We start from the raw sequence: 144,179 nt of genomic DNA, 5'->3' as shown, positions 1-144,179 counted from the left end.
CCACATTCATATTTTCGCAAGATAAACAAGAAGCTTTCAGAAGACGATATATATAATTAAAATCTATATAGTAATTGACACAAAAAAAGAGAAACAACACAAGGTAGAGTGAATGAACAGTAGCACAATTTCGTACACGCAGAACATTTAATAATAATGCAATTGTACTATCCTTTAATTTTTCCATTTTTGCTATGAATATATCCATATTTTTATTATTATAACACAGTAGGCACAAACTCTGCTCAGTTACTGCAAAATGTAAACTATTTTTCGCTTTCAGGTATCTGGCCTCTCTTGCGGAAAACACCAGTATAAAAAATATCCAAGTAGACATTCACATTTTGAGTATGTCAAAAAAAAAGCAAAATAATAAAGGCTAAGTGGACGCAAAAGTATGATATCACTACCATTACATGAGCGAGCATGGCGAAAATAGAGTAATTTACAACAATAATCGATGATGAAACTGTTTCCTCCATCAAAGTTTAAGTCAAAACTTCCTTTCTGAGGAATCTTGACCTTAACATTCCTATTCCATCCCATGCAATCCGTTCCGTTGATTGTCTGTGTGAATGCCGCCATTTGACCTGCATTTTGAGTGTTTTGAGGGTTCATTTTGTCCCATGCTCTTCCGTGAAGTGTGAAGTCTGGCCATCATGTCACATCGTATCATGCCATGGTTTCTCAAGAAGAGAGTTTTGATGGTGTCATCGTCTGCTAACACAGGATCTTAAGTCAGATTCACACATGAAACAAAAGTGTCGCCACAGCTAGTGTCATACCGCAGTTGCATGTGTGAAATCCCATTTTTCAGTTGCACAACTTAAGATACCCAACTTTTGTCACCCACAAGAAGTTCTCCTTGGTTATACAGGGTGTCATACATAAAAGTGGTACACCTCACGTAGCACTTAATCAACTACAGTCGAATTGTTTGTGAAGTGGCAACACTATCCCAAAAGTTGAATACGTTGCATTTTATCAGAAAGTTGAGTGCTGCTGCGTTTCCGTGTATCAGCTGCTGTGAGAAGCTCATATTGTTGAGTTGTTACAGAAATGGGGCAGTTTGCATTATAACAGAAAATTGATATTGTGCAGTGTTACATATAGACAGGATACCTCAAGGAATGTAAAGAAATTTTTCAAGCTAAATATCCTGGTTTGAAACGACCCCAGAAACTATAGACAGAATTCGTATGGGCTTTACGAGAAGTCACTGCAGGTCGGTAAGGAGGTTGCTGCAGCAGGTTGGTGTATCTTGTACATTGTGTCGGTGTATGCTAAAAGATATTCCATTCAAAGTTTTTCGCTTGAGCATGGTGCAACAGTCGAAATTTGAGGATAAGGAGAAAAGAGTTAATTGTTGTAAATGGCTGTTAACAACAGTTACTTGAACCCCTCGCTTTACTTCACTTCAAATGTAACCTAGTTCCGTACGTCAAGTTATGTAAACTCCGAGAATTGCAGATACTGGTCGCAGGACAACCCACACTTTCTGCATTAAGCACCTCTCCACTCAGGGAAGATAGATGTTTGGTGTGCATTGTTGTATATTGATCGACAATTGTATATCGGTAGTTTTCACCAGCCTGTAGGCAAAAAAGAGGTCCTCAACACGTTAATACACGGAGAAAAAGTTATTTTGACGACGACCACCTACAGTCTTCAATCACAGCACTTGAGACACGTGTTCAGAGACAATGGCTATAGCAACAGACACATTGCAAACGCTTTCAGGTACCACCAAAGAAGGACTCCTTGTGAATTGGCAGAAGAAGCCAAGCTGGCGGCTTTCCTGTCATACAGTGGGGCACTGAGCAGCAAGTTAGGATGTGTACTGCAGAGACTATGATTGAGAGCAGTGCTCCAGCCCGCCCCAAGCTACAAGATATTATGCACCCTGTTAAAGACGACATAGCTCTTCGTTTGCCCAGTGTGTATGGTGTCCCTTGCATGTGCGACAACATCCATAAGGATCAGACAATTCGGATAGAAGCCGAATATTGTAGCGAGCACAAGAGGCATATTAAACAAAGAGAGCATGACAAATCGGCCATAGCTGAGCATTGTCTGGAAAAGGGGAACGAAGTACAGTTTGAGAACATGAGAGTTTTGGCTCATGCGTCAACTTATTGAGATTCCGTTATAAAAGAGGTGGCTGAGATAACAGTGAACAGCAATAATTTTAACAGAGCCCAGGGGTACACTCTGAGTAGGGCCTGGGGGGGCGGGCTTTGTATGCCGAAAGGAAGCAACGACGCGTGATTAACGCTTGTAGCGAGGCGGAAGAGATAGTTTCAAACGTCGCACCAGGCCCTCGCTCCAGCTGACGCCATTCGGTCTGTCGGCGGGCTGGATCTACTGTGAGCTGACCAACTCATCTTCCACACACGTGTCGTTTTGGCTCTCTCCGATTGGTACCTGCGGCCATAATCGTCGCTATATAAGCGGAAAATCGTGCAGCCCCAGCAGTCAGTAGTTTTACTCCTAACGACAATGGCGGAGGTAGAAATCGAAAGCTCGAGAATTTTATTCGAATTGATGCGGCTTGAAAACCGAGAAGATTTTATTCATACAATGGGCAGTAAAGTGAAAAAGAGACAGATGGAAAAGACTGTTGATTATTTCGAAAGTAATGACCATAATGTTAATATATTTATGCCACTATGATATAAGACCGTCAATGCCATCACTGAAAAATGTTTGAGGTTATCCAACCATGCACCTCTTTGTCCAGACCAAATCGACGGCTACGAATGCCTTTCTTCAGGGCTCCAAAAATATGGAAATCACACAGGGTGAGATTGGCGCAGTATGATGGATGTGTTAACGGCTTCCCAGCAAAACTTCTCCAGCATACTCTAAACAATCTTGGCACCTTGTGGCTGAGCCAAAGTAGGGGGGCTGGAGCAGTTCCCCAACAATGGGCCCATAGTTCTCCTAAAGTAAATAAACCATTCACTTGCCCAAACTGCTCACTTGGGCCCTTGTTTTGCTTAGGACGTAATTAAGGGGAAATACCAGCAACTGTCATTATTTTTGCAGTTAATCATCTATAACTGTCATTATAAATACTGTACTTTATAGCCAAGATGGCGGTCAAGAAGCGCACTTACGTTCACGTTTACCAGTGTGTCCAAGTGCTTTTAAGGTGAAGTAATAACTGTCATCATAAAGATGACAAGTTATGTCCCAGCAACAATTACTCCAAAGCTACAACTTATTATAAGAACATATCTTGAACTAAGTATCTGTTCTTATAATAAGCTGTACCTGTGGAGCAATTCATGCTGTTATTCAAGGGGGACTTAATCTGTGATTTCTGCGGTTTGACTTGAGCGTTTTAGCTCATAATGTATGTTTATAATTTTAATTTAATGTAAATTATGTGACGCTATTTCCTCTGAAGGAGACACTGCAGTGGTACTGAAACCTGGTCAAAGCTTACTACAACAAACTTTATGCAGCAGATCGTCTCTATATATAGTTTATTTACAGTTGCTGCTGTCACCCATGTTTAAAATTGCGAAAATAAGACATATTAAAAAAACCATTTATTTTATCTGATCTTTTTTTACAGCCTCCACAGCACATTTTTAACAGGAAGTGGGCCACCAACCACACCATCTCCACCTGACAGAAAATGCTTATTAAAACTTTCACACTTGGAAATAAACTCATCACTCCGAAACACCAGTAGTAGCTTGTGAAATCTGTGTGTAATATTATACAAGCAGGCGTCAGTTCCTTAGGAAACACATAGTAATCTATTAATCAAAATTCTACACTCGTCCATAAGCTTTTTGTAACTTTCAAGAACTACCGTGCATACATTTTTAGATCCAAGCCATCTGAATACCTAATACACGCCAGTGCTCCTCACATAGTCGAATCAATGGCCTTCTAGTTGCATCATCATCACATATCCACGTGTAACGTGCTTTAGAATATTTAGAATGGCTCAACTTAGGAGATTCCCTGAAAACACCAGTGTCCTGCAATCGTCGTCTACCGTTAACAGCGTCGTAATGGTCGACTGCAAAGTGTTGAAAGATGCTTCACTGCTAATAACTTGCAGTATATACTCGTAGCCTGCATGTAAATTAATGACTGATACCATCATCCTTTCGCTACTGTATTTAGCATCTGAAATCATGATCTTACTCATTGTGTTATGTGATGAAATGACAGTGGCGCTCTCTTTGTGCTTCTTCTTGTATGGGATGTTTGAGAAGTAAACTGACAAACTACGAAGGGATGTAGCAGGTGTCTTGAGGAACAAAATGTTTGGAAACGCTATCCAATGATGCTACAGAGCGTCGACATTGTATACGCCGGCGCCCGCTGCTAGGCCTCGCATTCGGCACCAGGCATGACTTTGTATGTCAACAGACAGTGGGCAGAACGTCTCACAATGTACCCGAGAGCAGTCTCGACGTTATATGGCACTGAACGTGGCCATGCCTGTCACATCAACACTGTAGAGACCGCTGACAGTGGTAGCGGCGGAAAGGGACGACAAATATGTGCAGTAGAAACATAGTGCTCAGTCGTAGTTCGTCGCATGCTGATGTGCCATGTCATGGAGATGTTCACTAGGGCCAAGCAGCATGACACGTATTTCATGTATGATGAGGCGTGAGGCAATGGACATAGCATTATCCAACTATGGACAACAATATTCCAGTAGGCCTCAGCCATATCACTCCATGTCTGCGGCCATCCTTCAATGACTGTGTGAAACAGGTGGTTTCAATGGACATCGACAAAACAGAAACTGCGTGCGAAGCATACACACACGACGATTTGCAGAAGATGTACTAGAGAAGTTCGATACAGACTCATCTTGCAAGCACCAGTGCTGTGGCACATGCAGGAAAAGTTCCATCTTCAGAAGACACGGGCACTGTTGGCCCACGATTTTTCTCTGCATCTGGAGTTCAGGCAGTGGTTCTTACAGCATTGTGCCAGGTAGTTGTATTACACTGTAGATGTGTTGTTCACATACGAGGGTCCTTCATTGATGAGGGTGTGTCCAACACCCCCAAATTCCATGTGTGAGTGGAAAGCGAAACCCCATGCCATCCATGAACGAGGTCAGCAGGAAAAGTTCACCACCAGTGTTTGGGCTGACATGGTCCATGACTGTTTTACTGGCCTCTATGTTCTTTCCCCTCGACTCACACGTGATAACTAGGCATGTTCATCTGGGAAGTGCTGCTGGAATTACTGGAGGAGTGCCACTTGCATTCCACTGATGTATCTGGTATCAGCACAGTGGGGCACCCACACACTTAAGTCGAGCTGCCAGAACCCAGATCAGACTGATATTTCAAGATTACTGGGTTGATCGACGTGTTCCCGTAACTTGGCTGCCTCTGTCACTTCACTTCAAACCACTGGACATTTTCCTGTGAGACCACTGGAGAATGTGGTGTATGAAACACCAGTGGAGTAAGCAGAAGATCTAGTGGTGAGGCTACATGCAATGTGTGAGGTTGTTCGCCCCATGCCTGCATCTTTGAGCGAGTGCAACAGTCTATGATAAGCAGATGTCGGGCATGCTGCGATGCTGGAGGCAGACATTTAGAGCGCCCACTGTACTTGTATTTAATTCATAAGTGATGAAGGACTGTTGTGGGGATTACCAATAAACTAATTTACACGAGTGAAGAAAACAGTCTTGACTGGAATGAAACATTTGGTTTTTAACATTTGCTTCATTCATTGATTACATTGTACAATGTATTTTCATGGTGGCACTTATTGAACTATATGAAAAGGAACGTAAATTAGTTACAAACTATGATAGGCACACACTTTTTTCAACATGTAAACGTCACTACAGATATTCGGATTTAGGTTATGATATCATCATTGGTGATGATGTGGCGCAGACGAATAACAAAATTCTGCATGACCCACTGAATTATTGGAACATCGATGCTGTCAATGATCTCCTGAATAGCTGTTTTCAGCTAAGCAATGGTTTGGGGGTTATGTTGTACGCCATGTCTTTAAAATAACCCCACAAAAAGGAGTCGCATGTGTTCAGATCTGGAGAATATGGTGGCCAATCGAGCCCCATGCCAGTGGCCTCTGGGTACCACAGAGCCAGAATACTGTCTCCAAAGTGTTCCTCCAGGACACAAAACACTCCCCTGCTTCGATAGGATCGAGAACCATCTTGCATGAACCACATCTTATGGAAATCAGGGTCTCTTTGGATAATGGGGATGAACACATCTTCCAAAACCTTCACATACCATTTCGTAGTCACTGGCCATCAAGGAATATCACACTGATTATTCCATGACTGTACATTGCACAACACACAGTAATCTTTTGAGGGTGAAGAGACTTCTCGATTGCAAAATTCTGATTCTCAGTCCCCCAAATGGGCCAATTTTTCTTATTGACAAACACATCCACATGAAAGTGGGCTTCATCACTAAACCAAACCATACAGTGCATAATAATTCCCATCATGTCCCACAGCCAACTGTGCAGTTTGAATGTCCTAACGCAAACCGTGCAGAAGTTATGACAATATTATTTCAAATAGTTCAATAATTTCCTGTACTAATGGAACAAATGGTAAGGTACATTCATTGGATCCTGTTGGCTGGTGTCTGCCACAGTCTCTACATGTATGGTTGCTCCCCGTGTCCTTGTATTCATGCTCCCTGTCATTTAAGTTCAATGAAGATGTCAAGAACTTAGAACACCTGTCATTATTTATGTAATGTGTCCGATTTCCACACACTCCAGTAGAGCAGACTGTAAGGTGGCGTGGTCTCCTGACCTTCATTTTTTACATATTATGACCTCACCATCGTATTCTGCGTATGAAGACGTTTCATTTGAGCCCAAACTCGATAGGATAGAGTCAGTTTTACACACTGCCATTTCACCGATATGCAAATCTAATAAATAAATCGCAAGTGCTCACTGGGATTAAAAAGTCAAGGCTGACGTACACAAACACGATGGCTAGAGGAGGTTTTGTTCAGCGGAGGCAACAAGCCCGCTGGAAAGTCCGTAGGAGGGTGAGTGAGCACGCAGCTGCGCCAGCCGGCCAACCACCCAGGGACCAAAATAGTTTTTGCCAGAGAAAAGGGATAATGGCCTGCGTGTTCACCTTAAAAGCAAACCCTGCTGTATTGTTTGGGACAGCCCCAGCATACGCGTTTTTTGATGGACCTATTGCGCAGTTTCAGAGTTCTCAAAGGTGGACAGTAAATGCTTAATGCAGATGCTATATATTTCCGGATTGGTCGGCTTAAACGGAGCGCCATTCTCCCATTTGTAAGAGTAAAGCTGATTGGCGGACTGTTTCTGATGCAATGAGCTGGAGGAGTGAGGGTAAGACAGCGGATAATATACCCTTTCGCTTTTTGGGTGGAGAGGGGTTATTCCGGTGATACTCTTGAAGCGGGAACACGTAGTGGGAGCGAGTGCGCTCGTGCGTGTAGGCAGAGAGCAAGGAACAAAGTCTATACTCAGTACTGCACTGAGAGAGCACCTCTGTCGCTAGCGAATCGGAGTGATACTCTATATTGAATCACTTGCGACTAAGCATTTGTTCACTGTGTTGGCCGTGACACTTAATGCGCGGTGTGAACACAGACAGAGTATTAGTTAGCACCTCATCTGCATCTACATCTACGTGATTACTCTGCTATTAACAGTAAAGTGCCTGACAGAGTGCTCAATGAACCACCTTCAAACTGTCTCTCTACTGTTCCACTCTCGAACTGCACACGGGAAAAACGAGCACTTAAATTTTTCTGTGCGAGCCCTGATTTCTCTTATTTTATCGTGATGATCAATTCTCCCTAAGTAGGTGGGTGCCAACAGAATGTTTCTGCTATTGGAGGAGAAAACTCGTGATTGAAATTTCATGAGAAGATCCCGTTGCAACGAAGAATGCCTTTGTTTTAATGATTCCCACTCCAATTCATGTATCGTGACTGTGACACTATCTCCCCTATTTCGTGATAATACAAAACGAGCTGCCCTTCGTTGTACTTTTTCGATGTCATCCGTCAGTCCCGCCTGATGCGGATCCCACACGCACAGCAATACTCCAGAATAGGGAGGACAAGTGTGGTGTATGCAGTCTCTTTAGTATACCTGTTGCACCTTCTAAGTGTTCTGCCAATAAATTGCAGTCTTTGGTTTGCTCTACCCACAATATTATCTATGTGATCGTTCCAATTTAGGTTATTTGTAATTGTAATCCCTAAGTATTTAGTTGAATTTACAGCCTTCAGATTAGTGTGACTTATCGCGAAATCGAAATTTAGCTGATTTCTTTTCGTACTCATGTGAATAACTTCACACTTTTCCTTATTCAGGGTCAATTGCCACTTTTCGCACCATAGCGATATCTTATGTAAATCATTTTGCAAGTCGTTTTGGTCATCTAATCTGCAAATAATCAGGAACAATTGAGGGCCTATAACACTTCCTTGAGGAACGCCGGATATTACTTCTATTTTACTCGATGACTTTATGTCTATTACTACGAACTGTGAGCTTTCTGACAGGAAATCACGAATCCAGTCACTGAGGCAATACTCCGTAGGCACGCAGTTTGGTTAGAAGACGCTTGCGAGTAATGGTGTCGAAAGCCTTCTGGAAATCTAAAAATATGGAATGAATTTGACATCCAGTGTCGATAGCACTTAGTACTTCATGAGTATAAAGAGCTAGTTGTGTTTCACAAGAACAATACTTTCTGAAACTGTGCTGACTATGTGTCAATAAACCGTTTTCTTCGAGGTACTTCATAATGTTCGAATACAGTATATGTTCCAAAACCCTACTGCAAATCGACGTTAGCGATATAGGCCTGTGCTTCACAGGATTACTCCTACTTCCCTTTTTGGGTATTGGTGTGACTTGAGCAATTTTCCAATCTTTAGGTAAGGATGTTTCTCTGAGCGAGTGTATATAAGCTAAATATGGCGTTATTTTATCAGCATACTCTGAGAGGAACCTGACTGATTACAATCTGGACCGGAAGCCTTGCCTTTATTAAGTGATTTAAGCTGCTTTGTTACTCCGAGGATATCTACTTCTATGTTTCTCATCTTGGCAGTTGTTCTTGATTGGAATTCAGAAATATTTACTTCGTTTTCTTTGGTGAAGGAGTTCGGGAAAAACCGTGTTTAATAACTCTGCTTTAGTGGCACTGTCATCTATGACTTCACCGTTGTTATCGCGCAGTGAGGGTATTGATTGGGTCTTGCCACTGGTGTGCTTTATGTATGGCCAAAATCTCTTTGGGTTTTCTGCCATATTTCGAGACAGAATTTCGTTGTGAAAATTATTATTGAAGTAAGCGTCATATTTCGAGCTTCTGTAAAACTTTGCCAATCTTGGGGATTTTGCGTTCTTTTAAATTGGGCATGCTTTTTTCGTTCCGTCTGCAACAACGATCTGACCAGTTTTCTGTACCTGCGAGCGAACATTGAGTAGCATCGCGGTGGACTGGTTATCTGACCGGTGTACCTCGCCAATAGTTAGACTAAGGGCAGATAGGAGTCCTTGACTTCATCAAGGCGTAGTGAGAGTTCGATTGGCGAAGGTCAATCCAGATAGAAAGAGATAGTTTTATTATTTTTCAGCGGCAAACGACGCAGGCAGCAGTCGTCGCAGCTCATGGTATTGTGCGCTACAGCGTAGGCGAGCTCCATCTTTCCTCCATAAGAAATAACATACATCATTCACGTCATTCCATTACATTTCACACGCGACAGCTTCGACCGTACTTAGAAAAATTCGATCGGATAATTATTCAAGTTGAGTAGGCGCAGCTCTCAGCCATTCTGCTGAGTAAATAACATTCTTAAAGATAAGGGATAAAAGAGCTTTCCCACACTTTCTGTATAAATTTCATTAACAGAATTCATATCCATAAGAGGTAACCTCCTGTTTCGAAAAGAACCTGGAAATTTGTGTATCAGTTTATAAATAAAAGATTCACTTGATTTTCTCAGATTTCGCAATAAATAATATTTTCCGTTCGTTTAATGTTTTTCTCAAACTAACTAGCAATACTTCATTACCCAAGTATCCCACTAGTTACGCAAGAAAATAGAATATTTCTGTGTCTTTTCCTTACAGCGGACGACTTCAGAAGATATTTATTGCTGAAAGTTTTTCAGGCATTTTTGGTACGTCAGGAGCGTCTGTCTGACTTCTGTAGTATTGTGTGGTGGAAATTGCTTCTTGCAGGAGCCAGAGGGTACTTGTGAGATCAATCCGTTGCGCAACTCGTCAACATTAACACCCACATACTGACAAGACAGGGAAGGTTGCCGTGGAGGCCGACATTCGCCTCAGTAATTTCGACGCTGTCGTTCTCTGTCTGTTACACCCTGAACACTATGCCGCAAAACATTGGAAATTGGATAGAGGATTCCGAGAGACAATACACCGCAGATAGAAGCCCATGTCCAACGCTGTCAGCCACCATGGCAATAGAGCATTTCACTCATAGTAGACATGGGCTGTCTGTCCACCAAATAGCTGCTACAATAGTGAGTGCGGCAATCAGTCATCAATAAATATCAAAAACGAAAGGTCTCAAATTGCATGCCGTCTGTTCTCATACAAAGCGATAGGTGCCAGCGACTGTAACTTAGATGCTCTGCATGTCACTGGATCACGCTTCCAGAGACAGGTTGCCACCCTCATTTTGTTCCTCAAGGCAGTTCTGCATCCCTCTAGGAGCTTGTGTGCGTAGCTTTGGTCACCCTGTATATATATCTGAAACCAAAGGTGATATACATATAGTTTTTCTCCGTGTTTTGAATCCTGCATACGCTGCTACGAGTGCTATACAGAGAGTTTTTTTAAAAAAAGAATGACCTAATTTCAAAACTCCACTTTTATTGATAACAATATATTACAAATATGAAATAAATTGTAAAATAAGCACAAAATTTTTAAAGTTTTAACTTTGCTATTACGAATGCTGTAAGTGTCCACCACCAGCAGCACAAACAACCTCTAGACGAGAGCTAAGTTCGTCATAAACTTTACACAACGTATCTGCTTTTGCAGAAGTTATGGCAGCTGTTATTCTGTTCTTCACTTCTCGTATGTCACGACTCACAGGGGAGATGAACACACTTTTCTACGCATATCCGTCCACCCCCCACCGCCTAAAAAAATGAAATGATCGTGTGGCATTGACGACCGGGAGGCCCCATCCGGGGAAGTTCAGCCGCCGAGTTGCAAGTCTTATTTCAGGTGACGCGACACTGGGCGATTTTCGTGTCGGTGCTGACGAGATAATGATGAGGACAACACAACACTCAGTCCACGAGAGGAGTAAATCTCCAGTTCGGCCTGGAATCGAATCCGGGACTGCTGCGTGGTAGGCAAACACGTTACCACGCAGCTAAGCTGGCGGACATATCTCCACAAAAAAAGATCGCGTGGGATCACGCCTGGCGATCTTGGGCAGCTAAGAATGCAGGGCTGCGTCTCAAGGTCCTATGCGCCTTATCCAGCGTTGAGGCAGAGCGTCATTGAGAAACTTATGTACGTAGGTTAAACTTAAATAGTGGCAACACTGCTGTGTCGCTGATAGCACACGTTGTTGACATATCTACCTTACCTCCGAGCGAATGGACTCGCCCGTCCCACGTTACCGGCGTGCGCACAGTCGAGGAAAACACAGTCACTTATGAGCGAGCAGTTTAACGTAACGGTGTCACTATGTTTTCGAAACAGGAACAACGGAGTTGGATCAAGACTGAATATGCCAGAGGTCGTGCAGCACGACAGCACGGGGAATCGGCATTGCCGTACAGAACAGTGGCGCGACATGCGCGGGCGTCTACAGCGCAAACTGTGCCTGTTCTGTTGGGTCGATGGGACTGGGAAGTACTGCACAATCCACCATACTCCCCGGACTTACGTCCTTGTGACTTTGATTTGATTCCGAAGATGAAGGAACCACTTCGTGGCATTCGCATTTGCTTCAGAACTGTTCAACAGATTCGACAGTCAGCAGACTGCTCCATTCGCACCATCAACAGAACAGGCTCTGCCTTCCACACCGCTGGCAACGGGTTCTACACAACGCCGTTGACTACTTTGAACGACAATAGCAGGTGCAAACATGTAAATCTTTAGTATCGGTTGTGAATAAATAGTTGCCAGTATTTAAGTTCCAACCCTCGAATATTGTTGTGCCAGTTGGAGGGAGTTCCAATCTGTTGGAAAATGCCATCACAGCCATTTCTGCATTCCAGCCACTGTGTTTTCTCAAAAAAAAAAAAAAAAAAAAGGAGGGTGACCATACTCTTTACCATTAGAAATGGAGCAAAAAACGTTCACTTTAGGAGAGTCTCTTTCGCACTCAATAATGTCCTAAGGGTTCTGGAGTCTCCATATGTGCACATTATATCGATTTACTTCACCATAAAATGTAATGTTCCTTCATCGCTGTAAATTAACCGTGGCAAAAATTTCTTATCTTCCATGTCCTCTAGCAAAGCATTGCTAATATCATCTCGTTTCCTTTTATCACCAACCCGACAATTTCCACTAATTGTAGTCTCTATGGTTTATAGGCCAAACGATACCTCAACTTTCACCAGACAATCGTATGAGGTACTGTCAGTTCTGTATTTGCGTGGTAAGTAGAATGTAATGGAGTCCACTCATATGTTTGCTGAATTCTTTCCAATGTGTCAACAGAAGTGCAGAGTCGACTTAGACTCTGTCTTTGCGCAAGCATCCAGTCTCTTCAAATTGCTGATACCAATGACGAATGTTTTTGGGCGCAATGCCAAAATGCTGATGAAAACTACGCTGGACCGGAATTGCTGACTCACTCTTTGCAAATTGCAGCAAACAAAACACATTCTTACTTATGACTAACTGCAAATTGAGAAGACGCATTGACTGGCATCTGATGGCGATTTTCTGAAGCACTGGGCCACGTCCACTCAAACAACACACATTTCCTTGAAAGCACATCCCATGTTTCGTAGTTATTTCCATCCAAAACTAGGTCATTCTCTTTTAAATAGTCTGTACATTAACGACAGTTTAAAATAGCTCTGTATCAGTCGAATAAAAACACTTGCAAGATGATCATAATAAACTGCACATCTTATCTCACCTCCTCCTCAAGGCAAGTGGAAAGTAAATATTAGTAGTGGTAGTTATTGGAAGTATGTGACCATACATGTGTATCTAACACATTTCTTCATTTTCCTGCAGGACAGGGAAAGCAATCACAACAGCCATCGGATTTTAGAATTATGTTATATAGTACAACATGAAGTTTGAACATCAGTGATAGCAAATGTTTTAGTGTAGGGATGACGTCGGACTGTGGGTTCTACCTAGTGCTGGCTTTCGAAAATCCTCGACACAGTGACACCAAAGTCGAAATATCTACGTATAAATGACTGGATTTGCTATCAGGAACTTCAGTGGAGACTACCCCTATGTTTAATGGCATTGGCCAAGCTTCCTTAGTGATACTAGGTGACTATACAACTGGCTCAGGAGAGTTCCCATGCATGATTACAATTTATAACGAAAAGTAGTACATATGTTTGTAGAAGAAGACATTTAAAAGCTTAATGTATGTCAGTTACACAATTCAGCATACTACAGACAGGCAGCGAAGCTTACAGTCATACATGTACAGATTCTAATGTGGACAGATTCTAATGTGGACCAATCTGAGTTGGAGCACCACAATCCTAATCTGTTCGAAGAAATCATCGCACAACAGTATGATGCATGCCGTGTATCGGTACATAGGCATATGTATGAACCAACCATGCCTGATGTGGGAACCCTACTACAAGCCTATTTAAGCATGTATATTTATCCTTGCATATGTAAGAATTTATAAAGGAATAAAAGTGTAAGAGTGGTATGTGTTTTCTTTCTCTATAAAATCCACGGTATGCTAGTGTGAACCTGTAGTCATCTCTGTGGCTGAGTGGATGAAACATCCTTGTCACAAGGACTTTGCAGTAACTCACTGGTCCTGCAATGACACTGATACCAAAAAGATGAAAAATGGATCACTGCTTCATGATAACATATGTGCTTTGATTATTGAGCCTTCTGACTGTGTGAAGACTAATATTGTTCAACCAATGTTAACACATCCTATGGGGGTCTGCTTGGAGCATGTACATATATTTTCAAAAACATTATTTCATCCAAGTATCAACTGTTGCAGGAGATTCTACATGGCACTGATAGTGTACCGCATTAAGCTTTCAGCGAAAGCAGCGATGTTCCATCACCTGGAAAAGTAAAGCAAACAGTGTATTCATATTTGACGAAGTTGCAGATGAAAATCAGGATGACATCTGGAAATATACGTGCTCTGGCCATCACATGAAAGTTGATACAGACAAAAAAAATTGAAAAAACATTAGAGGATATAAAAAATACCTTGTTTAAATGTTGAGAAAAGAAATGCATAGGAAGAAAGCATTACAACTATTCTAATGTTAATCAATATATAAAGTGCAGAGATTGAAAAGACTGAATGAGTTTTTTATAAATGAAAAAAAAATTTCGATGCATTAACATGTACAGAAGTTGTGCACTATCTTGAAGTTAGTTTAGTACGCAGTAGCACCTCAACAAAATGCAGTCTTCAAGGCACGTAAGGCTATTCGTCGTAATTTACGACTGTTATGATTAGGACAGTTGGAGTAAGGTCATTTTCTCTCAGTGACGTTTAGCCAGTAACTGGAAGTCTTTAACTGTCTCACACAAGAATGAAGGCGGAAGAGGAGGAGAAAGAGAGGGATATACTACTACCGATTACATTAGCCATCACAGAGCTAGTAAAATACATAGATCGTTAGGAGTTACCATGTATTAACTGTGTTTGTTGGAAAAGCATCCTATATGCTTAACAGGGCATTTAATACATGTTGCAGAGTAGGAGTTTGAATGAACGCCTGGATTAGTGGGTCTGACACTCTTAAAAATTTCGAATCCTAGAACGTATTTCCTGAAAGAAATACGAGCATATGCTGAAATATTACATATAACTAATTCACACAGGCTAAACAACACTGAAGACTGAAATGAAATATTTGAATATTATTTAACTTACATTAGAAACTGTACATAGCGAAGGTAAAGGCATCGATATCCAGCAGAAGAGAATGAGCAGTAGATGTCTGCACTAAAAATGCTGTGGTGGCCCTAAAAAAATCATAGAATGGTTACTGCTGTCAATTGCATGGCCCAGTATAGGGAATACTGCTCACACGAATGAAATCATACCAGTCATTTAAGGGCTTCGAGAGAGAAGTATTACTGAGTAATTGTGGAGTCGGTCACCCTAGAGCTCCATGAAACAGTGCGGAATACATTCACATACAGGCGTGTTATTACACTGAAGTGCCAAAGAAACTGGTGTAGCCATGCGTATTCAAATACAGAGATATGTAAACAGGTGGAATATGGTGTTCCGGTCGGCAACTCCTATATAAGACAAACGTCTGGCGCAGTTGTTGATCTGTTACTGTTGCTATAATCGCAGGTTATCAAATTTAAGTCAGTTTGAAAGTGTTGTTGAAGTTTGCGCACGAGCGATGCGACACAGCATCTGTGAGGTAGCGATGAAGTGGGGATTTTCCCGAACGACAATTCCAAGAGTGTACCGTGAATATCAGGAATCTGGTAAAACATCAAATCTCTGACAACGACGACTGAAGAGAACAGTTCAACGTGACAGAAACGCAACCCTACCGCATATTGCTGCAGATTTCAATGCAGGGTCTTCAACAAGTGTCAGCATGCGAACCTTTCAACGAAACATCATTGGTATGGGCTTTCGGGACCGAAGGCCCCCACTCGTGTACCCTGGATGACAGCATGACACAAAGCTTTATGCCTCGCCTGGCCCCTTCAACATCGACATTGGACTGTTGATGACTGGAAACGTGTTGTCTGGTCGGACGACTCTCGTTTCAAATTGCATCTAGCAGCTGGGTGTGTACGGGTATGGATACAACTTCATGAGTCAATGGACCCTGCACGTCGGCAGGGGACTGTTCAAGCTGGTGGAAGCTCTGTAATAGTGTAGGGCGTGTGCAGTGTGAGTGATATGGGGCCCCAGATATTTCTAGATACGACCCTGACAGGCGACTCGTACGTAAGCATCCTGTCTGATCTTTTGCATCCATTGTGCATTCCGACGAGCTTGGGCAATTCCAGCAGGACAATGCGACACTCCAGACGTCCAGAATTGCTACAGAGTGACTCCAGAGGCACTCTTCTGCGTTTAAACACTTCAGCTGCCCACCAAACTCATCAGACATGAACATTATTGAGCATATCTGGGCTACCTTGCAACGTGCTGCTCCGAAGAGATCTCCATCCCCTCGTATTCTTACGGATTTATGGGCGGCCCTGCAGGATTCATGGTGTCGATTCCCTCTAATACTCCTTCAGACATTAGTCAGTCCATGCCACGTCGTGTTGTGGCACTTCTGCGTGCTCGCGGGGGCCCTGCACTATATTAGGCAGGTGTACCAGTTTCTTTGGATCTTCAGTGTATAAATGGTTAGTACGATTTATGGCATAAACATCTCGTAGATGTGAGGCAATATTCATGAGTAAATAAAGGTATCAAATATATTTTAATGGTTATGTACACATGTAGGAAATTCATAATGGATATATCTGCGATAATGAAAAGGTAGGTATCGATATATGAAAAAACTGTCAGTTGTTGAACAGTAGAAGTTTGTTCAAGGAAGTAGCTCCTTCCCTTTAATCACTCTCGTTTGTCCGTCCTCAACAAACAGACGCAATACGAGTAACTGGCTTGTTTTTGAAAGGTGTCTACCGTTGACGTGGTCACATATATACCCGTCACGTACGTTTTCGTGAGTCGTTTTTTTCTGTCGGATTGGTTTCGAACAATGTATGTTGCCCTTCCTGACGCACCGTCTTTAGAGACGGTGCATCGGGAAGGGCAACATCCATTGTTCGAAACCAATCCGACAGAAAAAAACGACTCACGAAAACGTCTTTAGAGTCGGTGCATCGGGAAGGGCAACATCCATTGTTCGAAACCAGTCCGACTGATTGCGGATCGCGTCTTAGTGTTTGAGCACTGTATTCCGAATAGAACCTGTATCTTCAAATCTTAAGTCCAATTCAGTTTTGCCAGCGCCATTTACGGTAGAAATTAAAGTAAGACTTTTCACTGTCAATCTGTTTATCGAACAACGATATGTTCACCAGGATCCACGGCCTGATACAGTCACGAATCAGAAAACCACAGCGGTTTCATTTTTTTTGCTAACAGAATTCACATTAATACCCAACGAGATAATTAATATATTTGGATGTTAATCCAATACGTCGTGCTATCGCCTCTGTGGTGTGTGTTTTCGACGGCACAACTGTAATTCATGCACTGCGCACTATCGAGCAATTTCAGTTAACTCTATCATTTTCATATTTGCACATTGCTACCCAATGAAGGATACATTACGCTGGCGACCGCAACAGACGATTTCAGGTATTGCTACACGTTTTGTGAATTGTAATTACTGAATGTACATGTATGACACATTATTTCTTTGTTGCATCTTATACATCGATGCCACGCCTATTGAGAGGAAAAATAATATAAAAGGCAGGGAAAAAAGGGAAGAAACTATTAAATTACTCTTGCCACAATTAGAGAGGAAAACATTCAGCTCATCAAAGAACAGTTTATCAGTTAAGGGCATTTTTGGTTTGCTTCTTAACATCGGATGTCATGAATCCTGAAATCTGTCGGAAAATCGTCATATCTCATCCTTAATTAAATCAGCCAGAAAATTGCAAGAAATTGAGTTCAGAATTTGTGACTTCAAGATGGATGCAGGCGCGCATAATGTAGTTGAGATGTCGATGTGAAGCTAATTTGTTTGAAGTTCTAGTGCGCTTCTTCTAGCAAGCTGAGTGGAGTGAGGTAATTTAATATTGCCAACTGTAGTATTTATAACACTAGTGCAGGAAAAGCGACTGAATCATATCCTAGAATATATTTTGCAGCATGACTATAATTCAGAAAATACAAATCATGGAAGCTACAAATAAATAAAGTTCACTCCGTCTTCAGTCCATGAGTGACCTACCGGGACCATCCGACCGCCGTGTCATCCTCAGAGGAGGATGCGGATAGGAGGGGCGTGAGACAGCACAACGCTCTCCCGGTCGTAAGATGGTATTCTTGACCGAAGACGCTACTATTCGGTCGAGTACCTCCTCAATTGGCATCAAGAGGCTGAGTGAACCCCGAAAAATGGCAACAGCGCATGGCGACCTGGATAGTCACCCATCCAAGTGCCGACCACGCACGACAGCCCTTAACTTCGGTGATCCCACGGGAACCGGTGTATCCACTGCAGAAAGGCCATTGCCCAAATAAAGTTCAACGCCTAATAAGTGTCGAAAACGACAATTTGGAGAAGCCGGACGCCGAAATTGTAGGCGCGGCTACCATTGAGATCGAGGCAGAAACTCATGCAGATCCTGTAGAAACAGTTCCGTAACATCCGCCTGTGGAGCCAGATTGTTTGATTTCGTTATTTCAAAAAATAGAAAATACAATAAAAAACAATTTCGCGCTTATGGCACAGAATCTTGACAATAAAACAGAAGTCCGAATAAAAACAGAATTTTGAGAAAGTAACAAAAGAACCATCTGAACAAATAAAGAGCCACATTTCACCGCGACTCAAAAGGACAGTCGGAACAAATCACCCCAAATTTCACAGCAATTAGTACTGACATATATGCATTACAATAAGCATACGCTGAATAACGCAGACATTAAAGAAATTGTTGGGTGAAGTAGACATAATGAAAATAGAGCAGACAAGTATGGAAACTTCAACACAGCATCATACAAAGCGGCTCCGAACTTTAGCTATGAAACATGAAAACAAAATCGAAGAAAGTTTTGAAAGACAGCCTCAGGAACTGGCAAATGATGTTTCCACATGGTTGAAGGCACAGGAAAAGCATATAAATGATTCCCTTAATACAGAACTACGTGTGGCAGCACAAAATGTAGCTCATGAAACAGTACGCGAATGTAGTACCCCTAGTAATCGTGTGACACATGAACTGGAACAAGTCAAAACACAAGTCAGCTACTTACTGTAAGAAACAACCGCCATAAGAAACATTTAATACGAACCAACAATAGACTATGTAGGTAATGCACCCTGAAACGAAAGAGGAAGGGTGGGAGCAGGAACAATTAGCCCATGCACAGTCAATTCATTTGATCAGGTGGGGTCAGGCCCAAATTTATCTTCAATATCACTTGAAGTGCAATTCCAGGTATTATTATTTGAAAAGTACCCACCCCACCCATTCGTATTTACAAGAAGCTTCAAAAAATGGTTCAAATGGCTCTGAGCACTATGGGACTCAACTGCTGAGATCATTAGTCCCCTAGAACTTAGAACTGCTTAAACCTAACTAACCTAAGGACATCACAAACATCCGTGCCCGAGGCAGGATTCGAACCTGCGACCGTAGCGGTCTTGCGGTTCCAGACTGCAGCGCCTTACCACAAAAGTGTAATGACCAACAGAAAATAAAGTTTGTCTTGGTATATGTACACAGTGCGGGAGCACTTTGGGCAACGGGCGCAGCCGAGAAATGCACAACATTCTGAATCTGAAAACGCTTTTCTAAATCACCACTGGACCGCATCAAATCAGGAAAGAATACGGAAACAAGTCTATGATTTGGAGCCCTGCAATCCAAAACACGGCAACATCAATAAATAGTTTGAGTGCTATTTAAATAAAACTCGGTACTGGGACGACCAATGGCAAATAAAGGTGTGCTTAAGTTATTGAAGTCCAAATTGCCAGTGCACATAAACGAGAAACTCATAAACGTACACGACGTTAACGTGGAACAATTCATGTCTGTACTGGATTTGTTAGATACATGAAGACGCGAAGGACAGCCTGGCAGCAGTGGTGGCGCACCGGCGGCATCTAGTAACAGCAACGGTAAAAACGGTCGTAGCGGGCGGTGGCGCAGCAGTGAGCAATATCACGTCTAACCTTTAAACAGCATAGAAACAAAACTAGCTGTATAGTAAGAGGAAGACGAATGATAACAGCTATGAACAAGGTTGTAATGTGTAACATTATGTGATTGCCCTATCATTTTAAATCATTCACTAATCGAACAGTCGCTCGGCAACAGCAACAGTTAGCAAATAATGTTGCGAAAATGTAAAAGGTGAATGACCTGTGACGTAACGCGCTTATTGTCGAAGCGCCGTCAGAGATGCACTGAGTTACTGACTTTGAAAACCGCGGCGCGAATAATGGACAGAAGAAGAACACTGTTACACATTCTTTTGATGTACGAGATATTCTCAATGAACAGTTACTCAGCTACTCAGTTACTCATTTTCTCTTGTCTCTTGTAACTTGTGCCGGACGCGCTTGTCTTGCCGCCGTATTATTATTATTGTTAAAAATAATATTATTTTAGTGTAAAGTAAAAGTGCAAGACTAAAAGTGCAATACTGCATAGCAGTAGATTTATTGTGGGACGTGTATGTGAAAACGTCAAAGGAATTATTTTCGTTACGAGAAGAGAAGGGCCAGTCAAAACGGCATCCATGTTAAATCCTTCATTGCAGTGTAAGTTCATCTATTAATTACCATAAATTCAGAGTTAAATGGAACTGATGTATGGACTATTTATTTATTATAGAATCTATGTCTCACTCTTTCATGAAGTTATTTAATTTTCTTTATGTTTCTGCCAAATAGATAGTTCACAGTCACGAATTCTTTCGTCGAGATCGGACGGAAGTTGCATGCAGCGAAATTTTTTCTCCGCGCCATATTCTACTGGTAAATGCATGATAAACTACGGTCCCTTAGGAATTTCATGTTGAGCTATCCAAAAATAATTATATTTTGAATAGGCATTGACTCTCCTCTGCAATGCAATTTCCGACTGATCAGACGATCCAACAAGAAACAGCCGCACACGGTCGGCGTTCGCAAATATATTTCCACCGCTGATTATAGCTAGATGTTACAGCACAAAAGTAAACATAGTAAACATATTGTTATAATTAGCGACTACGAACGCGGACATTTATAACTATATGTTTATGTATACACATTACGTAAACATATCGTTATAAATGGTAATGGGAATCCACAGGGAAATAGTAATCAAAACTGGCAAAATCAGCGAGGGAGCGCCTGGGAACAGAACAGACAAATAAGTAATGCTTCTCCCCACCCGAATCCAACAAATAACGACAGAAGCAGGCAAAACAGCAGCCCGAACTAGTCACAGTAAAGTAATCCGGATGGGCCATCACAACAAAACCAATTACCCAAACTGGTCACAGCAAAATAATCTGGACTGGGTATCACGACAAAACCATTCAGTAAGATCAGCAGCCTACACTAAACCAAGGAGAATCGACAATCCAAAGACGGCACAGCATAGCCTTCCAGTACTTTTAGAGGAATGGTGTGAGTGATTTATACAAGACGACAAAATAAAAATACTGTGGTTTAGCGATGACCAGAATATTCGAAATGAATCGTGTGTTGACACAGGCAAGGAAAAAACGAAAGATCTGGTAAACACAGCTCCGAATGCAAACATAGAAGGATTTTCCACTGTCCTAGTAACTGATGCTGGAGTTACGAAGAATGTTATGAGTAGCAACTTTTATGATAAGCTCATTGACAAAAAATGTATACTAACTTTACCCGCGCAAAACTGCAAGATTTCAGGTGCTATTGGTGCTAAATAGCAGACTGTAAAATGGTTGATAGATAACGCAGCCATATGTTTCACGTACCTAACAGTAAAGGGTCTAGCTGGGAGCTGCGTAACTGGGGCAAAATTCTTGAGAATAAGTGACCTTTCTCGTGGTGTATGGGTTTTAAACGCTGATGGCGAAGAAATCGTTGTAGAACTATTAAGGACGAAAGCACATGGCAGATACTGCCAAAGAAGAAGGCTAAAGTTAATACAGAAGAAATTACTGTATGTTAACGAAATATGGTCTCACTACATGGATGGCCGGAATCATGCAAAGATAACAGTACCGATGTGGGAACAAAAAAGAGTCGCGTTTGGAGTAAGGTATCGCAGCCCAGTGCCTCAACGCGTCACAGCAAGCAGATCTAATCAGCTTATTTAATAAATATACGCAAGTATTTTCGAAAAAAACAGGTATTCCAGTATAATACCACACAAGGTCGATTGTTCCTCAACATACCCCTTTCCATGGATGAAGTGCGAGGCTGTGAAAAGAGAATTAATGAAAATATATTAACTGGGCGATTATAGAATTGTAGATCTCGCCATACTACATTCTCTTACTAATATTAGCAGTAATATTTTTTTGTAATTAATTAGTTACATATGTAATGTTATGTACATATTACTGTGAACTAGTAGTAATAATGAACATGCACGCTTCTAATATCTGAAGTATGTTATGTAATGGTTTTCTAAAGTATGAACAGATAGAAAAATAGAAGGCCATGTACAATGCCAAGTTGTAATATGTCTGTGGTACTCTACCCAGCAACCAACAACGCAAATAAGCAGAAAACAAGGACAGTTATTTACACGAACTGACAATAATAATCTGTATATACTTTGTTATAGTGTAAGAAACATTTTATTTCAGTGGAAATGTTTTATGTCTAATTTCAGCAGAAATATGTATGTTTAGTGTATAAGTGTGTGAGGAGCACGTGTAACCACTGTAACAACTGATGAGTACAAGAACTCTTAAGCAAAAATATGTAAGTTTATTGTTTTATAAAGTGGGCTACTGATTCAAGCATATAGCAACCAATACTGGAATAATGACAAACATTTTTATCCGCTACCTGTGTGAAAGGAATAATAGCAATAAAATTAAGGCTGTAGTTAGTATCTATGAGCTAGTGACTGTAAGTTGTCAAGGAAGCTGAAGCAGTCAAAGGGCAAAGTGATCTTCACTATAGAGTAAGAGAAAAACAAAGGTTACATGTATATACATGGTAGCTTGTAAATATGTAGGATAAAAGAAATTTCAGCTAGTAGATAACTAACACTTTTATGAATGTCTTTCAAGCTACTAATAGGTAAAACTACATACAGATGGGCTACAATAGCTTTCCTCTGGAATTAAGGATTAACTCACTTAGAGCTAATAGGATTTGGCATTTTTGTGCTATCATGAGATCTCTTTCGTCCATACTGTAGTACGCTACTATCCTTGAACACTATTTTTGTGGAGGGAAAGGGTTTTTGAGACTAACCAAAAATTTCTCGCCTAAAGCAAAGTTTTTTTCGCTAAATATTTTAAAATATTTAAAAACTATTGTAAACGAAATGGAAAGAACTCTTATCTGTGGAAGATAATAAGATTAACAGGTATTTATATTCCACTGCAAAGATCAGTGAAGAATGCAAATCAATGTTCACTTACCTTTGGTGAATAGTGAGCTCTGATGTATGAAGTTAATTCAAATCAGATTCTACAAAGGACAAACTCCTCGAACAAATGTGATATACTTCTCACAATGGTAATGCTGAACAGGTCCAAACTATGAACACTATGTACTATTGTGAACAATGTGCAACTAGGCTAACACTGTATGCTCTCAACAATGGAACTGATAATACTCGGCAGTTGTCACATTCAAAATGCAAAAGTGTGTAAACATGGTGGCAACTAAAAAAAAAAAATCATGCGAGGACAACTGTAAATAGTGCTTGTGACAGTGAATTCAACATGTGTGGACACAAATCCACAACAGGCATCTACATAAAGAGTTGCACAATTTTGCTGTGAAAGTCAAAGAGAATAAACTTTTAATGAAAGTAGTAATAATAACCATTATATAATGAAATTTTCCAATGCCAAAACATGGCTCAAAAAAGAATAAAAGTATGCATGTAAAACAGATATATTACAATATTGTGAACTACCAAAGGGATGTACTAATGATATAGTCATTCTCTGCACAATATAACTCATGTTTTGTAGAAAACTGATTTGTCATGTATTTAACTACACGGAATGGCATCTCAACATGAAGCAGAACTGCCCATCGCTCTGGCACCTGAGCTGACATTTGACTGTGTTTCGAGGCAAGCCAGCTCGTGATCACTCCCTGTGAATGAGTGGCATGACATCATAGCGGCACATCGACATGTGATGCCGATACTCAGTGGTGCTTTGTTCCTGCTGACAAGGAAATATTGTTTGTATAATATTAGTTAAAACTGAACTGAATATCAAAACTGTGTTAATCAATGCTATCAAATGTAACATTATATGTGAACTATTTCGTTCTAATATGAAAGATTTCAAGAATACAGTGAACTCTTTGGTCTTGAAGCAAAGAATATAAATTCACTGTGTACTCCCGAACAAATGCTAATCACTGTTATAACAAAAAAGTGATCAAAGACTTTTGCTATTAAATATCTAATAAAGGAGGTTCACCACTCCAGCAGCAACTAAAGAAACATTTTATTGAGCTATTATTGTATGTAAATATATCTGTTACATAGATTTTTATTCAAAAAATTAGTGTAATTCTGGGAGCCTGAGCGCTCACACTGAAGTTTTGTTCTCTGTTTCTCTTCGTACCACGCCCGAATGGATGAATGCATTAACAGCAAATGTTATTGGGCCATAGCTAAATGTATATACATTTCAGACTTCCTGAGCACATCAGTTAAATATTCAAACGTATGCTCCAAAGTGACAACTTGTCAATTTATAAAATAAGTACGCAAAAAATAAATGTGATCAGTTCAACTGAACAAGCCCCATTTAATTAGTACTCTTGGCTGAACCCTGTAAATAACCATAACTTCCAAGTTTCAGGGGGGGGGGGGGCAATAAATTGTAAGAAATAAAATATCATGACATTCGTTGTTATTTATCCACACTGTCATAATAAAATGTACACCCATCCAAGTCCAAGATAAACAGGGAATAAATGATTCAGTAATGCTAAGAAGACAAGATATCGATATATGGAAAAACTATCAGTTATTAAATAGTAGAAGTTTGTTGAAGGAAGAAGTTCCATCCAATCAATCACACTTGCTTGTCCATCCTCAAGAAGCAGTTGCAGGTATGAGTAACTGGCAACTCTTGTACTTTATATTATTCTGATTACAAATTGGCATGTTTGTCAAGAGTGTCTACCGTTAATGTTCTCACCTATAGATACCTCACATATGTTTTTATATTGTGTACTTTTTGTTTTAGAGACAGTGTGTCAGGAAGGGCAACGTACACTGTTTGAAAGCAATCACATGGAACGCAGATCGCATCTTGCTGCTTGAGCATTGTATTTTGAATAGAACGTGCGTCTTTAAATAAAAGGTCCGATTCAGTTTTGCTGCTACTATTTATGGCAGACATTAAAGTACGGCTTTTCACAGTCAATCTTCATATCGAAAAATGGTATGTTCATCAGCCTGATGCACTCACCAATCAGTAAGCTATGGAGATTTATTTTTTGTGTACAGGAATTCACGTAAATACTCAAGGAGATAATTAATATGTCTGGATGTAAATGGAACACGTCGCGTTATCGCTTCTGTGATGTGTCCTTCTGATGGCAAACGTTTGATTCAGGCATGGCATACTGTTGAGTTATCTTTTTCATATTTTCTCACTGCAATCCCATGAAGGATACAGCACACTGCGTTTGAACAACTGGTGCACGCAGGGAAGAATCACTGCCCAGACAAACTTCAAGTCGATCAGGGGGGCTAGTTCTGCAATCAGTACATTCGGGCAGTAATGAATCGATATAAAGTACAGCACTCCGCGACGTTTTCCATTGACTGAAACTCGTTACCAACAAAGCACTGGATGCACTGTGTGTGTTGTTCAGAATATGCTCCATAGATATCACGATCAAATAAAGGGCTGCACGATACTGCTTAATGATTGAGAGATTAGATAAGGTACACTCAATAACTGATGTACAGACGCAAACGAAGCATCATCTTAAAAGTAGGCATTTGGACACTAGGCAGGGTGCGAGAGATGTAAGGGATAAGGAATGTAGACTGCACGACTTCCTCCCTGATATGAGCAACTGATAGTGAAACATATCGATCCCAGCCATGGTGGTATGCAAGGCGCAGATATAGTTTTGCATCACCTAGGTTCCGAGAGTTCCGGAACCTGTACAGAAAATTGGAATGGAGATCAACACAAACATCATTTCCGCCCTTTTTATTGCTCATGAAAACCACACATTGCACGTTGTACTATCATATAGCGAGACCTTCAGCGGTGGTGGTCCAGATTGCTGTACACACCAGTACCTCTAATATCCAATAGCATGTCCTCTTGCATACATGCATGGCTGTATTCGTCGTGGCATATTACCCACAAGTTCATAAAGGCACTGTTGGTCCAGATTGTCCCGCTCCTCAACGGCGATTCGGCGTAGATCCCTCAGTGTGGTTGGTGGGTCACGTCGTCCATAAACAGCCCTTTTCAATCTATCCCAGGCATGTTTGATAGGGTTAATGTCTGGAGAACAAGTTGGCCTCTCTAGTCGAGAGATGTCGTTATCCTGAAGAAAGTCATTCACAAATTGTACACGATGGGGGCAGGAAATGTCTTCCATGAAGACGAATGCCTCACCAATATGCTGCCGATATTGGTTGCGCTATCGGTCGGAGAATGGCATTCACGTATCGTACAGCCGTTACGACGCCTTCCATAACCACCAGCAGCGTACGTCGGTCCCACATAATGTCACCCCAAAACAGCAGGGAACCTAAACCCTGCTGCACTGGGTGGACAGTGTGTCTAAAGCGTTCAGCCTGACCAGGTTGCCTCCAAACACGTCTCCAACGATTGTCTGGTTGAAGGCATATGCGACACTCATCGGTGAAGAGAACATGATGAGCAGTCCATTTGGCATGTTGTTGGGCTCATCTGTACTGTGCTGCATGCTGTCATGGCTACGAAGATGGACCTCTCCATGGAAGTCAGGGGTGAAGTTGTGCATCTTACAGCCTATTGTGCATAGTCTGAGTCGTAACACGATGTCCTGTGGCTGCACGAAAAGCATTATTCAGCATGATGGCGTTGCTGTCAGTGTTCCTCCCTGCCATAATTCGTATGTAGCGGTCATCCACTGCAGTAGTAGCCCTTGGGCGGCCTGAGCGAGGAATGTCGTCGACAGTTGCAGTCTCTCTGTATCTCCTCCATGTCTGAACAACAAGGGACCGATGACCTCAGCAGTTTGGTCCCATGAGATCTTACCACAAATTTCCAAATTCCGAACAACATCACTTTGGTCCACTCCGAGACGCCTGGACACTTCCTTTGTTGAGAGCCCTTCCTGGCACAAAGTAACAATGCGGACGCGATCGAACCGCGGTATTGACTATCTAGGCATGGATGAACTACAGACAACACGAGCCATCTACCTCCTTCCTGGTGGAATGACTGGAACTGAACGGCTGTCGGACCCCCTCCGTCTAATAGACGCTGCTTGCTCATGCATGGTTGTTTGCATCTTTGGGCGGGTTTAGTGACAACTCTGAACAGTCAAAGGGACTGTGTCTGTGAAACAATATCCATAGTCAAAGTCCATCTTCAGGAGTTCTGTGAACCGGAGTAATTCAAAACCTTTTTTGATGTGTGTTTATATAAAAAGGGATGTTACCTCTTACGTGACTCCTGACGCACATATGAGTCACGTAAGATGTAACACCCCTTTTGTTTCGTGAAAGGTTACTCATATTGCAATGCGGTTTTCGACAAATGTTAGAGCGTCGAGGGGCACGTATTTTTTTCTTTGGTTAATGTATTTAGCGCTAGTATCAACGGAGATATTGAAGTAAGTAGGTTTTATTTTAATGGAAGTGTATACTTCTTATAACTGCATCCAATCACTCTTGAGAAGACGATTAAGGTCATATAGCGTTTGTTGATGTTGACGTTAAAACCTGTCGCAAAAAAATCCGAGAAATGTATTAGAAGTTGAGAGCACGGTGACTGGAATCAGCATTAGCGATGCGAACACCACTAAGCAGACCTCTAGTGTTACACTGTGTCAGAATGTCATCACATTTTCCTGTTTACTTGTCTGCACTGCAAGCCGCTCATTTCTGCTCCAACGTTCCTTGTGTACAGACATGTACAACAATGGGAAGAAGTTGGATATACTACTTCTACACTGAAAAGCCAAAGAAACTGATACACCTGCCTGATATCGTGTAGAGCCCCCACGAGCACGCAGATGTGTCACAATATGACGTGGCATGGACTCGACTAATGTCTAAAGGCATCACAGACATGCTCAATAATTTTCACGTCTGGGGAGTTTGATGGTAACCGCACGTGTTTAAACTTAGCAGAGTGTTTCCGGAGCCACTCTGTAGCAATTCTGGACACTTGGTGTGTCCCATTGTCCTTGAATTGTCCGTCGGAATGCACAATGGGCATTAATGGATGCAGGTGATCAGGCAGGAAGCTCACGTACAAGTTAACTGTCAGAGTTGACGTATCAGGGGTCCCATATCACTCCATCTGCACACGCCCCACTCTATTACGGAGCCTCCACCATTTTGAACAGTCCCCTGCCGACATGCAGGCTCCATGGATTCATGAGGTTGTCTCCATATCTGTACACGCCCAACTGCTCGATAAAATTTGAAATGAGGCTCGTCTGACCAGACAACACGTTTCCAGTCATCAATAGTCCAATATCGGTGTAAATGGGCCCACGCGAGGGGTAAAGCTTTGTGTCGTGCAGTCATCAAGGGCACACAAGTGGGCCTTCAGTCCCAAAAGCCCATATCGATGTTTCGATGAATGGTTCGCACGCCGACACTTGCTGATGGCCTAGCATTGAAAGCTACCGTAATTTGCAGAGGGTTGCACTTCTGACACGTTCAACGATTCTCATCAGTCGTCGTTGGTCCCTTTCTTTCAGGACCCTTTTCCGGCAGCAGTGATATCGGAGATTTGATGTTTTATCGGATTCCTGATATTCACGGTACACTTGTGAAATGGTCGTACAGGAAAATCCCCACTTCATCGCTACCTTGGAAATGCTGTGTCCCATTCGAACTCACTTAAATCATGATAACCTGCCATTGTAGCAGCAGTAACGGATCTAACAACTGCGCCAGATACTTGTCATATATATGCGCTGCCGACCGCAGCGCCGTATTCTGCCGTTTTACAAGTCTCTGTATATGAATACGCTTGCCTATACCAGTTTTTTTGGCGCTTCAGTGCATACGGTGAACATAAAAGAAATGCCGTAAAAACAGTACAGCGGTATAGGGAAATCTATACAGATCCCAGGTAGTTGCACCAATTATCAAGACGCTAGTGCGGACAGACTGCTTGAACTTCTAAAAAGAGCAAGAAAGAAAACTGCAACTGACAGAGAACATGTAACGCCGGAAATGCATATCCTCCTATTTACATCTATTGTACTATAAATTTTTTCCTTATTTTGTTACCTGAAGATATGACATTTCTGTGTATTTATATATTGTAATTGTTTTACTATTTGTATATATATATTTATGCATTTATGTCGATTTATAATTGGTTTGTTTTGTAAATACTATTTGCATTTTTACGCTGGGTCTTGTGTAGGGAAAACTATGCTATCGAACGATTACATCGATAGGTCGTGTGGAGAACCAAAGTGTTTAGGATCTTTGGTAGTGTTAACTCTGTCGCATGGAGTGCGGGCAGAGAGAGTCTGGCTGGAGTAGGGCGGTGGAGCAGGTGTTTTGTGTGACGCTCCCGCGAGTTGCCACGCTTTCGGGGTTTGGCAGCATGTAATTGCGCTCAACTTACTATGATAGTTTCTGATACAGTGTCGCGGACGGGAAGCATTAGCTGGCGCACATCAAGAGCCCGTTTCGCCTGGTGACCATGTCGAGAAGAAGGCGCGCCAACATCCAGCTTCTGCAACAGTGACGGCCGACAACGAGTGACCTCGCCACCTCCCCGATCGACGATTGCAAACCTTCAATCAACCAACAACGAAGACTAAAAGCACGTAAAGTTTTAGAACTGTATGGCAGACCTCAGCTTTTAAAACTGTTGCATCACAAAAATACAGCAACTCACCATGAACCTTTGTTGCTCATTGCCCCAATTGCGTTACCAAGCAGGGTCCCTTCCTTTTCTGGAATGAACCCGAGTGTTGTTGAAATTCAAATGCCAGCATTAAAGTAATATCATTCCATTTCACTGTTTTAATTTCAAAATTCAGTTAAAGTATTCATAGCTGGCTACAATATTTAGATTACACAAGCGCAAATTAAGAGTGCGAGTTTTGTTACCGTATTTTAGCTTACCTGTGACTGCAGCTCAGCTTGGTACGTACTAAATTTTACTATTGTTAATTGTTCAGAATCATTTAATTCAAGTTCAAGGTTAAATCCCTTATTTCTAAATTGCATAGATTCAAGTAGCTTTTGAAATGATTGTTGGGGTAGCCCAAGACTAACCTTATTTTATTGAATTTCGTAGTGCTTCAGAAAAAAAGTTCACTATTAATTTAAGTCACTAAATTAACTTTCAATTTTCCGGTCTTATTAATTCTTTTGCTAAATTAAGTCAGAGTGTAGCAAAATTTATTACTTCTGGCAAACATTCAGTTTCCACACAACACGTGTCAACCTTCAGTTGCCATGCTTGTAGTGCTAATTATATGTACATTAATCTTTCATTTTCAGTTATTATAGTAGTTGTCCATAGGACTGGCAACTGTAATTTTCCCCAAATCTTAAATATCTAATTAATGCCAATTAATTGTTAGTGTAATGACCGCACAATTACTTTCTTTATTAATTTTACCCTTTTCTCAAAATTAATTTCCACCAATTTCATTTGCATTTTTCCTTTCATTTAGATGTAACCCTTTCCTCCCTCTTTACCAACAAATTAACTTCGATGACGATTGCTTTTCCCAAATTTCCATTAGGTGCACGTGGTTTAATTTTTCTCTGTCATTAAGGTCGATAAGTGAGGTGGAGGTTACAAACACGAAGAAGTTGTTCTGGTTACGAAGCTAATGAATCCGCACAATGGTAAGAGACATATTGCCAAGGAGCGTGGAATCAGCCAGACGAGTGTCATTCGCATCCTGCATCGACAGAATTTCTATCCATATTATCTGTCACAGCATCAGGCTCTCGACGACCGTGATTTTGGACATGTTTGTACGGGTGCACGATAGGAAGGTATCTAGGAACCGCGCGAAAACAGAAAGAGACGAGTGTGAGTAAAATACACAAAATAGGAAGATAAAACAGTATGTAAAACACAGGTAACAAAAGTTGGAACACTATGTGCGTATCTGCACAGAACCCTGGAACGAAGTATTTCGTCAGTAGTAAAACATTAACGACACAGGAAGAAAGTTGTACAAGGAGCTAAAACAATATAGCAGATGGACGCGGCTGGGTGACCACAAGAATAAAAAATTTAGAAGTCAGCCAGTCCACAACACACTAAAACCTCCAGCCTAAAAGTTTAGGCCAGAGTCCACACACATCACAAAACTTTAAAACCTTAGTCACACTTGTCTCATTAAAATACAGGGCAGATCCCCAGCAATATTTGGTTCTGCCCTTGCATCACGATATAAAATGCAATCTGTTAAAATATCGCGGATAGAGATGTACACGCCACAAGCATCACAAAACGGGGGATCCTCTCGCCGTTGTAAAAAGCTATGTGTGAGAGGGCAGAGCCCAGTTCTAAGACAAGTGAGGGTCACTTCATCCCATCTGAGCAACTGGCTGGAGGAAGGCCATGGCCATGTTGTCAACTTCGCCAACCGCAGCTTATTGGCCGTCACTGCCAGCCATTCCTCATCCCACAACGGGATGCACTTTCAGTGTTGTGCAGAAACGACAGCCTGCAAGGGAATAGGTCACTGTGCCGCATTCTGTCCTCTGCAGGCCTCCTTGGCTGCCTGATCAGCCTGTTCATTTCCCCATATCCCTACATGTCCTGGCACCCAACAACATGACATCTGCTTAACCTGCTGTTGGAGCAAGTGCAGTTGGTCATATATCAGCCAGATCAACTCCTCACCTTGGTACAGGTTTTGTAACGATTGTAAGGCACTAAGGAAATCGTAGCAAATGAGAAACCACTTGCTCCGAATACGACGCATGTGCTCCATTGCCTTCAAGGTCGTGTGGAGCTCTGCTGAGAAAACGGTATACTCATCAGGAAGGCCAATCCTGGTGACATGGTCGGGGAACACGATAGAGCAGCCAAGGAAATTCCCTTGTTTGGAGCCATCAGTGTACTCTAATGTGAAACCGTGATGCATATCTAAAATGTTAAACAGAGGTTGAAATGTAAAATCTGACGTACGATCTTTCTTAAAATTCGTCAAGTCTAAAAAAGTCTGGGCCTCCGGAGAAGGCAAGGTGGAAATCTGCTCCCACCGCGATGTAAGACATGAAGACCAGCCACACCCACCTCTAGAAGGCAATCCTGTGCATGAATCCCATATGGCCTTGTTGCCTGTTGCCAGTTACGAAAAAGCCTTTCCAGTGGAGACTGAGCAACGGTACGGTAGGCGGTTATATATGGTGCAGACAGTGTTTTATACGCCTGGCGCACCATAAGTAGCTGTAGCCCGATGTGAAGTAGCGGTTCACTAGTCTCTGCACAGAGGCTTGGTACAGGGCCTGTTCTGAATGCCCCAGTGACTAACCAAATCCCTTCATGATACACCACGTCCAACATCTTTAAATAAGAGGGTCTCACAGACCCATACACCATGCACCCATAATCGAGCCGAGGTCGCACAGATGCCCTGTAAAACCGGAGCAGACAAGTCCTTTCTGCTGCCCATGTACTGTGGCGAAGGCATTTTAAAATACTTAAAACCTTTAGTGACCGTTTTTTCAGGTCCTTCAAATGTGGTAACCACGTAAGCTTAGAGCCAAATATGAGGCTCAGAAACCTCACTGTGTCTCTTTAAAAGTAAGGACAGTGTCCCTCATCGTCAACTCAAGTAAGTTTAAAATGAAACGAGAAAGGTTAGAAAAAACACGCACAGACTTTTCAGTGGAAAACTTAAAACCACTCTTCTGCGGCCATTCATCCAAACGTTGGAGAGTTAGTTGCAATTGGCGTGTTGTCATTATGAGGCTTGAAGAAGAGCAAAACACAGAGACGCCATCCACAAACAAAGAACACTGGACAGGACATTTCACTATGGACATAATGCTATTAATAGCTATGGCAAAGACTGTCACACTTAAAACGCTACCTTGAGGTACACCGTTCTTCTGCTCAAAGTGATCAGACAGGACGTCACCCACTCGGTATGAAATATCGTGGCGGGAAGAAGGACAGAATAAAAATGGGAAGACAACCACGAAAACCCCATTGGTGGAGCTCCTCCAGGATAAGATGCCTCCAAGTAGCATCATAGGCATTCTCGATGTCAAAAAAGAAAAAAAAAAGACCTAGAAGTTGATGCCGACGTAGGAAAGCTTGTTGTATAGCCAACTCCAGGAGGGCAAGGTTATCAAAGGTGGAGTGGTATCATCTGAACCCACACTAAAAGCGACTAAGGAGTTGCCTGGATTCTAAGATCCAGACAAGACAGCAGTTGACCATCAGCTCCAAGGTCTTCATCATGCAGCTAGTGAGGGCAACATTGCAGTAACTACTTGCGCATGTTCGGTCTTTCCCAGGTTTTAAAAGAGGTGTTAAGGGGAGGCAGTGACAGTCTTGCACTGATATTTTTTGTAAATCCATATCTTTGCCATTTTTTGTTCCATCTCATTAAAATTTTGCACTCTTGTGTATAGAGACCTAATATGATTTTTTTAAAAATTCAGAGTTTTTAATAACAATCTAATGCAGTGAGATAATTTAGAATTTTTTATTGCATTATTATTTTAAGGTACACTTTTTCATAATTTCGAGGCAAATTTGGCAAATTTTTGTAATGGTAAAATAATCTACACTAATAGTTCTACAATTAAGTGCAGTAATCTTTTGGTACATTAATGCTATTATTTTCTGTGATATTTTGGATTCGAACATTTTTTACAAGCAAACTTTTCAGTATATTATCAACCACAAAACTGTGAATAATATCTCGATTAAAATTTTGTTCCAATTAAATATTGCTTCAAAGTAAAAGAATAGGTGTGCCACATTTCATTGTAATCCTTCCAGTAGTTTCTGATATATGTGTTCCTAAAGCAGAAAACCTTAAGTTGCAGAAAAACCATTTTAAAGTTTGGATGAAATGTAAAAACAAAACAAAAAAATCTATCATACCTTAGCTAAAACTGCCATTGTCCATATTCCATTTCTTCCTCATCATCCTCTACAGCTCTTTTAGCTTCTGTGCTCCTTTACCTAGCAAATTTTTTGTGTGTTCTGGACTGAAGTCTCCGCCTTCGCGATTCTTTGTTTATCGATGATCCGCAGTATCTGCTCAGTGAAGACTCCAGGTGTAAAGCCCAACTTGCTGAGGGTCATTAAACACTGCTGCAGCTTCCAAAGCAGAAATCTTCACCACCAAATTGGAAATAAACACAGTCTTTGGACATCCTTTCCAAATAAGAGCATTGAAACTTTCATTTTGGTTCTGTGTTTTCCCATGCAAACATTTTTCTAGCAGTTCTGGTGAAGCCAGAGCTCTAAAAGTTGGTTTAATGACCATTTAAACCTCATAAGGAAGGCTATTTTTATGAGTATAAGCTTCCCCACTTTCCCTACTTTTCAAAAATTTGCACCATTCATTAGAACAGAGGCCATGTTGAGGTGTAGTGTCTGTCGACAAATAATGAAACAAAATGACCCACACTGTCCAAGCATGTGAGGTTACTTCTAATCGCAGCACCATAATAGACTTGTAGGCTGTCAATTCTCTTCTTTGTTAGTCTATTTTTACCTCCCAGTGGCTTCCCATCCTCTAGTAACTTGCCTTTATTGTCTGCAACAAGTCTTCGGAGCCGTCCACCCATCCTCTTCTGAATATGGCCTAAGCACTCCCTCCACTCCTAAATACTGTACATATCTTACGCCATACTTTTGCAAAGATCTATGGAAAATGAATTTCATACCTGCAGCTTCCATCCCACCACTGGAGTCTGCATAATTTCTGCTACAAACAGCTTTATGGGCTTCTTGCCATTCTGTTTATTTACCTGCATCAATATATTTCTTGTGCAAGGAACATGCAGAACAATATTTCGACCTCACCTCTAAGTCTAACACTTTTCGAGTATCAACACTAATGGTTGCTGAAACTCCATGCAGTGAAGTACACCCCCTCTTCATCCAGGAACTGTCACAGGAAACTGCTATATCGTTGCTATTAGTTGCTTCACAATTTTCTTGAATTGCCCCCAGGACTGCCATTTTCATGCTCTCTTCACTTATTTCTGCAACTGCATTGAGGAGAAAAGTATTCATTGCAGAAAATTTTAGGGGAGGACCAGGCGTGTTCATAATACCACATAAAAGGTTTCCAACATCTCTTCCAATCCTTATATATCTTAGTCCATAAGCAAATCTCATATTGGCTTCATAGATTCTATTACTGACCTTTCATGTCTTGAATGGTCTGTCAGCATGACAGTTTTGACACAAAATGTGCAATGTGTAAACCAAATCTTCTCTCTTTCCATCATCAACCAAATCCACATTTCCTCCACAAACAGAACACTTGCAGGCTTTTCTAAGTGCTTCTGCCACCATTTCCAGATCCACAATTCTGAAACCTGAATTTCTGTCATGATTTGTTTTTTCTGACACAATCCCTGTCTCAAGTTTTATTTTAGATGCACTTGGAGACAAGCTAATGTTTGCATCCGCAGGCCTGACCCTAACCTCAACGTCAGTTTTTCGCTTTATATTGGAAATAGGGGACTTACTACATTTTTTAAATACTTTACGAGGCCTATGCATTGTAAAAAGGGATCAACAGATTCAACCTTGCGCAAAGAATGGCACAATAAATCAAGCATCACTCGAATTACACTGAACAGCACAAAACTTGTTTACAACACTCCACAGCCTTCTATACCACATTGATTGAACCAGAAAATGTCTCCACAGTCTTCTTTACAACACTGTTGTTAAGTATACAAAAAATCACAGCCTTCTAAAGCTATATTTTCTAGGTTCACAGGCCAAATTCTGCAATAAAATTTTTCCTCCATTTGGTACATTGAAAAGCGGTCTTGGCGCATTACACTGCTTAGGTTTTTAATTTTTTATGCCATTTGTAGTTAGAATTTCAAGGAAAACTTTTGGGACGATAATCTCAATTATATTTACTATCAAATAAGGAAATAAAAATATTTTGTGAATTTTTCATTATTTCTGGCACCGTCTCCCCTTAAAATTGCCTCACACCACAAGTTGGGAAAGCGAGCTGACGCCCAAATGGCATTAAAAAGTGGAGGAGGATATCTTTGTTTCACCCTGTGAGGTGCCACAGCATACTGTAATGGATCCTGTCGTAACGAGGGGATCTCACGAGACACAGACAATGCGGAATCCAACTCCCACACGGAAAATGGGCAGCTGTAATCTTCATCAGAATCCTGACTGACTGTTACAATAATTGTGCCAAAATATGCCACCACAGTCTGGGCAACATCTTGCGGATTGGTTTGAAGAGTGCCACTCCACATTACAACAGCCATGGGGCACCTACCTCCTCTCCCAAAAATTCTCGTGATGGTCTCCCATACAACAGAACTTTTGGTGGTACGATTAATGGTGTTCAGGAACTATTGCCACGACCTCTTATAGCTCTCGAATAATTCATCTACACCTACATCTACACACATACTCCGCAATCCACCATACGGTACGTGGCTAAGGGTACCTCATACCACAACTAGCATCTTCTCCCCCTGTTCCACTCCCAAACAGAACGAGGGAAAAATGACTGCCTATATGCCTCTGTACGAGCCCTAATCTCTCTTATCTTATCTTTGTGGTCTTTCCGCAAAATGTAAGTTGGCAGCAGTAAAATTGTACTGCAGTCGGCCTCAAATGCTGGTTCTCTAAATTTCCCCAGTAGCGATTCACGAAAAGAACGCCTCCTTTTCTCTAGAGACTCCCACCCGAGTTCCTGAAGCATTTCCGTAACACTCGCGTGATGATCAAACCTACCAGTAACAAATCTAGCAGCCTGTCTCTGAATTGCTTCTATGTCCTCCCTCAATCCGACCTGATAGGGATCCCAAACGCTCGAGCAGTACTCAAGAATAGGTCGTATTAGTGTTTTATAAGCTGTCACCTTTACAGATGAACCACATCTTCCCAAAATTCTACCAATGAACCGAAGACGACTATCCGCCTTCCCCACAACTGCCATTACATGCTTGTCCCACTTCATATCGCTCTGCAATGTTATGCCCAAATATTTAATCGACGTGACTGTGTCAAGCACTGCACTACTAATGGAGTATTCAAACATTATGGGATTCTTTTCCTATTCATTTGCATTAATTTACATATATCTATATTTAGAGTCAGCTGTAATTTTTTACACCAATTACAAATCCTGTCCAAGTCATTTTGTATCCTCCTACAGTCACTCAACGACGACACCTTCCCATACACCACAGCATCATCAGCAAATAGCCGCACATTGCTATCCACCCTATCCAAAAGATCATTTTGTAGATAGAAAACAACAGGGGACCTACCACACTTCCCTGGGGCACTCCAGATGATACCCTCACCTCCGATGAACACTCACCATCGAGGACAATGTACTGGGTTCTATTACTTAAGAAGTCTTCGAGCCACTCACATACATGGGAACCAATCCCATATGCTTGTACCTTAGTTAGGAGTCCGCAGTGGGGCACCAAGTCAAAAGCTTTCCGGAAGTCAAGGAATATGGCATCCGTATGATACCCTTCATCCATGGTTCGCAAGATACCACGTGAAAAAAGGGCGAGTTGCGTTTCGCAGGAGCGATGCTTTCTAAAGCCGTGCTGATGCATGGACAGCAACTTCTCTGTCTCAAGGAAATTCATTATATTTGAACTGAGAATATGTTCGAGAATCCTGCAACAAACCGATGTTAGGGATATTGGTCTGTAATTTTGAGACTCCATCCTTCTACACTTCTTATATACAGGTGCCACCTGAGCTTTTTTCCAGTCGCTCAGGCCTTTATGTTGGGCAAGAGATTCGCGATAAATGCAAGCTAAGTAAGGAGTCAATGCGGTAGAGTACTCTCTGTAAAACCAAATTGGAATCCCATCAGGACCTAGCGATTTATTTATTTTCAACCCATTCAGCTGCTTCACAACCCCAGGAATGTCTATCACTATGGGTAGTGGGGCAAGGGGGACATCACCCCACAGGTTGCCCTGAAAATTCCGTCACGATGACGTCATTCAACCCCAAGGGGGTGTAACCCCACTCTCCATTGTTGCCAAATTTATTCCAGATGGCGGCGATGACGTCATCTAAGATGGCGGCATGTAGACTTGGCAACATTGCATGACGTCATCCGAGATGGCGGATTTTGGCGGGAGAATAGTCCAATTGTGCTACGTCCACTAACCTAACCTCAAGAAAAAATGGCGGGAAGTTGAATTTTGGCGGAAAAATAGGCCAATTGTGCTATGTCCACTAACCTAAGCCTCCAGAAGAAAAAAAAAGGTGGCAAGTTTGAATTCCAACAGGATAATGCATGCAAAGACCGTACTTGTCTTTTTATTACTATTGATTATCATTCATTAACATTCATTATTATTTATTATTATTTATTATCATTTATTATTATTTATTATCATTTATTATTATTTATTATTATTGACCTGCCTCCACTAGAAAATTCCCTCCAAATTCAAATTCCAACATGATAATGGCTGCAAAACCTTACTTTTGTTTATTATTCATTGTCATTCATTATCATTTATTAACATTCATTAAAATTCATTATCATTTATTATAATTCATTATCATTCATTATCATTAATTATCATTCATTATCATTTATTATTATAGGCCTACCTCCACTAGAAAATTGCGCCAAATTCAAATTCCAACACGATATTCTCTCGAAAACTGTACTTCTATGTATTATTATTATTTATTATTTAATCAGGATGTCCAATTTTCTCGGTGAGAAAGCCATTCACCTTACATCCGTAACAAAAAATCTATCACAAGTTCAAATCCTAACACCATAATTGATCACATGTACGAGCTTTCTCCCTCACTTAACTTTTTTTCACTGGTAGCCTATCATAATTGCGTCAAATAATAAACTGCACTTATAGTAACGCAATTCATGTCCTTTGATTTTGCAGGGGGGAAGGGACTGAAGACTTTATTTCAAGCAGTACGGTCATCACTTGTTCTCCAACACAGTCAGCACACACATCTTTGATATCGCAGTGCAGTCACCACGACGTCCGTGCTCCAACTGAATTAGTTCAAATCCTCGCCACTCCCTGGTCAGCGCACGGAGACACTGCCTACGCCTGTCACGTGAGGCGGCCGGCCACTAGCGCGGGGGGCGAGCCCAGCGATCGCTCTCACCTTTTTATTCTATGTTCCTTGGCTCTCACATCGTAAACATGTTTTCGCTGGACACGTTGGAACTTGTCGAGTTTGACTTCACAGCGGCTCCTTGTCCGCTCACCACGTGCATTCGTCTCCTCCGCACATTTCCCGCCAAAATTGTCTGCCTCGGAGCTGAATCACACAACGGTCGGCCGTTTCCCTGCAACACTTTCGGCGCCACGTTCAAACCTGTCGATACCGACCGCTCACCGTCCACCACGTGTCCCTGTGCGAGCGAGAATGCAGTGCTACACTTTTGGCGGCAAAGTTTGCTCGACAGTGGAATCCGCCATGACTATATAACAGCACGTTTGGACCGCACTAGAACGCCCGCTAATTGACTCGCTCTCGCGCGCGCGTAGTAACTGTATAATCCCTGGCCGCCGCCCCGCTTACGTCACATACCCTCCATACACGCGACGGACATAGCCTTCTGTAAATACGTGGAAAATGACTCTTTATTTCAGACATTGCGGTCATGCAGGTGTGTCCCAACTGACTTCTCCATGCTCACACAGTGAAACTCCAGAGCGCAACTGACGTACGCGCGGCTGGCCGAGCCTGCTCCATCAACAGCTCCCTGGCCGGCTGACGTCAAGCGATCAGCGGTGCCCGCACACCCCCACGGCCAGCGCAACAGGTAGCCGGTGAGTGGCGCCTCAGAGTCCGACTACGTAAACACCTATCGGCGCCCGCGACCACTTAACGCTGGACACGATTGAACCTGTCGACCACGTGCCGGACAAAGGATGCATTTGGCGCTAGAGTTTGACCGACAGTGGAATCCACCATGACCGTATAACAGCGCGTTTGCTCGTCGCGAGAACGCTCGCTAATTCACTCTCACCACCCCGCTATATTAAATAATTGAATTTACAATTTCATATACGTATGCAAACGTGTTCATCTCCCTAATTTGAACTACTTTTCGATTACCAGACCACCACCTCCTCCTCCTGGGAACCAGCGCCAAGTTTGAAATCTGCCAGTAAACAAAGCTCACTTGCGCTTCCGCCAGCAACCTAAGAAAATTGTTTCAAACTAAGCCACCAGCACTCAACCTCTTCCTACACGTTTCTGGTAAACGGACTCACCCTGCACTAGGTCCATGGACCGAGGAACGAATTTACTTTATTTAGGAATGGAGTATATGTATCACACAGACATGTCCCACATCATACAGACCTGCATAACTCATTTATAATGTTCTAGACACACGCTTGCTAATTGTAAATAGTTAAAAATAACTCATAGCGAAGCGTACAGACATGCGAACCGCTCGTAAATAATGCAAAACATTTACCTCTAAATAGCCAAATAACTGCTAATTTTCGCAAATAATTACATTGCATAGGCTGATGGAAGGAAGAACGAGTGTACTTCATTTATTTGGGAGATATCTTTTTGAAACTTTTGCTTCTCATAGGTTTCGGTATGTAAGGCTGGCATAAGGCAGTTTCTGAACTTTAGTACTGCACTACACTTGGCAACACAACCACACCCATCAAGATATTCATTCCAGACTTGTAACTCCTCTACAGATAAATTTGTCCAGTTATTTCTCTACGCACTCACATTCTGACCAGATTGCCGTTATTGCGCAAAAACAGCTCAGACTGCACTGTGCTGCTCGGGGAAGAAAGGAAGGAGTGCACTCTATTTATCTGGAGCCCTTTTATTTAGTCGTGGAGTATATTTGTCACAAAACACCCGCACTGATCCGACTGTGGTCATCTGACACAGGCCACAAACACGTAAACAACTCCTAATTTCACCACACAATAGCAAACAGCTCTTAAATAATGCAGTACACAATGATCGGTGCATCGAAGGTTCCAGTAGGAGAGAGAGAGAGACAATTTTAGAACACAGAACGATAACTTATGTCGCGGTCGCATGGATGAATCTGACATAAAATCGAAAGAAATGCGAAAACTGATTAGCGCATAGATATAAACTAACCTAATATACACCGAAATGCAGTGAAAATGAGAACGTATTTGCTTATCTTCTGGTTCGCAGTGGGGAGGGGGGGGGGGGGGAATTTGTACGTGGAGTCATGGAGTCAAGTATGCGGCGACAAGAGCAATGCAGGAAAACGATGACTTCGAAGCAAGCTGAATAAGGAAGGCAGTCAATTTTTTCTCGTTGAGTTCGTATTATAGTGTATGTCTACTGAGGTAGCAGTGATACACGCGAGTTGAATACTGTATTTGATGCTTTTCAGGAGGACAGAGAATCATTCACGTCTAAACTTACTCACATCTGTGTTAAATCATAACAGAGGGTGTACGGGATGATCGATTGAGACAGAGCTGCAACAAGGTACGATTCAAAGGTTGACTCATTTATTCTAGAGAAGGACAAGTTGCTGAAGGTAGATTTTTTTTCCAGTATTCTATTTGGATGCTTTAGTCACATGATATAGCCAGTCGTATGCGGCTACGCGTTCGGTATGTGGTTTAAAGCGCTGTCTACTTGCGATCGTTAACGGTGAACCCGTCGGTCATCAGAGGACTTCTATCTCATGTGTAATGAAGGTTGACACATTCCTCTAAATGCACATTGATTTACGCGATCCCACCCTGTCGCATGCTTGGCGTAAAATCGAGACTTGAGCGTCGTAACTAAGTTAGCTGAGGGTATTTGTGAGGGGCTGTAATCATTGTGTACACACTTACCCGACAAACGGGTGTTTACAGAGTCGGTGATGGGATGACTTTTAATTTTCACATGTTGGACGCTGCTGTTATACGTATGTGTTTGCTTGTAGGATGTACCAGCTGCTAATAACTATCATTTTTATATAGACCTGATGGAGTATTATTTCTGACTCGTGATCTGGTGTGATCATTGGGCACTAGACGTGTCCGCAGGGCTATATTGGGCTCGTATCATAGAAAGGAAAAGTTTTACGATTGGGGTAGAAATAGCTCAGCGTAAGGTGACCGGGGAGAAGAATGTATGTCTGGCAGGACGGAAGAGTAAGCGATCTAAGGGTATTGGCCGTTTTTAAGTGTTGAACGTTATAGTCTTAGGACTGTGTGTGTGTGTTTATGTTCTCTCTCTGTCTCTCTCTCTCTCTCCTACTGGAACCTTCGATGCACCGATCATGGACTCTAGAACAATACTTTACACATGATAGATTGGATGAATTGCTTAAAAATCTATCGAACTACGTTGTGTATAAATATCGCTCCGTTCTTGTTCTTCTTAACTGTATGCTATTAAATTAAGGCACTTTGAGATCTGTTACGATAGATCGATATGGTGTGCTAAGCTCCAAGACTTGGTTACATTTCGAGAAATGTGGTGCACTTGGATGGATTAGGACTAGGAAAGCTCTATTCAGTCAAGAGAGGTGGAGTGTAGCTGTATTCGTCTGCTCGGTTGAGGAATAATTGGGTAGCGATGTTACGGGGTAGGTAGGTCAATGTCGAGGTGAGGATGGTCTTTTAACGTAAGAGGACTAGATAGCTCTGTGACCGCCATACGCGGAGAGATTGATCGAGTACTATGCGGGAGGTCTTAGAAATATGTATAGCTTTGTCTGGTATAATTTGATCGTCTTTGTGTGTTCGAGAATTAAGTGTGAATGAACGTGCTGAGCAGTCATCTATGAATGGTTGCAATGATGCTTGCAAAGTAGAGGATGTATGGTTTAGCTATGATACTGAAATTAAGAAAACAAGCTGTCACATGATTGGCCAGTGTTGGACTTACTGTAAAATTTTTCACCATATCAGCTGTGACGGATAATATTACAGTAGATGGGTGGTGTCTTATCCATCGCATCTGTGTATTGGGTACGACATAATGATTGACTGACAATGCTTGCTTGAGTTGGTGGAGAAATTTTGGTTGACGGACCGCAACTTCCAGGGTTGCTAGCAACGAAAACGGTGATCCTGTACTTGTGTGCAAAAATGACCAATCACTAGAAATTGAATGTAGAGTTAAAACTATTCGGTCACTGCAACATATGAGTTTAAATGTAGAGGTGGTCAATCACTTTCGAGGGAACTGGCTACAACGCCAGCAGGCTCTTCTATTTTCCTTGTGTTGTGAGTGTCCTTTATTTAAAATCATTCAATGTTATGCTATCGACTGAAAGAATATGATTTATAAGGTACAAGGTATAGTTTCCTGTGAGAGACCATGCATCAGTCCGTGTTAATGTGTGTTTAGAATTGGACAATGACTTCGAAGTCGCGGCAGAAAGACGAAATGCTCGGCAGTGTGCAAAAGCGTGTTAGAAAACACTGTTTGAACAAGGGCCAGAGGCAGCTTCTCATTCGATTAGAGTATGGGTGATCAAACTTTAAAGGGCTCTCTGCAGCGTGTGTGTATATTTAACATGATCTTGTTCGTATAGGCATTTCTAGTTTGAGGTGTTGGATTTGGTGAGCTGTTAGGAATTCTTGGATGGTTGCACTCTGAGTTATTCGGGGGGAGTATTGTGAATTCCGTTTGTCCATGCTGGAGGAGAATCGCATTGGTGTCTTCGTGACTTTTTCACTGTTTGATGGTAGAGGATAAAGATGATAGGGTGTTGAGGATCTGTTGTACTTGTACCTAGTTTGAAGCGTACAACATTGTGCGCATTTCCGGCGAATGTTCAAAACAAGGTCCTGTTGTAGTAACTGAGATCGTTCTGTTTATAGACAGGTTGCAGAAGGTAATAGATATGTCTTTTACCGACTTAAATTGCAGAGATCAGATGGGTGAAGATAAATGCATACTCATCTATACTTAGAAAGGGAGAATGCTTTTTTATTATTAAGTGAGTTTTGGTAGGAGTGAATATGGTTTTATATATGCGAGTGGAAATTATCAGTGAAGGGTGAATGACGTCAGGTTCGCTGGCTGGGCGAGACACTGTTTACATGTCCTGTTGGAGATGCAAGGGGGAGATAGAGATCCGCGCTGTTCAGGAATCCATTTGTACACTGTATGTCGTTAGACAATAGATAGAGAGCAGGTATAGGGAGAGCCCACTTCAGCATTCTGGTCCTGGGGCTGAGTGGACAGCTGTTTAGATGGACAGCTATGTGGCTCTGACATGCCCCCGGCGGCGCTCGGACACTCGCTTTGTAAGGCACTATGGGATTAGTTTGAGCATTTAGTACTTGTTTCGGTGGTTATTGGATTAAGAACTGTAATATTGAAGGTCATGTCCTCAGCGGGACCGCTGTGTAATTGAGTAAGTGTGTTTACGTATTTGAAGATGTGTTTCACAAATGGTGATGTTAAGTTGATGGCGCAGTTTAGCTACCACTGTAAAAAAAAAAAAAAAATAGCTGTCTGCTGCTGAAAGAAAGAAAGGAAGAAAGAAAGAAAGGGATGACCTTGCCCCCAGACCTGATGGATGTGTTATTACATAAGAGCAAGTGATAGTTGAATGATGCTATGTGTTTGCATATAGGAGTCTCTAAACGGTGGGGCGAGATTTTTCTTATGTGGAAATTTGTGCAATCTATAGATAATGATATTCGATCGCTAGTGACAACAGTTAAGAGCGGAAACATACGTACAAATCGAGCGCTGGCAGAATGTTACGGCAATGGTAATAATATTTAATTGAAGGTGGAGGTGGTAAATATGTGCTTGATGCTCTGTATAAAAGTTTGAGTCCTTAATTGCGTTTGGTATTTCTGCGTGTGTGTAAAATTAATTTTACTGTTGAAAGTGCGAGAAAGATGAGTTGATTGGTGTTTAGATGGAGGCTACGTTTGTAATTCTAAAAGAGGGGATGAGAACGGTAAATTGATTGATGGGCATGGTTTGTGGGGTGATCTATGAGTGTCAAGATAGGGTTGAGGACGTCTGCGTATGTTGATGGTGGGATGGGTGTGAGGTTAGGTGCGCTGGGAGGTGTAAATTAGATCTTTTTTTTTTAATATTGCAAAGTAGGAATAATTTTGAGAAGGTTTTTAGATGGCTGGTCACGTGACGAGGCGAGAGCAGGGATGTGAAGTTATGTTTAGTTAAAGGGCCGTGTAATGTCTCGTGAGGAGCAATGTGCAGTGTCATAGGAGGTAAAGACATGTGCTGCTACGACGTGTCTAGCGTGTGGAGGCTGCGCTTTGGAATTATGCTACGTTGATATAACGCCACTCACCGGCTACCTGCTGCGCTGGCCGCGGGGGTGTGCGGGCACCACTGATCGGTTGACGTCAGCCGGCCAGGGAGCTGTTGATGGAGCAGGCTCGGCCGGCCGCGCGTACGTCAGCTGCGCTCTGGAGTTTTGCTGTGTGAGCATGGAGAAGTTGGGACACACCTGCATGACCGTAATGTCTGAAATAAAGAGTCATTCTCCAGGTATTTACAGAAGGCTATGTCCGTCGCGTGTATGGAAGGTGTGTGACGTAAGCGGGGCGGCGGCCAGGGATTATACAGTTATTACGCGCGCGCGAGAGCGAGTCAATTAGCGGGCGTTCTAGTGCGGTCCAAACGTGCTGTTATATAGTCATGGCGGATTCCACTGTCGAGCAAACTTTGCCGCCAATAGTGTAGCACTGCGTTATCGCTCGCACATGGACACGTGGTGGACGGTGAGCGGTCGGCATCGACAGGTTTGAACGTGGCGCCGAAAGTGTTGCAGGGAAACGGCCGACCGTTGTGTGATTCAGCTCCGAGGCAGACAATTTTGGCGGGAAACGTGCGGAGGCGACGAATGCACGTGGTGAGCGGACAAGGGGCCGCTGTGAAGTCAAACTCGACAAGTTCCAACGTGTCCAGCGAAAACATGTTTACGATGTGAGAGCGATCGCTGGGCTCGCCCCCCGCGCTAGTGGCCGGTCGCCTCACGTGACAGGCGTAAGCAGTGTCTCCGCGCGCTGGCCAGGGGGTGGCGAGGATTTGAACTAATTCAGTTGGAGCACGGACGTCGTGGTGACTGCACTGCGACATCAAAGATGTGTGTGCTGACTGTGTTGGAGAACAAGTGATGACCGTACTGCTTGAAATAAAGTCTTCAGTCCCTTTCCCCCTGCAACATCAAAGGACGCGCATTACGTTACTATAAGTGCAGTTTATTATTTGACGTGATTAGGCTACCAGTGAAAAAAAGGTAAGTGAGGGAGAAAGCTCGTACATGTGATCAATTATGGTATTGGGATTTGAACTTGTGATAGATTTTTGTTATGGATGTAAGGAGAATGGCTTTCTCACCGAGAAAATTGGACATCCTAAATAAATAATAAATAATAATAATAATACATAGAAATACAGTTTTCGAGAGAATATCGTGTTGGAATTTGAATTTGGCGCAATTTTCTATTGGAGGTAGGCCTATAATAATAAATGATAATGAATGATAATTAATGATAATGAATGATAATGAATGATAATAAATGATAATGAATGATAATAAATGGCAATGAATGATAATGAATGTTAATAAATGATTATGAATGACAATGAATGATGAACGAAAGTAAGGTTTTGCAGTCATTATCATGTTGGAATTTGAATTTGAAGGGAATTTTCTAGTGGAGGCAGGTCAATAATAATAAATAATAATAAATGATAATAAATAATAATAAATGACAATAAATAATAATAAATGATAATGAATGTTAATGAATGATAATCAATAGTAATAAAAAGACAAGTACGGTCTTTTCATGCATTATCCTGTTGGAATTCAAACTTGCCGCCTTTTTTTCTTCTGGAGGCTTAGGTTAGTGGACGTAGCACAATTGGCCTATTTTCCCACCAAAATTCAACTTCCCGCCATCTTTTCTTGAGGTTAGGTTAGTGGATGTAGCACAATTGGGCTGTTCTCCCTCCAAAATCCGCCATCTTGGATGACGTCATGCGATGTTGCCAAGTCTACATGCCACCATCTTGGATGACGTCATCGCCGCCATCTTGAATAAATTTGGCAACAATGGAGAGTGGGGTGACACTCCCCTTGGGGTTGAATGATGTCATCGTGACGGATCTTTCAGGGCACCCTGTGAGATGATGCCCCCCTTGCCCTACTACTACTATGTCCTCCATACGGGAATCTGTACGAGACTCAAACGGCGGTATGTTTGTACGATCCTCCCACGTGAAAGATTTCTCAAATGCTAAATTTAAAATTTCAGCTTTCGTTTTGCTGTCTTCCATTGTCAGGCCAGACCGATCAGTGAGTGACTGGATGGAAGCCTTCGACCCGCTTACCGATTTGATGTAAGACCAGAATTTCCTTGGGTTTTCAGCAAGATCTTTTTCTAAGGTATGACAGTGGTAGTGGTTGTATGCTTCGCTCATCGCTCTTTTTACAGCAGGACAAATCTCTAGTTACTTTTGCCTGTCCTCATTCTCCCGACCTTTCTTGTACCGCGAGTGCAACTGCCTTTGCTTCCTGAGCAATCTCCGAATTGCGCTGTTAAACCACGGTGGGTCTTTTCCATCCATAACCCACTTTTTCAGCATATACTTGTCCAATGTGTGATTTATAATGTGTTTAAAATTAGCCCATAATTCTTCCATGTCCATCGTACCGGAAGTAAATGAAGTCGATTCATGTACTAAGTGGGATGCTAACAACTTCTTATCTGCTCTTTCTTGTAAGAATACTCTCCTAGCCTTCATGCCGACTTTTTAACTTTCGTAACCATAGTCGTAATGACAACATCATGATCACTAAACCCTGTCTCAACACTGACACTGTCGATGAGGTCTGGTCTGTTCGTGGCTACCAGATCCAAAATATTTCCATTACGCGTTGGCCGTCGATTTAGCTGCTCAAGACAGTTTTTGGATAATGTGTTCAAAAGTAATTCACACGACGGCTTGTCTGTACCACCTGTAATCAATCCATAGACATCCCAGTCTACACTAGGTAGGTTGAAGTCGCCTCCGACTAATATAGCATAATCCGGGTACTTCTGCGATACAGAATGTAGACTCCTTTTGAATGATTCTAGAACTGTCACGGTGGAACCTGGTGGCCGGTAATAACACCCCACAATTAACTTTATTTCCCCTAGCCCTGTTAAACGTGTCCAGATAACTTCACAATCACACTCTACTTCGACCTCAGTAGACACAATATTTTTGTCAACGGCAATGAAGACACCACCTCCTAGGTTGTCTAATCTGTCTTTCCGATACACGTTCCAACCCTCACTAAATATTTCCGAACTTCCTATCTCAGGGTTCAGCCAGGACTCTGTCCCGAGAATAATTTGCGCGCCACGCGCTTCCTGGAGGGCAGTAAATTCAGGAACTTTATTCCGAACATTCTGAAAATTTACTGCTAATATCTTGATAGCTGAAGTGTCTTTAAACTGAGCGCGTCCTGATTTCCCTGCCTGCACGTTGACTGGTGAGTGTTCATTAGGACACCTTGCACTATTGCCTAGCCTAAAAAAAAAACCGTATGCACCCCACAAGTACTCTGCTACCTTAGTAACCGCTTCCTTTGTGTAGTGCAGCCCTGGCCTATCTAGGGGCGTCCTACAATTCCCCACCCAATAGTGCAAGTCTAGAAATCTGCAGCCACGACCGTCACAGAGTCGACGAAGCCTTTGGTTGAGACCCTCCACTCGGCTCCAAACCAAAGGACCCCAATCCACTCTGGGAACGATGCTGCAAATAGAGAACTCTGCTTGCACCCCGCGTGCGAGGCCAGCAGTCTTCACCAAATCCGCCAGCTGCCTGTACGAACTGAGGATCACCTCAGAACCCAAGCGACAGGCATCATTGGTGCCGATGTGAGCAACTACTTGCAGACAACAGCACCCCGCATGCTCGATAGCCACAGGCAAGGCCGCCTCCACATCTTGGATGAGGCTGCCCGGCAGACATTTTGCCCTCACCACCCAAAAGGCTGCAAGATTCTCTGCAATTGGCCGACACTTGAAACTACGCAGAGCTGCATGCTTGGTCCTAATTTTTGAGTGGCATTCAGCACTCCACCACGGGACAGGATGCCTATTATGTTCTCCCATGGTCTATGGAATGGATGTTGCAGCGGTGTGGTGGTTCATTTTGGTAATACGATCCACCTATGGCTTGACAATCGCATAATGTTCAAATTTGGCCACCTGGCTATAAAGTATCCACTCGGCTCTACTGAGCACCCATCATGGCAGTTTCCTTTCAGGTTCCACCCCATCGGGCAGGTAAATCCAGATCGAGAAGTGATCACTTCCGTGCAAATCATCGACCACTTCCCGTTGAGCAGTGTGAGCAAGAGCTGGAGAGCAAAGCGAGAGATCACTGGCAGAGAACGACCCAGTTGCCATGCAGAAGTGAGTGTTCTGTCTCGCATTTAGCAAGTATGCACATGATGACACGAGAAGCCTCTGAATTGCTGTACCCCTGGGGCAGGCAGTTGCAGAGGCCCAAAGTACATTGTGTGCATTTAAATCACCACAGAGGATGAAGGGGCGGGGGAGCTGTCTAATAAGGTCGGTTAGGGCCTATTCATCAAGTGTATCATGTGGGGCAACTAAAGGGAATATATTGTCAATGGATGACGCACATGCACTGGAACAGCAACTGCTTGCAAAGTCGTGAGAGAGGCGAGGAATGGTATTCGGTACTGACGAAAATACCTAGGCCTTCTCTAGCTGTCTTTCCACTCAGGTCATCCTTTTTGAGGAGTACATAGCCTCGTAGCTCAGGGGTGTAGGATTGATGGAGATGAGTCTGCTGGAGACACAGACACATTGGTCTACCCTGAGATAAGAGACGGAGTTCCTCCACATGCGTCCTGAACCCCTGTAAGTTCTACTGTAGGATGGGAGCCATTTCACCGACGTCGTTTTAATTTACCCCTATCTTTGCACTGCAAAGGTGAAGCACTTGTAGAGTGAGGGGGAGTGGAGGGGCTGCCTGGATGCAAGGCATACAATTCCATGATGTTCTCCGCATCAGTCACACGTGAAAGAGTGATGTCTGACGGCGCTCAGGACAGCTTCTGGCCCAAACGTAATGGACCTTGAACCTTTCCCTGTACTCGGTCCCTTCCAGGATGAGGGGGAATGTGGGCTTATCGTGTGCCTTCTTGACACCCACTACGGAACTATTTCTGGTCTTTTCTGTGGCGGCTGCTTGGATTGACTTATTCTTACTCGTTTTGTCTTGGCATGTACACATGCAAGTACAGGTGCTGGTGGTGGATGGTTGTGCACTGGACGACGTCTGCGTCGAGGCCTCGACCTTAGGAACAAGTTTATTCACCATGGAAGCATAAGAAGTGGTAAAGACAGAAGGTTTCGTCACCTTATAAAAACTTAGGGAATCCGCTTGCTGACTTTTAGCTCATGAATTTTTCGCTCCTCTGCAAAAACAGGTCCGTGTCAGCTCCAGACTTGGTGACTCCCAGAGCAGTTAACGCAGACTGCTGGAGACAGACATCACTTCACTCCCGCAACTCAGCGCTGTGTAACCAAAGCGCTGGCTTTTGTAGCACGGCATAGGGTTAGGTACATAAGGCCTAAGTATAAGTCAGAGGAAACCTGCCATGATGTGGTCAGGCAACGCTGGAGAATTAAACGTCACAATGGAGGTGGCAGCCTTCTAGATTTCTCCATTATTCCTATGCATCCTTTGCTCTACATCCACTATCTCCTTTAAGGCCCATTCCTATTTAAGTTCAGCTATGTCGATGTCCATAATGTCATGGCATGTAACCACACTCTTGCTAGAGTTAAGGGAGTTATGCAGTTCAACAGTTACATCATATTCGTACAATTTTTCGGTCTTCATAAGTAGTTCCACCTACTTTGCCTGTTAGTCTCTATCAGTAGGGAACCATTCCGCTGCCGCTTAATAGTCTTCAGGCTTCCAGCAAGTCCTTCCAAGCCTTTATGTAATAGAAGGAGGACACTTTTTCAAACGTCCCCTCCTTCCTCTTAATGACCAAAAACACATTTTGAGCCCTGTCACCATAATTCAACTGACGCAGATTTCCAGGAGGGCTAGCCTCCCTCATTCGTTTGGAGGATAGAGTGTGTGAATACTCCCAAGCGGTACACCCTTCCCACTGGGAGAAGAAGAAGATTTCGAGGGTTCCATCTCTGTCCCAGGAGCAGCTAGGGAAACAAGAGTCTACTCAGACAGAGCCCTGCATGCCTGAGTAAGCCTTATAATACTGAGGTGCGACAGGTTCCCCAGAGGTTGCCCGCTAATGACTGTCCCACCTGAACAGCCATGTATCTCATCAATGTGCAGCATACCTTGAGATTGAAAGGTTTTTATAGAGGCTTTTACCATCCTCGCGATCCAGGTGGTGAAGCCAAGATCTCCATTCCATGCAGAACACAGCCCTCCACTGCCGCGCCATACAATGGTCGTTGAAGCATTCCCAGAGCTTACAGTAACAGGAGACTGGCCGCACTTACCAAGCTCCAGCTCAGGAATCCTGCGGTCGCCATGACTGTACTCAGCAAACGAATGCTGAGTCCCTGAGGGCGGATAAAACGAAATTCTCTTGTCAAATGGCTTGCGAGGTTTCCCGATTTGACTTCTCTTGATTTCTTCCTTTGGGGAGCACTCAAAGAAACAGTCTATGACTAAGCCCCAACTACGCCAGACGATATGTGCTGCACCATATCATCCACTGTAATTACATTTGTTCATCTTTCTTTCGAACGGCGACTGAAAATGTGCCTTTCAGTTCATGGTCAACAGTTGGAACACATGCTTAAATAAAGGATAAAGTTACTTTTTTGGACGACAAAATTTCTGTTATGTGATTTTGATGGTTACCAAGTCATTGTTAGTAAATTGTTTCTTTCATTTACGTGTGTACTAAATTGTATTGTAATGTCACATAAGTCAACAGCGTGTACTGCATGTAGCTGGTAACACTGCCGTTACGCCCTTACCTTCAGTATGAAACAACGTTTCGTTAAGAACAATATTTATGTTGCGGTGTATAGGTGATCACCAAAGTATTTTTAATGAAACGTTTCTTTCAACGAATGTATCACGTATGTTATAATTTTGAGCAGTGTAGGTAGAGACAGCTGTCTGACAGCACATATTTTACCTCTAAGAAGTACACAGGCACGTACAGGAAAAGATAAGTCAAACCTTCCTTCTAACGTTTAGATATTCGATATAGTAGTTGCTTTTTGCAGCGTATAAGAATCAGCAGTTGATTTCTCTGTTTCAGCTTGCTCAAATCTGGGAGGAGATAAAAATGTGAAATGCTTTTCCTAAGCCCTTTGTGATACGCTAGACTCTAGCCTAGATCGTATTACCATATACAACATTCGGAGGTGAACCTGCATCTAGGTCGTAAATTGATTCAAGGGGAAATAAAGCTTTATTCTCGTGGAGCAGGCCTACCTTAACGGTATACCCCCACGCAGCCTGGTCCAAGACGCCTGCTTGGCAGTATTTACACCGACATACTGTTTCCGACCATTGTGCTCTCACATTTTAGGTCATTTGTCCAATTTTTTATGACAGGTTTCACCGTCAACATCAACAAATGTTGTATCACTGTAATTGTCTTCTCAAGAGGTGTTGAATGCAGCTGTAAAAAGTATGCGGTTCCATTTAAAAAGACGTACTTACTTCAACATCTCAACTGGTACCAGCGCTAAAAACGTTAACCAGACAGAAACATACGCGCCCCTCGACGCTCTAAGGGGTGTTACATATTGCGTGAAATTAATTTTTCTGCAGTCATTGTCACGCATTAGAAATATAATTTTATCACAATCACTATTACATATGATCCGATGAAAGCTTCCTCTTGCGTTCCCTACAGAAGACATCCAACACTTCCTCAGTGTTCATCGTAGATACTACGTCTATGCATTCTATTTAACCGATATTCTATCATCCTGCTGAAAAGAAATGTCTTCAGGCGGTGAAATATTGAGAAAGATCTCTCTGCAGTGCTGGTTGTTACAGAAAATGTGCACCATAACTGACACAAAATTAATACTTAGCACGATCGTTGCTCTTTTATAAGCCTCTACAAAGTACTGGAGACTATTTCATATTTTCGTCACTTGTTGCCAAATTTGTCGCTCGTCCTTCAAAGCTACAAAACAAGGGAGATTGTCTTTGTATGGTTCAATACTTCGTAAAACATGCTCTGTATCTTTATCACTAAAGTTTTGCGACAGCCATTTTAGTAGATATTCGATTCTTTGTAGCTGAATTGTAGGGAGTCTTAATGACATTTCATTTAACAAATGATCAGGAAAAGGTATGAACCCTGACAGACGGTAATACTCTTCTACAAGCCGTGTTTGTAAACTGAATCTGGCGGTCTCTTCGAAGCAGAGCTGTATACTGCTTCGTAAACATAGTGCCACCTGTAAGCATTTCCGAAAGTTATCAGTCGATTAAGAATAGTGTCTGTTTATCTATATATTCAGTTAGTTTTTAGCCGCGGCTTTGTTCGCGTATCAGTAGTATTATTGTGATGAATAAGTAACGGAGAAGCACAGCTCGCGATGTGCGCCTCCCCTCTACTGCCCCATCGCAGGAAGACGGGTGTTACAAGTTTCTGCATGTCTGTTGTATCACGGCACCGACACGAATGCATCGATTTCAATGCAGATTTTTTTATTTATTTGAAGGCTACTTTAATCAGAACTGTCGTGACATGTGTCTGATGAAAGTTTGTCCAGCCGTTTAAAGATAAGCTGCTATTCAAAGAAGTTTGCCGGCAGCAACACGCTGCTAAATCAACACGTGGTACATAATTTGATGTCATACTACAAAAAATGGTTCAAATGGCTCTGAGCACTACGGGACTCAACTGCTGAGGTCATTAGTCCCCTAGAACTTAGAACTAGTTAAACCTAACTAACCTAAGGACATTACACACATCCATGCCCGAGGCAGGATTCGAACCTGCGACCGTAGCGGTCTTGCGGTTCCAGACTGCAGCGCCTTTAACCGCAAGGCCACTTCGGCCGGCTGTCACACTACAATATGGATCACAAAAATCTCTAACGAAGTTCCACGAGAACATATGTTTATCTTTTATTTTTCACCATAATCACCATTTTTGTGATGTCTTTCGGTTTCGCTACACCAGGTGTAATCAAAAGACAAAAAAGCTAAGCATAGCTCTCGTGAACTGTCGTGTAGACATTTTTGAAATCTACAGTTTCATACACGCCAATTTGACGTAGCTCTTATTGCCTGCACAACGTATTGTAAAAGAAGGCATTGACAACAAAGATTTTTCAGCCTTGATTCACTGTTATCGACTATTATCAACTCTGCTTACTGATTTAATTTTTTAAAAGTAGCCTATGTTCTTTCTCAGGGTTCAAAGTATCTCCATACCAAACGTAATCAAATTCAGTTCATTTATATAAATGTGTGGTGTCTGTTCCGGGCGAAAAAGGGTCACCAGGTACAATTCGCAGCTGTGATACATATTATGTAATTGAAGAGTGATGGAGGTGAAAGGAAAGGAAAGGGAAGGAACTAATGATGTTAATTGCATCGGTACTTTATGCCGAATGAGTCGCGACAAGTCAAAACGTGTGCTGGACTGAGTCTCGAACCCAGGATCCCCTAATTACTAGGCAGTTGCGTTCAGCTTTTTTTTTTTTTTTTTTTTTTTTTTTGTTAATATCATTTTGCTTGTTTTCGTTCGTTGTATCTGCTCGGGGCGGACGTCGCATGACACCTGATTCAGTTCGTTGTTGATCCATTAACTCAGTTCTTTTATTACAGAGGGCAGCTAACCCTCTGACCGAACACGCTGGGTTACCGTGCAGGCAAGCTTTAAGCCACCCAGTCACATTAGTGATCGCACATACGCAGACTATCTCGATACGCTCGCCGTTTGATCCACGTTCCAATATAGTGTTAGGTATTCACAATCCCCGACTATTCCTCCATGTTCACTAATGTAAGATTCCCGCTAGAAGTCGTTCATCGAGGCGAATTAAATATATGAATGTGCGGTGTATTTTCTTTTGGAAGAGCAACTGCCTAATTGATAGGAGATTCCGGGTTTGAGTCCATATTTTCACTCGTCGTCGCTGAGTCTACATAAAGTCCCGATGCAGCTCATATCATTAGTTCCTTACCTTTCATTTCCTTTCTCCGCTCTCCAAATTCAGTTACGTACCTTTCATTTCCTTTCTCCACCCTCCAAATTCAGTTACGTAATAAATTCTATTCAGTGGTCCTGCCTTGAAAAGGTGACAGATAGAGTTACTTTCATATTTATAATATTGGTGTCTTATGGATTACTTATTTTGCCTTTCAACAAGACGTGAAGTGCCAGTCATGACTGAAATACGCTAGTTCCTGATAAAAACTTCAAACAGGACACAAGGCACTATTTACCAACCAGAGAACATTGGCGAAACCGAGCATGGTGGGGCAGTGGTTAGTACAATGGACTCACATTTCGGAGGACGACTGTTCGAACGCGCATCCATCCATTCTGGTTTAGGTTTCCCGTGATTTTCCTAAATCGCCTCTGGCAAATGCCGGGATTGTTCTTTTAAAAGGTTACGGTCGACTTCCTTCTCCATCCTTCCCTAATCGGATGGGACCGATGATCTCGCTGTTTGGTCCTCACCCCAAAATCAACCAATCAATCAACTTTGGCGATATGTCAAGGCGCACAGAATAACAAATGTACTGATTGTAAGAAGTCTGACTACGATGGAAATCGAAACGCGTAGCTTGAGATAAAGGTGCTTATAATAGTAACTCGTGGCAGTACTATTTCTTACTAACCAGGAAAAGAATCCCGACAGATCAAATATTTACCGAAAATATCTGAATGTGTGAGCCTGAATGCACAAAGTAAAATATTTAACTGTACTTCCATAGCGAGTAAAATCGACACAATAGCTCATTTATCTGCTACACAATTACGATACGATATACGATGTCATGTTTCGTTGTACTTTTATCGTAAAAATTAGCAATTGCGCATAAGTACTACCGACAGCTATAGAATGAAATTACGACAATGAAAATTTGTGCCACACCGGGACTCGAACCTGGATTTCCCGCTTACCAAGAGCGGTCGCCTCACTTTTTTTATTATTCCACAAAAACAGTAACAAAAATGGCTAGCTTACAATGAAATGACGTAAATTAGGTGGCAGATAATTGTAGTCATAAATTACAGCATTCATAGAATGAGGAATGATATTCAGTTTTTAGCAGTAGCACACATTTAGCACCTTCAATGTAACCTTCAACTGGTGGCAGTTCAGCATGCTCATTTTCTTCTTTTGCAGCCTAAGGTTCCTCATCATCATTTCTCAGACCCAAATTAATCATTCAGTAAATCCTTGATGTATGTTCCTTTCAGGGTAAATTACGTGGACCGAAGAGCAGTCCCGAACAGCGACATCGCAAAGTCCTTCACTGTCTCGTTATTTTTTGTCGGTTTCAGCCTTCTAAACGCATCCTTAGGGAGTTCAAGATCTTCCTTCATAACAGACACCAGATGTTTCCTTCATATTCTTGTATCTGCTGTACTACTGATTTATTTTTCATATGTGACTTGCAGTTGAGGTAAGGGTCGGGTACGTGACCCAACCCATTACCTCTCCACGAGGAATCCACGTGTTCCTACCCTATACCCATTCTGCCGAAGACAATTCGGAGTAAGTTACCATATTTATAATTGTGATTCTGATACTGAAGTGTTTTCTCGAATTCATTTTCCAGATGCATCTTGTATTCAATATGTTCATTGCTCCCAGTATGGTTAAAAATGTAACTTGTATATTTGCCGATTAACCAAATCACTATGTTATGTTTTGCCTGAGGGTAGTAACTTTCTTCTGGTCTGGAGAAAATGTTAGTCGGTACATTGTTTGCTGAAGTTCTTGTTATTTGAGCAGTTTTCTTCCTGGTCCACCTCCAGTTGATAATCCTATCTCCACACGTGTACCGACGAGGCACACTATCAACGAGGTTGCATTTGCTGCACAGGTTAGTGTCACTTAAACCGATGGCAAAGAGACTCTGATTAGTGCTGATGATGTTATTGATTATCTTGTACCACGCTGTTCTACATCAGACGAAAGGACATCACTACTGATGTTTTTCCAGGCCACATTTCAAGCTATTCCAACATATTTATTTTCTATGTTATTTTTCCTTTCATGTTTCTGTCTTTCAGCTAAAGCTGCCTTTGCTGTAACGTTTTTGAAGTTTAAAAGCTTTTTGCTCAGATAGCTTAGTTCAAGATAAAACTCCCTAATATGTTTTAGTTTAAAACTTATTTTTTATGTATTTATCGGCGGTTCTACACTTTCTGGCCTGACAATGTCGTATAATTTTGCTGTAATGCACCCTGGATCGTTACACATTATGCTCCATGTTCGTTTGACATACAATGCCTTCGCTTTAGACTTGATGTCGGTTAGTCTCATTCCTCCATTGCTTGAATCCAACACTGCTGTTCTCACCGGCACTTGAAACAATTCCCCTTTCCACAAAAACTTTGCTAAGGTGGACATGACCGTCTTCGCCACCAATGATGGGATGGGGAAAACCTGTGCTATGTAGTAGGCCTTGCATAAAATATAAAAGTCGATAAACAGTATTCTCTGGAACTGATCTATGCTACGTTGACAGTTTTCAATCAAAGCTCCCTTGATTTTTCTTGCCACCTCCCGCCAATTTATTGCTATAATTTTTAAAAGGAAAGTTGTCAATGCTATTCCAAGGGCCTTGTGTTCATTAACATGGTTCGCCCACTCAATGCACAAGTTAGGAAGCCGCTTTATATTTAGAAATTTACTTTTCTTTTCATTTACCCTCGCACCTGATACAGAACAATATTTTGCAAGTACAATCTCTAGTTGTGTCACATCTGCTTGGTCTGATTATGCCTACGTCGTCCCATAAACACCTACTATGGTCTTTGTTCCTTGAATGGTAATGCCTGTCAGCCTGTACTGTAGCTGTCTGAGGAAAGGTTCCAGCGATATAACGAACAGGAGCATAGATAAGGGGCTTCCTTGGGTAACACCCCTCTTTATTTCGATTTGTATTGTTAGTTGACAGTTAACGGAGAATTATGCAGTAACACCCATTGCCATGTTCTTGATGAGGTTGATGGTTTTTGGCAGGAACTGCATTCGGCGCATTGTCTGTCTCAGGTATTTGTGATTAATTTGATCAAATGCCTTATGGAAGTCTACGAAAAGCAGTCCAGATTTTATATTACTTGTCTGACTTAGCGCAATGACATCACAATAAAAAACCGCAGTTTGCACAATCGTTCTTCTAAAAGCACAAGTCTGCTGTTGGCCTATGATGTCAGCGGTGCATGGTGTAAAGCACTTATTAATTACTTGTGCTATAATTTTATAATCCGAATTTAAAAGTGAAATCGGCAGTAGGTTGTTTCTTTTTTTGCAACCTCTGTTCTTAGGGATCAACACGATTTTGTATTGTTTGAACTCTACAGGCACTGGATTTCCCTGTAAGACTTCATTGACAATTTCGGTGAACTTTTCTCCTATTAGGCCTTTTGGCTGTCCGTGCACGACCCAGGGTCACACTCAAACTTCCATATGTCGTCAACCATGCGTCTACCATGTTTCGTAACGGCTGCAGCCACCACAGGGCGTATATCCTTTGGACACGCAAATCGTATTTTATAGTAGTCAGAAAAAAAAGAAACGAGAACGCATGACACAAGTCACACTTGGTCCCATTAATAGCAGGCTTCCTGCGTTTTTTGAACTCACAATTACCTGATGCCTGCAAGAAAATTTTTTGTTATGCCGAGATTCACAGTCTCTTCTCTCTTCAGGACTGTCTGGAGGCCACATGTCTCCGCCCCCCTCCCCCCCCCCCCTCCGCCCCCACTGAATCCACCCTTGGTGGAGTGGTACATTTATTAAACACAGATCTCATCTCACACATTTAAACCACATGAGTCTGAGACTGACACCTACTTGCACATGTAAGGAAGATGGTTCCCCAGAACACACTGTCATCTTCTGTAGGCATTACCCAAACAGTAGAATTACGCTAAGACTACCCAGAAACATAAGTATAGAAGTAATGAATTGATATCTGTGCCACAGCCAGGAGCTGAATCCGAGTCTGCTGATTACTAGGCACATGATCTAAACAGTACACCATCATATCATCGTGGCTGTCCAGTGCCCTCCTGAGCATAAACTTCAGTTCACACCTTCACCCCATTTTCCCCTTGTTTCATCGTCAGTATTGCTGAGGCTCTCCAACATTAGAGTAGCACCCAGCTTTGTACATAATGGAAAAATCCTACCTGTACCTCTGGCATAGATGATCTATTGATTTGATGGAATTACATCTTCCTAGAGACGTATGAGTCTCATCTTTATCATCAATAAGGATTGAAGCTCAAGCAACGAATTAAAATCTATTCCACAGCCAGTACTTAAACCCCAGTCTCCTTAATAGGGAGACATGCTAAACACTACAGCACTGTAGCGTTGTGGCTATCACATCTGTGCAGACTACCTTCTTCCAATGCCCTGCCTAACATAAACTTCAGTTCATTCCTTCAGCCCATTTTCCCCTCCTGAAATCGTCAGTATTGCCGAAGTTCTGCAACACTGGAATATTACCCCAGCTTTATACATAATGGGGAAATCATGCCCGTGCCTCAGGTGTGTGACTTGAAGTTGTCTTAGGGAGGGCACTGGACTGGGGTGGTCCATGCAACAGTGGTAGCCACAGTGCTATGGTGGTGTGGTGGTTAGTACATCCGCACCTGCTTTCAAGTCTCGCTATAGCATAATTTTTAATTTATTGCTTCAGCTTCTATTGTCATTAAAGATAAAGTTGCGACTCGTATGTCTCCAGGAAAATGTAATTCCATCAGATCAATACATAGAAACAAACATACGCAGAAATAAGAGACAAAGAAGAATGGGCACAACTAAATGCATTAAAAACAGTATTTCAAAAACAACAATACCTGCAGACACGATGTAACAGACATGCCTATAAGCAATGTAACAACATCTCTGGAGGATGGAGAGCCACACCCACAGTGACAGCGAAAACATTGACACTGAAGATGTAACGGTAAATAAGACACTTAGAACTACCAAACAGTTATATGAATGTGTGGTGTCTGTTGTTTCACACATATGCAAAAGAACAGACACCCCATGAATCCTATCGAACATTTATGGGACATATTCGACAGGTCAATTCATACACATAATCCTGCACTTGCAGCACTTTTGCAGTTATGAACGGATGTAGAGGCAGAATGGCTCAATATTTATGCAGGGGACATCCAATGACTTGTTGTGTCCATGATAGGTCGAGTTGCAGGCCAGTGGTGGCAAAAGGAGGTCCGATATGATATTAGGAGGTAGCTCAGGACTTTTGTTACCTCAGTGTATAATGCAAGTATGCAGGATGCCATGGCAGCTCGTATTAAATTACAGTTTACAGTGAGAAACACTGAGGTGACAAAATTCATGGGATACCTCCTAATACTGTGTTGAAATAAAATGAAATGTCGTGCCTATCAGGCAGGCCAGTCACCTGGTGTAAGTCTTTTGAGTTGACGCCACTTCGCCGACTTGCGTGTCGATGAGGATGAAATGATGATGAAGGCAACACAACACCCGGTCCCCGAGCAGAGACAATGTCCGACCCAGCCAGGAATCAAACCTGGGCATGGCATTCTGCCATGCTGACCACTCAGCTATGGAGACAGACAATACTGTGTCGGATCTCGACTTGTGTGGTGTAGTACAGCAACTCGACATGGCACGTACTCTAGAAGTTGTTGGAAGCCCTGCAGAAATATTGAACCATGCTGCCTCTATAACCACCCATAATTCCGAAAGTATTGCTGGTGCAGGACTTTATGCCTGAACTGACCTCATGGTTATGTTCTATAAATGTTCGATGGCTGTCATGTTGGGTGCTTGGATTGTCCAGAATGTTCTTGAAACCAGTCGCGAACAACTGTAGCCCGTTGACATGGTGCATTGTCATTCATCTACATCTACATCTACATGATTACTCTGCAATTCACATTTAAGTGCTTGGCAGAGGGTTCATCGAAGCACAATCATACTATCTCCCTACCATTCCACTCCCGAACAGCGCGCGGGGAAAACGAACCTAAACCTTTCTGTTCGAGCTCTGATTTCTCTTATTTTATTTTGATGATCATTTCTACCTATGGAGGTTGGGCTCAACGAAATATTTTCGCATTCGGAAGAAAAAGTTGGAGGCTGAAATTTCGTAAATAGATCTCGCCGCGACGAAAAACGTCTTTGCTTTAATGACTTCCATCCCAACTCGCGTATCATATCTGCCACACTCTCTTCCCTATTACGTGATAATACAAAACGAGCTGCCCTTTTTTGCACCCTTTCGATGTCCTCCGTCAGTCCCACCTGGTAAGGACACCATACCGCGCAGCAGTATTCTAACAGAGGACGAACGACTGTAGTGTAAGCTGTCTCTTTAGTGGACTTATTGCATCTTCTAAGTGTCCTGCCAATGAAACGCAACCTTTGGCTCGCCTTCCCCACAATATTATCTATGTGGTATTTCCAACTGAAGTTGTTCGTAATTTTAACACCCGGGTACTTAGTTGAATTGACAGCCTAGAGAATTGTACTATTTATCGAGTAATCGAATTCCAACGGATTTCTTTTGGAACTCATGCGTATCACCTCACACTTTTCGTTGTTTAGCGTCAACTCCAATCTACCACACCATACAGCAATCTTTTCTAAATCGCTTTGCAACTGATACTGGTCTTCGGATGACCTTACTATATTGTAAATTACAGCATCATCTGCGAACAACCTAAGAGAACTGCTCAGATTATCACCCAGGTCATTTATATAGATCAGGAACAGCAGAGGGCCCAGGACGCTTCCCTGGGGAACACCTGATATCACTACAGTTTTACTCGATGATTTGCCGTCTATTACTACGAACTGTGACCTTCCTGACAGCAAATCACGAATCCAGTTGCACAACTGAGGCGATACCCCAGCTTGATTAGAAGTCGCTTGTGAGGAACGGTGTCAAAAGCTTTCCGGAAATCTAGAAATACGGAATCAACTTGAGATCCCCTGTCGATAGCGGCCATTACTTCATGCGAATAAAGAGCTAGCTGCGTTGCACAAGAACGATGTTTTCTGCAACCATGCTGATTACGTATCAATAGATCGTTCCCTTCGAGGTGATTCATTATGTTTGAATACAGTATATGCTCCAAAACCCTACTGCAAACCGACGTCAGTGTTCGATGGATTACTCCTACTACCCTTCTTAAACAATGGTGTGACCTGCGCAATTTTCCAATCTGCAGGTACAGATCTATCTGTGAGTGAGCGGTTGTATATGATTGTTAAGTAGGGAGCTATTGTATCAGCGTAATCTGAAAGGAACCTAATCGGCGTACAATCTGGACCTGAAGACTTGCCCGTATCAAGCGATTTGAGTTGCTTCGCAACCCCTAAGGTATCTACTTCTAAGAAACTCATGCTAGCAGATGTTCGCGTTTCAAATTCTGGAATATTCCATTCGTCTTCCCTGGTGAAGGAATTTCGGAAAACTGCGTTCAATAACTCAGCTTTAGCGGCACAGTCGTCGGTAACAGTACCATCGGCACTGCGCAGCGAAGGTATTGACTGCGTCTTGCCGCTTGTGTACTTTACATACGACCAGAATTTCTTCGGATTTTCTACCAAATTTCGAGACAATGTTTCGTTGTGGAACCTATTAAAGGCATCTCGCATTGAAGTCTGTGCCAAATTTCGTGCGTCTGTAAATTTTAGCCAATCTTCGGGATTTCGCGTTCTTCTGAACTTCGCATGCTTTTTCCCTTGCCCTCTGCCTCATAAAAATCCCGTTGTTGTTTGGAAACATGAAGTCCATGAATGGCTGCAAATGGCCTCTATGTAGCTGAACATAATCATTCCAGTCAATGATCCGTTCATTTGGACAAGAGGACCCAGTCCATTCCGTGTAAACATAGCCCACACAATTATGGAACAACCACCAGCTTGCATAGTATCTTGTTGACAACCTGGGTCCATAGATTCGCGGGGTCAGCTCTTACAAACTGAAATCGAGACTCACCTAACCACACCAAGGTCCTGTAATCACTACGCTCCAACTGATATGGTCACAAGCCCAGAGGAGGCATTGCAGATGATGCCGTGCAGTCAGCAAAGGCACTCATGTTGGTCGTCTCCTACCATAGCCCATTAACGCCGCACTGTCCTAACAGATATGTTCATCATATGTTTTACATTGATTTCTGCAGTTATTTCACCCAGTGTTGTTGTCTGTAAGCACTGACAACGCTACACAAAAGCTGCTGCTCTCGCTCGTTAAGTGAACGCCGTTGATCACTGTGTTGTCTGTGGTGAGAGGTAACGGCTGATGTTTGGTATTCTCGGCACACTCTTGACACTGTGCATTTTTGAATATTGAACTCCCTAATAGTTTACGAAATGGTATGTCCCATGCGGAATTATAGTGACAAAACAAACTCTGTTATACTTATGTGGGAATTTAACAAGGACAACAGTAACTTTAAATCCCCAAAGCCACAAATAAATTTCCATTTCACTTTAATATTTTTTCTGGAATACTACATGTACATGATTACTCTGAAGTTCACAATGAAGCGTGGCAGAGAGCTCATCGAACCACCCTGTAAGCTACTTCTCTACCATTCTAAACAAACAGTTTTTATCATTACACTGAAATAAAAAAGACTTTCATAGTATTGTCTGTTCTGCTGAAATGCAAAAATCAGAAAGATAATACTATACATTTCAATTCGTCTTAACACTAGGACCGCTGAGTGGTCAATTTGACCACTTCTTATATTTTAACATGTTATTATTCGGTCAATTTCTAATCTATGCTGTTGTGAGTTAATGACTTTTCCTAAATGTTTATGTAGATCATATAAATAGTCCAATATTTGTTTTATCTTCATTAGTTTTTTTGAATGAGTACTTATACTTAAAACCACCGAGTGGTCACTTTGACCACATTACATGTATATTTGAAAACAGATTATTTAAAGATTGTTGTGCATCACTCCCCGGATTTATTCTTAGCAACAATGCTATTATTGTTGAATGTACTAAATATATTGGTTACTAACGTTTATTCGCATTGTTTGAATTTAAAAGCTCAACAATGCAATATGTCATTTTTTGTTCGCTATTGGGTTTCGCATAAACAAGACTGTTTATTTGAGTACTGGTCTCAGAGCAGTAGACATGGCTCAGATGTCACAGCAATACAAACCACAGCCATGGCCACTTTCAGATGAAGAAGTTGTCACACTTTTGTATGAATCGGATGCTGAAAATGATCCTGAAGTTGAGGATCTTGTGGAAGATTCTACAGATGAAGATTACCAACCTGTCGCTAATGTGGAGAATGACAGCTCCGAGACTGAAGATGAAGGTAATTTACAGTCACTTATATTATTATTATTATTATTGTTACTATATAAATAATGATCACTATCATAATAGAGCTGACACTTCTACTGCTACTTCTGTTACTGCTATTTTATTGTGTGCTATGTTATCTTTATAATGAGTTGTAGCTTTCTAATTGTCTCTTTCCTCAGGCAGTTGCTGAACCAGGACCAAGCAGTAATATAAACAATGCTAGAGAAGGACCTACCCCGGGTAAAAAAAGAACTGCACCTCCTGTAAGTGGACCAATACAGAATCGACGTAGAAGAGGAGAACGAAGTGAGGGTTCACTTCCAGAACCTGGCTCAAAACTCCTAGGGAAGGACGGGATCACGGAGTGGACTGTAGCAGACTTCGGTGTTACTACTCCAGGTAGGATAGGTCAACAGAATATATTGATACAAACACTAGGACTTACTCCACACGCAAAGTGGCATGATAATGTTTCGAGTGCCTGGCGCCTTTTAGTTGATGAATCAATGTTGAAACACATAAAGAAATGCACAGAAGCAGAGGCACAACGGCTTCTTGGAAATGATTCCTGGAGTTTGTATTTAGAAGAATTAGATGCATTTCTTGCTTTATTATATGTTCGTGGTGCACTAGGTGCCAGATGTGTTGAAGTAGATGAGTTGTGGTCGAAAAAGTGGGGAGCCCCATTTTTCACTGACACAATGAGCAGAAACAGGTTTCGACAAATTTTGAAATACCTGCGTTTTGATGAAAAAAATACACGGTCGGGACGTTTGAAAAGTGACAAATTTGCACTTATATCAACTACTTGGAACCATTTTATAGAAAACTGTCAGTTGAAATACATACCTGGATCAAATGTCACTGTGGACAAACAACTTTTCCCCAGCAGAACCAGGTGTCCGTATTTGCAATATATTCCGAATAAGCCTGATAAATTCGGAATCAAATTCTGGCTTCTAGCGGATGTAGAAACAAAATAGCTTTGTAATGGGTTCCCTTACGTAGGAAAAAACGAATAGAGGGCACCTAATGGGAAACTTCCAGAACAAGTAGTAATGAAGTTGGTAGCTCCATATCGCAATAAGGGGCGAAATGTGACAACTGATAATTTTTTCACTACGGTCACACTTGGGGAGAGACTGGAAAGAGAGAAAACTAGTCTTGTCTTCACTATCAATCGTGGAAGAAACGAAATTCCGAACACTATAAAAAAATGAAAACTTCTCTTTATACGTCTGTTCTCTTGAAAAGGGAAAAAGAACAAAAATGTTCTTCTGTATAGCACCATGCACACACATGTTGAAATACAAAATAATTCGAAACACCTTCCCGAAACAGTGAGCTTCTACAATAGCACAAAATGTGCTGTAGATGTCTTGCACCAGATGACGAGGAAATATTCTGTCCGCTCTGGTACTCGTCGATGGCCTGTACACGTATTTCACAATATCCTTGATGTAGCAGCCATCAACGCATGGATCATTATCAAGTTAGTGACAGGGATCAAAATAAGTACGAGGAATTTCATCCTAAATCTAGCAGAAGAATTACGTAGAGCCTATATGGAAACCAGAAATCAAGAAAGGATGCCAAGGGATGAAACAGAAAAGCAAGAAAAGGCCGATGGTGATGAAGAAATAGAAGACGCGGAAATTCCTGCGAAAGTAAGAAAACTATGCCAAACGAGGAAATGCAGAAACAAGACAAATGATGTATGCAGTAAATGCAAGAGATATGTTTGTGGGCCGTATACATAGAAAGTAATAAAGACAGTAGTTTGTAATGCTTGTAAGTAGGATTAGGTACTATACACGGTCATATTTTATGATTGGTCTTTCTCTTAACATATTCATGGGTACTTAGTTTCTCCAGTAAGATTAATTTCTATTAATTTTAAAACTACTGCAATACAATTAGTATGGTTGCAGATAAATATTGTGAACAATGTTCTTTAATATTAGTAATATTATGTTCCCATTGTTGTTGTAAAATACAATGATACTGCTTTAAACGTAATTAAAGTGATACATTGTTATCAAGGTCATTAATATTTACATTTACATTAAACAGCACAGCATGTACTTACAAAGAAAGTGGTCACTCTGACCACATCGGCGATTCTAAGTATAGTACTAGTTCCGGCGGTTCTACTGTTAATCCATTTCGTCACTTCAAACGATGGTGTGCTACCTGTTGCAATTGAGTAATTATAGGGAGTTCCTGAATGCTAGAACGACATTTCAGTCGGACTGTTTCAGAATTTTATAAAGTATTTATTTACTTAGTAGAAGACTAATCCTATTGTTCTGGCATGACGCTAACTTTTCACGTACATAAACAAACGATTCTAGATCTATGCTGTCGGACTAAACGGCGCAGAGCCATCTATCAGCTGTTGCTGAAGCGATGGTGGGGAAGCGACGTCGTGCAAAAATATCTTTCAACTTCCGTAGCTTACACGTACGTTGTCACGACAGTGCGCAAGTAGAATGTTTCCACAAAATTTAAGTTGATTAACGCGAGTGGTGGTGGGAGAATGCTCGTATGTAAGAAGACCATGCGTGGAAACCCGGCTTGACACATGTCCTTCGATGCCTCAGGTGAGACTCGACATCGATGGCACTACGTGTCGATAGATCGATGTATCGATGCATAGATACGTTTGTTGGTATAGTTTTGTAGTAGTTTGTGTAATGCTGTTTGTTGAAAATAAGGAAATCCATAACAGCAAAGACATAGAATGAAATGCAATGCCTCGGATTCTAATATTCGCCGACGGAGAACTTTGTTTAGGTAATAACATTTCTTTGTTGGCTTGTTGATGCTCTTATCCGTCAGCGAAACCTCGTAAGTATAATACAAACTTATTGTTTGCAGGTTACAAATGGTTTAAACACAAACATAAACCAAAAAGCCGCACTACAAGCCATGGCACATACTCAGCGAGTTCCAATTTATGGAACCAGACCACCATGCGCTACACCTACTCGCTTGGAAGAGTGGCATTCTCGTCTGCGGACGATACGACTTGAAAGAGCACGTAAACCGGACAAGCCAGAGGATTTCGTCGTCTATGAAGGTTCAGATGAGGAGGATAACGCTGTTGCCGAGAAAGAAATTCTTCGAACTTCGTACAATTTTGTGGACTTTGTGAGAGGCCGTGAGCTGGGTGGGAATGACACCAGATGTGTGCGTGCTGAATATGCTTCACGTCACATACTTACACATGAAATGTTTAAAGAATATTCTGTATCTCTTAATAACATGAACAAGGTGTTTTGTTCGCAGTGGCTGAGCGACAGACAAGTTGTCTTTGGCACGAAATGCAACAAGGTAAAGCGGAATGTATACTTTTAAGATGAGTCGGTAGAACTTCCTTTCTTACATCATATTAAACATTAATTAATATAATGCTGCAGTATATAGTATGAAAGATTATAACATGACCATGAAATGAACGATAGCAACACGCGACTATTCTGGATCTTCAAGAAAAGTTCTAATTGTTATTGAATACAAACTGAAAGCTTCTCATGATCATGGCAACAGTGTGTTGTGCTTCTGATATTATAGTAGACAACTGATATTAAATTCTAAAGGAGGCTGATTGATTGATTTACGGAGGGAATTCAAACAACAGTGGTCTTAGCCCGCTGTTACCAGCACTGAAACTGAGTTTATTGTGTGGTTTCTCTCCCCGTAGCTAATGTGCTGTGGTTTCACCCCCCTCCCCCTCCTGTCCCCCCTTTGGTTCTGCCATGAGTTCAGTCTGTCTCTTGATTGAGCCCAGGATCCAGAACTTGTCATGAAACGTGACTTCGACATAATTTGATTGCCATGTTTATTAAAGGATATTAATGAGTATTTGTAAAATATAGAGCATTTTTGTTATTATCCTGTAAAATAAGTTGAATGTTTGCAAATAATTCATTAGTTTTTGCAAATAATTCATTAGTTTCATAATTAATAGTGTGAAACTGTTGACTCTTGATCATCATCCTTTGGGTTGGGATAGGCTATTTAAAGTAAATGTGTTTTCTATGAGGTGATAGAACGGTGCCCCACCTATTTCTATAAGTGACAGTTTCAAAAACCTTGTTTACTATTATCAGCTTTTAAAGTTACTTGAAAATAATGCTAAATAGCATGTTGTGCTTGTTTTAAGAACATGCATGTATTTCAACTAGTGTGATATTATAGTGTAAGTCTGTGAACACACTTTATCTTGAACTCCCAAGTTCTGAACTGACAGAGGTTAGAAGGCTTCAGATAAATAGTTTTTTTTTGTGATTGGCTCCAACTTTAGCTGTCAGTGGTGTGTTGTATAGTAGTGTTTTAGTGGGCATGGCTGAAAGTACTTCCATTTAGTCATTGTGTGATTTGTACCATTAAATATGATTATTGAAATGTTGTTATCAGACATATTGCTATGTTATACCAGTTTCATATTGGAATACACCAAATGTTTAAATGTATGTTAGCATGGTGTTTCTCACCTGTATTTGTAGTCAGTCACTGTGAAGAGCAAAGTAGAGGGTCTGCACTGTGTGAGGGAGGTGGTGCTTGCCTGTAAGGGAGGTGCCCCGTCTCCAAACTGCTCCTCGCACTGTGAGGGTCAGTGGATGGGATGGGGCCTACTTGAATCGTACTGTCAGCACCCTTCCTCTCCTCTTTCTAAGTCACATCACTTTTATGATAATCATCTGAGATGTGTGAGCATTTGTCATGCTTTCAACAAGTAATATGTAGTAATACAGAAGAACATTGATAGTCAAGTACAACAGGGATTATGAATAAAACAACAGTTGCTGATAATGCTTCAACTTAAACTAAGACTTTTGTATAAGTAATATAAAAGTAAGGGACAAATTATGCTCCCAATTTAGTTGTCTTCCCTGCAGATGTGATCTGTGCTTCAATTTTGTTTAATATAGCTTGTTTATTCAGTTCAAACTACTCGCAAAAGCTCAGCAAAAAATGGTTTAGCCATCCATTCTGTTGTTTTACATGTCTGTGGCTAAGTAGCAGAGTTGCCATTGCCTGTTTATATGGTATTTCAACTACTGTCTGTGCAGTTTACATTGATGCCCCATTGGCAGAATTCCTTACAGCTGCTCCTACACGGAGTATCATGTTAGGTGGTGCATATCACTACTGGCCATTAAAATTGCTACACCAAGAAGAAATGCAGATGATAAAAGGGTATTCATTGGACAAATATATTATACTAGAAGTGACATGTGATTACATTTTTACACAATTTGGGTGCATAGATCCTGAAAAATCAGTACCCAGAACAACCACCTCTGGCCGTAATAACGGTCTTGATACGCCTGGGCATTGAGTCAAACAGAGCTCGGGTGGGGTGTACAGGTACTGCTGTCCATGCACTTCATCAGGATTAGTGACTGGCTTTGCTCAGCCACCATTGACCAGACGTTTTCAATAGTGAGAGATCTGGAGAATGTGCTGGCCAGGGCAGCAGTCGAACATTTTCTGTATCCAGAAAGACCCATACAGGACCTGCAACATGCGGTCGTGCATTATCCTGCTGAAATGTAGGGTTTTGCAGGGATCGAATGAAGGGTAGAGCCAGGGGTCGTAACACATCTGAAATGTAACATCCACTGTTCAGAGTGCCGTCAATGCGAACAAGAGGTGACCGAGAAGTGTAACGAGTGGCACCCCATACCACCACGCCGGGTGATACGCCAGTATGGCGATGATGAATACACGCTTCCAATGTACATTCACCACGATGTCACCAAACATGGATGTGACCACCTTGATGCTGTAAACAGAACCTGGATTCATCCGAAAAAATGACATTTTGCCATTCGTGCACCCAGGTTCGCCATTGAGTACACCATCGCAGGTGCTCCTGTCTGTGATGCAATGTCAAGGGTAACCGCAGCCATGGTCTCAGAGTTGATAGTCCATGCTGCTGTTGGTGCAGATGGTTGTTGTCTTGCAAACGTCTTCATCTGTTGACTGAGGGATCGAGACGTGGCTGCACAATCCATTACAGCCATGCGGATAAGATGCCTGTCATCTCGACTGCTAGTCATACGAGGCCGTTGGGATCCAGCATGGCGTTCCGTATTACCCTCCTAAACCCACCGATTCCTTATTCTGCTAACAGTCATTGGATCCCGACCAATGCGGGCAGCAATGTCGCGATATGATAAACCGCAGTCGCGATAGGCTACAATCCGACCTTTATCATAGTCGGAAACGTGATGGTTCGCATTTCTCCTCCGTACACGAGGCATCACAACAATGTTTCACCAGGCAACGCTGGTCAACTGCTGTTTGTGTACAAGAAATCGGTTGGAAACTTTCCTCATGTCAGCACGTTTTAGGTGTCGTCACCGGCGTCAACCGTGTGTGAATGCTCTGAAAAGCTAATCATTTGCATATCACAGCATCTTCTTCCTGTCAGTTAAATTTTGTGCATGTAGCACGTCATCTTCATGGTGTAGCAGTTTTAATGGCCAGTAGTGTAGTACTGAAGAAACTGCAAAAGGGTGGGAATTTAAGGAGATGGGACATGGATAAACTGACTAAACCAGGGGTTGCACAGAGTTTCAGGGAGAGCATAAGGGAACAATTGACAGGAATGGGGAAAAGAAATACAGTAGAAGAATAATGGTTAGCTCTGAGGGATGAAGTAGTGAAGGCAGCAGAGGATCAAGTAGGTAAAAAGACGAGGGCTAGTAGAAATCCTTGGGTAACAGAAGAAATATTGAATTTAACTGATGAAAGGAGAAAATATAAAAACGCAGTAAATGAAGCAGGCAAAAGGGAATACAAACGTCTCAAAAATGAGATCGACAGGAAGTGCAAAATGGCTAAGCATGGATGGCTAGAGGACAAATGTAAGGATGTAGAGGCTTATCTCACTAGGGGTAAGATAGATACTGCCTACAGGAAAATTAGAGAGACCTTTGGAGAAAAGAGAGCCACTTGTATGAATATCAAGAGCTCAGATGGAAACCCAGTTCTAAGCAAAGAAGGGAAAGCAGAAATATGGAAGGAGTATGTAGAGGGTCTATACAAGGACGATGTACTTGAGGACAATATTATGGAATTGGAAGAGGATGTAGATGAAGATGAAATGGGAGATACGATACGGCGTGAAGAATTCGACAGAGCACTGAAAGACCTGATTCGAAACAAGGCCCCGGGAGTAGACAACATTCCATTGGAACTACTAACAGCCTTGGGAGAGCCAGTCCTGACAAAACTCTACCATCTGGTGAGCAAGATGTATGAGACAGGCAAAATTCCCTCAGACTTCAAGAAGAATATAATAATTCCAATCCCAAAGAAAGCAGGTGTTGACAGATGTGAAAATTACCAAACTATCAGTTTAATAAGTTACAGCTGCAAAACACTAACGCGAATTCTTTACAGACCAATGGAAAAACTGGTAGAAGCCGACCTCGGCGAAGATCAGTTTGGATTCCGCAGAAATGTTGGAACATGTGAGGCAATACTGACCCTACGACTTATCTTAGAAAATAGATTAAGGAAAGGCAAACCTACATTTCTAGCATTTGTAGACTTAGAGAAAGCTTTTGACAATGTTGACTGGAATACTCTCTTTCAAATTCTGAAGGTGGCAGGGGTAAAATACAGGGAGCAAAAGGCTATTTACAATTTGTACAGAAACCAGATGGCAGTTATAAGAGTCGAGGGGCATGAAAGGGAAGCAACGGTTGGGAAGGGAGAGAGACAGGGTTGTAGCCTGTCCCTGATGTTATTCAATCTGTATATTGAGCAAGCAGTAAAGGAAACAGAAGTAAAATTCAGAGTAGGTATTTAAGTCCATGGAGAAGAAATAAAAACGTTGAGGTTCGCCGATGACATTGTAATTCTGTCAGAGACAGCAAAGGACTTGGAAGAGCAGTTGAACGGAATGGACAGTGTCTTGAAAGGAGGATATAAGATGAACATCAACAAAAGCAAAACAAGGATAATGGAATGTAGTCAAATTAAGTCGGGTGATGCTGAGGGAATTAGATTAGGAAATGAGACACTTGAAGTAGTAAAGGAGTATTGCTATTTGGGGAGCAAAATAACTGATGATGGTCGAAGTAGAGAGGGTATAAAATGTAGACTGGCAATGGCAAGGAAAGCGGTTCTGAAGAAGAGAAATTTGTTAACATCGAGTATAGATTTAAGTGTCAGGAAGTCATTTCTGAAAGTATTTGTATGGAGTGTAGCCATGTATGGAAGTGAAACGTGGACGATAAATAGTTTAGACAAGAAGAGAATAGAAGCTTTCGAAATGTGGTGCTACAGAAGAATGCTGAAGATTAGATGGGTAGATCAGATAATTAATGAGAAGGTATTGAATAGAATTGGGGAGAAGAGGAGTTTGTGGCACAACTTGACAAGAAGAAGGGACCAGTTGGTAGGACATGTTCTGAGGCATCAAGGGATCACAAATTTAGCATTAAAGGGCAGCGTGGAGGGTAAAAATCGTAGAGGGAGACCAAGAGATGAATACACTAAGCAGATTCAGAAGGATGTGAGTTGCAGTAAGTACTGGGAGATGATGAAGCTTGCACAGGATAGAGTAGCATGGAGAGCTGCATCAAACCAGTCTCATGACTGAAGACAACAACAACAGTGTAGTACTTCATCAGATGTATTAATCGTATGTCGAGTGCATATTTCATTGTTTGCTGTGTGGACTCTAACTAAGCTATGACTGGGAGAAGCTGTGCACTGCCCTAGTGATTGCTTCTTGCCGATATTTGACAGTCAACAGAAATTCACAATCATCTAAAAAGCTATGCCAGAAGATAAAATAATTATAAGTGAGGAAAATGACGTAAGACATACCTCGTACCAAAACCAACTGAATAGCATATATATACATTTTCCTTGTTGCATAGACAAAATGCAGGTTAAAGGTTAAATTGGCCGCTGTCCAGAAACAGTGGGAAGCTGCACATGTCATGTTAATTGGGTTTCACACTGCTGCAATGGACTATGGTAGCGTTGAGGCAAAAGCTATGGCATGTTTTGTTTGTATAGTATTGTCTGGGATCTCTGAGGCCTCAGCACCTTCTTATGCCCTCACCTGGCTAGTCTACATTCACCTTAGTGTGAACAGCAAATAGTAATGGGTTCTTGAACCTCTTGGAGGAAGGCAAAAATTGGCACTGGCCACTTGGCTTTATGCTTTGAAAAGAGATTTGTGATCTTGCCCACTGTTGAAAGTACATCTAAGCAGTGTGGGGCACCTCAGCTGTTGGGATTGGGAGACAGACTTTCTGAAAGGTCTGGGCAAGTGAAGAGGGTGAGATTGCTCGTCAGTGGGAGCTTCAACATTAGGAAAGTGATTGGGTTGCCTAGGTCAAGCAGGTCAGGAAGAAAGCCCAGTGTCCACAGATATGGAGGAGGCTTTGCTGGCAATGATTGAGTACCTTGGGTGTAGCCAGCTGCGAATCATGGGTCACGTTGGTGCCTGGGTTCAGAGGCCATCACCAGCTCTTAAACATTGCTAGTTGTGTTATTGAGTGGGGTAGAAACATTGTTCTGTGAACAGAGAAATCCCTCATTTCTTCAAAGGCTTGATAAATTGTGTTATAAATTCAAAGGAGGAGAATATCAGCCCCATTAATAACAGCAAGTAGCATTTGTCATGGCAGATTTGACAAATAGAATTTTAATGTAGTATTAGTTCATTGCAGAAGTGTCCATGGAAAGCTCACAGAGCTAGTTGTTGTTGTAATGGTAATAATGTCTGCAAAGTTTCAGGGTCAGGTAACTGACTGAAACCAGATGTTATCAGTAATGAAATTGTAAATTTCTAATGGAATCTTTATTGCAGAGATTGTTTGATGTTGGAGGTGAAGACGTGTCTGTAACCATAAACAATACAATAATATGTATTGAGATTAGTACAGTATGAGTAAGGTTTCATGTAAATTTCATGGTCATGTTAATGAACTATAGAATGGGAGACTCAAGTGTTAGGGCAAGTAGATGGCACGGGGAATCATGTGAAAGCTACATCTTCATGGCTACTCTGCAATTCACACGTAAGTACCTGGCAGAGGATTCATCAAACCATTTTCATACTACTTCTCTACCTTTCCACTCTTGAATGGTGCGTGGGAAAAAGGAACACCTAAATCTTTCTGTTTGAGCTCTGATTTCTCTTACTTTATTATGATGATCCTTTCTCCCTACATAGGTGTATGTCAACAAAATATTTTTGCATTTGGAAGAGAAAGTTGGTGATTGAAATTTCATAAATAGATCTCGCCGCGAAGAAAACTGCCTTTGTTTCAGTGACTGCCACCCCAACTCGCATATCATATCAGTAACACTCTGACCCATATTGCGCGATAACACGAAACGATCTGCCCTTCTTTGCACTTTTTAGATGTCCTCCGTCAATCCTACCTGGTAAGGATCCCACACCACGCAGCAATATTCCAGCAGAGGATGGACAAGTGTAATGTAAGCTGTCTCTTTAGTGTGTGTCACATCTTCCAAGTGTTCTGCTAACAAAGCACAGTCTGTGTTTCGCTTTTCCCACAATATTATCTATGTGGTCTTTCCAATTGTAATTGTGTTTCCTAGGTATTTAGTTGAATTGACAGTCCTTGGATTTGTGTGATTTATCGTATACCCGAAATTTATCGGATTTAATTTAGTGCCCGTGTGGGTGACCTCGCGCTTTCTTTGTTTAGTGCCAGTTGCACTTTTCGCATCATACAGAAATTCTCTCTAGATCATTTTGTAATTGGAATTGATCGTCTGATGATTTTACTAGATGGAGAATTACAGCGTCATCTGCAAACAATCTAAGGGAGCTGCTCAGATTATCACCTAGGTCATTTATGTAAATCAGGAACAGCAGAGGGCCTATGACACTACCTTGCGGAATGCCAGATATCACTGCTGTTCTACTCGATGATTTACCATCTATCACTACGAACTGTGACCTCTCTGAGAGGAAATCATGAATCCAGTCACACAACTGAGACGATACTCCATATGCACGCGATTTGACTCATAGTCACTTGTGAGGAACGGTAACAAAAGCCTTCTGGAAATATAGGAATATGGAATTGATCTGAGATCCCTTGTCAACAGCACTCATTACTTCATGGGGATAAAGAACTAGCTGTGTTGCACAAGAACAATATTTTCTGAATCCATGTTGGTTATGCATCAATAATTTATTTTCTTCAAGGTGATTGCTCCAAAATCCTACTGCAAATTGAGGTCAGTGATATGGGACTGTAATTCAGTTGGTTACTCCTATTTCCTTTCTTGAATATTGGTGTGACCGTGCTACTTTCCAGTCTTTAGGAACAGACCTTTCGTCAAGTGAGCAGTTGTATATGATTGCTAATAAAGGTGCTATTGTGTCTGCATACTCTGAAAGGAACCTGATTGGTATACCATCTGGACCGGAAGACTTGATTTGCTTAAGTGATTTGAGTTGTTTCGCACCTAAGATACCTACTTTTATGTCACTCATTCTAACAGCTATTCTGGTTTCGAATTCTGGAATATTTACTTTGTCTTCTTTCGTGAAGGAATTACGGAAAACTTTATTTAGTAACTCCGCTTTAGTGGCACCATCATCGGTAACATTTCCATCGCTGTTGCGCAGTGGCGGTATTGACTGTTTTGTGTCACTGGTGTCCTTTACATATGACCAGAATCTCTTTGGGTTTTCTACCATATTTTGAGACAATGTTTCATTGTGGAAACTAGTAAAAGCATCTCGCATTGATGTTCACACTAAATTTTGAGCTTCCGTGAAATTGTTCTAAATGCCTTATCCGAAAATTACCTTGAGCTGTTAATCTGAGAACCAGCTCATAAGGGTAACATTTTACACATCCTGGTCACAAACAGGCTCAAACATTTTGACTCGATTAATGTAGAACAGGGAATCGGTGAGGATAAGACCATCACTACAATTGTAAATAAAGGGGATGGATAAAAAATATGGAAACCCTGCGAGAAATGACTGCTTCAACATAAATGAAGGTTTCAACCAATCCTGTGGGCTACATTGCTCTATTTGATCAAGAACAGCAACTGTGCAAGGTCCACAGTACGTTGCAAGAGTCAGTCATGGTCAGAACAGTGTTCACTGTAGTTGTGAATGCGTTATATTGGAGTTAACTATGGTGGGTGCATCTGCAGCCAAGATAGCCAAGGTGTTCGGTTTTTCAGGAGGCACCATATTGAAGATTTGCGTTGCATATAGGAAAAGCGGTAAACATCTGCTAAGTCACATATGGAATAAAAGTATGTGTTGAGCAATTGTGATGGGTGGTCACTGAAGAGAATTGTGAAGAAAAATAAGTGGGCAACAGCTGCAAAAGTCATTGCAGAACTGAAAGCTGCACTCACAAACCCCGTCGGCCCAAAACAACATGAAGGGATCTCCATAAGCTCAGAGTTCAAGGGTGAACTAGAATTCTAAAATTGCTCATTAGTGATGCAATTGCCCGTAGCAAAATGTGGTGTCTAAGTCGTAAAACCTGGTCTGCGGAGCAAAGGAAAAAAGTCACTTGATTGGATGAGTTTTACACTGTTTCCAACTTCTGGCCTAGTTTACATGCCAAGAGTAAAACATGATGGGGGTTTGAAGATGACTTGGACAGCCATATTGTGGTATTCTATGGGTCTCATGTTTACTTACATTACTGCTGTGGGTTATGTGACCATCTTGGCTGATCAGGCCCATCAAGTGGTATGTTTGTTCCCCAATGGTGACACTGTGTTCCAAGATGACAGGGCCACTGTTCACACTGCTTGCATCATCCAGGACAGATTTTATGAGCTCGAGGATTGAATTGTTGCATCTCACCTGGCCCTATAGTCACCAAATCTCAATATTATTGACACTTCATATTGTATTTTGGAAAGAAGGACTACATCAGGGAGATTCCATGGTGACGACTCATGTTACGTTTTGAAATCAGTGTCTTATATTGACTTTTTATCAATCTATAAACCCATATTTTCTTTTGTAAATCATCATTATAAATTGTGTTATTCAGGCAAAGATCTTGAAGTGTTATTTAAGTAGGGAAGAGCATTACATTTAAGGAACAAGAATATAATTTATGTTGTGAATCATGTTACAAATTTGGGACATCCTATTGCTTATGTGCATTTTAGATCAAAAGCATTCTCAAACTATTGGGAGTACGCATCTGATTTTTATCACAGAAAATGCATACTAGGTTTCTATTCAGTTGACACCGTTACATATTTCTAAAAAATATTCATTCATGTGAAATATTGTAATATATTGAAAAAGGTGCATGACCCAAGGTTCGTTTGAGCCGTTGCCAGCGGGCTCGTGCGCATGAGGAGAGCTGAATTCACGTATGAGCAGTGCCTTCCTCCCACTTGTGGCTACTTGAAGCGTGGCTGTTTGCCTTATGAGCAGTAGCAGCAAGTAGGCAGATGCTACCCGGAAAAATTTTTCTGGCGCACCCAAGCAGCCAGTTCCGCGCATGCACAGAGCAAGCTGAGTTATAGTGGGGGGGGCTCCTTCCCCATATGACCTGTGTATATGTTTCGTGTCTTTGTAATATTGCTGGTCTCTTCGTTTACAGTTCCTATGTCAAATTAAATCAAAACAGATTTTTGTGGCTGGGAACCATCAAGTGAATTAATATACATTCTCATAACCATGAAAGAACGAAAATAAGTTAGTAGTTTCAATTTTCTGATTTTATACTATTTCTACGTTATTAGCAATCAACCATTAATGTCTTAATGAAGCTATTTCTGTCTGTTTTATAGAGAAATTTGCTTCTATTAATGTTTTTCCACTGAGGCAGTTAGTTTATTTGAAACGAAGTGTTTCATTCCGCACTATTTGCACTTTCAACTTCGTTCAATTTCAAGGGCAAATTTTCATTTTCCGGAACGAATGACATTTATACCATATAAAGAACCAAACATGAAAATATAGTACTGGACCTCCAAGAGAATTGGTATCATGAAAACCACATGAAAAACCGAATATCAGGTACTTCAGAGTGCATCTAGACATAGAAATGTGCAATTAGAGCGGAATGAAGCATTTTAGTATGGTTTATGAAATTCCGATGCTGCTAGAGTAGTCTCTGATGTCCTGTTCCTTTTATGACATTGTAAGATCTGTTAATGCTATATACTTACGAACATATGTAAACACTTACTTGAAGCTAAGTAGGCAAATTTGGTCAGTTTTGAACTAAGTATTTTGTTTCAAATATAATGACAGCTGTAGCAGAATTGTACAAATCTGCCTTCTGTGAAAGTGTTTTTCAATCACAGTGCACTTGTCTAGTACTTCCTCTAGGCCTGAGGTTATTTCTTAATTTTTGTTTACGTCTGAAATTTATAGAATGCCATTCTATGCTAAATTGTAGACTGGCAGCATACTGTGTTTTATCGTTTTAATTCCCCCCATGGCTTCATATTTATTTCTTGAATAGAATATAAACTGCCAGCTGTACAGTTTCTTTGCTTCACAGACAACCCTGTTAATTTTTTACACATTTTGAAACAGTCATGAAATTTATTGTCCTCTGTTCCGGTGTAAGCTACACTAGAAACTGTTTTTTTGCAAGAAATTTGTATTTCATCCCACTAGCTTTTTGCAATGTTGTGTAGACGTAAAATTGTTGGAAATGCTACATGACAATATTGCAGAGTATGAATTAAAAAAAAAAAAATCTGTCAGTCACCCCATAGCAAAATGTTATGGTACTCCGAGCTGTGGAGTCTAATTTTGAAATGATATTTTGCCATGAACTGCTTTCTTGTTTGCATCCTTTATCTGAGTGGGATATGATAAAACAATTGCTCTAAGTATAACTCTTTATGTCCTCTCAACAACATACTGCAGGGCTGCAAATGGTCACTTGATGCCCCACCACGCATGAAATTCCACCAGAAATGCGACGAAAAGTGTTTGAGCAAAGCAAGCACCAAGCACAGGCTGCCTACATCATCGTAGCTGCGCATGCGCAGTACAGCCTGTTGCCTGGTGCTGTCTTGGGAACTATTCAAACGAATCTTCAATATTACGTGTCTCATGTTGCTTGCTACTTCTTGTTGGAAAAACTTCTTTGCTGCAAACAGAGAAATGAAAATATGACATTGTATGCCAAATAAGATAAACTTAACATTAACATTTCACTTTTCAAACATTATGAAAAATTATAAGAGCATGACATCTGGGAAAATGAACTGTAAATCCATTTAAAAGTCAGAGAACGGAAAATATCCTTTTGCATTGACAACATCAAGTGGATTAATTTTCTTTATAATTTTATCACGTTTTACAGGCCATTTCCAATAGTGACCAGCAAGCTCCATTGCACTGATCAGGGAAGAATTTCCAAAAACTGCACATACTTCTCCAGCATTGAATTTACTGTCATATTCTACTTTCTTCCAGTCTCCAATTTTCACACTTTCTACAGTTACTTCAGTATGATGATCTGCAGCAGCAAAATTCTTTGGAGACAGCAGATACGGTTTTAGTACTCCTTTCTTGTAGTGAAAGCAGTGAATGCTTTTTTATGTTTGGCACTGATGGTGCTGAAGAAAATATTTGAACCAGATTAAGTTTCACATTGATCCCATGAATTTCCTCAATAGGCATAGGAAAAACTTGCATAGTTGTGGCACTTGCAGCTACCTGAGTGAAAGTTGAAGCATCACATACTATGAATTTTTGCTTTTTTACTGCATTCCACACTAGCCGTTCCACAACTGCACCAATTCCTTCTACGGCTCCTTTACCATGGGATGTAGCAAATATGTTCCAGTACAGTTCCACATTATTAAATGATTGAAATTGAGGTACAGCAGCAGTAATGTATCTGTTTTTAAATTGCGAGGCAGGTCCAGCTGAACAGATTGAAACTACCTTCACATTTTCAGGTGAACTGACGGACTGAGCCTCTGTGAACGTGCCGGCATGGAGATCCGTACGCCACGGCTGCTCAGGGGGAACTGGGTTCGGTCGCGGCGGCGGCCGATTTAAATACCCTCCGCCCGCGGCGCGCTCGCTCTGCGTCCGCGCCTTGCACCCCGCACCACAGTCGTGCGGTGGAACATATTGCGACGGCGTCTGAGATGACGTTGGTGTGATGGCTCTGTCCGCTGTGCTCGATTTACTCTTGATTTAATCAAGAGTAAATCGAGCAAACGTATAGTTGTGTCGACCACGGCGGAGAGAGCCATCACACAGACGTCATCTCAGACGCCGTCACAATCTGTTCCACCGCACGACCATGGCGCGGGACGCGGACAGCGGAGTGAGCGCGCCGCGAGCGGAGGGTATTTAAATCGGCCACCGCCGCGACCGAACCCAGTTCCCCCTGAGCAGCCGTAGTGTACGGATATCCATGCCGGCATGTTCACAGAAGCTCAGTCCGTCAGTTCACCTGATGATGGCGACATGTATGATCGCCGAAATATTGTGCCCGTTGGACACTGTAGACCGAGAGTAGTGACATTTGCATAGAGTTGTCAGTGCTAACAGGCCAATAGCACTGCGTGAAATAACTGAAGAAATCAATGTGGGATGTACAGTGAACATATCTGTTAGGTCATTGCAGTGAAATTTGTCATTTGGCAGCAGATGACCGATGTGAGTGTCTTTGCTGACAGCACAATATCATCTGCAGTGCCTCTCATGTGCTCTTGACCACATCAGTTGGACCCTAAGTGACTGGAAGACTGTGGCGTTGTCAGATGAGTCTCAATTTCTGTTGGTAAGAGCTGACATCACGAAGCCATGGACGCAGCTGACACAGCTGACGTCCATAATGGTGTGGGCTGTGTTTACAGGGAATGGACTGGGTCCAATGGAATGGATCATTGACCAGACATGGTTATCCTCAGCTGCTTGGAGACCATATGCAGCCATTCATGGACTTTGTGCCCAAACAACAATGGAATTTTATGGATGACAGTGTGCCATGTGTTCGGGCCACAGTTGTTCATGATAGCTTTGAAGAACATTCTGGACAATTTGAGTGGACAATTTGGCCACCCAGATTGCCCGACATGAATCCCATCAGACCCAAGAGGTCAGTTAGTACACAACATCCTGTATCGGCAACACTTTCACATTTACGGATGGTAATTGGGGCAGCATGGCTCAGTATTTCTTTAGGGGACTGCCAACAAATTGTGAGTCCGTGCCACATGACGTTTCTGCACTATACCTTGTTAAAGTAAGTCCAACTCAATATTAGGAGGTACCCCACCACTTCTGTCGCCTCAGTGTAATGCCATTGGAATGGAGCATGATAGGAAGCTTAAATAATAAATTCCTTTTTCTGAAATTGTTTTTCTGAGGAAAACAACTTGCTCCTTCTCTAGCACCAGTCTGCTGTAGGGTGCTGGATGAGCAAAACATTCTTAGTGATGGGAAAAATACACAGGCAATTCGGGCTTTAGAGAGAAACACTTTATGGTATTTTTTGACTTATTCCAGGGATTTAAGTGTGTAAAACTTCGTGTTAAAAGGAAACAACATTTATAGAAATAATGATTTCACATTGTATTTAACAAGATATTGTGCTAAGTGAAAATTCTCTGAGTTGAGGCTATCTTGACCTATAAGGTTGCAGCTCTTTATTAATTTGTCAGTGATAGGACTGGAGGGAAAATAGTTGGAAAATGAAACTTTGAGTTTGTTTGTGAAATGTGTCCCAGTTAAGGAAGGAAGTTCTGTGTTCAATATATCATTGATGATGAAATCATCAGACTTGGATCACAACAATGACCTGCTTCTCAATTTCATTCAAGAATTGATCCAACTGCAGTTCAGAGGACAGAATTTTTGTGCCAGTATGTCAGGAAAAAATAATTTTTGTAGGCAATCCTTATTTCATCATGTAATTTGGAATTATGATAAATGGTCAGATAAGAAAAATGAGGGAGTGCTGTGTGCAACAACCAGTTCTCACTGTTGTTTCAAGAGAGCAAAAGCCTGTTTTCATGTTTTATGTGTTTGTAATGGTAGAGTATTGTTTATTCAAAAAATTATTCAGAAATATGCTTCATTTTTCAGTTGATGGTCTATGATGTCGTTAAACGTCAGTTGGATCAGATTCCTTCCTTGCAAGGTGTTCGAAGTTCAGCAAACCAGCAGCAAGATCAACAATGTGGAATCCATGCTGTGCAGATAAATCCATCAAGAACATTGCTTGCAACTGGAGCCCACAGCTCAAGTGAAATAGCCATATATAAGCTGCCCACACTAGATCCTGTTTGTGTGGGAGAGGTTTGTATACATATGCTGCGGAAATACCTCTTATTCCCCAAAACCAGAATGCATGAGAGTACTTGTGGGGAGGGGCTGGGGGGGATTCCAAAATAACAGGAATTTTCTTACAAAAAGCATTTCCTTTATTTTTTTTTCCAAATACAACTTTAATTTCTTTCCAAGCCATTAGTGCTTATGCACTTGTCAAAACATTCACTCCAGTGTGAAAGCACCTTTTAAGCTGTGCCCTCTGCCTCTTTGGTACCTGCTAGGAATGTAATGACATTGTGTTTTTTGTAATCAGCAGCAAAACTCTTTTGATTTGAAGCCCCAGTGAACACTAAAAGCCATGTGCATGGGAGTAATACATTCTGCAAGAACCACTCATCAGAATTCTCCAAAGATCAGATAGAATTGTTAGTTTACTGTTTTGAATTCCGAGGGTATGATCCCTTTGACATAAAAAAAGAAAGAGGATCAGCATCTTCACATTCAATTTCACCTCATGAGCTTTCATCGGATGAAGGGAACCAGCTGTTCACTTTGTGGATCGTACCATAGCACTTTGTCATTCACTGTGATGATTTTGTTGGAAAAAAATTAGACGCATCTTTAAATGTGTCCATTGTTTCACAACAGCCTTGAAAGTGCTGATCCCTTTAATACTGGTGAGAAGTTTGGCTAGAAACTTTGCTGCCACTCTCCACATTCCTAAATCAGTGTTGAAAGTGAACTGAACTATGCAGTGGACAACCTGGATAAATGCTAGAATTTGTCGATTGTCATGTGTTGATCTTCACTAATGAGACTGTGAATTTCCTGATAAGATTCCCGAATTTGTATAGTCGAAGGATGTCTGGAATGGGGATGATCTTTAGTGGCCACAAGAAAAACATTTGTACACTTCAATTATACTAAGAGCCTGTTCTTTGTGTGCTGTTTGTATCATCACAACAGTTTACACTATGTTCTTGCCGATTAAAAAAACAAAACTTCACAGCTGCACATTGTTCTTGAGTTAGTCATTTTTTTGTTATGACTACACTACACAGCCATAATACAAAAAATTACCACAGAAACTATACTTGTCATTATTGGGTGATGCCACTTGGCATACTGAGCCGTCATTATTGGGTGATGCCACTTGGCATACTGAGCCAGGAGGGGTCCTTCAATAGATTGCTAGTGTCACAACCTCGTATTACAAGTATATGATGGACAGTGTTTAGATTCCAGTTACTTTTGGTCCCCCTCCCCACATTTCCTTTGTGTGTGTGTGTGTGTGTGTGTGTGTGTGTGTGTGTGTGTGTGTGTGTTCGTGTGGTTTTCAGTATAAAATAGTCATATGTTTCATTTTGTAACTCATCAGCTTATGTTTGGCAAAATTCTCTGAAATTTGCCAAAGACAAAAAATGTAAGATGCATCCAGAAAATTAACACATCCACTCCCAAGTGCATTTGGGTTTTGATTTTGACATACTACTCTGAGAACTGTTCTTCCTGTCTGCTTTAGATGTTTTAGCTATTGTAATACAGAAGTATGAGATTTTTTGTGGAAAGAAAAGCACATTCATGCACCAAGCACATTATCCACAGGAAATAAACTTGCACAGGTCTCTACTTCCACAGCTTGTTATCCTCCTCACAGAAGAGAGATGCTCTGCTTGTCCAAAAACTGCCTGAAGAAACTGTAACACATGCATAATGTTACACATAAAAATTGTATATGGATTTAAAAACAGTGCAGTAAAACATACCTGGTTGTAGGAGGAGATCAAAAGTGAGGAAAACAAACAAAAGTCATATAACTTTGTCGCACTACAAATATGCGCAATCCAATGTACATTTTGCCAGTCATTAAAATTAAAGCATCACTTTGCAGTGTTAGATTGTTTAGACCTTCAGGAGCTTCATGTTTATTTCTAGCACCCCAGAATCTCTTTTCATGTGCCAGACAGACAGTGAGAAACAGACAGAAATCTGCTACTGATTCAAGGAACATAAGTGTCACATCCAGCTCAAGGATTCAAGTAAATTGATGCTTACAAAGTTTTGCTTTACATGTAATTACTGTGTGGCAGTTTGTGTGAAAAACCTGGAATTCTCAGAGAAGTGGATATTACCTCCAAAAACAGCAAAATTCTTTAAGACTCGAGGGATTCAGGATGACAGTTCATTGATCAAAGAAGAGGTATGGAGTCGTTCTGTTACAAATCACTATGTGGTATCCTGCATTGAGGGAAATTGGTTCTGAAGTTATCATGTAAAGAAACTTGTAGCAGTGGAGTAAGTTGTAATAATACAAAGGTGGTTTGAAAAGTTCTGAGAATCACCATGAGAGAGTGCCATGTCAGTGCCCTTAGAAGAGAGCTGTGGCAGTGACATGGTTCTGTTGTTCCTGTGTAGTGATTGCAAAGGTGGAAAAAATCGAGATTCGAGCAGATATTAAGTACTTCATGAAGAAAGGTATGAAAGCAAAGGACACTCATGCCAATTTCCAGAATACACTGGGGGACTCTGCTCCTTTATATTCAACTGTTGCCAAGTGGACAAATGAATTTAAATTTGGTCGGTAGAACTTAGATGATGATCCGCGCAGTGGTCGGCCAAGATGTGTCAAAAACTCATGTATCAAAAACGCATGAGAATGGACATATCGGAACAATGTGTGGCCCATTTTTGGAGAAACTAACAAGATTTTTTGCACCAGTTTGTGACCGCAGATGTAACTTGGGTACACTGATATACCCCAGAGATAAACAACCGTCACAGCAGTGGAAACTTGCTGATTCTCCACCACCAAAGAAAGCAAAGCCAATTCTATCGGCAGTAAAGGTCATGGCATTAGTGTTCTGGGATGCGAAGGGGATTCTGTTTGTAGATTATCTCCCCAGTGGGCAAAACAATTACTGGAGAATACTATGCTAACCTCCTGGACAAATTGCAACTAACAGTACGAGAAAAACAGCCAGGTTTAACAAGGAAGAAAATCATCTTACATCAAGACAATGCGCGCCCGCACTAATGTGCCATTGCCTAGGCAAAATTATACAAACTAAGGTATGAATTGTGCCACGCCTGCCTTATTCACCTGATGTGGCTCAGTCAGACTTCCATCTCTTCCCAAAACTGTAAATTTTTCTTGGTGGACGAAGATTCATTTCAAATGAAGAATTGATAGCTGGAGTTGACCACTATTTTGCAGGCCTGGAGGAAACTCATTTTTGAGATGAGATCAAGGCACCGGAACATCATTGGACCAAGTACATTAGTCTACAAAGAGACTACATGGAAAAATAAAAAAAGTTTCAGTGATGTAAGTACTTTTTTTCTATTCCGTTGCGAGAACTTTTCAAACCACCCTCATAGTAAAAGCTGTTGTGTGTATTGAGAAATAAAGAATAATAATACGGGGTCTAACCACACAGTGTCCATTCCATGGTTGTTTGCAAAGCCGGTTGTTATAGGCTTGTGTGATGGATCAAAGAGAGTACTGTGAGTAACAGTAGGCTGATTAAAATTATTTGATGTCTGTTACTTCCCACTACATTGTTGCCCCATAGTCTGCCAGATGCTGCTTGGTTATGGGTAACACACAATGTGTCATTTCACAAGTGCTGTTAAGGGGTGTGCACAAATTCAGTATTTATTGACAATAATAGTTTGAAATGCCTTCAATTTGTTGAAGCAACCCTCACCCTATCAATAATATTGTCAATTGGAAACACGATTTTGCAAGTTAAAGATACCAACTGCCCAAAAGAAAGCATATGCTGCAGTTATTTTAGTGATAGCTGGCGAACAGCAGGAAAGAACGAGAAAGAAGAAACAAGTCTGAGAATGACAGAAAAAAGAAGCAACTTCTTTTATATTAATTCACTGACTAAATTCATAACTATGGCAACGAAATATGCCGTAAACTATTTTTGAATGAGTTCTGCATATTACAACAACTTATTAATGTTGATGTGGCAAAAAACAGAGCAACAAAATTTGTTAACGAGAGAGGCAATTGCAGTCAACCTGAGGTTGAGTGTAACAGATTTCTAGGAACAGATAGGTCATTCAAATCCTTGAAGTTTAGTGATGTAATATGAGCTAGCACAATTATCATTAATGTTCTTGAAACCTGTAAAGTGATTACATCTGTCCCACAATGATATACTCAGGCAATTAACACATTTTTTTCCATCTTGTGGTAATTTGGCAAGGCTGACATGTATTTTGAAGCCTTTGCATATATGTATGGTGAAGCCCAATTAAGTAAGCAATGCCATAATGTCTGCTCCTTTGACCACCTTAAAGTGATAGGCATGAATACTACTCAGAGTTCTAATAAAACTGTTCTGCATGAAAAAGGCTACTTGAGAAATTGAATCTGAGAGGTGTTATGCTCAGAGGTGAACTGGAAACATAAACAGTGCACGCTAACAGTTTGTGGCCAGTTCATGATAACACTTTGTGGCTGGTTCATGAAGCTCTGCTGGCATTGAATGGCAAATATTGTCAAACTGTCAACGCTTGACCTCATAATCTCATTATTATTGACATTACTGAGAATATATTTGGGGCCATCATTGCTTGTCAATATTTCTAGTATTTACAATATGTAAATGCTCAGTCACAGGTGGTCAATACATTGACAGATTGACATTGTTTAATGTGTGTGGGCTCATTTACTTATTTCTAATGTAGAGCAATGTTGGCAGCGGCCACCATGGAGTACGACGGTAACACAAGATACTTTGTCGACATCTGATTTAAAGTGACTTAAGATTGAACTGCTAACCTAATCACAATGATGTACAATGTATCTAAGAAATGGCGGTCAACAACTTGTAGTCAAACTACTCATCATGCTCACTTTGTTCATGGCGATTAAAGCTAACATCTATTAGCAAACTTAAGACAATGCTAAAAGCACACTATAGTTGAACTGATGGGTTACATATTATAGGTGACATAGGCAGAGCATATAGAAATAAACTATTCTGTTTAAAAGTAAGGAAACATTTTTTGTGTAAATACCTCCACCGATTTCCGTCTTCAGGAAACAGTGGAGTCCTAAAGAGGGTAGGTACCACTCATTTGAGTTTGGCATAAGCCAGTAAGCTGTGTGCATTGCTGCCGCTGCATGCTACACTTTCTCGGCCGAGGAGAACTTTAGAAGAAGTTCTGAGTTGTGGGTGCCGCGAGAAGCAAATTGTCATGTGTTGTTTTCACAATTCCAGCAAATTGTTGTGTTCTGCATCCCACAGCATAGGAAAGAAGGACTAGCAGAAGAAACCTGCTGCCACGAGGGGGCCTTCGGTTGTGTGACTCACTGAGTCTGCTGACCAAGCAAGGAAGACCCGAGAAGACGAATCACAGTCTGTTCCCCTTTGTACGTCAAGTGGACAGTACTGTTCAACTTGATGATGACCTGTGCCAAGAATGAGGTGGTCTACAAGTCTGCCAACACAGACTCGCTGATCTGCATTCTGGCGGCAAACCTGGCCGATCAGAGGGCGATCCAGAGCGCTGTGGCCACCCACATCGTCAACGCGCCGCCGTCACGTGAGAAGCTGCCTTCCACAGGGAAGAAGAAGATAACCAAGGCACTCTTAAAGGGGCTGCCTTGTGCTGTGACGAAGCAGTGGTCCTGGATGGGCTGCTGTGTGCTGGGTTCGGTAATGCAACCGCAAGGTTGCACACTGGACGAGCAAGAAGAGGGCACTCACTGCTGTATGCTGTTATCGTGCAAATGGCTGACGGCGAGGGTGACATCTTTGGCTTGTGGAAGCTGCTGGGCCAGAGGCTCTCCCGACTGTCATGGACCCCCAGTCCTGGTGCTTAAAGTGCCAGGGCAAAGGCCATGTCACGAAGTACTGCTGCAACGTGGTATGGTGCGTCAAGTGCTCTGGCAAGCACAGCTGCCACGCCTGCGACTGCAGCAGAGAAGCTTATCTGATTTGTGCCCAGTGTGGTGGCCGGCACGTCACCAGCTGGCATGGCTGCCCGGCTGTTTCAAGCCACAGTCGCGCCGAAGGCAGCAAGGCAGCTGCATTGACACAGTGGAAGAGACGTCGACTTTGGCGACAACAGTGGGTGCAGACCAGCCCAACTCAGCTAAGGGACAGCGCAGAGACAGCTCCCCCCCCCCTCCCCCCCCCCCTCCCCCCCCCCCCCCCCCCCCCCCCCCCCGGCCAGGAGTGGGGACGACTGACTGCGGCGGACGTTCGGGATGCAGCTCGCGCCTCTGAGAAGAGCAGTGGCATCAAATCAGCACCACTGTGGAGGAAGCTATAGCAGCTCACAAAGCTGTCATGGCAGCAGAGAGGGCTACTTTCGCAGCCGCCATGGCTGCAGAGAAGGAAGAGCCCTTGAGGCAGCTGCGTGCAGTCCTTGCCTGAGGCCTGCGTCCAGCAGAAGGGGTTCACACCCTTGCGACCACTCTTGCAACCTTGCAGAAGGGTGTTCGGTTGCCTGCGCCATCGACCGCCCCAACAGCACTACAGGGGAAGGGTGGCAAGAAGACAACCGTCGCCCCAACGGCATCAGCGGCGATGCCGACCTCTGTGGGAGCAGCCCCCGCAAGGGATTGAGAACTCAAAAGGGCAGTCCACATCGCACATGTGTGAGAGAACGGCCTGGAGCTGTCCGATGAAGCATGCTGAGCAAGCAGAGCTGCTCAAGGAGCAGCTGCGGCAGAACTGCGCCACACAGTAACAGGGGATGCCGACCAACCACGAGCTGCTACCATTGAGCACCAGCCTGATGATGCTGTGCCAAGTCACTGATGACATGGCACAGCAGAGGGTGCAAGGCAACGCACTGCATTGCCGCACTGGACTCCTTTTATTAAAACGACCAATGACACTGGCGCTGTATCTTCTTGCACGATACCTGCTATTAACATAACCTACCCTTGCATGAACTGTCACAGTCAGCTGCTCTCACTACCCAACCTAACTTTTGCAGAGGTTTTTTTCCCTTGGGTCTTGCCTTGGTACTTTTTTCCCTCTGCCCTTCAAACTGCTACCCTTCATTAGACTTTCGGTCCAATCTATCTCCAGATGAGTGTGTGGTGTCACCGCCAGACACCACACTTGCTAGGTGGTAGCCTTTAAATCGGCCGTGGTCCGTTAGTATACGTCGGACCCGCGTGTCACCACTGTCTGTGATTGCAGACCGAGCGCCGCCACATGGCAGGTCTAGAGCGACTTCCTAGCACTCGCCCCAGTTGTACAGCCGACTTTGCTAGCGATGGTTCACTGACAAATTACGCTTTCATTTGCCGAGATGATATTTAGCATAGCCTTCAGCTACGTCATTTGCTACGACCTAGCAAGGCGCCATTATCATTTGCTATTTATCTTGTGATACATGTACCGTCAGACGGATGTTCACCAATTATGAATTAAAGTTAAGTATTCCAGTAGTTACTTACGTTCTTTGCTACTATAAATTCCCTTACCTGTTCCAGACCTCACGCCAGCCTGCGTGAGCTTAAACGCGTGCCTTTCGGCTTCCTCTCCTAGTGGTTTGGCTGTCTTGCCAAGTCACAACAGAGCGCATATAAATGGTTAACCTTAACCAGATGTACGCAGACATTGCAGTACCCACATCCTGCAACACCTCACTTTAGTGAAAACTAACTCCTATGCAGAGATGGCAGTAGACCTTTTGAGTTGGCCATCATGCCAGTGTGGGTGTGGAGGAGCTCAACCTTTTTTTTAAAAAAAATTCAAAATCGCTGGAACTTTGTGAAGTAGATGAGCAGCTGGAAGCAGTAATAAGTTTCCTCATTCCGTCAACATTGTACAGCCTGAAATGTTTTAGTATTTAAAACTGATACTTTGCAGAACCAGTTGCAGTGGCGATTTGTTGCCTTAAAAAAATTTGGCCTCACCTACTGTTGTGTGAAGCTCATATATTGTAGGTCGATCTCTGTTACGATAATAATAGTTGTATCTGTAATGCCAAATCACTTGTTATGTGAAGGCATCCAGATTTTTACACATTTGTGAATACTTCTCTTCCTGTCTGGTGTATAAAGACAGGAGGGCCGTGCTTCGCTTCTCTCTCTCTCTCTCTCTCTCTCTCTCTCTCTCTTTTTACCAGTACCGAATGTGGCCAGTTCACTAACCATAACTGTGGCTGCAGTACTTCTTTGGAAACTTAAGAGATATGTCCCCCATTTTCTGCCTCCCTCTCAAGACATCCTCAAACGTTGCACATGAGTTGCCACAATTGCCTTTTAAACACATATCCATGCTCAGCTTTCTTTCTTGTTATGTTTGTGTCCTAAATCCTGGGACTGTCCTTTTTCTTTCGCTTTTCATCAGACATGACAACCACATCAGGAACAACACACACTACAATGGTAATGAAATACACAGTGGAAGTGAACTGACCATTTGCTGTGACAGATGGCAATGGTGAGCAGTTCGGACATGATGTTGAGCACTCTGATTGGAGGAAGACAAGCTTCAATCCATGAAGTTCCAACTATCACGTAATTTTAATCAGACTATAGAAGTCTATAAAACCACACAACCAAAGAGTAAATTCCACTATGTGGCTCTGCAGCTTGTATGGCCTTATTACAACTGGAGTATTCAAGATGACAGTAGTGCCTCCCAGTTAAGGTAACCCAGCTCTGTGGTACTAGTTCTTGCCTTTTAGATTATATCTACAAATGGTAACATCTAACCCAAGATTCAGACTTCACTTCTCAGAAGTATAGGCATTGTAAGTCTTTAAGCTGGCAAGCTCCACTAGGAGAAGCTTCATAGGTGCTGGTCAAGATTCAAGAAATACTGTAGGCTTCGATGGACATCTGTTGACTTCCTACCTAATTTACTGACTGCTCTGGTTGCAACAACATACCAGCTCCATACCTCAGAAGAAATGACAGTTTGTCACTCAGTATGCCTGTTGACTGTCTCTGGCATCAGTTCTCAGACCCCACATGTGAGTACATGAGTACATGTATGGCAGACACAGGGCTATAGTTCTTGCAATACTACTACTTTTTCTGTGTTGGAAGTCTCTCTTTCTAATATTATTCCAATCCTATCAATTGATTTCTTATGTTTTTCCTCTGCTTCAGTGTTTGAGGTGTTCCATCTTGCATCTCTTCCTCCCTGTCTTTCCCTGAAGGTCACTCACAGTTTGACACATAAAGGTTGATTAGGTAATGCATAATTACCAGCTCGGATGGCTGGTAACGATCACAAGTACTCCTGGTAAAGGCCAGGTGCCAGGAAAGGTGATAACCTGAGTTCGTACCTCTAGTGGTCCCTCTACGTGGAGTTTGGATCGTGTGACCTGAGATGTGAACAGTTGCCAAGGGGGTTAGTACTCAGAAAGAAGGAGTGTGTCATCAGAAATGCTGCAATCATGAGGGCTCTAATTTTAATCTATTCTCCACACCGTTCTTCTCAACCTCCATCTAACAAATGGAACTGGAATGACACCAAAAAAATAACAGATCTTCCGACTGAATCATGCTAATTAATAGTGTCACACATGGAAGAAGGTAAGATTTTAATTAATGTAAATCGATTCTTCCACCAGCAAGAAGTGGACACAATTCCAGGTCCAGTGAAGTCATGCTCTCACCTACATAACGGACTCCTGCATTTCAGGCCCCAAAACTGTTGAAAGCTATGCTCCACCACAGATACAGTTTTTGTGTAGAGATCCATCACACAGTGAATTACTTGCGTGGTGTTGTTATCTGGCTGCTTGGTGATGTGACCTTGGGAGAAATCCAAGTTATTGAGTTATGAAGAAAATAGATATCAAATTAGTGCCTGCCTGTATCCTGTTTGTACATGCAATCAAGTGGAATTTCCATCAAAGATCAAGATTGGCTGCGAGGTCATCAACAGAATACTCTATATGCCAAACACAACGCATTGCTGCCATTTTCACTGTTTCCATACTTGCATGTCCTGTAACAATGCAGCCAAACACGTAAATTATGGCAGAGATGCACATGCTGGAGATCGCATACCCCCTTCTTCCCATTACATTAATTACGTAAGGGTATCGTGTTGCTTCATCCCACAAATGTTCTGAGCACCTTTATGAGTTATCTGCATGGAAGATGTGATTAAGGGAGAAGGTCTGATTTACTGTTGTTCAGAAAATGTTTTCCATCCAAAAGCTGTCATCTGAAATCCCTCTGTAGATCCATCTGGCAGTTACAGCATTATTGTGGCTACATTATGACCCAAGCAGAATATGACCACACAGACTTGCAACCTCCATTTCAGTGCCACAATTGCAAAATCCCCAAGCGTTAAAGTATTAGGTGTTTCAAAGTGAGCACCATGGCTTTAAGCCTTTGTAACATTTATTACATTCAACCTACAATTTTAAATATTATATCAAATGAAAGAACAACTCACAGTTTTTGTTACAAGTGTTCAGTGTGGGCACTATTCATTACACAGCACACACATCGAGTCAGTAGGCAAGTTCTTCCCAAACCTTGATCAGTGTGTGTCGAGTAATTGTTGCAACAACTGCTTCAGTGCAGTTTCTTAAGTCTGGTTGATGAGCTGATAGCAAAGGCACATCAGATGATGCTTTCTGAACCCCAGAGGTAAAAGTCACATGGTATCAGATCATATGAATCATCTTGCTCCCTTAAGCTGAATGTTTGTTGTGACGTATCCCAGCAGAAAGTTTATGGGTCTTTCTTTTCTGTGAAGTAATTGTAATTGTTGTTTCTCATCTTGATGTGCTAGAACTAGCCAGCCTTTTCCTCAATTGGAAGAACCTGAGCCACAGAACGTTATTTGGCAACGAGATGGTGCGCCCCCTCAGTGGCACAACTCGGTATGGGATTGGTTGAGCAACGCTATGCCTGACCTCTAGATTGGTCACAGTGGGCCGGAAGACAGAGCTTATTTCACATTCACCCAATCTGACCTCATGATTTTTTCCCTTTGGGAGCTTCATAAAGGATCATGTGTATGTGCTTCTGCCACCTGCTGATCTACCTGACTTAAGAAACAGTATTGAAGCAGCTGTTGCAACAATTATTCCAGATGCACTGATAGATATTTGTGAGGAACTTGCCTATCGATTTGATGTGTGCCATGTGATGAATTGTGCTCTCACTGAACACTGTAAGAAAAATTGTTGGAGCTGCTCTTCCATTTGATTTATTTTGTATAATTGTAAGTTGAATGCAATAAATTCTACAAAGGTGTAAGATCTCGATATTCCTCATCTAGAACTACCCTGCTTTCGCAACATACTATGAAACCTCCACCTAAACACAGAAGTTCTTTTGTGACTGATGCAGAAGAAAGGAAATTTAGGAGGGAATACTCCTGAGAAGATTTGCTGTGTACTTCTGGTCAGCAATGGTCCAGATCCTGATCCAACAAATGAAAAGTTATGAAGAAGACAAATAAAGAGAAATGTAAAAAGAAAACTGAAGAATCCTAATCAATAACAATACTGCAAAAACATCATTCAGCCAACCTTTACTTCACCTGCCTGAATCACCAACTGACCCTCTACCTTAGCAAAAGCTGATCAGTCTGGAGAGAAAAATCATACTTCTGAAGAAAAGAAATAATAGACAAGAATCCTACAGCTTCTGAAACCTGTATTGAAACACACACGAAAACAGATACTCCTTAGTTGCCAAGGTGATTGCAGCTACTACAGCTGCCATCTCCCATCTCCCATCCTTAAACATGGCTATCCTTGAATGGAATGTAAGTGGCATCAGATCACATATGGCAGAACTGCAGCTGCCTATTATGTTTACAATTTCCAGCTCTTATATGCCTGCAAGAAATTAAAATACAGCTTGAAGACTGCTTTGACATCCACACTTGACCCAATACATTATGACCTTACTCCCGAAGAGGGAAATCCAGCTATGTTGATGTAATGGCACTCATCCAAGACATTGTTCATAGCCTGGTCAATGTGTTGAACACTCTTTTACAAGTTGCTGCGTTTTGTATTTACCTTTACAGAATTACATTTTCTCTTTGCAGCCTCTATATACCCTTGTCACTTATTCTCACCAGTACAGAACACTACAGCTTACCACTCAACTCTCAGTTTCTTCCATGCTGCTCAGTGACTGCAATGCCCACTTCCTCATTTGGGGCTCTACCAGAGTCTGTGCGAGGGGCATGCTCCTGGCTGATAGTCTGACCAACTTGCCAACTTGATATTGTTTCAGCTACTGGTAAATCTGTATTGTATGGTCATGGTACGTGAAACTTTTCTATTCTTGATGTTTCATCCAGAGCTGCACTGGAGATCTTTGCAAAAGTGTTTGACAGAGAGAATCTTTGTCAGACATACAACTTAACTGTCTACTGTAAAGAAATGAAACTATCGATTCTGAACAGCTACTGTCGATAAATACTAAGTTTCATGGCTTCTTATGTTCTGTTAAAATTATTCCCATGTTTATATATTTCCATGGCTTCTCTATATAGTCATTGATTTTGGAAAACTTGATGATATCTTGACAGAAGTGTCTGCTCTGCTGCAGCTGGTTTTTGTATTTTCTTCTGTAGTCTGCAAAGATGTACCTTCCATATAGTCATGTTTCTCCTGAGAGTTCCAATGGAACTTTATATACCCAGTGTGGTGACACTGGAGAGCATTTACTCTTTACGGATCAGAGTGCTTGACATATTTTCATTGCTGATCTAAAAACTTATCTAATGGTATGTTCCTGTAAAATCTTTTCAACCTAATTGGTTAATTTTTTAGTAAAAGGAAGACAAACTGTGTTTTCCCATCATTGTGTTTTATCCTTGGCCTTTAAAGCATTCTTTAGGTATTTTAATTTGGTGTCAAGATGTTCTAATGTACAAATCCTGGTGGCTCTGCCAAGAAGACTTTTAATGACACTTCTCTTTTGTTGTAGGTGGTGATGGAGTTATTATGCAAATATCCATATGCACATCTCTCAAACCCTTCATGTTCGAACCTTCCATTGGTCTGTCTCATAACTAAAACATCTAAGAAGGATATTCCATTGACATTTTTACACAGTCCAGTGATATTAATGTGATCACCACTTACATTTGACATCAGCGTCCAATAACCACTCATAGACAGCAGATCGCAGCATGAACAATGGAGGATATATAAAGCACGTGAGGGGGAGAGGGTTGGTAACAGTGCTTTCATTGTCATAATGCTTGGTAACAGTGTTGTGATTATCATAATGGGGAAATGGAGTGATTTATCTGATGCCCAAAAGAGTATGATCATTGGCTTTTGGGTCAAGGGTGGGAGCATTTCTGAAACGGCTAAGTTTGTAAACAGTTTGCATGCTGCCATGGTTAAAGTACACTGTGGATGGCACAGTGGTGGTATCCAAAACTGACCCCCAAGGCAACTGTGATGCAACGTGGACCATAGTGACAGGGGTGAAAGACTGCTGCAGAGATGTGTACAGGTGAATAGACATGCAACTGTTAAGCAATTAACCACCCAGCTGAACCAAGGGGTTACTAGTGGTGTCTCCTCAATGACTGTTCAGTGATTGTTGCTGCTTGTGGGCCTCTGCAGCTGGTGCCTAGTTCATGCACCTGTGATGGCTGCTGTTCATCGAGACAAAGTGGAATTTGCACGCCAGTACCACAAGTGGATGTCCACCGAGTGGCAGCAGGTGGCCTTTTCAGATGAATCATGTTTTATGCTCCAGCGGACAGATGGCATTTGGCATGTATGGAGTGAAATGTCTGAAGCCAAACAACCTGCGACAATTTCAGAAGGATCCAGGGTGGAGAAGGGATATTATGGTCTGGGGAATTTTTGTGGCATTGCCAGGTGATCTCGTCATTCAGGAAGGCACAGTGAGTCAACACAAGTATGCATCTATCCTTGGGGACCATGTCTGCCCCTACATGCAGTTTTGTTTTTCCTCGTCATTATGGCACCTAACAATCACATAGCTCCCAGGGTATGTGTGTGGTTCTAAGAGCACCAGAATAAGTTCTCTGTACTCACCTTGCCACCAAACTCTCCAAATTTAAAAACAATCAAGAATCTATGGGACCACCTCATTCTGACTGTTCAAGCTATGAATCCTCAGCTGAGGAACTTAACACAGCTGGCCACAGCACTGGAGTTGGCATGGCTCCACGTCCCTGTCAGTACCTTCCAGAACATCACTGAATCTCTTCCTGCACAACTCGCAGCAGTCTGAGCTGCGAAAGGTAGTTATTCAGGCTTTTGACAGGTGATCACTTTAATGTGAATGGGTAGTATATTTCCATGGTAAACTGCATTTTTGGATTTATATTATTTGGCTATTTTACCATGTGACCAAAGCACAAACATATCATCCACCAACTGATGCCCTCGAGATGGCTTCTTATTTGCTTTTTCTGGAGCTGATTGTTGGAATTTTTTCATATAGAAATTAGCAATCACAGAATGCAATGGGTTACGACATCAACAACTTGTCTAGAAGTAAGGCTGTGTCTAAAAAGAGCAGTCAGATCACATGGTAAAATATCCATTATACAGGGTGTTACAAAAAGGTACGGCCAAACTTTCAGGAAACATTCCTCACACACAAATAAATAAAAGATGTTATGTGGACATGTGTCCGGAAACGCTTACTTTCCATGTTAGAGCTCATTTTATTGCTACTCTTCAAATCACATTTATCATGGAATGGAAACACACAGCAACAGAACGTACCAGCACGACTTCAAACACTTTATTACAGGACATGTTGAAAATGTCCTCTGTTAGTGAGGATACATGCATCCACCCTCCGTCGCATGGAATCCCTGATGCGCTGATGCAGCCCTGGAGAATGGCGTATTGTATCACAGTTGTCCACAATACGAGCACGAAGAGTCTCTACATTTGGTACTGGGGTTGTGTAGACAAGAGCTTTCAAATGCCCCCATAAATGAAAGTCGAGAGGGTTGAGGTCAGGAGAGCGTGGAGGCCATGGAATTGGTCCGCCTCTACCAATCCATCGGTCACCGAATCTGTTGTTGAGAAGCGTAAGAACACTTCAAGTGGAATGTGCAGGAGCTCCGTCGTGCATGAACCACATGTTGTGTCGTACTTGTAAAGGCACATGTTCTAGCAGCACAGGTATGAAATCATGATAATGTGCTCCATTGAGCGTAGGTGGAAGAACATGGGGCCCAATCAAGACATCACCAACAATGCCTGCCTGCCCAAACGTTCACAGAAAATCTGTGTTGATGACGTGATTGCACAATTGCGTGCGGATTCGAGGAAGTATACAGTACATACTGACGAAACTGAAATGAGCTCTAACATGGAAATTAAGCGTTTCCGGACACATGTCCACATAACATCTTTTATTTATTTGTGTGTTAGGAATGTTTCCTGAAAGTTTGGCCGTATCTTTTTGTAACACCCTGTATAAATCACAGCTTTGTTAATTGGAATCATAATGATCTAAGGTGCCATGTTAAAACTTACATAAATATCTTAAGGAGTCAAAGTTAGCTTGTAAACTTTCTCAATGAAATGATGCGAGTCTTTTATGTATGAGTTAGTTTTTCCAAATTGGTAGTTGCAAACGAGTGGCCAGATATGGTGCTACTTGGTATGTGGGAGAATTGATAACATTAAGGGGAGCCAGAGGTGCCTATGCTGCCCATGTTAAAATCACTAAGTTTGAGGAACATTTATGAATAAACTACCAAATACAAAAAATTTTATTTTTTTTTACATATAGAGTGGTTTAGTATTGCAGTTATGACAGGGGGATTTTGGAGTATCTTTTCTAGTTTCCTTCCAATTATTTTTTTTATTAATGACCCAAATTTTTTTACAAATAATTGCTTTATAATTAAACTGAAATGAAACTACTGAACATATTGCCAAATGGCTGTGTTACAATGTAAGTTTGACCACTAGGAGTGCTGCATAAAAATTTCATCTCTCTAGCTTGAGTGGATTTTGAGAAAATGTTCCTTATATTCGAAAAATTCTAATTTACGAGAAATGGCTATCAAAGTTTCTCAATACATTCTTGCACTATAGGATGGATTATCAGGGTCTTCTTCTTCATCCTCCAAAAGCTTCCTCTTCTGTCTTCTTTTCTGTCCTGTTGTTTCATCATACTTCATATGCCTTTCTCTTCTTTCTGCTTCTCTTATCCTTTCTCTGTCAATGTTTCTTAGTGCTCGTACAGTGTTCACCCCAGCTGTAAATCCTAATGCCTTCAGAACTTCACACTTCACACTGTTCCCTTGGTTGTAGGTTGCTATTGCATCATAAATGCCAAAGTTCAGTGTTTTTATGCTTACAAACACCCTTTTAGGAATCACTTTCCAAATCTAATTGTTAACACTCTCATTAGGATTCTGCGTCTTTCTGTGTAGACATTTGTGTAACAATTCTGGCTGTGCTAAGTCATGAAAAATTGGTTTTATTGTTCCCTCCTGATTCTTGTACATACTGCATATTACCCGCTTTACACAAGAAGTATAATACTACCAACAATAGGCGCAACACTGAACTAATTCGCAACGGTAAACAGCAAAGAGACAATGTTCCGCGCTCTTATTCATTGTAGTATCGCAACTTGGTATTAGTGTTAATTTTCTTTTCCCTACGTTCTTCCTCTTCTTATATACACGGTTACTAAAACGTGGCATCGTAACCAGAACAAAAGTGTACGACAATATTAAATGGAGCAAGCTGTTCGAAATTCTGAGGAAAATAGGAGTAAGCTGTAAGGAAATATGGGTAATATTTGTCACACTCGCTGTATGCATAACATAATGCGCTGTATGCGTAACAGGCCGAGAAAATCCCAAGCAGTTCGCCAGGAAGTCACGAGAGGGTGTTAGATCCATTCAGCGGCCGCCCATTTCCTCTGCAGGCGTGGGGGAAAATGGTAATAACTCCACTTCTAGGGCGAGTAGAACAATAATTCAAAGTTTTCATTAAAGAGGTATGTTCCAATTAATTTTCGGCAGCAAAAAAAAAATCGTAATTTTTTGGATTTGACCACCTCCGGCTCCTCTTAGCACTGTGTCTCACAGGAAGATCAAATTTATGAATTTTTCCTGAGACCCATTGTTAGTGCTATCAGTTCCCCTACATACCAAGCAGCAAGATATCTGGCAACTCATTTACAACCAGATATTGGGAAAACTGGCATGTATGTAAAAGACTCGTGTCAGTTTATTGAGAAACTTGAAGGGCTAATTTTGGTTCCTAAAGATAATCTTGTAAGTTTTGACTTAGTACTTTTGTTCATTATGGTTACCATTAATGAAGTTGTTATGTATATATTGGGTTTTTTCCCAGGGAATTTGAAAGCTCTTGTTAGACATTACCTTACTCCTAGCCAGTTTCAATGTGGCAATGAATTTTATGAGCTAATTGTTGGTGTCGCAATGAGTAGCCCATTGGGTCCTGCGATTGTTAATTTGTATTGGGAAAATTCCAACAATCATCTCTAGCAAAAGCAAATAAGAAGCCGTCTTGGTGGTATCAGTTTGTGGATAGTAAATTATTTTGTACTCTGGTCACATGGTAAAATAGCTAAATAACATCCAAAATGCAAGTTACCATGGAAACAGAAAATGACAACAGGATACCCTTCTTAGATGTTCCAGTTCTGAGACAGATCGATGGAAGGTTGGAAAGTTTTTGGGAAAACCGCATGTACAGACAGATATTTGCATAAGACCTGCAACCATCATACACAACAAAAGAGTGGTGTCATTAAAATTCTTCTCAACAGAGGCAAAAGAATTGGCACACCAGAACATCTGGATGCCCAATTAAAACATCTGAAGCAGGATTTTGAGAAAAATGGCTATTCAGCTAAAGAAGGAAATGAAGTTCTATGACCAAATAACAATAGGACAAAGGACAAGGATGAAACATGTAAGACCACAGTTTCTCTCCTTTTTATTAAAAAAAGTAACTGATCAGACTTGAAAGATTTTACAGAAACACAACATCAGACCAGTTTTAGATCAACAAAGAAAATGTCAAGTATTCTGATCTGCAAAGGATAAAAGCGCTCCTACATCAATAAGCAGGATACATTATGTTCCATGTACATGTGGCAGAGTCTACACTGGAACAATCGAAACTGAATACATGACTGAAGGAACAAAAAAGTCTTTACTGACTAGAGAAAATGAATAATCAACTGTAGCGGAGCATGCTCTTCAGTCACGAAATCATACTGTGGAGTTTTGTGAAATCAAAATTTTAGCTACAGCAACAAACTATATCCAGAAACTATGTCCAGAAGCCATGGAAATATATAAACACGGGGATAATTTTAAGAGAAGAGCCATGAAACTTACTATATATGGGCAGTAGGTCTACACAGTTTTTTTTGTGAGAGATGGCAATAGATAGTTAAGTTTTGTCACTGACGAGCAATATCTCTGCCAGTCACGTGTAAACTTCTACCATAACCATTTTTCACAGTATGTATATCACTCTCTGATGCTAGATACGTCAGCTGGCAAGACTCAACAGAAGGAGTAGTACCTCTGAAGATGTTACTGCAGCTCTGAATGAAACGTTAGGAACAGAAAAGTTACACAAGGACCGCAGCCAGTAACCATAGAACCTGGGAGACTCACCAGCAACCATGACATCCAGTCGTGAAAGCTTTCATTATTATTGTTTACCTCAACACATGTGAAGCAACATTTCTTTCAGGCTCTTGTCATCCATCATATTGAACACACAATCGAGTGACCTTTTTCTGTGAGTAATTTTGTGCTAAATCACGTACAATCCATGGGTAGGTAAGATGACGTGGCACCTTTCTAAAGCTTATGGTCAGATAGAATACTTTACGAATGTTATCCCTCTGCTGCTGAATATTCCATATCTCAATCATCTTCCCTCCTGCAATGATCCTCAGTTCCCTAGTGGACTGAGAAATGCCAAGATGTGGTTTTTGCGTGAAGATATACTTTGTGTTTTTTAACAGCAGAATAACTGGATTGTTTTAACCCATTAAAACTTCTGGTGAGACAAAAATGTTCCATCTCTAGTTGATACATGTACAGCTTGTTCTTTGTCTTTTTATTTTAGGATATGAGTTTTTCTGTAACAAATAGTCATGCTAAAGGGCCTGTTTTTTGTTTTAATACTAAACATTAAGTACTGCTGTAGGTCTAAACTTTGATACACATTTTTTAAAGGTAAACATTATAGTCTGCGTAAGTAAATATGTTATATTAGATACCAACAGATCACTTTGTCTGTAGACTAAGCAGATACCAACATATAATCTTTGTAGACTGAGCTGTGCAATCTGGAAACTGGTGTCTCTGTTCTCAAACAATGCACATTTATATGACTTTTCCCTTGTTTGCAAGGTTTATGCACCTGACAGTGGTGGGAGCTTCCATCTATCTCTAATAATTCAACTCGGACCCTGCTTTGGATATAATCTATGGCAAGTTCCTCCCCAAGTTTGAAAAGGAAATCTCGTTATTTTGATGTTGGTCACTTCTTTGTAGATTACCCAAGCATTGATGCCTCCTACATCTAGATTATTATAAAAAAATATGAAGAGGTCACCTTCTTCCACCAGCTTTCATCGAGTGTGTGGGGGATATTTGTTCAACATCTACTCTTCACTTAGTTTCGTTATAACATGTAACCACAGCAAATGGCTAAAATTTTAACTGTACGTTCTTTAGACATTCATCTAGAAATGACATTTTCTTGTTTTTGAAAATCTGTATCTGTAATAAATATACACCCAAAAGATCACTGTTTTTGGGTACTTTTGTGTTGTCATTGACACTGTAGAGTCTTGTACCATGGGAAGCAGAGAGAGGATGTTGTATGGTGGCTGGTATCCTCTTTCTGTAATGCAACTGCACACATGTATTGACTGGGTTCTTTATTAACAAGAACAGGAAGCTACTTATCTTTAAGAACATTATTATGGTACAAGCTTATCCGCAATAGTCCATGTTAGCCTCCTGCTGGTGAAATACAAGTCTCGCTATAAACACTACATTCTCATATTTGATGACGTGAACTGACAGACACCAACTAGAATAGTGACTGACTGTTTCTCCCAGTACACAATGGTGGTTTAAATACTTGCGGTCGAGAGGGCATTGGTGGTGCGTTGCTTGTGAGTCTTTTGGTCTTTGGCCTCTCTCCTGATAGGTGTGCTTGATTCTGTGCCTATTATCAATCTTCTTGCATCCTCTTTGCCAACTGGTGTGCCGGCGACACCTTACGCCAGCACAGGTACCATGGTACCAATTGTGAGTATGCCTACTTCTTTAATTTTAATTTGTGGAAAATCGTCAAAATTTTTTACCATATGTTCTTAAGGTAATGTTCTTGGGGAACTGAGGTCCAGAGGTTCAGATTATTGTAGTTATGCATGTAAAATGTGCATTAATATCTGGTCTGAGGCATAAATGTAGTTTTAACTGACGTAGTGAACGCATGACAAAGTTTTTAGGGACATCACTTGTGTTCTGAGATCACCAAGCTGTTTTAGTCAGCATTTTTTTCATCAATAAAACTTTGTGATGCACTTTCTCTGAATAATGGGCACTTAACACCTATACGAATATACCCGAAAGTAATACTGCTGTGGAAAAAAAGGGGTTAAAACTTATCTTAACATGTCTGAAAAGAGCTTAAACAGATTGCCAAAAATTATGTAAAACTGGGAAGAGTGCAAATTCAATAAAATATTTATAACAATATTTCTACTCTTTTAAGATACAAATCATAATCTGGGCATTTTTGATGAATTGCAATCAGTGAGTGAAATACCCAGAAAAAATGTAAAGCAAATGATTTTGTGTTCACTTACATTGTGGATACTTATTTCTTGTTTATATCTGTCAAAGCATATAATTATTCAAAGTACATAAAACTTTACTGATGTACAACAGAATTTATATAAGCAGCACATCCTACTGTAGCAGGGGAGAGAAGGAAACCAGCAGAAAAATGCTCCTATCGGAACAAAGAAAGGCAAATATGCTTTTATTTAAAAGACTCTGACAGAAAAGTGGGAAACCAGCTGCCACAAACCTCATTCTGTCTTCCTCACCAAACATTTTAGCATGCAGATATGTTTGCATTATCTTGTGCTGACAGTAGCAGAGAGAAAGTGATGGTGGAAGACAGAGAGAAAGAGGGAGAAAACAGTGGTGGTGGGAGAGAGAAAGTGGCAGTGAAAGAGAGAGATGGATGAAGACAATATCATTGAGCTTCAAAGAGGAGTTGTTGATGGTCAGTTGCACACACTGGCAGTAAAAGAGAAAGACAGGTGGATGGAGATCAAAGCAGTGGGAGGAAAAGAAGAAGAGGCAGCGAAAATTAAAAACAGATGAGTGGAGACCACATGTAGACTTTGAGTGGTGTGTAGCACCCCAAACAAACATACTTTAACCTGTAGGTGTAGGGGAGAGTGCATTTTGGACTGAAATTTTAAACATGTGGGTATAGGGGAAACATAAGTTGGTCACCACAGAATTTTTGAGCTGCTTAGGTATTGTGTAGACAGTGATGGAGTGTAAGTGAGAGAGGATGCATTGGCAATGGGATATACTGTAAAGCAATGAGAGAAAATGGAGACAGTGTGAGAGAGACGTATATAGAAAGTGGCAGTGGATGGGGGTGCTGAATATAAAGATTTAATTACAAAGAGAAACTGGGTAAAAGGATCTAGGTTGATTGTCATTATCATGTGGTCTTGCCGTAATGGCATATTTCTAATGTTCATTTTTAAAGCCCATCAAATTCAACTTCTTGATATTCTTTCATCTCTCTCTTTCTCTCTCTCTCTCTCTCTCTACACACACATTTTTTTCTTTCTCTAAATTTTGTATATGCTGTGCAAATCTTGACCCTAGCCCCCTTTGTCTCTTCTTGTGGGGTTCTATACTTAAGTCAGTAAAAACAGAACCCCTATCGGAGTCCTTTGTTTGCTGTCGTCCGTGTGTCCATTTGTCTGCCCATCCAACTGCTAAGACCACTTTTTCTCATGAACATGTGGGGGTGTGAAGTTTACATTTATGTCACATACTAAAGTCTACAGTCCCTTGGTGGTGTGAAAAATTTAAGCTTCTCAGTCTGTGCAGTCAAAAGTTATGTCCATTTATGTCATATTTTTCAATACTCACCAACTCGTTCATCAAAACCTATAGTGTGCTTCCTGTTAACCTAGACTCATGAAATTTGACACAAACAAGGTTTTACAGTACAAGCAAATGAAAAAAATCCGAAAATTATTAATTTATAATTAAATCACATAAAAAATATTCTTTTTGCCATTTGTTTCTGTCTGTCCATTTCTCAGGAACGGGCAGAAGTATCTAGTTAGAATTTGTCAAATTCTAAGATTTAAGGTCCCTCGCCAGTGCAAAACGTGTCGGCTTCTAAGTGAATGCAGTCAAAAGATATGGCCATATATGTCACATATTTTGATACTCGCAGACAACAACCTATAGATGAACTATTTACGTAAATGTCAGCAGGGCTTGAATTGTGAAAAAAGAGATTCTGGTACTGTGAACTACTGGGGGCTGTATTGTTAAATTTAGATGTCTTAATGTTATTTTAATGCATTCTTTTTGTCAGAGGTACTGGTACCGACATGCACTATCACAAATCAAGCATTGGACTTCAGGCTTGGTGGTCTAGCAGTAAAGTGTGTGCCTGAAAACTTAGTGTTTGTAGGATCAAAACTCTGTCAGATATGTATTTTTCAGTCTTTGTTTTATCCTAGCCTTCGCGTCTCAACGATGTGAGGAGTTGCCAGAAACAACGCATGGTTCAGATTCCACATTAAACTGTAGGTCCACTTTCCCTGATTGTGCTGCTGGGGTAGGTTAGAGACACACAAGTCACCAAAGTGGGATTCAGTAGAAAGACCTGCATCAGGCCACTGAGCCACACAAAATTTTATTGTTGTCTATATCTGTAATTAAGTTTGTATGGAACCCTCAGAGTGCTTGTCCTACCCAGCAACTACCTCCCTCTCAATTTTGCCTTCACTAGCTGCTGCCATCTGGCTCTGCAACTATGAAGTGAACTACAACCACATCTGCTGTTGCCTGGACTGGATTGGACTTTTATTAGGATAGTGACTGCTGTGCTTTCTGATTACTGCATGACTAGAGTGATGGGCCTGTTGTCTGCACACTATGAGCTGGTATAACGTTTCCATATAGTTGTTCTATTTGATGACTGTGATTTCTACTCGAGTCTTATTTGGAACTGCACTTATTATAATTGCAGAAGCGTGCACAATGATGGTGTCCTGCCTGGATTTACATTAATCTTAACGGGATCTATTATTGTTTACATTTTGTGGACTAATGGACAGTTTAATTTGTTGTTACAGAATGCTAATTTTGTGTTGAATAAATGTTTTTGGCCCTGAAGTGTGGGTTACATAATGTGCTTATTCTTTGACAGTCTTTTTGACCTTGTTAGTTAACTGAACCTCACATGTTGCTTGTTACTATGTACTATATACTTTAAGAATACAGATTCTGAATACTTAGTGCTGCTGTTGTTGTGCTTTAGGATTCTTATGTGTTTTCTTTACTTGTTATCTGACAAAACAGCAGCCTTTAGCTTTACATGCTTGTGCCAAAGTATCATTCTTTTATGTTGGTGTTCACCCTGGTGGGAAGTATAGTCGCAGTAAGCACAGGCGCATTTGATTTACCTGAAATATAATTTGAAGCATTTATGTGATGCAGTACTATTTCAGGAAGAACAGTCTTCATTTTTATAAACTTTACAGTAATTTGATTTATACTTTGCCACAGTCATTCACAATTTGTTAGCTTTTATTTAAAGACATTGACGGTTATAATATTTAAAATGTTGTCCTAATTTTTTAATGAGTGGTGGTTATCTGATTGCATTGAACACTATTTAAAATCAAAGTATTGTTTGGTTTTTGAAGTATTTATGCACTTTGAACAGATGTGTAGTGTGTTGTGAAAATGTAAAATTTCTCTGTTAGTTTAACACTGTTTTGTAGTAAATAACAGTTTGATGCAAGTTATGAATCACATCTCAACTGTTTTTGTTTGTTTTTATTCTTTGAAAGGGTGCGCATCAAGACTGGGTGTTTGACATGTGTTGGCTTGATGATCAGTTCCTTGTATCTGGATCACGAGACACTCGCATGGCCTTGTGGAGAGTGCAGTTGGACGAGCTTATGGATGGAGAAGATGGGCCATCTTATAAACATGTTCATGCTTTGGCTACAAAGGAATGCAGATCAGCACAAAAAGTTAGGGCTGTAGCTTTCAACAAGAATTTCCAGGAAATTGCTGCCTTGTCTCTTAATGGTTTCATTCATATATGGAATGCTGAAACATTTGATCAGGTGAGTTGTTGATTTGTGAATTACTTATTTCAGTCAGCTGACATTCCTGGTTAGTTAATACAAAGGTGCACAAAAGATGATAATATAATCACTGTGGCCGCAAAGTGGAAGAAATATAAAGTTACTTTTAGTACTGGAATGCTGATTGAACACTTTTTTGCAATGAGAGTTTCTTAAAATTTATATTTTGTGTGGTGTTTCTTGCATTGAAATGATAACAGTAATACATTGAGCAGCAATCTGATGACAGAATTAATAGTTGATGTTACTGTTACTACACTGCCTGACAAAGAAACTGAAGCCCAGAAGACATGGTAGGATGTCAATGTAAGTTTGCACACATACACACAATCAGTGAGTACGTAAATGATTATAGTTGCAATTCTCTGTGACTGGTAGAGTGGCCATCAGAGTGCGTTAGTGTTGCTGGCGTTTTATTGTTGTTACCAGCCCTCATAGGATATATCAGGAGTTCGAACAGGTAAGATGTTGACTGATCCCCGTGAAGGACTTGGAGACGCACCATACTTCTGTAAGACAGCGTTACGAGCTCCTGACATAGTTTGAAAGGAGCCTCATTGTGGGTCTCCATGGCAGGTTGAACCATACAATATCCACATTTGTGGGGCCTTCAGAGGTGAAGTGACCCAATGTTGGACTGTATGAGAGTGTGAGGGCAGTCATACTCATCGCCAGTGTTCTGTTTGATCTCATCTGACCACCACAAGGAAGGATTGCCATATTGTGCACCAAGCACGATCTAACCACTTTATATCTGCACCTGCTGTCCTAAGACAAGTAAGGGACTCTTTGCAACATTCTGTGTCATCCTGCACCATTGGTCGGAGACTAGCAGAAACCAGACTAGGGGATCGCTGCCCCGTGTATAGACTGCCATTAACACAGCACAAATGGCTATGTTTGAATTGGCACTGTGACCGGCAATTGTAGGACACTGAGGAATGGCATTGCATTGTGTTCAGTGATGAATCGTGGTTCTGCACTATCTTGGATGACCATTGTTATCGAGTATGGTGGTGACCTAAGCAGTGGTCCCATTCTTCCCATGTTTTGGAGAGGCTCAGCGATATAACTCCTTGTGTCACGGTGTAGGGAGCCATCAGGAATGTCTTCAGCTCAAGGTTGGTAGTGACTGAGGGAAATCTGTTGGAACAATGGTGTGTCATGGACATCCTGCATCCCCATGAATTACCTCTCATGCAACAGTATTGTGGTGCCACTTTTCAACAGGACAAAGCTCATCCACACGTTGCTTGTCTCTGTGAATTGTCTGTGTTGTGAGACTGAGGTACTCCAGTGGCCAGGCAGGTCCCCAGATCTGTCCTCAATAAAACATACGTGAGACTAGCTTGGATGCCAACTCTGACCCAGTGCCAGTATTGAGGATATCAAGGACCATTTACAACAGTTTTGCATCAGGAGAGGATACAATGGTCTTTTGATTTTCTTCCCTTCTGAATCTGTGCATGCATCAATTCCAGAAGGGATCCAACTGATTAGTGGGCTCATCCTGCCAAGCTCTTTGTAATTTTGAATCGATTTTGTAATCCCCTTTCAACATGTGAAGTCTCTTTCAGTTTTTCCTTCTCTTTACTGGGTGCTTCACTTTCTTTCTCAAGCAGTGTACAAAATTGGATTACCGATCTCCTTCATGAAAAATTGCTGTATAATCTAATTTTGAACAAAACTGTGTGATACTGTACAGGCGAGGAGCTGGGAGTGGTATGGTATGAGGCCACACAAATGTAACATGTCATCCAGAAAAACTAAAATTAAAAATATGTCTTCTTTTCGTATTAAACATGTAAATTTAAAGGGATAATTGAAAGTAAGGAAATGAGCAAAAATTTTAATAATAGAAAATTGAAAAATTTTCTGTTGGTCTTCAGAAGAAGTAGATAGCTGAGACCTTATATCAAAACAATTTCAGACGAGAAAGAATGAAATCCAGGCTTTACTAGAACACACCAAGAAGGTTTCAGTTAACAGATGTTGGAAAAAAAACAATAGTCAGTGCACCATTTGAGACCTGTAAGCCCAATAAATGAAAAAAGGACTGGGCAGTTGTAAAATGCAAGCTTAGCTAAATCAAGGAAGTATTACTTAAACTCTTTAGGTAAAATGGATATGACTGAGAGAGGTTGCATAAAAGAATCCATAAATATTATAAAAATGTATGTATATATGTATGTTCCACATCTCTTTCTAAATCAATGGACTGATTTCAACCGAACTTGGTGTACATATCACTTATTGTCAGGAAAGAATTGCTGTAGGGCTAAGAATGACGTACATATGAAAGGGTTGGGGGCAGGGGCAAAAAAGCTGTGTAACCCACAATGTACGAATACCCCTACTTTGTTCATCCAATATTTGAGAATGAGAACACATAGTGACTTGCAACAGACTTGACGTGTAACTTCAAACCTTCATGAAGCTTTTTCTCGCTGACAACCCCCACAAAATAATGAAAGGACAAAGTTTATCCCATATACATTTTTGCCGTTCATGCAATAAAACTGCTTCATTAAGCATGATGTTTAGTACTTCATTGCTGCTAACTGTATCCGTAACACATTTTGCAGGCAGTATTCACCTATACTACTGCATGTACCAGCAAAATTATAGCACCACATGACACATATTTCAGGAAATATTATGTCACAGACATTGAGATGCATGAAAAACTGCCGCATCATGCATGATGCTTAAATTTATTGCTTCTTTACTACTTCTCTATTCCTAACACTTCTTGCAGACAGTACCCACACATGTTGCTGAATGAACCTACAAAAACATATCATTGTATAACACACAGCTGAGACAGTATGATGTCAAATACTGAGATGTGTGAAAAATTGCTGCATCATGCATGGCTTTTAATTTATTACTTCCTTACTGCAAACTCTATTCACAACACATGTCACAGGCAGTAACCAAATATTCAACTGGATGCACCTGTAAAATTATATCATGGTACGACATGTAGTTCAGGCCATATGTCGTCATAAACATTGAGCTGCACGAAAATGTAACTGAAGGGCAAAATTCATTAAAGATACAGAGAAAAAAATATACAAGCAAATGTGATATGTTCAATACGTGTGAAACATATATCTGGACAAAGCAGTGGGTAAAAAGCTCACCTGAAACCCCTTGAAAGATTTCAGTCAAGTTTGATACACATATTAGCTACAAACTGGAAAAAAAGTACCGTGGGGGTAAGAATCACCAGCCTCCTATTGGGATGAGGGTCATAACATGGAAGGAGAAGGGGGCAGTAGGAGATCGACAGCCACAGAGGGGGGAAAAATAAGATAGACAGTCGGAGAGGGGAAAAGGAGGTGGACAAGGACAGAGGAGGGGGAAATGGAGAGAGAGGGAGAGGGGAGATGGACAGAGAAAGAAAAGAGGAGGAGATGGACAGAGAGAGGGGCAGGAGCAGATAGACAGAGAGTGGGGGTGGAGGAGAAGGACTAACAGAAGATTGGAATAAATACGTGGCATGATCAGAGAGTAAATGTAACTAGATTTGTATTTTTTTAAGTAAAAATGTATTTGAAAAGAAACTGCAGGGGGTTGTTGATACACTTATTGAACATTTTTCCACTTAATCATCATCCTGTTCAGTGAATGTGGGAGCCAAGGCACAAGCTTCTTTATGCTCTCCTTAAAGAACACTCCCACCAGCTCTGTTCCCCACTTAAGAACTTCTCTCTGCACCTACTAAGTGGATGAAAAATTAATTCCACTTGTGTGTGCCTTCATGGAGGTGAAAAGATGATAATCTGAAGGTGCCAAGTCAGGGGAACATTGGAGGTCAAAACATCCTAAGGAAATGAGTCCAAGAGTGCCTAGCTGTGTGAGGACAGGCGTTATTGTGTAACAAGCACACTTGTAGATTAGGTTAGATTCAGTTTTTGTTTCGTAGACCCAAAAATGAGAAGATTCTCCTGCGTGCGGAACAGGTCTGAAAGTATAACATAAAAACCATAAAACATTTGAATATAATTCTCGCTTTAGTGATTATTTGTCAGGATATTGTCAAAATATGTGAATGCATTACAGTATACTGGAACTATTATAACTGCTAATATTTACACAACTAATACATCGTCAGAATGAAAAATAGTTTTGTACTTTCAATAAATAAAGCGCAAAATACCGAATCTTAACTTGTGACCAAGTTTTGTCAAAACTGAAATCTACAAGACATTTACAAATGGTCTAATAGTCTCTGTTAAGATATTCACCTACAGAATAGGAGGAGTTGCGAACCAAAAAGTTTTTCAAACTGTGTTTAAACTGTGCTTTATCTAAAACCATATTTTTAATGGTTGTTGGCAATTTATTGAAAGTGTGTGTTCCTGGATATTGGACCCCTTTTTGGACCAAGGTAAGTGATTTTAGGTCTTTATGTAGAGTGTTCTTATTTCTATTATTGAGACTACATATTGAGTTATTGGTTGAAAATAGAGATATAACATTCGCAACAGATTTAATTAAGGAATGAATTTACTGAAAAGCAGTGGTTAGAATACCCAGTTCCTTGAACAGGTTTCTACATGATTCTCTTTAATTTACAACATAAATTAGTCTTATTACATGCTTTTTCAATTTAAAAACTTTTACTCGGTTTGACGAGTTACACCAGAATATGATCCCATATGACATATTAGAATGAAAGTAAGCAAAGTATGCAAGTTTTACATCTCATATCATTCATATGGCGAAAACAGACTTTTTTGGGCACTTCAGCAGTTTTGTGGTATGCCCTTCCAAGCTGAATTTCATTCTGACTGCATGTTAATTCTGTAAATATTAGCTGTTCCAATTTACTGCATTGTACTGACCTATTTTGACTATCTCCTGACAAATGATAAGGTTAGTAAGTATAAATGATTAGGGTAGTAAGTATTATATTCAAATGTTTTATGTTATATTTTCTGACATGTCCACACCCACGAGAATCATCTCATTTTTTGGGTCTATGGAATGGAAACTGAATCTAATCTAATCATATCGAGTTGTAATCCCAGAAGTTTAACACTGTCAACCTCTTTAATCTGCACGTCTCTATATGTTACACACATGGCGGAAGGAAATCTCTTACAGGTTCTGAACTGCATATAGTAGGTCTTTACAAAGTTTAATGACAGCCAGTTAGCTTTAAGCCATTTTTTGATGTCAGTGACAATTTGATTAGCAGCTATTTCTAAATCTGTATTTGACTCTATATTTATTGCAATGTTTGTATCATACGCAAACAAGACAAACTTAGCCTCAGGCCATGCAACAGATGAGAGATCATTAATGTACACAAGAAATAGCAATGGACACCAGATAGAACCTTGAGGAACAGCAGATGTAATTAATTTCCAATCAGAAGAATACTGACTGCTTACTCCATGGTATTTAACAACGTCACTGTTTGTTCCCTGTTAGTTAGGTAAGACTCAAACCATTTTGCAGCACTGCTGGTGACACCATAATATTCTAATTTACGTAACAGGAAGGCAGTGATTCACACAGTCCAAGGCTTTTGACAGGTCACAGAAAATGCCAGTAGCATCTAATTTGTTATCTAATGAATTATGTACATTCTCACTGTACATGTAAATAGCTTTCTTTATATCGGAACTCTTTAGAAACCCATACTGTGACTCGGACAATATGTTATTTGCAGTCAGATGCTTAAGGAGACCGTTGAACACAACCTTTTCAAATATTTTTGAAAAAGCTGGCATAAGTGGAAGTAGTCGATAGTTTGGTGGTATCTCTTTATCCTCCTTCTAATAAAGAGGCTTAACTTCAGCATATTTTAGCCAGTCTGGAAATGTTCCAATGATGAGATTGATTACACAAACAACTTAACATACAACTCAACTCACATGAGCACTGTTTGATTAACTTCATTGATATCTCGTAATGACTACTAGAATACTTTGATTTTAAGGATTTTATGATGAACATGTCTGATCATTTCCTTCCTGGTGTTCACATCTGTATTCTGCTTTCCTTTCTTTCCTTTCCATCTATGTTGAGTTTCTCTTGACAGTTTGTGCGTATCTCATCTGCTCTGTTGCCAAACGTTTTTCCATTAATATCCCAGAAACCCTCATTTTGACTGTTGCAGTTCATTGTTTTTTTCTCTCCTTGTGTATCTTTTGATCTTGAGAGCTGAGTGTATCATGTTCTATCTTTCATGACATTAAACACCTTTTGCTTACTTTCTTTTTCTTTTCTCTTTTTTTCTCTCACTCTTCAGTCAGCTGTTTGAGGTGCAATGTATGCTCTCAGAGTTCGGGATTTCTTTCACAATTTAGTATCTCAGTTACACTTTTACAGTTTCTTTTGGTAGGTAGGACATTTCTGACTTGGATAGTTTCATTACTGATATAAACAAAAATATGTTAACACATTAGATCTACAAGGATAATGGCCACTCACATACAGGTTCCAGGCAGCTGTGATTCAATGCACTACATTAAATATTGTTCCTAGTACTTCTGTGCGAAAATAACAACATTTTTATTATTTTGTTCTGTAACATTCCGCAGAAGTTTTCAAGAAAGCTGCCATCATGTCAAGAAAATGTCTGTCTCGCAGTGCAAGATACTGGAATGTATGCTGTTGGCTGTCGTTCCTACACTCTGCTTTTAGATGCTCGAACTTTACAAGCTGTGAAAAAAATATCAACACGTTATAGTGGCTGTGGTATGTATTGAAAACTATTTGTTGCTAAGCGTGATACAATTCCTCAGACTTACTAACATTCCTCAGATTAGTAAGTATGGTGCTACATGTAGGTAGTTGTAGCATTATGTATTCATAGGATGAAAAATTGCACTGTTATCATAGTATATTTGATTAGTATGCAATTTGAATCATTGGAATTAATCATATTCCTCTGAGTGCTCATGGTAGTGATACAAAAGGATATGCTGTAACAGTACCAGAGAAGGAAAGTTGCTACTCACCATATAGCGGAGATTCTGAGTCGCGATAGGCACAACAAAAAGATTCACACAATTATAGCTTTCGGCCATTAAGGTCTTTGTCAGCAACACACACACACACACACACACACACACACACACACACACAAACACAAACACAACTTGCACACACGTCTGCAGTCTCAGAGAACTGAGACCACACTGAGGAGCAGCACCAGTGCATGATGGCTGTGTCGACTGGGTGGGGGCAAGGAGGAGGCTGGGAAGGGGAGGGGGAGGGGATAGTATGGTGGGAGTGGCGGACAGTGAAGCGTTGCAGTTTAGACGGAGGGCAGGAGAGAAGGTGTGGAGGGGGGAGGGGGTAAGTAGTGGAAAGGAGAGAAATAAAAAGAAGAGAAATTAAAAGACTGGATGTGGCAGTGAAATGACGGCTGTGTAGTGCTGGAATGGGAACAGGGAGGGGGCTGGATGGGTGAGGACAGCGACTAACGAAGGTTGAGGCCATTAGGATTATGGGAATGTAGGATGTATTGGAGGGAAAGTTCCCACCTGCACAATTCAGAAAAGCTGGCGTTGGTGGGAAGGATCCATATGGCACAGGCTGTGAAGCAGTCGTTGAGATGAGGGATATCATGTTTGACAGCATGTTTAGCAACAGGGTGGTCCACTTGTTTTTTGGCCACAGTTTGTCGGTGGCAGTTTATACGGACAGACAACTTGTTGGTTGTCACGCCTACATAGAATGCAGCACAGTGGTTGCAGCTTAAGGGATTGGGAACAGGGGCTGTGTAAGGATGGACGAATATATTGTGTAGGTTCGGCAGAATACCACGGTAGGAGGGATGGAAAGGATAGTGGGTAGGACATTTCTCATTTCAGGGCACGATGAGAGGTAATCGAAACCCTGGCAGAGAATGTAATTTAGTTGCTCCAGTCCCAGATGGTACTGAGTTATGAGAGGAATGCTCCTCTGTGGCCGGACTGTGGGACTTTGGGAGGTGGTGGGAGACTGGAAAGTTGTAAAAGGATGGGAGGATAATTACGGTCAGTGAAGGCTTCAGTGAGACCCTCGGTATATTTTGAGAGGGACTGCTCGTCACTGCAGATGCGACGATCACGGGTGGCCAGACTGTACGGAAGGGACTTCTCGGTATGGAAAGGGTGGCAGCTGTCGAAGTGGAGGTATTGCTGATGGTTAGCAGGTTTGATATGGACAGAGTTACTGATGTAGCCATCTCTAGAGGTGGAGGTCAACATCTAGGAAGGTGGCTTGTTGGGTTGAGTAGGACTAGGTGAAGTAAATGAGGGAGAAGTTGTTGAGGTTCTGGAGGAATGTGAATAAGGTGTCCTCACCTTTAGTCCAGATAGCAAAGATGTCATCAATGAATCTGTGCCATATGGATCCTTCCCACCAACAACCAGCTTTTCTGAGTTGCGCAGGTGGGAACCTTCCGTGCAATACATCCTACATTCCCGTAACCCTCCTGGCCTCAACCTTCGTTAGTCACTGTCCTCATCCATCCAGCCCCCTCCCTGTTCCCATTCCAGTACTACACAGCTGTCATTTGACCGCCACACCCAGTCTTTTAATTTCCTTTTATTTCTCTCCTTTCCGCTTCTTACCCCTTCCCCCTACACACCTTCTCTCCTGCCCTCCGTCTAAACTGCAACACTTCACTGCCCACCACTCCCACCATACTATCCCTCCTCCTCACCGCCCCAGTCTCCTCCTTACCCCCACCCAGTTGCCACTCCCATCATGCACTGCTGCTGCTCACAGTGTGGTTTCAATTCTCTGAGACTGTAGACGTGTGTGTGTGTGTGTGTGTGTGTGTGTGTGTGTGTGTGTGTGTGTGTGTACTGCTGACAAAGGCCCTAATGGCCGAAAGCTATAATTGTGTGAATCTTTTTGTTGTGCCTGTCGCGACTCAGCATCTCTGTTATGTGGTGAGTAGCAACTTTCCTTCTCTGGTATTGTTACATTCCATCCTGGATTTTCTATTGTTTGAAAAGGATATGGTGACTTGATATGTGTAAAGATAAAATGAAAATTCCTCGTTCAGGTGTGAATAATATGTTTCTTGGATAAAAAATGCACTTGTTTTACAAAATTGTCATTTTGGCTTCATCAGATCTGGTGAACATGGTGGATTTTCCAACAATTGGTATTTCAAATCTATTGTTGACCTTGTTGTCCTGAATAAAGATTAATTTTATTCTTCAGAATTCTTGGTTTCTCATCTCTCGTTTCTCATACAGTCAGTCCAGAAGATTATGTAGTATTTGCCCAGTTATTGATTTAACATTTTCCAGGTAATCAGTTAGAAGAATTACTTTTGCAACTCAAATAACACTAGCTGTAATCTTTCTGTTAGATGCAGTAGAATTTGCCTATTTGTTGTAGAACCACTATCTTTCAACACTATGGTTGTTGTTTCATTTCTGATGTGGAAGCAGTGCACCCATACCTCATGTACAAGTATTGCAAAACATTGTAGTATACAGTCTGTGAGTTCTTTCTGAAGCAGTCCAAACATTGCTGAAAAATCCGTTTCTACATTAACATTTGATAATTATTCAAAACATGCTGCACCCATTTGGTACAAAGCTTTCTGTTAGTTGTTTCTTCATGTAAAGTCTGCTGGAGTCTTTCTTCTGCTCTATGTTTACATCTGTACTTACAATTCTACTATAGCATTTCTGAGAAGTATAGTGTATTTACATTCAATTACCAATTTCTTAACTGTAGAAAATGAAGGCACAAGTTTCTTATAAACTTTCATTTGATTTACGCTGTTGTGCAATGTGTACCAAAGGAACTTCATTGATATCCAACAAAAGCTTCATTGATATTTTTGTGCCAGATGAAGAATTTTCAGCTTGCTCTCATAAATTCATACAGAAAGTCATCATAAGAATTCTGTGGAAACAGAGTGATGAGTAAATCCAGTTAAAAAGAATCTGCACTAATTTCTACTTGAGTGGGTCTTGTTTGTAGTACATGTGCAAGTTTAAAATTACTGAGAAATTGGGGACGTACAAGGAACAGTGGGGACTGTAATGAAATGTGCAGGAAGAGTCCTCCTTGGCATGTAATAACAAAGTAATAACTACATACCAAGACTGATGTGGCCAGATAATATTTGCTATTTCTTTTTGTGGTCAAAGAGGGAGTGATAAAGTGAAATGGTTCTTAAAGGCTTCTCTTCGTCATGTAAATACCAATATTTACTTTATGTTGGATTAGAAACATTTAATTCATAATTCAGCAGGCTGAACTGGAAATATTTCTGTTTAGAGTGATTAACATTTCATGAAATACTGGGAAAGAATTCTTTTCTGGGATGCAATATTACCTGTTAATGAGGTGCATAGATTCATAACTAAAAATTAGAACTAGCGGAATTTAGTTAACTACAATCAATTAAATCCCCACCTTGTCTTATAGCTCACCACATTAGTTGTCATTTCCTATGCACTTTTTGTGGGTACTGAAGTGTGGAATGCAATGTAAACAAAGCTGAAATATGCTTGTTAAAAAGGCTTAAAGGGTGATGTAACATGGTTGCCATCCTACTGTGGTGGCAATTCCACACAGTTAGATGGCGGGCAGATGTACGGGTGTTCTATCGACAATGGTTGATAACCCCGTTTTGTTTGTTGCTTAGGGCTGGTGATGGTCAGAGAATGGTTCTCCAAAAAGTGCCAATTACTGTTTATGTAAATCATCTCACCAATTCTGTATGATGTACTATGGAAGACAGAACTTCGGCAATAGGCTTCTGTGAGATGTACAACTTACATAGCTGCCATTATAGTATCAGGGTGGAAACATAATTCAAATCACTCCTCATCCAAATTTTCCTGTATCCTACAAAATCACTTTCCCCTGCCCAGTGAAGCAGATGACTTAATTCTTCTCTGACTGATGTAGGAAGATTTTTACAGTTTCCACTAATAGTTGAAGTTAAAGACTATTCTTCAGACTCTTTCAGCAGTTGTTTGTTAGGCTTCGTTGTCTCCTACCTGTTGCCAGTTAACTATTTGCATGTAGTTATCCTACTTTGAGTGACAGGCCGTCCTTTAGTTTTTTTTTATTACGATGTCTTGGTAGGTTCATTAGAATGACATTTTGTGCAGTGAAAATTCTGGTCTGTCCTCAATAGGATGTTTTGCTGTAAGGTCACAGGTTTTGTCTTTTGTGAAAGTGTCAGCTGCCCTACAGAGGGTAGAACATCCATTCTTGAGTGAAAACAGGTCTCACTAGTGAATGTGCATTAAACAACAATTATTATCATTATTTCCTATCAAAAGGGGACAGTAGTTTGAGTGTGTTGCCTCACTCTCTTAAATTTCAGTTTGCTTAAGACAGAAGAAAAGAATAATAGATATTTATCAGCTACTGCGGAAGATTATCTTTCAAAAAAACATATTATTGCATTAAATAAATTGGTATATTTTGGAAAAGAAACCATTTTAGTACAATTTTGTAAGAAAATTATTTACCGTAAGTTCTTTTACAAGTGTAGTGCTACACTGTATTGTCATATCTTTAGGATTTTATATGGAGACACACACTGACCTAGGCTCATGAAAGAAAATTAAGGATGGGAAAATAGTAATAAACTAAACTTAACAAAGAACTTACTCTTCCAAACTCCAATAAATAGTCTGCAGGGAGTATTCTAAGAAAATGTGGTTGTGACACATGCAATGTCTCACTTGAGGATAAAGTATTAAAATTGAGAATTTGGAACAAAGAAGGGGGACTTTTTAGAGTCATGTTTGTATTGAATCATATTTTTTTGTCTTCTCTTTTCTTATATACACTCCTGGAAATTGAAATAAGAACACCGTGAATTCATTGTCCCAGGAAGGGGAAACTTTATTGACACATTCCTGGGGTCAGATACATCACATGATCACACTGACAGAACCACAGGCACATAGACACAGGCAACAGAGCATGCACAATGTCGGCACTAGTACAGTGTATATCCACCTTTCGCAGCAATGCAGGCCGCTATTCTCCCATGGAGACGATCGTAGAGATGCTGGATGTAGTCCTGTGGAACGGCTTGCCATGCCATTTCCACCTGGCGCCTCAGTTGGACCAGCGTTCGTGCTGGACGTGCAGACCGCGTGAGACGACGTTTCATCCAGTCCCAAATATGCTCAATGGGGGACAGATCCGGAGATCTTGCTGGCCAGGGTAGTTGACTTACACCTTCTAGAGCACGTTGGGTGGCACGGGATACATGCGGACGTGCATTGTCCTGTTGGAACAGCAAGTTCCCTTGCCGGTCTAGGAATGGTAGAACGATGGGTTCGATGACGGTTTGGATGTACCGTGCACTATTCAGTGTCCCCTCGACGATCACCAGTGGTGTACGGCCAGTGTAGGAGATCACTCCCCACACCATGATGCCGGGTGTTGGCCCTGTGTGCCTCGGTCGTATGCAGTCCTGATTGTGGCGCTCACCTGCACGGCGCCAAACACGCATACGACCATCATTGGCACCAAGGCAGAAGCGACTCTCATCGCTGAAGACGACACGTCTCCATTCGTCCCTCCATTCACGCCTGTCGCGACACCACTGGAGGCGGGCTGCACGATGTTGGGGCGTGAGCGGAAGACGGCCTAACGGTGTGCGGGACCGTAGCCCAGCTTCATGGAGACGGTTGCGAATGGTCCTCGCCGATACCCCAGGAGCAACAGTGTCCCTAATTTGCTGGGAAGTGGCGGTGCGGTCCCCTACGGCACTGCGTAGGATCCTACGGTCTTGGTGTGCATCCGTGCGTCGCTGCGGTCCGGTCCCAGGTCGACGGGCACGTGCACCTTCCGCCGACCACTGGCGACAACATCGATGTACTGTGGAGACCTCACGCCCCACGTGTTGAGCAATTCGGCGGTACGTCCACCCGGACTCCCGCATGCCCACTATACGCCCTCGCTCAAAGTCCGTCAACTGCACATACGGTTCACGTCCACGCTGTCGCGGCATGCTACCAGTGTTAAAGACTGCGATGGAGCTCCGTATGCCACGGCAAACTGGCTGACACTGACGGCGGCGGTGCACAAATGCTGCGCAGCTAGCGCCATTCGACGGCCAACACCGCGGTTCCTGGTGTGTCCGCTGTGCTGTGCGTGTGATCATTGCTTGTACAGCCCTCTCGCAGTGTCCGGAGCAAGTATGGTGGGTCTGACACACCGGTGTCAATGTGTTCTTTTTTCCATTTCCAGGAGTGTATGTTATATGTAAACTGAATGAGTTATAGACACCACCAAAGGTAAATTATTCAAGCAATTATTAATCAATTCTGCATTCCATTCCCTCTTCCGTATTCGTGTTGCATGGCACCTGTTGATTATTGGAATAATATAGCAGACAACTGTGGTAGAACTTCCACTGCCTGCATACATTGATGGAGATAAATTGACTCTCATTAAGCTCTTCTATATTGTCATTTGTCCTTGAAGAATTACGCTACACAGTCTGTTCTGGAAACTCCCCTACAGTTGTGAAATTCTACAAGTAATTTATGTTCTGGTACATATTCTGACAGATTGTAATATTATGTGCATCTTTACAAGGTGAACTACCGTTGTTTTCCAAATTGCATCATCCATCTAAGCAATCTGGTCATCATTGTGACGACTCTTGAGACATCTTAAGCAAACATACAGTTGGCTGATGCTGGCCTAATGTGATCTTTTGTTAGGAAAGTTCAGGTAGAATGTAAATAATTTGGGAGTAAAGGAGACCACTCATCAAATAGTAGACATGTTGAAATGTTGGAAGGCACAGAAAAAAAGGTAGCTGCATTGTGTTATCTGAAAACATAATGCCAGGATATTATGTTCTTGCTCCTTTTTTTTAAAAAAAAACCTGCAAATTTCCACAACTTCATTTCTTCCCCACCTCCCCCTTCATTTGTTTATTTCCTGTTTTCTCCTAAGCACAGTTACGTTATCATCTTTGATTTCCTTTCTCCCCTTCCCCTAATGTTGTGTCTTGTAACACATTAGAAACATGGAGTTTTTATATTATCCTATTTAGCCATTTCCAACATTAAATGAACCAATCAGAATTAAATAAAAGAATTGGCATTTTTATGTATGAGTTGTGATCAAAAAGCAACAGGAATTTTTTTATTTTGCGGACTTTATATGCCTGATTGTCAAATATTTCAATGTTTCTGATACATGTTTGCATTTTCAGCCATTTTGAAAATTTAATTTATTGTTGACAGTTGAAAAGGTTATGTTTGTTTTCAAGTGCTTGGTAAATTTTTACTTTCAGGAAAGGTGAATCAAAGAATTTGCATTAAATTTTGCTTGAAAAATAAAATAGAATGCAGCACCGCATTCAAAATGTTGACTGTGGCTTTTGACAAATGTACTGTAAATAAGACAAGAGTTTATGAGTGATATAAACATTGTAAAGAGGGTCAATAATATGTTGAAGACGATGACAGCCCTGGACACCCTAGCACATCAGTTACTGACGACAGTGTGAAAGATGTAAAGAAAATACTGCTGAAAAATCACCGAATGTTGCTGATGATGTCGGCATATCCTTTGCCTCATGCCAAGCAATTCTTCCTGTTGTTGTGTGCATGAAACTTGTAGCAGCAAAGTTTGTTCCAAACTTGTTGAATTACAACCAGAATTGACATCACTCGGGAATTGCTGAATGAAGTAGACAATGAGCCAGAACTTTAAGGCTGTATCCGGTGACATACATGGGTATACGGGTATGATGTCAAAACCAAGACCCAATCACCCAATGGAAACTGCCTGAAGAGCAAAGACCTAAAAAATATTGACAATTTTGATCACGTGAAAGTGCTTCTCACTGCTTTCTTTGATTACATTGGGATAGTGCATCATGAGTTCCAGCTATATGGTCGTATAGTCAATAAGGAATACTACCTGGAAGTTTTGTGCCGTTTGCGTGAAGCAACCCGAAGAAAATGATAAGAACTGTGGCAGAACCACTCGTGGAAATTTCATCATGATAATGCTCGCACCTCAATGCTTGTTCCTGATTTTTGGGCTAAAAATAAAACCATTGCAACTTCTTTCTATTCCCAAGGCTGAAGAGAACCATAAAAGGATGTCATTTTGCCACCATTGATGAGATCAGAATGGAATTGCTGAAGGAGCTGAACACCATACCAAGTGAGTTGCAGAAGTGCTTCCAAGATTGGAAAAAGTGCTGGCACAAGTGTATTATATCTTTGGGGTATTACTTTGAAAGGCAACGGCCTTGCCGCAGTGGGTACACCGGTTCCCGTCAGATCACCGAAGTTAAGCGCTGTCGGGCGTGGCCGGCACTTGGATGGGTGACCATCCGGGCTGCCAGGAGCTGTTGCCATTTTTCGGGCTGCACTCATCCTCGTGATGCCAATTGAGGAGTTACTCGACCGAATAGTAGCGGCTCCGGTCAAAGAAAACCATCGTAACGACCGGGAGAGCGGTGTGCTGACCATACGCACCTCCTATCCGCATCGTCATCAGAGGATGATACGGCGGTCGGATGGTCCCGATGGGCCACTTGTGGCCTGAAGACGGAGTGCTGTATTACTTTGAAGGGGACAAAGTTGATTTTGGTGAATAAATAAAGATTCTGTAAGAAAAGCAAAAATGTCTGTTACTTTTTGATCACACTTCATATGTTAGCATGGCCTTGAATGTTCTTTGTTTTGTTTGTAAGTACATGGTTTGTTTCATATTGCACATTTTAATGCTCTGTTGTGACTTTCATTATTAAGAGCTGAAAAATATGTGTGGAAGTATGACATGCATATGTGTGTGTGTGTTTGTGTGTGTGTGTGTGTGTGTGTGTGTGTGTGTGTGCAGGTGAGGGGAGGGGGTTTAGAGGAAGAAAGAATAACAATTTTATTTTTAATAAATTGTGTGAAAAATGGTTTCAGAGCTAGTGTACACAAAATTGTGTTTTTTCAACTCGTCTGTCACAATTTGTGTAACCTCATGATGCCCTGAAAAATCCAACTTAAGTACTCCATAAGTTTGAGAAACAAATTAACTCACTGGGAGTGAATTGTTTCTCATGAGATCGCTACTGTTGTCACTTGTGAAGTCGGAACACATTGCTTCATTTTTACAGGGTATGTTATTGTGACTTGTATCACCCCATTTGTTTATTATTTTGTAAAAGAAGTTTCTAGGATTGTTATTGTTATGTGAACAGTAAAAAGAAAACACAGAATACTTTTTCCCCCTCATGTGTAATAGCAACACATAACAGCTCACAAAAGAGAAGTGGGAAATAACGGTTATTACCACATTTGAACAACTCTCAAAACGATTGTGGGAGATGTACTTTCATCCCCAGGACACTAATCATGTGGTGTTGGAATACTGTGCGCCATGATGGGCACTGTTCTCTGGAGTTTAGTTGAGCTGGAGTGCTAGTCAGTGGAACATTGCATTCCAGCAGTGAGAAGTTTATAAAGACAGAGTCTATCACAGTTGCATGATGCAACTTTTGACACAGGTTTGGTCGATGTGATGCCCTTAGTCGTGATACTTTGTTGCTATGAGCATTGAAATGGTGTCGAGATTTAACTGTAAAGAACAGTAAACCTACAGGACACCTTTATTTGGTTCATGCACCATAAAACACACATCATATATGGGATGCAGTCTTGTTTACTTCTCAATGGTCAGTTCAGTAGCAAAGTGTCACTCTTGGGTGGACGGATGCCAGCGTTCACTGTGTGCTGCATGGAGATCTTCACTATTGTGCGTACAAGACCCAAACTGTCTATAAGCTTACTGAAAGGGGCAAGGTGATGAGACTTCAATTTTGCAATGAGTTCTTAGAGCTTGTGCAATTTGAAGAGGACATTGTGAACAGATTACTGATGTCAGACGACACTTCGTTTCCACTCCCTGGGCATGTAAACAAACACAACTGTCAGTTTTGATCTGCGCACGCCCCATGTGAATAGCTATAGCATCCTGTGCATAGTGCAAAAGCAGCAGTATGATTCACCATTTCCTATGAGTGTATTATTGGTCAATATTTTTTTGAAAATGAGAGTTATATTGTAACAGTAAATTCTGAGTGCTACACAGCCATGTTGCAAACATTTCTGTGTCATTAAGTCAATCCACATCAACACTTACATTTCAAACAAGATGGAGCAACAGCCCATACTGCATTTTTTTCCTTGGGAGTCCTGAATGAAATGTTTCTGGGCAGAGTCATTTCTCCCTTTCAGGACATCAACTGGTCTGCTAGTTTGCCCAACCTGACAGCAACTGATTATTTTTTGTGATGCTGCTTTAAACAAAACGTTTCTGAGTAATGCCCAGCCCATATCAACGAGCTGAAAGATCATATTTGTGAATGCATTCGAGAGACTCCAAACAACATGTTGCAGTGAGTTATATTACCTCTTCCAGACTGACCACGTGAATGTTATTCAGCATGTGCACACTTACCAAGTATTATTTTCAAGAAATAGCAATACACACTAATTCTCCATAAAAAATAGAGAATGCATCTTTATACAAAATAAAAAAATTCCCTGAATTGTTGTTTTGTTTTCAAAATGGTCAGGTATTTCTGGCACACCCTGTACATACTACCATAGTTTGTGGCCCAAACCCAGTAAAATAAAATCATCAAAAAATAAATATTGTCAATCGATCACAATTCTAATAAGATATCAAAAAATTAATGTTGCTCAGGCACTGCAAAAAATGCATCAGCGAAAGAGTTAAAAGGAGTATTCCACAATTTTTTGCATTTGCTGTCTCAGAAGTAAGTAAACACTAGGAAGAACTATATACAACATTACTTTTTGTGGTAAAAGCTGGTCTAGTCACTTTTGGTCATAAAATATACTGGTTTTTGTCATTTAGTTTAACTTCTGGATTACAAATGTTCGCTTTTGGGTCAAAAAGAGTTGTGTTGTGGGTTGAAGAAATAGAACAACTGAAGAATTGTACATTTTGACTTTTTGTGACCGTAAGATGTTAACAATGTTAACTGGTTGGTAGATACGAACTCTGGTATGGCATGTTACTGGAATAATTACTAGGTGTGGACTGCACAAGATAACTGTAAAATTAGCAAAGTAAGATACTTTATGTTGTTATACCATGTGTAACTCCATGGGGATTTACCAAACTTCATGTAAATTTCATGTATTATGAATTTTCCTATTTAGCTTGATTTCTTAATTAGCAAATTTTCCTGTAACCAAAGGCACTTCCTAGGTCAGAAAAAGTAGGGCAACAAAATTGTAATATTAGTTCTTGAAACTGAACATGCTTAAAGGTCAACATAACAAAAGTAATTTGTGGATATTAGAAACTTTAAGTACAAATAACTTAAAGTTAACAACTTTTCAGAGAAAGTAAAACTTTTACTTGAAAAAGGAAAATTAGGGCTTTCAAATGAGTGAGCTCAAAGAACCAAATGAATAATAAATTGTGATGGAATATCAAGTAGGTTAGAATTTTGATATTTGAAGTAAATGTGACATATTTACTGCCAGTATACTGAAGGAGTTGAAAAAAATAGTTATCTATGGAGTAGAAGTATAGCAAATGGAGTTATTCCACTTTGCCATGTTTCACCAAGGATTCCTGAGTAAATGAAGAAAAAAAGGGCTATGTCCATATTCTGACTTTAGAGAAAACCACACTTATTTACTTTCCTTTAAATTTTTCAAATAATACAAATAGCGTAGGTGAAAACATCATTTTATTATATTTTAAATATCATGTAAAGGACAGATTGCTATCAACCATAAAGATTACACATTGAGTTGCAGACAGGCACAATGAAAAGATGGTTGCACATTTTTCTTCCAGCCGAATCCTTCTTCAGAAAGGAGAGGAAAATGCACCCATTCATGCAACAGGCACAACTCATGCTCAAATGACCACTATCTCCAGCCACTTTGTGAGTCTTGCAGTATGGCCAGAGCAGATTGAGATAGCAGTTGTGTGTGCATCAGGTATATCTGCTTGTGTGGGTGTGTATGTGTTTTCTTTTCTTTTCTGAAGAATGCTTTGACCAAAAGCAAAGTGTGTAACACTTTTTTGTTGTGCCTGTCCGCAACTCAACATGTCATCCTTACAATGAGTAGGAACTATGTTTTTCATAATATTGTTAATATTCCACCTTGGACTTTCTGTTGTTTGATTTTGTTATATTTGTTAGAATAACATTAAAATTAGGATGTTACAATTACAGTGGAATTTGCCTTCCAGCTATTGCTTGGAGGGTGGGGATGAACATGACCCCTATTGTTGTAGAGCAGTTGGGGTTTTTATGAAGTGGATCATGTGCACATTATAAATTTTGAGATAAAATACCTTGTATGGACAGCAGTTTTTGAAGAAAAATATATGGGCAGCATAGTCAAAAATTTACAAACTACAGCTGTCCTTCGTTACCATTACAAGAGCTTGTGGTTTACTCATATTCATATTCAGCAATGTCTCTCTTATCATCTTTATTAACTCCATCCTCTGTTATTAGGTTCAAGTAGAAGGATACTCAGGGGATTCTTTAGCTTTGCTGACATTTTCTCTTTTTGTCTCTGCCCTCAGCATATGTAGCTCATGAGCATTTTTCAGTACTTCCCTTCATCCCTCATATGTAATATGGCCATCAGTTTTAAATTCATCACATATTTGACAAGTTTCTTTTTTTTTAAATATGGAAATTGAGATTAAAAAGTCAGATAAAGTATTGTCTGTCAACCCATTCCTAAATGGGTTGCAGTTCTCTTTCTCAGCAAAAACTTCTAAATACAGATCATTTCAATACGAAGCAATATGCTGAAATTATCCTCCTATCTTGTATTCTACCACACATAATTTTAATGTACAAATATGTAATGTACTGTTGTGTTTTTATTTACTTTTTTGTTATTGAAGTATCTGTATGAAGAAGCATTATAAAATTGTGTGTTATACAGATTTAAATTGCTCAGGAAAACAAGGCAAAGATTGCACTAGTAAAAAGTCTTTCAGAATCTTTCCATTTTGTCACATTTATGTATGTTTGTCTTTCTAGGAAGAAAAAATTATAGTTTTTGATAAACCTTCATTGTAAGAATGAGTATTAACAAATACAGACCATGAAAATTGTAGAAGATAGAGCAACTTAAGAATATGTACATGTTTTAAGCCCTTGACCTTTTAGTGTCATTATTTCAGTCTTTGTCTGTCAAAATAATCATTCTTCTTCTTCTTCTTCTTCCCTTGTAATTATTGAAGAAAGAATAATGTTTTACAGGTATTCGATCTGCAAGTTTTCAAGACAACATTCTCACAATAGGAACCGGTGTTGGTATACTGATGTTTTATGATTTAAGAGCAGGAAAATATCTGGAATCCAACATTAATTCAAGCAGAACAGTCGTGCTGAAAGCGTCGAAAGGTTGGGTGGTAAGTTGCTAAATTTATTTTATACAGAAAATGTAGGTTTGCAAAATACCTCATCCTCTGCAGTAAGCCCTGACCCAGGGTTCTGAGTGGCTTTTCCTAACTCTCGACTTCACCCCTCTTCCTTCACTTTCAACCTTCTGCCTGGAGAAGGAGCCACTGACTCCGAAAGCATGCAAATGTGTGTTTTCTTGCTGCTGCTTGGCGAGTAGATTTTTTACCTATACAGTTACATTATATTTTCAAAAATTGATTATTTTTGTTAAAATAAATGAAGTGACATATTTGATTCACTATGCATGGTGTTAGGGGTATAACTACAAATCTTTTTTATTGGTCACTAAAGGCAGTGCACTAAACAACATTACATCAGCATTTATTTCATTTGCAGACTAATAATTATAGCTCTTAGGAGCAGCATGTTTTTAGGTTTGAGTAGTGCCTCCAAGTACATGTGGCAAGAGCAAGCCGTCAGTGATTGTTTTCCCTTGGGCAGCAGATCAGGTGTTGTAGAGTGTTAGCAAAACATTTAGTCTACACTGATAGGAGCAGTCCACTTTGTGGTGCAGCTACGACCATGCAGAAAACATCAGGTAGTAAATTATGTGACATGTTTATGGGATAACTGTTAGATACAAAGAAGGGGGGGGGGGGGGGAACAATTGACACACTGAACTGTGTGAATATTAAGGTACCAATGATCACAGTATTAGCACTTATACCCCTAACCCCCACAGTATTTGTTGAGCAATAGAGGAGAGAGTAGTCCTTTCATGTGCCACAAAAACGAATAAACCTATGCACTTTGTTGTGACTCAACAATTTGATGTTTGTGCGCACACATTTGTCAACGGTAATGGGTATTGGTAATTGGGTTATGAGATGCCAAGAGCTATGCAATGTGTCCATGCACAGTGCTTTGATGAAAGGCATAGAAGCAAGAGTTGGTCATAATTTGTCCAGCCTGCCTTTTCACCTTTTCGGACCTTCATTTACTGTAATTTATTGATTGTTTCCCTTCCTTTTCTCATGGCCGGTATGTTTTGTAAGTTTGTTTGTTTACTGATTTCCTGTATTGATTTTAGTGTTTGGATCTTATTTATCATTGCTTGAAGAATGTCAATTACATACGCCTCCTTTGCTTTCGTTATTTGTGTTTATAGTTTTCATACACAACAAAATGGGAGGAAGAAGAAATGGAAACACTGAAAAGACATTGCCATGCCTATGTCTAATATGAAGTAAGAAAACTGTTGGCATTCATCTAGATCTACATGGGTTCTTTGCAAATCACATTTAATTACCTGGGAAAATCCTCCAGTCAAATCAATATTGCAAATTTTCTTTATTGATTACTGGTTTCGGCTCATTGCTGAGTCATCTTCAGAGCAATGTAAAATGTTGCTCAGTGTGTGACACTCATTACACATTGTCATATTTTATATAGCTAAGTTGCCCTAGTTAAATAAAAAATTGTAATTTAACTAGGTCAGTTAGCTCTAAAAAATATGATGATGTGTAATGAGTGTCACACACTGAACAGCATTTCAGATTGATCTGAAGACTGCTCAGTAATGAGCTGAAACTGCTAATCAATAAAGAAAATTTGTGATCTTGGCAGAGAACTTTTATCCACACTTATAAATGTTGACTGACTGACAACCTCAGCTGCCGACAGGTGTTGTTGATATACCTCGATGTGGACATCTGAAAATGTGTGCCCCGACCGGGACTCGAACCCGGAATCTCCTGCTTACATGGCAGATGCTCTATCCATCTGAGCCACCGAGGACACAGATGAATAGCGCGACTGCAGGGACTTATCCCTTGCACGCTTCCCGTGAGACTCACATTCCCAACTGTCCACAATTCTACATATGTATTGTACCTTATAGACATTTGCCCACCCACTCATTACTCGCGCACGCTTTGGCGATTCCCGTAAGAGTTTGGGCAACCTGTGCGCATTCGCACAGATGAAGGTCAATGGCTGGATAAGTCCTGCAGTTGCGCTATTCATCTGTGTCCACAGTGGCTCAGATGGATAGAGCGTCTGCCATGTAAGCAGGAGATCCTGGGTTCGAGTCCCGGTTGGGGCACACATTTTCAGCTGTCCACATCGAGGTATATCAACAACACCTGTCAGCAGCTGAGGTTGTCAGTCAGTCATCATTTATTCCAGGAAAAGCTGCACGGTCATCAAAAGTAACTGTTCTTTCGAGAACAAGTTACTGTCTTCGTATATATTTTATCCACACAGTTTTAAATCAACAGATCGTGGATCTCGCCTTTGACAATGTAAAAGAATAAGATAAATACAAGTCCTGTATGGTTTTCTATGGAATCTTCTACCACTCCTCCCAAAAAATAGTTGCAAGTTCAGATAACGATGATGGAAATGGATAGCTATCACACATTTCTCTCTCCAAAGTAGACAACAAAGCCTCAATAATATCAAGGTCCGATGACTGTGGTGGCCAAGCAGGTGTGACAATTCATCCTCAAGCTCACAAAACCAGTCCTGGATGATGTGAGCTGTGTGAACATGGGTCTTGTCATCTTGGAACACAGTATCGCCATTGGGGAACAAACATTGTTCCATGGGATGGACCTGATTAGCCATAATGTTCACACAACCCTTGGCAATAATGTTACATTTCAGTGTACACATGCGGCCCTTGGAATACGACGATGTGGCTCCCCAAATCATCACCAAATCCCTGCCTTGTTCACTCTTGGGACGTAAACTCAGTTAGAAGTTGGAAACAGTGTGCAACAAGACTCATCTGATCAAATTACTTTCTTCCATTGCTCCATTGTTGAGTTTTTGTAGCTTCTGCACCACATTTTCCTTTTATTGACATTGGCATCATTGAGAAGTTTCAGAATTCCACCTCACCATGCAATTCCCTGTTTATGGAGCTTCATTTATGTTGTTTTGGTGCTGACAGGTTTTGCGGGTATTATGTTCAGTTCTGCAATGACTTTTACGTTTGTCATCCTCTAATTTGTTGTAACAGTCCTCTTCAATGACTGTCTTTCATGATTGCTCAATGCACACTTTCATCGATGTTTGGACTTAGTGGACGATGTTTTTCCACTCTTTCCCCTAATTGGAATTCACTTAGCTCTGACATATTGAGGACATTGCACAGGCAATTCATGGTCAGATACAACAGTGCAACGTGCAGTCTTCCCTAGCATATGTTTTTATGTTCAGGCATGTGTTTTTTGTGGTATTTGTGTCATTTTGTCCAGCCCTTGAACATGTCTTATGTAAATTGGTAGAGGACAAAGATGTTTTTGAAAGGCCGAAAAAATGGTAGTGCACCAAGTTCAAAACTAAATGTAAAGAGACTGGCAGATAAAAGTTAATCTTACAGACCCAAAAATCTGAGTGATGCTTATGTGAAGACTGTTTTTTAAGAGGCTGCAGGTACAAATCTTAAGTACATTTACTGCTGTATTACTTATTATTTTCACTGTATCCATATCAGATTAAAAACCCCATTGTCACTGGAACTTAGATAAATCATCACAAATATAACAGCTTTATTGGTGAAACCAAAAAAAGATCAAAATATGAGATGCTATCCAAAATTTTCTGGACTGGTGCTGCCATCTGTTGAGAACCTTACCTTTGGACTAATGGTCACCATCACCCTCGAAGTAGTTCACATCCGCACATACACACCCGTCCTAGCACTTCTGCCACTGGTCAAACGTTTTCTGGAAGTCCTATTCTTTGAGGGTGTTTATCACAGCCAGTGATGCTCCTTGAACCCTCTCTAGAGTGCCTTTCAACTTGATTTACAGTTTTGGGAATAGTGCGAAGCCGCAAGGTGCCAAATCTGGCGAGTACGGTGGGTGGGGTACAACCACCGTCCAGCTGTCGTCACTGGTGATAACCCGTGGCAAGGACTGTGACAGGGCGCATTGCTGTGATGCAGCAGTCAGTTCCCTTGATGCCAAAGTTCAAGCTGTGATCGCCGCACGTTTTCACGGAGCCGTCGCAAAATGTCACAGTAGTACGTGGAATTCACTGTTTGGTTGGGTGGGAAAAATTTTCTTTCTGCACAATTCCCTTGGTATCAAAGAAAATGATGATCATGCTCTTCACTTGGCTCTTCAGCTATCTTGCTTTTTTGGGTCTTGGAGAGCCCTGGCTCTTCCACTGAGATCATTGTTGCTTTGTCTCTGGGTCATAACCGTAAATCCAGCTCTCGTCACTGGTGATAACTTGTGACAAGACGGTTGAATCATCAGATGCGGTCTGACGAAGGTCCGTGCACACTTCAACACGCTGTGCCTTCTGATCAGCAGTCAAGATCCTTGCCCCAAATTTTGCAGCGACATGATGCATGCCCAATTTATCAGTCAATATTCATTGACATGTCCCATAACCAATACCCACTTCATCTGCAAGGTCTTGAATGGTTCGACATCGATCTGGACGAACTAATTATTGAAGTTTGGCAACAATGTCTGGCGTTGTGTGGCTAATGGGTCTTCCAGTGTGAGCATCATCTTCGACATCTGTACGGCCAGCCCTGAATCGAGCATGCCACCCAAACACACGCGTAAGGCTCATGCTCTGTCCCTCAAACACTTATTGAATCATTGCAAGGGTCTCCATAGCACTTTTCCCAAGATTCACACAGACTTTGATACACACGTGCTGTTCACAGATGCTTCTTAAAATATCCACACACCAAATGCAGAGTATTATGGAAATCACTGTGGACACGCAACACATCCTCCCAGCTGAATTCCTCTCTGCACACTTACTCATCAGATATGCAGCTTTCACCACCCAATGGTGCAAAGAACTCCTACTTTCCAGATGGCAGCACCAGTCCCGAAAATTTTGGATTCCACCTTCTATACATCATTGCATATGTGCAACTAGACACACTGTTTTTAGTTTTTTACAACTGTTATAAATATTGCATTTTGTTATTAAAATGGAATCAAGCGATAAATGACAAGCTTTGGAAGTCAGCAGAAGCTGAGTGCTGCTGTGTTCCATATAACACTACTCTCCAATATCGCAAACACTGAAATATGAGGTGTGTTTACTTCAGTTGTGTTGCTGTTGTTGTTGTTATGGTCTTCAGTCCGCAGATTGACTTGACAGAACTCTTCATGCCAGTCTTATCTTGTGCAAGTTGCTCTATCCCTTCATAAGCACTGCAGCCTGCAGCAACTTGATTTTTTTTTACTTTAGTAAAATCTTGGTTTCCCTTTATAATTTTTATCTTGTCCTCCTACCACACTTCTTTGTGTTACCTATTTTACTATTCCACGATGCCTTAGCTATTGCCACCATGGTCACTTTTCTGAAAAGATTGTCAAAGGTGATTAAATTTAGGTCTTTCAGGTTTGTCGGTGGACACACATAGTTGCCAATCAGTGAAATGAATGAGTTATATTTTATCAAGTTAATCAGTAAGAGTGAAAGCAGAGATGTCCCTATTCAGGACTCTCATATGTTTATATTATGTGAATACATTGTGCAATTCACAACAGCCATCTCTCTGAACTGATCATGTAAGATCTTTGTAAAATTACAAGGAGACAGATTGGCGAGCCATCACTTTTCTTCAGGAGATGAAATTCCAATACCTACCCCCCCCCCCCCCCCATACACACGCTAACATACAAATATTAGGGAAAAAACTGTTACTAGCTTTTGGAACAGTATTTCCCTTTCTTAGGGAGGAAATAGGGGCAGTTTGGCCTCACAGTGAGTGGGACCCACATGTTATGGATTCTGGAATTTCATATCCTGAAGGTAAGTATGGACCAGACTTTCTACCTCCTCGTAATTTTACAGTTTTCTCAAGTCAGTTCCTGTGATGCAATTTAAGATCTTCGTAGCACGTTAACTTTGACTGGTATATGTAAAAACATTTGAAGTGCTAATGATGTCCATGATACTTTTTTGTTCACTTTGTGTATATTTGCAGCAAGGGATAGTAATTCCCAAATGTTTTCATCAGCCTACCATTCTGGCTTACAAAACTGAATCTTGGTCTGTGAACAATTACTGTGAACATTCCACAAAGATTGGTAAATGTCACTATGAAGTTCTAGTACAGTTTTTAAATAATAACTTTTAAATGTTTGAAAATTTGTCATGATACATTTGTAACTACATACTGTATTGGACTTGAGGCTGCGACTCACATTGTCACACTACTGCACTACGATTACTAACACTTGTAAAGTTGTATTTTAGTTCATAATAAATTTCCTTTTATTACTTGCAAAAAGGTACTCAGCAGAGAAAATTATACAAACAGTTCAAGATAACCTGCTCCTTTAGCAGCAAGCGAAGCAGGTATCATTCTGCTGGACACCAGGGTAGCTGAGAATCTGAGGAAACTAGCAAGCGTACCAAGCAGCCAAGGAGGTGTGAGGGGAACATGATGTGACACTATATACTATTCCACAGCAAGCTTTCATTTTGCTGTTGAGTCAGACTCCCAAGCAACTGTGGATGGATGGGTGGCTCGAACTGAGGACAATAAACTGCCGTTGATGAAGTCAACTGTCTGGCTGTGGCATACCTCATACTGGCCACTCTGATGGGATGAAATAACCCTGACCCACCTCCAAATAGGCACTGTCCCCTAATACATGGCTTCATATTCTTACAAAGCATTTCCCTAGTCTGTGATACCTGTGGTGCAAAAATCGCTTTACACAATTTTAATTGGGGGCATTTTATATTGCGATGTGATCACAGAAGCAAATATAGGCCTTTATTTTAGCTGATAATGTAACGATGTTTTCCTGTTATGTCTGGACTTCACCCCGGGGTTTTAGGCTGGAGATTTTAGTTTATTGCTGAGGGACCGGCTTATTTTTCATTTTCCAGTGATCACCCAGTCACAGCTATCTTATGTGTTATTTTAATGCTTTTCACTGCTTACTCCTTTTTCAGTGGTATATTAATGTGTGTCAGAACAGTTTTGGAGTAGCTGGTGTTGTACATAATACAACTTCTGGTAAACTGATAAATTTAGCAATTATAATTGTTCTTGAAGCAGATTTTAGCTCTTTTTTCCATTATGACACAGATGAATCTTTCTACACCCAACAGCTCAATGTGGTATCCAAAAACTAGAACACAGCACTGTATAATCATGTGAAGATACACAAAAATTATAGAGGAAGTTGCATAAATTGTTGTAGAATATGTGGGACATAATACCTATTATCAGCTTTGTGATTATATGTAAACATGGTAAGAACAGGAGGGAAGCGCATTGGAGGACTTCTGCTCTGCTAGTATGTGGGGATGTGAAATGATCTGTACAGAAAAAATATTTCAGTAGTAATAGCTGTTCTTGGAATTGCAGTTTCTAGTAACTGTAAATTTTCATGAAAACATTGTTTCATGTTAAACTGCAAATTATGATATTGTAACCAACTGTTAATAATTATTTTCTACTCTCAGTTTCCAGATGATGAGTATGTAGATGGTTTTCAAAATATCAAGTACACTCCAGCAATATATACCCATTGCTATGATCCATCAGGGACACGACTTTTCACAGCAGGTGGTCCATTACCAGCAAATCTAGATGGAAACTATGCTGGATTGTGGCAGTGATGTTTGGCTATTGTAGGTTATTGTTCATAAATGAGACTTTGAAGGAAATTAATTGACACAAGTGTACTGCAACATGTGAAGTGCGTAAAGTGCACTTGCATTGACTGTTCTCCGCAGTTCCTGAAATAAATATGCAAGAAATTGGCACTGATAAACTGAAATTTACCAAAGATGAGTTTCATTTATTTTTGTGGAGATACAATCTGTGGAGCTATAGATATCTGCATGTGCATCTTTTGTTCTTTTAATTCAGCTCAGAATTTTTTAATATTTATTTGTGTTGTAAAAGTATTTCCTTTTAATTTTGGAATTCTGTTGTCGCAATACTTTTGTATTGAAAGAGTGTTGTTTTATTTATGGTGTATCATTTACAATTTTGTTATCTTAAAATTGAAATGTTTACAGCTTCATAGACTGATTAATAATGGAAGGAAAAGAGAGTAACATTGTTGTGGGTTGTATAGCTGATCATAATGACACAAGAAGTAGTAATGATTTTTAGTCAGTAGTGGTTTCAGGATAGGGGCAGCCAAATTGACAAATGATAGTGTATTGAAAAGAGAACTTTATCATAGGTCTATCTTTCATCTGCTATTCTGCCATGTTTTTATTCTCAGAGATGAAATGTTTTCCCTTGATTGTTTCCATTTTCCTACCAATCTGTTCACTTTATTGTTTGCAGTTGGTATATAATTATCGTATGCCATGTTATTTTGTGAAATAATAACACTCCATATGAGAGCAGATAGTTAACTTTCCAGTAAGTATTCCATAAGCCCTGAGGGGAAAAATGAAAACTCATTTGTCAACAGAAAAAGATATGCTGTTAGCTCACTGATAAGCTGAGGTTGGCACAATTATATTGTACTTTAAGTAGACATACTTGAAGTTAAATTTATTATTCTGACGATATCCACAAATTGTGGTTATTTAATTGTGATTATTTCTTCTAAAATAGATGACATTGTTGTGCTGCATTCTACATAAACATCTTCAACAATTCTAAAAAAACTCATATTGCTGCTTGTCTAACAGAATTTTTAAATCAGTTTGGCTGTTTAACAGTTATTTATTTAAAAAGTGATCATATACTGAATTGCATGTTTAAAAAAATTTTTTTCGCTATTCTCTCATACTGTACTGTAGCAAGTTACAGAGTGGTTTTCAATAATAGAGATCAGTTTAAGTTGTTTAATATAAGAAACAGTATTGTACTGTATTTTTATTACTAATGTGGAAGTAAAATTAATCCCTAAGTTACAAACATTCTCATGTATTCGGAATAAGACTTGTTGAATGATAAGACAGAATCATTTTGTACAAGAGAAAACCCAGTTTTCTTTGTATGATTTAAGCTTCGATATGTGGAAAAAAGTGATGGCATGACAAGAAAAAAGTACTTTTAAATAATTTACATGTTTATATTATGCTCAGTGTTTCATAAACCACCATATGCTGAGTTAGTGCCATATTTCAGCAGCAGAGGAACAACAGCTATTAGTACATTCTGTTGTAGATTCTGACAGTGGCAAGTACCTACAAATATAACTATCCATTATCAGTATCACTTCAAAAGAAACGAACTTTTGTGAATAGCAAAGATGTAGATGATACCTTTTCACATATTTATTAGTGCCATCTTTTAAGTTTACATACAGCATTATTATGGGAGGTACATCTGCAACATTAAATGCAATCTCTTTTTATTATCTTTCTTTGGAAAACACAACAGTATGTCTGTAAAAGACTAAAGAGAAGTTTACTCTTTTAACCAGAAGAACCATCAGACACATTACAATTTCAATCAGTGAACATTGACTAGAATGTGTCAAGTTGGTCTTAGTTAGGGGGTGTAGTGGATAAAGTACCAAAATCAAATTTGAGAGGAGCAGAGTTAAAATTCTCACCCAGATGTAGGTTTTTCATGATTTTTCTAAATCTGTTAAGTCAAATGCTGAGTGTGTTCGTGTTAGGACATGGCAGATTTTCTTATTGTCTGAGCTTGAGCTCCAGATAATGACCTAGTCATCAGTGAGGCATTAATCCCTATCTCCCTTCTTTCTTCTTTTTACCCTTACACATTAAGATTTTCGGTAAATGCTAAAATTGACGGGCATGATACATGTCATGTAGCAGATTGAAGTTGTTTTTGAAGAATTTGTTATTGCAAAGTATTTCAGATCCATTTATAATTTTTTTGAAGATTTTCTGTTGTGAATCAAGAAGATGGGATGCCAAAAATTAAAGCATCTGGAAGGTTCTTTTAGCTTGCTGTCTATACAATCACTGTTAGAAATAGGTCTCTGAATTTGCAAATGCAAAACTTATAAATCTTGGCCCTATTAGGTCAAATATTGAACTGGTAAGAGCAGTGCAAACGAAACAGGTATTATCCACTACTAAATGTATGTATACAAAGTACAAAAGAGAACGGAAGGGTACTACAGTTTTGTTTTTTAAAATAATGTTTACTAAACTTTGTTTGTGGAAACGATTGTATGTTAGATTAATTTATTTTTTGTAAGATCACTTCACATTCATGAAGTCTAACTCCATGGAGTTTTGTAATGTATGTTTGAAGAGTGATTTAATTCTACTGTTGTTTAAATTGTGGGAATTGATTGTTCAGTCACAGAAGACTTTTTCACAATTCATCAGAGAAATTAATTAAAAGGGAACCAGTTAATATTTTTATGATTATTTCACTCATTTTTATATAAGTCATTTTGGAATTACGTTTCTTGTATTTAGTAATTTTGATCCAGTAGGAGAGGTTTGTATTTCAATTTTAATATTATAGCTTACAATGCCTTTCATGTGTAATCACTTTTGTGCACAATTCCTTTCACATCACTGTAACAGCTGGCATTCATATTTGACGTGGTACTAAATATATGTGAATGAAGAACTGTACTTTGTTATTTTCACAGTCTGCTATTCATACTTACTTCGTAAAGAGCTGTCATAGTGTAGTGTCATATTAATAATCCTTACATATAGTTAAAAAAAAAGGTTTAAAATGTTATGTAGAAATTCCAAATAACATAAACCTATGCCAGGAATACAGTGGCACCTTGTGACATTCAAATTAGTGTAAACATTTTTGTTGATTATACTTTATGTGTATCCCTGTAAGAATGGAAAGTATAGACAATAATGTTGTGCCATTTTTTTATCTGTATTCTGTTACAAGCTACAAACAGTCTCTTTCTCTCTAAATCTTTTTTTAAAAATTAGTACACATGTTTTATTAGGGGAATATAAGTAATTGGGGAAAGCGGCTCACATGGAATAACTAAATAATGAAAACTGTGGCAAACTTGATAGTTACAGTATGTCCACAATGAGTATTCAGTAATTGTTCAACATATATGTATATCTATTACCAGTTATATTTCCTGAACAAATATTGTAAGTTGGGTTCATTTAGACAAGTGCAAAGGAGCATTTATATATGTTCAGTTACATATTAAATAATAATAATAGTAGTAAGTAGATATACTTCATATCAATCTTCAGAATGCATTTTTAATACAATATTAATTTCATTATTGTATAGATGCCCCTTCCTTGACTCAGTCCACTTAAATTACATTGGCAGATGCAGTAATTTTTCCATTGCTAGTGTTATGTGACTTAACATCAAGGTAAGACTATTACATGATTCTGGCAGACCACACTCTGTCTATATTGGGGTGGGTTCTTCATCATAATAGCAGAATTCAGGCACTGAAATTAAGCAATAATCAAGGAATGTAGTGAAAAGGAGTATGATTAGTGTAAAATCAGCACTCTCTGATGTACCAGTAAAAAGAAAATTAAGACTATTTTTACTATGGAAAGGAACATTCTTTCTTCAGACTCATTTGTTCCTATGAAATTTTTTCATTTATTACTAATCCATGCAAAATACGTACTCTACTTTTGTAACATCTCTCAGTAATTGTGGTGTCATTGTAGCTAATTTATTATGTATACATTTCAAAAGTGTGATTAATAGAGCCATCACATTTCTGTAAATTGTACATGCCTCATGCTAGTTTTTGTATAAACTTGTAAACACATTCTAGCAAGTGTTTCTCATTGGCCCTCTCTTAAAGACAATGTAAGAAAACTGATGATGTGTACTTCATATGGAATGGAACGTGTGTGCAAGGTGGTGCAAGAAAAATGCTTGTTTTTGCAATAGGGTTCAACGAAATCAGTTATTAGGTGTGTTCATTTTTGTAGTGATGATTGAGTGGAATAATACATTTTTGCTGTTGATAAGCAAAAATAATGCTTCTGTTGTTACCGCTGTCACCTATAAACCACAATCGGGCCTAAATCTGAAAGCTGAATCATCTATACAACAGGTAGCAGTGAAGCATATTTATTACAAACACCAACATACAATCAGAAAAGAACTGACCGGAATGGAAAATGTAGCTGTTTATACAAACATAAAATATTTTGGAATATACAAACATAAGATATTTCAAGAAACGTCCAGAAATGATAAATAGTAAATAACTGCCAGTGGTCAGGTTTGAACTGTGGACTCGCAACAAGTCAGCTAGTGTTGCCAACTGCTGTGCTACTGTGCATGCTCCACAGCTTGTGGCACTATTGTATCATTAGAAAATAAATAGACTGGTACTCTTTGAGTAGAAGACCTGTTGTATAGTAGACAGACAGGCATGTAAAAAATAAATTAATTAATAAGACATCACTCTCCCCTAATTGCCGATATGTGATTGACATTTAATTAGTTAGTATTTGTTTGACATTTAATTATAACAGATTGTACCAAGTATGGTGCATTTTTGATAGATCTTGAATGTGCAGTTGCCTTGAAACAGCAGTCTTTCATATAAAAATTCTTTAATCACCAATAAGACTTTTCCTGTCCTTTCATACAACAGATCATACCAATAATGACGCACATCTTTGACAGATCATCAATGTTCTGAGCTTTGAAACAGCATAGGTTAAATGGACATAAGTTACAATACAAAGCGCACCAAATACAGGCTACAGTTGATCAGATCAAAATCCAATAGGGTATCTCCCAAGTTCCACTTGTGACACAGGATGACCACGCTGAAGGAACTAAGCCTTTGGGAGGCCCATAAGACCTTCACTCTGTAGAAGCCATGTCCCCAGCACTCTGCTATATAGAGCTTAACCAGCTACTACCTGTTCAAAAAATAAGCCTCTATCAACAATTCAAGAATGTTGACTGTCTTTATGTCCTTATAATATAAATTCTTTAATCATTTTATTGAGACCTGTATTTTTTAATATATATTTAGGGGCAGCTCTACCTCAGATTCTTTAACTATGAGATGTGCCTTGCAGTGTTGACTGAAGTGGATGGTGGGGAGACAGCAAAAAGTGGGTGTGTAACATGTAGGAATGCGCAGTGGTGGCAGGCACTTACACTAAGGTTAGTGAACAGCTAGGAGAAATGTCAAAAAATAGTATAGAGAAAAGGTGGAGGGTGCAGAGTAAAGAGAGGTAAGGCAAAGATGATACGTGTGGGTAAATTGGGTTGAGTGGAAAGTATCAAGGAAAGTTAGAACTGATAAGAACTTCAGCAACAGTGTGCAGGACTGCTTATTGTTGCTGATGTGCTGTCTAGTGGTGACCTCTTGTATGGGAGTGACATTTTTTGTAAAATGAGTGGCAACTTCCCTGCAAACAAACATTCTCATTGCAGCTGTCAGTAAGGTTGAAGGTCTGGAGACACTAATCCCCATATTTTGCCCAAAAACAGATAACCTGCTACACCCTTCCAAACCTTGTACTTTGGCTGACTAGTCATAAAGCAGCATCCCCTGTGTTGCACATATCGTGCAATTGTAGAACAACCTTGAACCATACCAATATACTCCTTCAGCGCTTCAGTCACCTCTCGTCATGCCGTGAAGTGATGGATATCCTTGCTACTATCCTTCCACCCCTCTCAAAGTGGTACTTTGTCTGGCACACAACTTATTTAATACTTTTGTCCATTCCTATGGCCCTTCTGCTCAAACCACTTGTACCATGAATAATGTGCTAGAACTATTTAAATCTATGAACCACCATGTATTCCAGCTGTGTCACCTGTATTTCCTATTCTATGAGAGGCAAGAGTACCTGTAAAGTAGCTGTATCATCTACATTTGCTGCAACCAATTTACAGCTTATGTGTAGTTATTACCACAAATAAATTAATTACCCAGACGAGTGGCCACTGACAAAATGTGACAGGCAGATAACTACACCATCTATGGATGTAACATGTAGCTAGGCATATTGTGATTCACATCAATGACTGCATCATGGCCTGTATCATCATAACTTACCCCACTCCCCCTACCCAACTGCCTAAACTTTTCTGAATTGTGCTAGCAGTAACTCTCCCTGCAAGATATATTTTATACATGAAAACACACTGGCTCTGCCAGTCTACATCTACATCTACATCTATACTCCGCGAGCCACCTTACGGTGTGTGGCGGAGGGTACTTATTGTACCACTATCTGATCCCCCCTTCCCTGTTCCATTCACGAATTGTGCGTGGGAAGAACGACTGCTTGTAAGTCTCCGTATTTGCTCTAATTTCTCGGATCTTTTCGTTGTGATCATTACGCGAGATATATGTGGGCGGTAGTAATATGTTGCCCATCTCTTCCCGGAATGTGCTCTCTCGGAATTTCGATAATAAACCTCTCCGTATTGCGTAACGCCTTTCTTGAAGTGTCCGCCACTGGAGCTTGTTCAGCATCTCCGTAACGCTCTCGCGCTGACTAAATGTCCCCATGACGAATCGCGCTGCTTTTCGCTGGATCATGTCTATCTCTTCTATTAATCCAACCTGGTAAGGGTCCCATACTGATGAGCAATACTCAAGAATCGGACGAACAAGCGTTTTGTAAGCTACTTCTTTCGTCGATGAGTCACATTTTCTTAGAATTCTTCCTATGAATCTCAACCTGGCGCCTGCTTTTCCCACTATTTGTTTTATGTGATCATTCCACTTCAGATCGCTCCGGATAGTAACTCCTAAGTATTTTACGGTCGTTACCGCTTCCAATGATTTACCACCTATGGCATAATCGTACTGGAATGGATTTCTGCCCCTATGTATGCGCATTATATTACATTTATCTACGTTTAGGGAAAGCTGCCAGCTGTCGCACCATGCATTAATCCTCTGCAGGTCCTCCTGGAGTACGTACGAGTCTTCTGATGTTGCTACTTTCTTGTAGACAACCGTGTCATCTGCAAATAGCCTCACGGAGCTACCGATGTTGTCAACTAAGTCATTTATGTATATTGTAAACAATAAAGGTCCTATCACGCTTCCCTGCGGTACTCCCGAAATTACCTCTACATCTGCAGATTTTGAACCCTTGAGAATGACATGTTGTGTTCTTTCTTCTAGGAAATCCTGAATCCAATCACAAACCTGGTCCGATATTCCGTAAGCTCGTATTTTTTTCACTAAACGTAAGTGCGGAACCGTATCAAATGCCTTCCTGAAGTCCAGGAATACGGCATCAATCTGCTCGCCAGTGTCTACGGCACTGTGAATTTCTTGGGCAAATAGGGCGAGCTGAGTTTCACATGATCTCTGTTTGCGGAATCTATGTTGGTTATGATGAAGGAGATTTGTATTATCTAAGAACGTCATAATACGAGAACACAAAACATGTTCCATTATTCTACAACAGATTGACGTAAGCGAAATAGGCCTATAATTATTCGCATCTGATTTATGACCCTTCTTGAAAATGGGAACGACCTGCGCTTTCTTCCAGTCGCTAGGTACTTTACGTTCTTCCAGCGATCTACGATAAATTGCTGATAGAAAGGGGGCAAGTTCTTTAGCATAATCACTGTAGAATCTTAAGGGTATCTCGTCTGGTCCGGATGCTTTTCCGCTACTAAGTGATAGCAGTTGTTTTTCAATTCCGATATCATTTATTTCAATATTTTCCATTTTGGCGTCCGTGCGACGGCTGAAGTCAGGGACCGTGTTACGATTTTCCGCAGTGAAACAGTTTCGAAACACTGAATTCAGTATTTCTGCCTTTCTTCGGTCGTCCTCTGTTTCGGTGCCATCGTGGTCAACGAGTGACTGAATAGGGGATTTAGATCCGCTTACCGATTTTACATATGACCAAAACTTTTTAGGGTTCTTGTTTAGATTGTTTGCCAATGTTTTATGTTCGAATTCGTTGAATGCTTCTCTCATTGCTCTCTTTACGCTCTTTTTCGCTTCGTTCAGTTTTTCCTTATCAGCTATGATTCGACTACTCTTAAACCTATGATGAAGCTTTCTTTGTTTCCGTAGTACCTTTCGTACATGATTGTTATACCACGGTGGATCTTTCCCCTCGCTTTGGACCTTAGTCGGTACGAACTTATCTAAGGCGTACTGGACGATGTTTCTGAATTTTTTCCATTTTTGTTCCACATCCTT

The 144,179-nt window shown here is 40.9% G+C and overlaps 1 protein-coding gene, 1 non-coding gene and 1 pseudogene across 2 annotated transcripts; 2 read left to right on the top strand and 1 right to left on the bottom strand.

The window, feature by feature from the left end:
- Positions 1-67,688: 67,688 nt before the first annotated feature.
- LOC124804769 (DDB1- and CUL4-associated factor 12 homolog) lies at positions 67,689-138,748 on the top strand. Its single transcript, XM_047265087.1, has 7 exons — positions 67,689-67,830; positions 67,915-68,370; positions 83,123-83,335; positions 107,400-107,681; positions 114,263-114,419; positions 127,954-128,105; positions 135,568-138,748. The coding sequence occupies exons 2-7, from the start codon at positions 67,966-67,968 to the stop codon at positions 135,721-135,723; spliced, it is 1,365 nt and encodes a 454-aa protein (XP_047121043.1). The 5' UTR covers positions 67,689-67,830; positions 67,915-67,965; the 3' UTR covers positions 135,724-138,748.
- On the top strand, positions 122,925-123,042 carry LOC124709183 (annotated as a pseudogene).
- Trnat-ugu lies at positions 129,821-129,894 on the bottom strand. The gene has a single exon. It is a non-coding gene; the product is annotated as a tRNA-Thr (tRNA).
- Positions 138,749-144,179: the final 5,431 nt, after the last annotated feature.

Source organism: Schistocerca piceifrons, chromosome 7 (assembly GCF_021461385.2).
Source record: "Schistocerca piceifrons isolate TAMUIC-IGC-003096 chromosome 7, iqSchPice1.1, whole genome shotgun sequence".
Lineage (NCBI taxonomy): Eukaryota > Metazoa > Arthropoda > Insecta > Orthoptera > Acrididae > Schistocerca > Schistocerca piceifrons.
This window is presented reverse-complemented; position numbering and strand designations above follow the sequence as displayed.

What these genes read in the sequence shown, in the direction of transcription:
- LOC124804769 (XM_047265087.1), top strand. Translation starts at nt 67,966, where the DNA reads ATGGCACATACTCAGCGAGTTCCAATTTATGGAACCAGACCACCATGC. An exon ending in ATGCTGAAACATTTGATCAG is followed by an intron (nt 107,682 to 114,262) that starts GTGAGTTGTTGA and finishes AACATTCCGCAG; the next exon opens with AAGTTTTCAAGAAAGCTGCC. An exon ending in AAGCGTCGAAAGGTTGGGTG is followed by an intron (nt 128,106 to 135,567) that starts GTAAGTTGCTAA and finishes TTCTACTCTCAG; the next exon opens with TTTCCAGATGATGAGTATGT.